This window comes from Anopheles stephensi, chromosome 2 (assembly GCF_013141755.1).
Source record: "Anopheles stephensi strain Indian chromosome 2, UCI_ANSTEP_V1.0, whole genome shotgun sequence".
Lineage (NCBI taxonomy): Eukaryota > Metazoa > Arthropoda > Insecta > Diptera > Culicidae > Anopheles > Anopheles stephensi.
Genome location: NC_050202.1, coordinates 24,873,303 through 25,017,481, shown reverse-complemented (window position 1 = coordinate 25,017,481; position 144,179 = coordinate 24,873,303). Strand labels below are relative to the sequence as shown.

The 144,179-nt window shown below is 43.1% G+C and overlaps 2 protein-coding genes across 6 annotated transcripts; both read right to left on the bottom strand.

Annotated features, from left to right (window-relative positions):
* Nucleotides 1-24,300: 24,300 nt before the first annotated feature.
* On the bottom strand, nt 24,301-143,784 carry LOC118505887. 5 transcript variants are annotated; one of them, XR_004905464.1, is made up of 4 exons: nt 143,568-143,784; nt 143,177-143,417; nt 140,434-140,483; nt 139,082-140,284 (listed from the first exon to the last, which is right to left on the bottom strand). XR_004905464.1 is itself a non-coding variant. In XM_036042332.1 (4 exons), the coding sequence occupies exons 1-4, from the start codon at nt 143,668-143,670 to the stop codon at nt 140,183-140,185; spliced, it is 381 nt and encodes a 126-aa protein (XP_035898225.1). In that variant the 5' UTR covers nt 143,671-143,784; the 3' UTR covers nt 139,082-140,182. The 5 variants fall into 5 exon arrangements, 4 of the variants coding, with proteins under 4 accessions (XP_035898227.1, XP_035898226.1, XP_035898228.1 ...); XM_036042332.1 differs by having other exon boundaries at nt 143,292-143,417; XM_036042334.1 differs by lacking the exons at nt 139,082-140,284; nt 140,434-140,483 and adding an exon at nt 24,301-24,591 and having other exon boundaries at nt 143,292-143,417.
* LOC118505886 (protein krueppel-like) lies at nt 35,739-40,938 on the bottom strand. Its single transcript, XM_036042331.1, has 2 exons — nt 40,119-40,938; nt 35,739-38,066 (listed from the first exon to the last, which is right to left on the bottom strand). Exons 1-2 carry the CDS (start codon nt 40,156-40,158, stop codon nt 36,391-36,393), a joined length of 1,716 nt encoding a protein of 571 aa, XP_035898224.1. The 5' UTR covers nt 40,159-40,938; the 3' UTR covers nt 35,739-36,390.
* Nucleotides 143,785-144,179: the final 395 nt, after the last annotated feature.

Here is a 144,179-nt window from a genome sequence, read left to right as displayed (position 1 = left end):
GCCCGGAGGCGGCATCAGAAGCAAAAAGTCCTTCAACTTCCCATCTAGCTCACTATCATTCGGTGCGCTCTCCCCCTTCTCTGCAATAAGCAAATCAAGAGCAAAAGCAGAGCAGCAAATTTGCGCTAAGTAAGGAGGCGACAAATATCAAAGTGTGTTTGGTGAGCCTGAGACGTGGACATGGACGACAAAACGGAGTGCGTTGTTTAAAAGAAAAGCAAAAAGCAAAGCTCCAAGATGAGGCAGAAGGCTACTTCGTGTCCGGTGCCGCAGTTGCAATAGCGCACCCGCGCCCAAAAAAAAACCGCGCCCGGGAATGGGTTGGAAAAATAGAAAATATTTCAAAGGAAAATCGAACCACACCGGCACACAGGGCTTTGATTGGCTATTAAAAAACTTTTGTAATTTAACTTTGTCTCACTCACTGTGTGTGTGTGTGTTTGTATTGGTGGCGGTGGCTTCTTAGAGTCGTGCGAAGCATTGGGATGGGATTGTGTGTGTGTGTTTGTGGTGCGGCATTGGAATCGGACACCGGAAGTCACCCGTTGCCAGGAGCCGGGTGGGTGCGTAGCAAAGCAGTTACAAAACGCACAAACTGCACACTTTCGATTCGCGGACGCATTTCGAACGATTTTGTCGAACGTTCGATACAGGCAAATTGTGGTATAAAAAAGAAGGATTTTACAGTCAAAGAAAAGTATTATAATTCCCTGATTCATATGAGGGCACAGCCAGGGGAATCAGGCAGTGGCAGTAGGGTCCTGCGGATGGACTGGGCTGGGCAAAACTCATTGAAGTTGTTTTTCACTGGCAGTAAAGGTCACAACCCGAAGTTAACTCGAAATCGCCGGGAAACGGTGCCCCCCCCCCCCCCCCCCCCTTCGCCGAGTTGCCCGCTGCCCATGCGTTTCGCAAGGCCATTTAATACAAAGTTGAAATGAAATCGTGGAAAATTAAAACGGAATTTTTTGGCCCAAGCACACCCGAACTCGGAAAGCTTGCCCGGTTTATTTTATCTGTTACGTGTTGGTGTTCACTTTTTGTTTGCTGCCTCCTTTATCGGGTTCGTTTCGTGCGCTGGTGCAGCTGGTGATCGTAGCTGGCTGGTGTGGGTTCACCTCGCACTTTGGCCGATTCGGCATAATAACATCCTACTTGAGAGGATTTCACCTTTCGCAAGGGTGGAAGGCGCACGCCTTCGGGGTAGTGTTTATTTTGTTTCGACTTCTTCAACTCTGTGTCGAACCTCCGTTCGATTTCAAGTGGTGTTTAGCGTTTCGCGAAACGAAAAACCCCGGGCTCGAAGCTGGTAAGAAGTTTGGTCTCTCTTTCTCCTTTCCCCCGTTCAAACCACTCACTTTTCGGACGATTCGGACTGATTGGATGGGTCTTATGATGTTTTGTTTTTGCTTTTCTCCATTTGTTTGTATTTGTTGCACTCGAGCGATGATGGTGAAACATGAAAGCCAAAGCCAGGGCTGGACTGAAACTGAAATTGGCTAATTAAAACGCAAAATCCTGCTGGCGAGAAGAGTTGCCCCCCGGGAAGTTGAACGATGATTGGGCAAACGTTTTCGCTTTTAATTGGTCCGTCGAATGCTTTGCGATTGGCCAAAAAGTGTGTGGAGTGATTTCGTTGCATCTTTTAATTAGTTGTATATTTATATCGCCCGTTGGTGTTTTGTGTGTGTGTGTGTGTGTGCAATCGAAAGCATCTTAATTCAATTAATAAAGCATTTGTGTTGGGTTTTGCTTTCTATCGTCTCAGAATTACATCCAACTTAGGAAATGTATCTCCTGATGTGGCACCACGCCTGAAGGAGAGTTATAATTCAGGCTGGATAGCGAATCCAGTAACAACGCTTTCGATTTGTGATAAATAAAAACAGTAAAGTTCAAAACGCCTGCATGTATGCAAGTACTTAGAGTAGCTGAGCAGTTTTCATGTACGGAGATGATTTTTTTGCAATTGTCATTTACAGAGTGTTTTATCTATTGTGTTGTTCAGTTACAGTGTTTTTAGTTTCATTTTTACATATTTTTTGCAAGAATTGATTTTTATTGATCTTCTTCTTCTTCTTTGGCACTACAACCTCGAGAGGTCTCGGCCTGCCATTTCTGGCTTTCTGTGACTTCATTTTACCCGTAACAAAGTAGTCAGCCTTACGTACGGGGAGGCGGTCTGGATGGGATTTGAACCCTGCCGTGTGAAGACCGGGACCGCCCCCCGATTTTTATTGATAAATGTAACAAAATAGTACACTCCTGTTTTGGTACATCTCTGTCAGTTATCTTTACCTATTTGGTCAGTATTAGATGTCCAGTTTATGGTTAGATCATATTTTAAAGTGGTGCTATAGGCAGCTATAAAATAAACCGAATTAGATGTATAAAGTAGTGGTGAGTATCACTATAACAGCCATCATCGCAATGACGAGGTTCTCCTGCCATCCAGGGATCATGTTATCAGTGATATCAAACAACTGATATGAAACAACTCTTTGTATAGCGAGGCAAGAAGACACCTACCTTTGTTTGCTGTTAAACATGTGATCTGATCAATCTCTCCATTATTCCTATACCTTTGCTTTCCAGATGCGATCGAAATAATTGGTCCCGAGATCTGCGCAAGAGTGATACCCGGAGCCCATTGGATTGGCTTGAGGATCAATGCGTAGGCAAAGTTGTCTCACTTGCCGGAGGTCTTGACCGTGACAGAGCCAAACAGGGAAGCAGAGTATCAGTTGATGTCCAGGTTCTCGATGCAGTAAAGGAGTGCTGCCTCCCAAGCACGGTTGTTACTTCCGCTAGTGACTAATAGCTAAGATATAAAGGAGCACAGCGATCTAGTTGGCTGGACCAAGTCGAACTTGTTGGAGATCAGATGGAGCCGTGGGTTAAGAAAAATAGCACTGAGTCAAGAATGCAGCAAATAGATTGATGGTCGTGCCACCGCGATAATTTTGTATTGTGTGTTGGGTTGTGATGAAAATTATAACGCCTGTCAGTATGCAATCACACTCACCCCGAAATTTAATAGAGGCCGAACTTTAATAGAGACAGTTTTAGTTATTTTTAAAACTGCCTCTCACTGCCTGCCCACTGCTGTCAATTCAATTAATCCTCTCTTGTGACCCTTTTTGCTTCCCGTTTGCACAAAACATTTGATAGTATTTTAGCAAAGCAAACATTGCTTCCCTTTAATGTGCGTTCCATCTCCATAGCTCCTGCAAGCCGCTGCAAACAACAAGTGCATCTGTTGTGCAAATATTGTCGGCCTCGAAACGATATCATATTTTATCCTTTCCGGCATTCGTTTGTGTGTTTCGCTGGCAAACAAGCTCCCGTGTGTGTGTCGCATTGTGTCACCGGATGATGCATTTTACATTTTTTTGGAAATTCAACTTCAGCTCGTTCACGCTAATCCATCTTCTCTGCTCAAATATTCTGACAAAAAACACACACAAACACAATGCTGCTGGGGTTTTTTTTAAACAGTGCACACACACACACACACACACACACACACACAAACTCCCCGAAAGGATAAAAACCGCGGTAGGCCTTGAAATGGAAATTTTCGAAGGGATAGAAAAAAATTACACCCCTCACTTTAAGGGTGTTTTTTTTTTTTGTGTGTCTGTGTGTGTTGAGTTTCTACTGGCGTCTGTGTTCTTAATGCATCTTTGCCGACCGTCAACTTGCACCTAACGAAAGGGGTGACTTTTTTTTTGGCTTCAATTTATTTCACGGCACGTGGAACATCGACCGTCGGTTGCTATGATGAATGAAAAAAAAAGTTCCTAACCGAGGGGGGTAGTTTAGGGACGTTTTTTAACCCGTTTACTCGGTTTACTGTACTTTGCTCAGTCTCACGTTTCGTCGCTTCCTGGGAGGGTGAATTGAAAGGGTTCTTGTTTGGGATTGTTAACAGATGAAGGGAAGTAAAAAAAAACGGCGCTCGTGCATAAAAACTCACTTAATTTTTTTTTATAATACGATTTTTTTGGTTCTTTCAACAGTCTTGATGTATTTGTCGCATTGAAAAGCTTGAAAGCTATTCGCAGCAAGCAAACCGACCGACCGCTTCATTAGGAGTTGGATAAGAATTATTAGGCGAAGTAAAGCAAACGGAGGCGAGTGACAAACGGACTGTGTTTTTATTGGTTTTAGTATTTTTTGTTGCTGCTGCTCACTGTTAGCACAGATGATCCGAGTTTGGTTAGCTTTCGCTTAATTAAGTGCAGTTGAGCCAAACCTGTGGCACGGTTTAAATATTGGAATTGGCTTTGTTTGGATGCTGGCTGGGGGTTGGGTTTAGGTTTTTTTTGTCGAAACCACCTCAGTTTGCTGCTTCTGTAAACGTGGGGGGATTTTTTTTGTCTTGCTGTCCTTCCGGAGTCATGTTCAACCCGTTTTTTTTGGGTTTCAGCTTTGGCATCAGAAATTGACCTTTGGAACAGCGTGTGTGCCTGTTTGTATACATTTTTTTAATGGTTTTTTTTGTAGAATTTGAGTTTTTTGTTGCGTCAATTGGAAGATTTTTCCGGTAAGGAAATTAAGGAAGCGTGGCTGCGCAACGGTAAAATTGGATTAGGCAATAGCAGCTGTTGACAATTTTTGGCAGCACCGGAACCGTAAGCTGATAGCGATTGTGGGAAGCTTTTGTTTGGTGCAGCGAAGAAAGGAATTGTTTTTTTTTTTATTTCAATAAAGTAAAATTTAAAAGAGTTAAGAATTGTTTCTAAAATTTAAAACGTTTTTGAATGCTTTTTACATATAAAGGGGCCTTAAGCAAGAGCATGTATTTAAAGGTAAGATCTCCGACTTCGACCTGCGTTTTGCAGTAGATTAGAGGGATTTTCAGGGAAAGTGAGATGATTCTTGATGGCTTGACATTACGACGAAATAGATTTATTTAACAGGCTGAGAGAGCAAGGAGACCACAATTCTTTAGTTAAAAAGTTTATGTTTCTCATCAGCCATTTTTGTGTTTGATTTGACATGTGCATGTGGCGCTTGATTCGTTGATTTTCAGAGAAGTTGGCGTTTGCTTAGCATAATATGTGGTCCTTAAAATCTCAATTTCTATTAATTACTACGCAAACTGCAAAGAAAAAGGCTTCATTTTCAATCTTTTCTGAACTACCAAGCGCGCCAAAATAGCGCCCCTTAGGAGTTTTATTTTATTCTGGTCGAACGACCTATGATAAATTTACAAATAGTTGTCCGTGCTTTTGAGTTGGGAGACGTTTATTTCTCCGAACAGTTTCCTTATCGCGAGTATATTCGGACGCTTCATTGCAAAGAGCTCCGTAATCCATTTTTGAGGTTCGGAACATTGCGAGGGTCTTATCCGTTTTCCATTTCGATTGCGTTTGATCCTGAAGTTCGCTGTTCGATCGCGGCCTTATTGTCCCTTCTTGCCGACCTGTCCGTCACTAGGCTCAATCGCCGCTATTTCCTCTGTGCCGTATCGTATAGTCAATCACACTTTTTCAGTCATCCATTCTTAGGTTATCAATCGTACAAGCGAGATACAACACATAAAAGACAGACTATAGATAGCTTATAGGAGTTTATGGAAGAGAAGCACAAACAGGTAGGCCTCATACGCGTCTCTCAGCAGGTTTCGAACAGTCTGAAATGTTCGGGATCATTCCAATGCCTTGCACTGCCTTTTAAGAAGGCAATTCGGGTCATGGTATCTGAGGCTGCAGCCACATACTTTGGAGTTGACCTGTTCTACACGCTTGAGATGCGCGCCCAATGCGAATTGGTTAAACCTAAGTCTAGAAATCCTTCGAATGAACATACTTTCTTCTGAGATGCTAAGGAACTAAAGCTTAAAAACACTTTTGGAACGATCAAATAGAGGTCCTTGGACCTCAAATTGTCAACTTTCGTACCTTGAGACTATTCTGTAGTGACTTTGAAACCGATGTACTGCGAATAGATGACATCCTCCAACTGTGACAAACTACTTGCATTTGTTCTAGGCTAGTATCAAATTTATAACTCAGCTTTTGCACTCATTATTGAAACTGTTGAATGCTCTGGTTTTTCCTTTTTTACTCGACTACCAATATTTAAACTATTTGTTCATTGCAAAAAAGACGTCGACTGTTGCACGTGGCAGACAGATGGGAGAAAGCTGCCCAAGGCTTGACAGTTGTCAAAATCGCTTCCGAAACGAAGCCATTTTTTGCGATGCAGGTGAACAGGACACGATCCAGGTTCAAGCCTTAAGCAAGGTAGCATTACTCTTGACAAAAACTATTCACGTTCAAAGAAGCGCAAAAAAGTGTCTCATAAGCCAATGATGTCCTCGTTTGCGGAAAGGGACACGAGATAAAAAATAAAAAAACCCGGAAGAAACTATCGCAAACGGGATAAGCTGAAAGGATAATTGAAGCCCTGTGAACAATTAAAGGGCTCACCTTTCTGTACGGTTAAAAAGAGAGAATGTTTATTTTATTTTATTAAGATCGGAATGTGTTGTTAACCTTCATTCGTTCGCCAATATTTATTCAAGTGGACAAATTTCGTTTTCAAAATACCTTATTTTGCAGCAAAACAAACTGCATGCACAAAACTTCCCGCACCCGGAAAATAAAACCCCAAAACGACAACAAAACACACACACATTTCTCCATGCGGGCGGAAAACAAGAATGATGAAATTATATAGCGATATCGTAAAATTTGATGCTGATATGGGACGCATCGTTACGTCCTGGTGATGGTGGGCAGGAAAACGGGGGTTGTCCTCAAAAAAAAAAAGCGAAAGAATGGGAAGGATAACAGAAGCCCACAAAGCAAAAAAAGACAAAAAACCTACACCAGTTGAACGGGGAATGAGACGAACGAATTTGGTTATTTTGCTACACATTCGCCCAGTTTTTCCACCCAAATGTGTAACCACCGCGCCATACGTTATCTCGTGGCTGTGAGTGGTTTTTTTTTTGTTCTGTGTGCCTTTTTCCTGGGTGGAAATGCCGGGGTCGCGTTCGGTACCTTTCGCGGTGGCTTTATTTGAATTGATGTTGAGGGTGTTGCCGTAATGATGTGTTAAAGATGCTTATGTGAAGAAGGTTGCGCTGCGTTACGTTTGGAGGAAAAGTATTGAAATCTTATCGCTGAATCCAACAACAGAAGAATTGTTGGACAAGGGTGACGTTAAACTTCATTTCAACACTTTATGGTTCTATAGAAAAAAACACGACAATTGATTGGCATAGTTATAGGAGAGGAAGTATACAATTATGCGATAAACGGTACTATCCTGGAGCACAAAAGCTGTGTCAGAGAGCTTGGAGTGTTCCTTGATTCTAAGTTGAGCTTCCACGACCGGCTGGAGCATATTTTCACTAAAGGGGAATCAACTTATTGGCTTGACGAAGCAAATCGACAGCGACTTCAACGACCGGGCCTGCATCAAAATGCTGTACTGTTCTCGATGGTGCGAATGGAATATGCCGGTGTGGAATGGTGGCCATTGGTTGCTTGCTCGTTGGTGCACTTTCAGTCCGAACAGCGTCAATTCGTTTCTCTCTGGGCTCAACCTGTACGTCCCAACCAGGCCGCTTCGCCCAAGGACGCTGCTTGACCGAACCCGTTTTGGCGCCCTTGATCACTTTCTCCGTATGTGCCGTGAATATAATTTTATCAGTAATCGTCATCAGTTCATCATCAGTTAAGTGTCTTAGCAATTAGGCTCGAAGGGGGCCCTGTATGGCCTGTTGAATTATAATGATAATAAACAATAAAAAATAAAGAATTCTCCCGCTATGTGCTGCTATTCTGGAGTGTGCCGCTGGATTATGCCGGACGCACTGTACTTCTTGGAGTTGACACACTCAACAACTCCTCCTATGATCTGTTTATTTTCACGTGAGTTTAATGCCGTTTGTGATCGTTTTGAACCTGCCATGTCTTGTACCACAGTTCCAAAATTGTATTCCTTCAGTGCGTCCTGTTACCATTTCAATTACACAATCCGAGCTTGAGTTTCTGTTTTTGTACCGTGAAATCTTGCTTCAACTGTTGAGCTATTAAACACCGCGGGTCGGTCCGGTGGCCGAGGTGCCAGCGGCGTCGGCCTTTACACGGCAAATTTAAATCCCATCCAGAAATCCATCTCGGGTTCAAATCCCATCCAGACCGCCTCCCCGTACGTAAGGCTGACTTCTTTACTACAGATAAAATTAAGTCACAGAAACCCAGAAATGGCAGGCCGAGACCTCTCGAGGTTGTAGTGTCAAGGAAGAAGAAGAAGAAACGCAAAGTATTAACAGCAGTCGATTGAAAATAGCATATTCTGTAGCTTAATAAGGAAAATTAATAAGAGCTCATGTAACTTCGTAACAGGTCATCTCTATAAAAAAGGCTACCGGTGATCCGTGAAGAAGTGCGACACAAAATTAAATCCAGCCTCATTAATAAATCCTAGTCAAGAAAGTTTATATCCAACAGTGCGAAAGAATAAGTTTAAGAGTCGTAGAGTCAGACACACTTAGTCGAAGTAAGGAGAAAAATAATGAGTCTAAAGTGGAATAAATTGTCACGTTTAACAAATAAACAAATAAAATAATCTCAAACATTCGGCAAGCATCGCTTGAATGTTATCGAAGTAGAGAAGACGATGTGATAACATAATGCGATAATTGCGATATGACAGAATCTTAAAATTTGTGCCGAGATAATTTAAATAATTGACTGGAATTATTGTTTTAAACAAATCGATAAAGAAATTCAGGTTTAAGATTAAAAAAAACCCTAAACACATCCTCATAGGTGGATCCGGCTCGAATGCAAAATATTTTCGTCTGGAGAAAACGCCTGTTACGGTTATGATCGACCACAGCGATGGATGCCACACACTTTTGGGCGCTCGCAGACTCACCCTTGAAAAACCACCGTCTGCCGATATCGGTTACATCATTCCACCACTCGGGGAATGCATCCTCCCGCGAGCCGATTGCAGGGATTGGGCGCTACAATTGAGCCACAATAACTTATAGATTGGTGGTTCAATGTTCTCGGTTTCGATGCCGGTTTCGATTGGCACTTGGAAGAGGTTGTTGTGGGTGTGCTAGGGCTACCCATCGGTCCCATCGGTCCCATGCAATCGGTCCCCGACTGGTCGTTCGGAAGAGTTAAGGTAAAACCGGTAACTCGTTTGCATTTGCTCTAGCTCCTGCTCGAGTGACTGGAGTGAAGGACATCGGCGACTAAAGCTGCCGGATGAGCCCGAAACGTTCCTCTTAAATGGGTTGTAAAAATGAATGTCTTTCGGGTTGTTAACACGCGGTGTGAAAGACTGTAAGCTTGGTTTGGGCGTTAGGCAACCGTAAAACGGTGCGGCATGAGCATTTTGTGTGATTTTACCATTCCGTGTCCCGAAAGGAATTTAGCAAGCAACGATTTAAACGTTCACTATGGCCGGGCTGGGTGGGGTTTTATTTTTCACGCGCGCGGTCACTTAGTGTAAGCTGATAAACGGTGACGTTGATAGAGCGCGTGGTGTGGGTTTTTTTTGTAAATTGTAGGACTTGGAGGACATCTTTTCTGACCGGTCTGAAGCGTTACCTGTCTCGTTTATGACGTTCCATTAGGAGTCCATTAGTGTGCATTTGGAGGGTAACGCTTGGAAGGTTAAATGGTTACAGTTTTACATGTTTTTAAAGAATGTTTTGTTTGTCACAAATATGTTTTACTTAAATTGGTGCTCGGTGCTATTCCTAACAAAACTGGCGCAAAGTACAGGTGTTCAATCACTAGCTCAAATAAATGTTTAAACCATATTTAGACAATAAAAACTATTCATTTTTTTATTTTGCACTGAAGACTCACGATGAGTCCTTGAGCTGCATTACCTGGGAAGGATCCAGTAACAGGATGCATGTCTGAAGCAAAAAATCTTCAAGGATTCAGGTGTCGGTAGAATCTTTTCCAATTTCGGTTGCGTTTCATTTTTTACTTCTTGACAACATTAAAAAAACTCCCTTAAAATGCCTGATGAATAGATTTCCTGAGACAACCGTTATTCCTCTTTTTATGAACGATTTTCTTTTTTCATTTTCAAAATCTTGTCTATGGCGTGGTCGAATGCTCACAAGACACAACGGATCAGTTATGGGTTGCAGGTAACGTAATCCTGGACAGGGTTAAGTTCAAGCTACGCATGAACGAGATTTAAGAGGCTTAATCCTTTTGCTAATTAGCAACAAAACAACACGGCTTGGTGAACCACCGTCCACCGTCCTGGGTGGCATCGGTAAGGATGAGACCGAAAAAGAGAGGACAGCAAAATTGAATGGAGTTAGGGAAAACTGGTTAAAAAGAATAATGAATAGAGTTATATCCCTTTTGCAAGAGCTTTTTTTTGACGACTCAAATATGATGATGATCATATTATAACCTGGATATGGCATGTAAAGCAATCAACAGCTTCAACTTTAACGATATATTATGATATCCTTTAAAACTTTATTTATTGTACATTTTTCCTAAAAAAAAGGTTCTACGGTTATTCTTAATTTTGGCTTGTATTGAAGAAACCCTAATAATCAATTTTGCTTCTGCGAGATAAACTGGTCCAGTTGAGATTTGAACTTGAAACGAGCGTGATGTTGTGCCGTGCGTATCCCGACCGTACTATCTAGCTTACCGGCTAGGAATGCTTTAGTAGTCGACCATGTTGTACTGATAGCAGGAGTATTTGAAAGAGGATCAAGAATTCTATTTAATTTTAGGGGTATTTTACGATGATGTAGTTTATTTGTTTATTTAAGTTAAAAACGGGGGAACATACATTTACATGCACAACAGAAAGGTTTTGTCTCAGAACGTTTACTCGCTACAGTGCCTCTCCCGTAGACATTCTCGATTCAAAAGCCTCACCGAATGAGTTCAGGAGACGACACATACAGATGGATGGGTCATTGCCCGAGTCTTGAGCGACCTGGCTGACACGTGTAGTCCCACCGACGAGAGGAGCGCTGGAAAATCTATGAAACTGTTGAGGATTCCAACATTAAAGGCAAATCAGGCACGTTGAATGCGCTCGTCGAGCTGTGGCATCCTGAGTAGCAGACACCGGGCCCAGAAGCGTAGGGAGAAGCGCGTATCTCTACGTTGAATAGACTCGAGCCAGGCTAAAGAACGGATCGAGGAAGCCCACCACACTGTATTTGCATATTCCATTAGTGATCGTACCAGAGAGCAGCATAACGATTTTGCAGTACCTACAAAAAAAGGAGTTTAACATGTTCAACATACAACAAGGAAAAGTTGTTCCCGTACGATCCTTTCATTCAATCAATCACACCGTCGTCAATATTTTCCCATCCACTTAAAGCACAAAACCCCCGTCTCAGTCTATTTAGACGTTTGACGTAAAGACACAAACATTGTCTTAACAAGCCCTTTGACAGCGACAAACTGTTCCACCTCTCCCTCGACTAAACTACCCAAGCTGACAATGTTGACAGTTGTGATCGCGGTTACGATCACCCGCAGCACCCACGCCAGATGCACTTCACCTTATTTTTCGGTACACCGCGGTGACGTCTAATTAACCGTGGCGCACGTCGGGGTTGAAAAATTATACCGTAACCCTCCTCGGCATTGACGCAATTCCTGGCGCGTCTTGTGGAGCGTAAAATTAACCGCATCACTCACTCACCCAACCGATCCGGAAAAGGGAAGCTACAAATCACGCACGCTCGCGATCAACCATCTGGCGTAAGGGTTCCTCGGCGATCGTGAAGATCGTCTGAATCGTGAAGGGTGCAGCGTGCACCGGTTAAGCCCGAAGAGATGCCTCGCGGTTGTCGCGTGCCGCCGCGTGATGCAACTCTTCTTCCAGCGTGAGCGAAGGATGCATTCAACTTCCCCAGCCGGGAGTCATGTTTATTGTTTGCCAGGGCTCAACCTTTAGCCAGTTGATTATGCCGGTCGTATAGAACCGCATCTTAAAAGCCACTTAAGCGGTTACTTTACACAGATATTATGTTACCATACGTTGGTGCGCTTCCAGCAGGGGTCTTCGGCAGGGGTTTTGCTTAACGCTGGGACCCCTTTTCTTACGATACCTCTTTTTTTATAATCTAAGAGTCGGTTTTTTCATTCAGCCCCCGGGTAAAAGGTATCCTTAACCCTCGTGTCTCGTGTCGGGTTAACTACATGAGGCGATACTTTTTTCGTGGTTCCTTCCTTACGGATGCATCTGAAGAAATGTTTCCTGTTTCTTATCCCTTCTGCTGTGGGTCCGGATCGGAACTGGGAAAGGGGTCCGAACGAACGAAAGGGTGTTCAGTTCACTTACGTGTGTAATAGATTTTTTTTACTTCAATTTTCTGAGGCGCCATCGGATTGTGTGGCTCCCTTTATTTATGGGAACGTCTTCAAGTAGGAATGGGGTTTGCCACGCGCCAAAGCTGCTCGACGCGCTAGGATTAGCTTTATTGCCGGAGGATTTTTTTAAAGGTTGTGATGCCTGTGTTTTTTTTTCGCTACCAGCAATTCGGTGCTATTAAGGTGCATGTTTTGGGTGCGTTTTGAGGTGTTTATTTGGTTTTGGGAAAGGTTAAACGAAGGGTTAACGCTCGGTTAACAACTTTATCCGACACTCTGTTTGATTAATTTATGATCATTGCTTTGAGCGTTTAACGATGTTGGGGCGCGTGTCGATGAAGCTTAGCACTTGGGAGCAGTTTTTTTGTTTAATTGATGCTCTTTTTAATGTGATTACTGCTTTAATGGTATTTGGGTTTTGTTTATAGATTTTTTTATGATCACTTTTTTGACTTATTTTTATTGCTTCTTACCATTTTTTATTAGCTTGCTTTTCTTTTTTATTTTAGATTTTTTATCTGTTGTTGTGATTGTTCCTTTTTGAAATGGATTTTTACAAATAAATATTGACAAATCATCGTAATGCAACTCACCACCGCAAAACAATAATTCGACATTCTGAATATCAATATGGCATAGCAAAGTTTGAATCGATCAAACAAAGTAAATTGTTTAGCCTGTGCCGTTTTGTTTTGATTCTCGGCTTTAAATTATTTTCTAACTGTAAGATCCACATGTTAACTTTACAAATAGGGGTTAATATAGTTTTTAATCTTTCTTTTTTCTCTTAGCCTTCTTCCAGCCTGTCTTTTCTGACTTGATATCACCTGAGTGCTAGTACTGCTTACCGGGAGGTGGTCTGGATGGGATTTAAACCTCGGACATGTCGTGTAGAGACCAACACCACTATCGTCTCGTCCACAGGATCGTTCTTACCAAGACTGGTCATAGAAACATTCTTTTGATTTATAAAACCAATATACTTGTAACGAAGTCATAACAATTGAGAAAGCTTTAGTTTTATTTTCTTATCTAAAACAAACTGCAAAATTTATACAAAAGATTTATAAAATTTTCATCCTCGTTTGTGTAATGTTTTTATAATATTTCACACAAAATTTGGGAAAAGATATTGAAAAGAAACCTTCCCTTTTTCGTTCTGCAACACTTTGCCGCCACCGTTCTTTACACTTTCCGGTTTCGTGTCCTTATTCCTTACCAAATCCTTCCGAAGCCCACGATGGCGATGGTACACACACAAAAAAAAAGGTTCCATCCTCCCTTATCCCTTCCATGATAGACAATCAATCAACCACAAATCAAACAGACACCTTTCGTTCGACGAGCCGCGATGATCGGTAGCGTGATAGTCTCCCTCTCGGCACAAAACACATGTTCGAAGGCTGAATGCCTCCTGGTGCTGTAAACATCCTTTTCTTCTCGTCCGTTTTTTTTTTTTGCTCTATCGTTTGGGCATGATGCAAAATGAACGGGAATCTGTTGAATCCCTTTTTTTTCTCTCTCTCGAACAGCAATTCCTTTAAGAAGCGAATGGAAACTGTTGTTAACCGTTGGATAGGAAACAGCGAGCGGGATCGTACCTTACAGTGTGTGTGGTTAAAAGAGGGGTAAAAAAATGAACATCTTACAACAAACATTCGTATGTTTGTTTGGTACGGAGCGGGACGGGTGCAGTTCACGCACGGTGTAATATTAATCCTTCTGTGTGCAATCCGAACTAGCGGGATGTATCTGCAACGGGTCATTGGGTTTCAGGATATGAAGGATTAGCGCAGCAAATATTTCTGATTTTTTTTTTCTGTGGGTTTAGATGATTTTTGTTATAGTAAAACGGGTAGCTGCGAACATTTGGGTTGGAAACAAATAAACCGGAAACGATGGTCGAATGCATTCCGTTAGGTTAGGCAAGAAAGTGTAAGCTGTGCACCTTGTGATGGTAACGGTGCGGGATTGATTGAAGCAAAATAACAAAAAGGAATGTTTTTATCTCATTTTTATGATACAATATTAAAAAGGGCTTAAAAAAACTAAAGAATATTATGTTGTAGTGTTGATCAATGAAGAACAGTTGAACACTTTTTTTCTTTTGAGGATAAAAAAATGGTTAATATTTTTATTCATATAAACTGACATGGGCAAGTTGCTGTTAATAAAATTTAAAAATATTTTAATATGCTGAAATTTCAATAGAGGCAGTATAGTAGGGGAAAAGAAAGCGGAGTCGGTCTTCACACGGCAGGACCGGGGCTCAAATCTCATCTGGACCGTCCCCCCGTACGCAGAGCAAAACCTTTCGAATTTGTAGTGCCAAGGCGGATGAAGAAATTTCAATTAAAAGTCTAATCAATCCTTTTAGCTTGTATTTACAAACAAATAGTAATTTATAAGAATGAATGTATGTATAATTTAAAAATTGTTATTAATTGTTACAAAATGAAACAAGCAGGTAAAAATACAAGAAACAAAAAGGAATTATTATTTATTTATTTATAATTCCAGTATGACGGCATGACGCCGTATTGTCAACACCGCATGTGTTGACGATTACAAATTCACAAATATTAACAAGGCATTTCCTCCCTGTTATTCTGCCTTATCCCGGGCATGCTCGGTTGTCGGTGTGTGGAGATTGCAGTGTGGTTGTTCATGTCTATTGTGGAGGTTATATTGATGATTTGGTCCGGGTCTATTGCTTTCTGTTGCTGTGTTGGTGGTAGTGTGGTGTGTGGAACGGAACATCCTTCCGTGTAGCGGATCTAGACTGTTACAAAAACAAAAAGAAAACAGTAATCGGGACATTACAAACATTTGCCTGCGTACAGTGTTCCTCAAACTGCCCAGCAGTGATAGCCCAAGCTCGATCAAGCCAGCACCGAACCGCAGGGACACTTGCGGAGAGATCGAGAAAAGGAATCGCCCGAGATCATCCGCCTCCCACATGCTCTGCCAGCGAGACAGGAAAAGCTGCTGTGGTAGACGAAGAAACTCTCGGGCCGAGATCGGACGGTCGTAAAATGCGCCTTGTTGGACGCCTGTTTTGGCCAGTGAGTCTGCCTTCTCGTTGCCGGGAATTCCACAATGAGAAGGTACCCAAATTAGCGAAATCCTGAACGCCTTGTCGAACATGGAGCCAAGCAATTCTATGATTTTAATGACAAGGAAATCCTGGCTCTTAACAGCCTTCGGGGATCTTAGTGCTTCAATAGCGCTAAGGCTATCTGTAAAGATGAAGTACTGATCCGAAGGTCTCGCTGCTATAATCAATAGTGCGTACAAGATTGCGGCTAGTTCTGCGGTGTAGACACTACACGGCTCCCGCAATTTGAAAAATGCTTCGGCGGACTCACTAAAAACGCCGAAGCCGGTGCCCTCCTTAGAGGATGATCCATCAGTATAATACTGGCTACTTTGGTCTAAATAGCCATACTTATCCCTGAAAATGCCCGGAACTACCATCGGGCGAAGATCATTCGGTATGGTCTTTATTTCCTCGTGCAACGAGGAATCTGTTGTTAAAAGGGAACTGTAGGTCTCAGGAAGGGCAGCACGGTTTAATGCCTGTGGAGCGCTAGGATGCACTTGTAGGGCAACAAAATCTTCATAGATCTTCAAGATTTTGCTCTTAGAACCTGTCTCTAGAAGTGCTTTAAAATTTTCTTCGATCAAGGGATTTGATACTGAAGAACGGACTAGAAGGCGAAGCGACAGCATTTCAAAACGAAGTTTTAGCGGCATCACTCCGGTCATCACTTCTAGGGACATGTTATGTGTGGATTTCATGCTCCCTAGTGCGAGTCTAAGACAACGATACTGTAGCCTCTCTAGTTTGAGGATATGCGTGTTGGATGCCCAATGGAAGCATATGCTTCCATACTCCAACACGGATAGTACCGTTGTCTTATACAGTCGCAGGACGTCTGATGGATGTGCGCCCCACCAGAATCCTGTGACTGTCCTTAGAAAGTTGATTCTTTTACTGCATTTTTGCACCAGATGGGTGATGTGTGTACTCCAGTTTAGCCTTGAATTGAACCAAACACCAAGGTATCGAAAATTGTCGGTAGTTGATATCTTTTCACCGTACAAAAAGACATCAATTTTCGGGTCAAATAGTCTTTTCTCCCTGTTTTTCGTCGTGTCGCTGAAAGGAGAAAAGACTACCATCTCAGTTTTCGTTGCAGAGAACTTGATACCAAGGTTTTCAGACCACTCGGCAAGGTTGTCCAAAGTGGTTTGTAAAGCCAGTTGGATTTCGGCGGCGTCCTTGCTTGCAAAAGATATGACGCCGTCGTCTGCTAATTGTCTAATGCTGCAGTTTGGTGCTAGACAAGAATCTATTTCGCTAACATAAAAGTTGTATAACAGGGGGCTCAAGCAGGACCCTTGTGCTAGTCCATGGAAACTGGTCCGCTTTAGTTGCACATGACCATTGTTGAAACTCATAGCTTTTTCCGACAAAAGGTTGAACAGAAAGTTGTTCAACTTTGGACCCAGCCCCACATTTTCTAATTTTTGACTCAGCTTGTATGGTGATACTGAGTCAAATGCCCCCTGTATATCCAGGAAAATAGAACCCATGTTCTGCTTGCGTGCACGAGCAAGCTCTATTTCTGTTACCAGAAGGGCTAAGCAGTCATTAGTACCCCTGGCTTTACGAAAACCAAACTGGGTATTTGAGAGAAGGTTGTTTGATTCCAACCATTCTTCTAACCGGAAAAGAATCATCCTTTCAAGGAGTTTCCTCAGACACGACAGTAACGATATTGGCCGATACGAATCGTGTCTTGATGGCGGTTTGCCAGGCTTCAAGATAGTGACAACTTTCACTTCTCTCCACTCTTGCGGGACGCTGTTGACCTCCAACATATTGTTGAAAATACTTAACAGACGCTTCCTCCCTATGTCGGGCAGATTTTGAAGCAATTTGCTACTAATCTGATCCAGACCCGGGGAGGAATTTTTGCTTGATAGGAGAGCAAGTGATAGCTCTACCATTGTGAACGGTGAATCCATCCTAGGGTCACTACCAGGCGCATGTTGTGTAAAGCTTTGCGCAGGAACGAAATCGGGGCAAAGCTTGTGGGCAAATTCATACAGCCACTCGCCAGAAAAGCTTTCGCTCTCATTGATGTTGTTGCTGTTTCGCATCCTTCTAGCCATTCTCCAAAGCGAATTAAGTGAAGTGGCAGGGTCTAGATTATTGACGTATCTACGCCAATAACCCTTTTTCTTCGCCTTCAACAGGTTTTTGCACGTTCTCTCCAGTCCTTTATATTTTTCATATAAAGACCTCGAGCCCGTGTCCCGGAAGGCTTTAAATGCCTCACGCTTCTTGGTGAAAGCCGCTTGGCAATCCTTGTCCCACCAAGGAGTGGGAGGTTTTTTAAATGTCCTTGCTTGGTGGGAGCGCCTTGTTTGGGCCTCAAGGGCGCACTTGTTTATGAGTGAAACAAGTTTTTCGTACTCCTTGACAGGAGACAAATCTTCCAAGTCAAGTGAAAGCGAAGCGGCTATTAATTCGCCGTATCTCGTCCAGTCGATGTTCCTCGTTAAGTCACATTTAACGGGGGTTCCTTCTACTGGACATCCTCCCTTGATGTAGGAAATTTCTATCGGCAAGTGGTCACTGCCGATAGGGTCCTGGATCACCTTCCAACTAAAATCCAGGGCCATTGCTGATGGACATAGAGACAGGTCCAGTGCACTCGCCCTACTTTGAGGTGTCTGCATCCTAGTTGCCTCTCCTGAGTTGAGAATCGAAAACCCAAATCTGTCGCAGAAATCTCGGATGATAGGAGTGCGAATGTCATCCTTTTCGCACCCCCAGTCGATTCCATGGGAGTTAAAGTCTCCCAGGATCAAAAGCGGTCCAGGCAAGACCACTGCTAAATTTCCAAGATCCTCTTTGAACTTTTCAATTTTTTCCTTTTCATTATTGGCTATCGGGGGGATATAGATAGATGCAATTGTCACGTGAAGAACGCCCAGTTTTGCCTGAACTGCGACAGTTTCTATCATTTCTTGTCTAGGGGTGGGTATTCTGGTGAAAGTGTGACTCTTTCGAACACCAATCAGTACCCCCCCACCCCTAGTAACACGATCTTCACGGATTATGTTATATCCCGGGAAGGTTAATTTAATTTCATCCGATAGCCAAGTTTCACAGAGGGCAAACACATCGCAGTTGTGTTCGCCCACTAACGCTTTAAAGGAGTTTAGCTTGCCAAGTAAACTCCTACAGTTCCACTGTATGATAGTAGCCGTAGGAGCCATTAATCATCCAAACGGACCATCATACTTAAGCATGGCCATTGAGCCAGCCACTGTTTGATCATCCCCTTCAGGAAAGGAAGGGCCCAAGTTGCGATCATATGCAGATGCTGCGGGAGGTTAAGGGTCAAGAGGAGGGATTCTAGGATCTCGGAAAGGGACGGTGTAGGGATCCTCGGGAAGCCCTTGGGCTCAGTTGGAAAAGCTAGGTTTTCCAAAGGAACTTCGGCCCGAGGTGATCGCTTCTTCTTGGGCTGCTTCCTGGCAATTTGGGGGGCGGGAGTTTTGGGATCAGCGTCACGTTTTGGGACGGGAGGAGAAACTTTAGCGAGGCGCTGTGGTGCCAATGGTTTATTTTTCGTCTTTAAGACCTTCCGTTGTACCTTTTTATAAGGTACTCTCAGTGCTTTTACCGATCTCGGTGGCACCTGTTCCAGTGCAGTCGGATTGGTCTCGCCATTTGCAGCCGTGTTATCCAGCACTGCAAAGGGGTTCGATGCGTTTGCTCCCTTTAGAGCATCGCTGTATGAGCCGCGTGCCCGCTCGGCTACCGTTTTGGTCTGCTCCCTTTGCAGTTTCCGGTACACTGGGCACAATGCAACCTCATGCCACTCCTCCCGACAATGCGAACATTTTTGGGATGGGGCTTTGCACTCCTCGGTAGCGTGAGCCCCTCTGCATTTTCCGCAGCAAATCTTGCGAGTGCAGAACGGATCAGCATGTCCAATCCGGCTGCACTTCGAACAGGTGGCCACCCTTGGCACGTATGGCCGGTTGATGGGTATCCGGAGGCCTTCTAGGATGAGGGCCTGCGGAAGTACCGTTCCCTCAAACGTGATCCGGAGAGAGGAGGTCGGAATATATTTTTTTTCGTCCTTTGTTGATGGGTCTAGCTTAAAAAGCTTTTTCACCTCAAGAACTTTTACCTTTGGGGTATCTGGTGCGAGAAAAGCTCCCACCCCAAAGTTCAAAATTTCCTCCTCCGGGCAATCAAAATCCTCAATCACGCCGGTCACTTCAACCAGACTACCAGGGATGTAAACCCGGTAGTGCTCCGTATAATCTGGATCAGCCGCAATTACATTGGCTTGAGCCCGGTCCTTTGCGGTGACCCTGATCTTATTAGGGCGCATCCGAAACACATCGGCTACGCCCGGGTACTTTTTAAATAACGATGCCGCGATCGTCCTCACGTCGAGCTGTTTAGTGCGTGGCATAAAATACACTAGCGGCTTACCCTCCCACGACACCGGGTAAGCACGCGCTCGATGCTCAGATGGCTGATCATCATTTTTCGCCAGCGGGGTACAAAAACTATTTGCCAGCGGGGCACTACACAATGCCTTCGAGGTAGAAGGTCTCTCTTCTAGTGCCACTTTTTTATTGGCAGGAGCGGCCTTAGGGCGACCAGGCTTACGCTTCACATTCGGCTCTATCTCCCTCTCCGAATCCGATAAGTCGGTCCCCATGTTAGGACCGGAGACAACGGGGGAAGTAGGGGTAGACAAACTTACCGATAAACACGATAAGCAACCACGCGCGCACGAGCAAACACACACACACGCACACAAGACAGTTCACGATCGATGCGACGATGCAGCGATACGCTTGCTTATCGCAACGATCGGCAGATACACACACTCACAACACTAAGAACACACGTTCGATCGATAAACACAAACTCCGAGCGAAAGCCGGAGAAAGGCGGAGACACCGATTAGTGCGATACGGGTAATCACGTTGATTACGCAATCGCACACGAGGACAATGACCACTATCTGCCGTACGCAAATGATCCTTTTGGCGCTCCACAGCGAAACACGTCTAATCGCCACGGAAGCTGGAGGCAGAATGATGAAAAAAAGGAATTGTAAAGTAAGATAATTAATTTTGAGAAATCAAAATCGAAGAAAAAAATATTGAAAAAGGTTCCATAAAAAATTGTATAAATAATAATTTAAAACTTAAGCAAAAATGTGGTTAAGAACAGGAAGAAATTTATTAGACTATTATCAAACAATAATTTATTTCAACAAAATGGGGAAAAATTCAGTGTAGTATCCAAATTTTACACCAACACCACCATATCTTTACAATATAAATATCAAGGCAGCTCGGCTACCTCAATGGGGCCAACATCAAAAGGGGTATAAATGACGCCCAAGATGACGATGATGAAGAACACCAGATGCGGAATAAAGAAAACGGCCGCCTTCTTAAACACACACACATGTACAGATTCCAAGCTGTTACCATACCGGTGGCATACCGAGCGGTGAGCGGTGACTCCAGCGCCCAGGAGGAATGATTACGTTTACGTTTAAATGATGCTAAAAGTGTTCCACCGCCTGGAAGTATGCAGGGCAAGAGGAAAGCGAGAGGAAACAGAGTGGAAAAAGAAGAAAATCGTTTGCCATCACCCAACTAAAAAAGGGGTTTTTCGTGTGGAATATAAGTAGCAGCATCGTCGTCCTTTCGGTGATACTTTGCATACACGCGAGAATATTCCCAGCTTTTTTGGAGGCACGTCGGTTCACTTGAGTGCTACTACCACCACTAGCCCTGTCCCATCCCGCCCCACGGGAGCCGAAATGCTGAAATGTTTCAAAAGTAAGATTTAAGGTTATTAATTTTGCCAGTTAAATAAAGAAGAAAAAAAAAAAACGAAGAGCGAAACCAGTCCGTGGCACGCAACTCGCAGACGTACACCGACGGTGAGGAGTTGTTATTTGCCATTGCGCCTATCTGTGGCCGCGAACGCGAGAAGAGAACCCGTTACGGAGACGGAAGAGAAGACACACTTACATCGGGGAGGAAAACAGGGAAAACCCAGAGGAAACACCAGGAAGCAGTGCAGACTTACTCGTACTCTCGCACACCGCCGAGAAGGCTCTGACGCAGGGATTGAGATGGATCGTTTGTTGGCGGAGGCCACCCAACACACGGGTGACATGCACGGTGGCAGCATAAATCGATGTTTATTTAGACAAAATGAAACATCGCCCATCGCCGGTGGTGGTGGTGGTGGTGGTGCGAAATCCTTCCCGACAGGTTGGCGTTGTTTTGGTATATGCAAAACGTATTGCTAGGGGCAGGGAAGGAGAAAAACGAGAGCGAGGAACAGAGGGATTGAAGGAGTAAGATCCAGCTAAATGTTTTTTTTTGCGAAGGGAGAAATTTAATCAATAGACTGCGGGATCTGGAAGACTCTGGAGCGGTATTTAAGGCAAAAGATTTGGAACTCTTTGAGCCAGGAATAGGAAGGATGCTGCACTTTATGGTAATGATGTGTGGTGATTTTTTTTTTTGCAGATGGGTCTATTTTTAAATAAAATCTGGAAGTGCAGGAATAAAGAGAAAAATTTGAAAAGTAATGTAAATAAGTTAAAATTTTAATTATTTGGTGTAAAGAGTAAAAAAACTGCAGAATATATTTAAAAGGGAAAATCTGTAGATAACGAGCTTGATAACTAGCTACTAATGAACATTTGAACTTCTTCTTCCTTGGCACTAACAACCTCGTCAGGTGTCGGCCTGTCATTTCTGTGACTTAATTTTACACGTAGTAAAGCAGTCAGTACTTCTTCGTACGGGGAGGCGGTCTGAATGGGATTTGTGCCCCGGTCCTGCCGTGTGAAGAGGCTTTTGCCTCGGGCACCGGACCGCCCCTGAACAACTTGAGTTTAATATGTTCAAATTTGTAAAGTAAGTACATGGGTTTGTGCTACTCTGGCAGTTTAATTCTCACATATTATAGCATAAATTAATTGTTACTTTAATTTTTATTTAAATATCTCACTGAAACTATGAAATAATTCGAATTATAAGCGTTTTATGCATACTTTAAGGTGTTACAGCTTTGTTACACACACAGTAACGGACAAGGTTATAAGACCACCATATTAGTTAATTCTGAAGCTAATGCTGTCGATGCCTATAAAAGGTAAAAGTGTTCCAGCATATGGCAAAAGCATAAGCCACATCCAAGCTTTCTATAGCAATCTTGTATTTGTTAATAAATTATTAAAACCATCAGGTTTGAACACTCGTCCCAACGAACACCTTTTCATTCATTAAGCAACGTATATTTAAAGGTCCTGCTGTAGAGCTTAAATTATCATAGAGATTTGAGCTATTCCATGAAATGTGAGTTCCTGACCGTAGTTGGCGAAATGTATCTTTTATTTTCATTTACCTATAGAGGCTTTTGAGTCTCATAGACATCATTCGCTTGTTGAGATGTATTGAATGACTGAAACGATAAAGATTCGACGTTCAGAGCGTCAGTTTAGTTTTCTAGCAGATTTTGGGGTAAAAGACTCGAAAAGGCCCCCCTGACGAAATTTGTTCGTCACTATACGGAATATGCCTAAATGCCTAAATGTGCTTTCAGTTTGGTCAAAAATGGTTGACTAAAGTCGAATAAAATATTGCTTATTAATCGATTAAAAGCCCCTCCTCCCTAAACTGGCTATTAATTTTGGCTTACGGGGGCCCCATACTAATTTTCGATCGCACTAGGGGTGGATAATTGAGCTTGTTACATACACGGCGTTTTTGGACGGTAACGAAACATTGATTCGATGTATACTTGTTACCGGGCATAGATATTCAAAAAAAGGAGGAAAAATAAGAATATCAACATTCCAAATAACTTATTACAATGTACATTATCATGTTCTACTCGCTGTCGCTCGCGCGCTCGCTTAGAAACAGTATAAGGAACACTGCACAATGTTTTTATCAAACGAGTTTTGACCACACAGAAATCACACTCTGCAATAAGAATGACAGACTACAGAGCTGCACAAAAAAGATTGTAGGCATTCTCGAGTCTTTTACCGATTTTGGAAAGATCGAGCCAGATTTACACGCTTAACAGGTTTCTAAATGGCCAAATACGTTTCAATAAGTTCTGGTTTAGATCCCGGTCTACGAATAAAATAATTAAAAAACAGGAAAAAATCCTTTTCCAATAATATTTTCCCCTTTCGAACAAATTTGTGTCACATTTGAGCTTCTTCTTCTTCTTCGGTGACACTAAAACCTCGAAAGGTCTCTGCCTGTCATTTCTGGCTTTCTGTCACTTACCCGTAGCAAGGTAGTCAGCCCTGCGTACGGGGAGACGATCCGGAAGGATTTGGACCCCGGCCCTACCATGTGAAGAACATTCGAGCTGTCCCGTGTTAATTATTTAAAGTTTTAGATACATTGCCTAAATAACCTAATTTAAACTGTTGCTTTGTACAACATTGTCAAATGACAAAAAAATAAATCAGATTTATTCCTATATTTGTTTAAGTATAACCTCTTCTTCCCAAGCCTTTGTTCTCCGATTTACAAAACAAAAAAAACTGTACCATAAACTTACTTATGTTACTGGGTGACTTAGACGGTCGTTAGGTCAAGAACAGAAGAAGAACCTCTGTTAGTACTCTATTGTTCCTCACTGTATGTTATTGCATACTTTTAGGCGTTATCACTCAGTTACTTATGCATTCGTCTAATCGTTCTTACATTCAACCATATTGAATAAATAAATTAAATACATCCTTAAAGTATGCAATACGCACAGCAAACCTAGAACAAATCTTAATAAAATGCTTCCGTAAAAACGCTTTTTCATCTTTCTCACAGCCACGCTCTGCTGCACGCTGTTGTGTTTTATGGTTAAAAAAACCATTGCCCTACGCATCGGCTTGTTTCCGGCGATTCCTGACCATCCCCGGTACCCGCGAACACAGAATTCCTTTCAAGTGCAAAATCAAAACGACAGTGCAACGCCGGTTAAGACCCGCGGGAGGCTGCGGGTTCGATTGTCTTCGTCCAATTTAATGACGCTGTTGCATGTGAAGCTGCCGTATCGCGCCACTGTCGCAACCACACTTCCACGTTACAGCAACAAAAGGAGCGAAACAAAAAGAGAAGAAATAAAAAACTGCTGCGAATAGAAGAAAAAAAAATCGGTAAAGATTCACACCAATTCGAAGAGAGCAATAAAAAGCAATGAAAACACGAAATTGGTTTCCGAGAGTTGTTTTCGTTCGTGATCGGTGACAATAGACGACAGCATGGGAGGAGTGGAAGGTAGCTAAGGGTGGCCCACAGACCGGTGGCAGACAATAGGAAACGGAAATGGCCAGCACTCTTCCGAATGCGTTCCGTTGCGTTTCGCGTATAGCAAGAGAGTTGCGGGCTAGAAGAGCATCAGGAAAAAAGGCACAATAAAAAGGTGTGTTAAAAAGTTCTGGCTGCTTTTGGTGGTTGTGTAGAAGTAGTAGTAGCAGTAGTAGTAGTAAGAGTAGTAGTATTAGTAGCACTAGACTTTGAAGCATGTTTAGCTTTGTTTAATGAAATTATTTTCCGAGCCATGCTTTTCCGCGGCTGGCCGTATCCTCTAAACGTCAAATCACAACGCGATGGTAGAATTTTATTCCCCTGGTTGGGAAAGGTTGGGAAGCGCAAGGGAAAAGGCAAGGGCCTCCCTTCCTCACCACCTTCCCTCCAGCCCCTCTTTCCCTCCCATCGCTATCTTGAGCAAGAAACGCGATCCGAACCCTACGGCCGAAAATGTTCGGCCAGCAAGCATTATTCTTCGCTCCGCGTTTTTCGGCCATGTGCCACCTCTCATTTGCATACCCGTTTTCCACCCCTTTTTGTCCTTTCGACACTGGTGTTGGTGGTGGTGGTGGTGGTCTCATCCCTTTGCTCCTACACCCTGCACGCGCGTACGAATGAAACGGAAAGGCACAAACTTATCTCTCCGTTCGGGTCCGGGTTTTTTTGTGAGGCCGGGCCGGGACGGGTTTTTCTTTTAATTTCAGTCACTTCGCTTTCATTTTCGCGGATGCTGCGCACTTCAGCTCGCTATTCAACGGCAGCGGTGTGTACAAGAAGAAGAGGGCAAATGGCGAGAGCCGGGAAAATAAGGGGTTGTTGCTGGCGCTGATGCTTTTCGCGTAATTCCATGTTGAAAGTGTGCGCTGTGAGTTTTTCATTTGCCATTTTAACTGTCCGGTAGTAAGTGGTACGCACACATACACCATTGAACGTTGTTGTGGTTGTTGTTGGTCTGTGTTGGAATTGTTATGTTTTTACCGTTGAGGAATGTTGTTTTTTCGGTTGGCGGCAGGATCGAGATGGACAGAGGGTTGCGGTGCGGCAAAAGTCCTTGACTAGAACGAAAGGATGAACTGGGCGGCTTGTACTAGGGGGCTATTTCACCGTGAGTATTGTACATAAAGAAATTTAGTATTTTTGCTATAAAAAGATGCTATAAAATGGCTTTTTTAGTTATATCAAATTTTGATGTTTATGAGTAAATCTAGCTGAGCAATTATTGAGATTAAATAATGTTAACAAAAGCTCATGGCTTTTGCTTTAGTGCCAAAACTTTTTAAGTGATAAAATTAACCTTAAAAAGTATCTGCTCTAATTTACCTCTGCTGTTCTATTTATTAGTGAAATTTTATCAATTTTTCATAGTTATGATACGTTCAGTATGTTCCTTAACATTTTATTGTATTTATATAAAATTTGTTAGATCATTAATTCTTTTCATTTGTGTATTTCTTATCATTATTTGAATTTTTTTAGAGCTTTAAGGATAATTTAAGGATAAAACTTTTTTTTTCCGAGTTTATTGTAGTTTTGCTGCATTTTGAAAGCCTTTTTTCTATTAATTTACTAATTATTTTGTGCTTATGTACAAACTTTTATCACGATGCGTTTTTCCATGTTGCCCAGCATCACAAACACACATTCCAAAGATGACCAAGAAAGGGGGGGTTGGTTGGTTGGGGTGGTTGAAGACGCGAACCGGACCCTATTACTAAGCCAGCAAATGTTCGACCAATACACTTAGCGGACACAACGCGCAACACGCGAAAAACGGGACGGTTTTTTTTTGTTTTCTTTGGTTCCTTTCGCTGGCCAGCTTCCCGTCCTTGAGGGTGCTTAATTTTCGCTCCTCTTCCCCTTTCATTCTCTTTTATTATTTTGCAGCAGCCTCGTTCGTGCTTACCTCTTCTTCGGCAGTTACTTTTAAGTTCCGTGCGTTTTCCTCGCCCCTCCCCCCCCACTCCCCCCTCTGCCGGTTCGTCAGCGCCATGTTTCCGATGAGGCTTATGTACTTTGCTGTTAACCGGAGTTAAAAGCCATCCACCTCCCTGCTTGAGGAAGAAGTGAACCCCACATAGAAAAAAAGGGGGCAAAACTGCGTCGGTATGCGTAGCTCCAAATTGGATGCTCGCGGTTCTTGTTTTTTTGCTGTCTCCCTCCCTCTTAGGCATTTTCTATGTGCAGTTTTTTTTCCCTGTGTTGGCAGTTGGCAAAACAGAAAAACGCACCTCGTAGAAGGTTTAAAACGTGCAAGTACATAATCGCTGGAACGTTGGAACGTAGCGAGAAAAAAAGGGAAGAAGCAAGAGCCCGAAACAAGGACATCACTTCAGGAGAGCGGCACCCGGGAATGATGACGCACCACCCGTTCGGTACGGTTTTGTTATCCTTAATTTATGTAGGGGATACATTAAAAATTCTAATAAAAATGAAACGCGATAAGACGAATTAAAAGAAAGAGAAAGGAACGGAGCCTGCAAAGAGTTCCACCGTTGACTGTACGTGTGTGTGTGTAGTATCCCTTGTAGTATCCCTGGAAAAAGGATGCTAATGGAACGAACAGGACTCGTGCCGACGTGTTGTGGAACTTCCCTCAGGGAGCGCTGGGTGCTGCTTCCTGCGGAACAGAGATATAAAAGAGGACGGCCACCGGGGGCAATGGGTTGACGGTACCGTGGGTGTAAAATGCCGTGCTCGGCGTCATCAAACGTCGTTCATCCCTTTCGGTAGCTTCCTGTCGGGTGCCCGCAAGCTCAGTGCCCAAATTACGCGCGCTGCTAAAAAACCGGGGCTGAACTAATACAGACATAGGACGCCACAGGACGAAGAGATACCTCCCCCCCTGCACACACAACCCAACACGGGAATGGGTGGTAATTTTTGGGAAGTTTCCTTCTTTTTCGTTAGTGCCACAGCTTTTCTGTACCTCGCTCTCTCTCTTGCACACTTCTTTAATTTAAATTTTTAATGCTTCCACGTGAATGCGTGATTAGATTTTGTTTGGTGCCTTCGGGGGGAAGGCTGTCGCTGCTTGGCGAAGCGTTTGTCGGTGTCGCGGTAATGCGTTGTGTTTCGCGAGAGCATCCAGCATCAAAGAGGGACGGTTGTATCTAGCCGTATGGGTGCCAACATAGAAGGGGAAAAATATTTACGAATGGGTTTTTTTTACGATGATGAGTAGCGATTTTTCTAGCTCTAAATTGTTTTGAGGAATAATTTAAATAATTTAAAATGTACGCTAAAGCGCCTAAATGTATGCAATCTTGTGATGCTTTTCGATTTTGTGTAGTAAATGGTATTTATTATTTACTTTATACATTATTACAGCTGGGCAGTATAGTAATTGTATTTGTTTTTATAAATAATCGAGGAATGTATGTTTTGATGTACATTTGAAGTAAATAATAATTTCAGTAATTAGAAATAAGGTCTAAGGACTAAGGTAAGAATCGGCCTCAAATCCCTGAAACCAAGGACTGACTAATTAGGCATGGATCAAGGGAGCTTTGAGGAGTAAACCCTCCCGAGGTTGTAGTCCCAAGGAAAAAGTCTTAAATTTTGTTTTGAAATCCTGTTTCAAACTTCCAGTTGAACCGTCAATAAAAAAAAAAAGTCAAAAGCTTAAAAAATGGTCAAGATGTACAGTGACCGACAAAACAATAAGACTAGCTCAATATGTATTTTTTAAAGCTTCTTTAGAAATAAGACCACTCGAAAAAAAAAAACAAAACCTGAGGATAAGAACGTAAGGAAGTACTTAACATAAGGATTGTAATGTATATGCATAAGGAATAGCCTATCTTTTTATTACATCTTTTCTGAAATGTTTAATGCTTGCATTAAAAAAGCCTGAAAAAATTAATTTAAAAATGACTTAAACACGACTTACATTGGTTAATACAAAAATGTTTTAAGACATTAACATGTAAAGAGCTTATGCTCAAAGCAATTCAAATAAAATAATTGGAATTACTGAAATTAATTTTTACGAATTTATCAATAAGCACTTCTACTTTTGATAAATTTTGTATAAAAATTGCGTTGATTGATGCAATAAAATGAATGTAAGCTGACGTTTATAAATTGATTTTACTGAGTGGTCTTATTCTTTTGTCCACCACTGTACTTAAGATTGTTTGAAGTGCAAAAATTTATTTAGTGCATTTTATTTTTTCGTTTGTACACAGTTTTCATGGTAAAACATTAATTTTTAGTTTAAAAACTGTTTTGTACCTCTTTGCAGCAAGAAAAATAATTCACAAATATATAACACTGTTATCAACTGGATTAATGCAATTGCTTCGAAGAAAGGTATTGTGTTAAAGTAGACAGTGATTTTTTCTAAAAACATTTGAAATAAGGATATATTTTTGTCTTCGATTGTTAATGAAGGCTTTTAAATCCCCTCAAAATAGCATATCATTTTTTCATAATAATAATTAAGCGGCCATCAATACATTTTAATGGTTTTAAATCAATTAAACGCCCGAATCTAGGCAATACTTTAAATGTTTTCAAAATTTGGAAGAAAGTTGTATCAGAACAGAATACTATTTTAAACTCTAAAACTCCTCTTTAAATGGCTCCCATTGCTTGCATTCCATCAATTCTCCATTTCGTCCCACTCACTCACGTGTCGTTGATTAATTTGCCACCACTTTCACCTGAAGCGGTTCTACATAACGTTTCACCGTTACGATTGAATTTTCTACCGGGTCCACCGGGTTCCGGATTATCCTCCTTCCGTTCGGGGACGCAGCTTTCTTCACTTAATGGCGGCTTTACCCGTTTACTAAAGGCGTGCTTGCGTTTCCAAGGCAATCGATTTTTCCTGCAACCCCACCAAAATAGGCAATCAAAAAAAAAAAATGATACGAAAAGAGGGAAAATCCGTTACTTTGTTCCGTGTACCATGCGCTTCGGGTTGGGGACGAGGGTTTTAATGAGTGTAATTTCTAGTGATTCCCCATGTTAAAGCCTCTCACGGGGGAAAACGGCGCATACAAAAAAGAAGGAAAAAGAGTATAAATGAGCGGGGAGCTTTCCTCGGGGAAGCCATCTAGGTGTGCTACGTGGAGAGTAGAAAACACAGGAAAATACGGTGCTAGAAAGTTAAGCAGGGCAACAACCAAAAAAAAAAAACAGGAGGGATGATAGAAAAGAATTTGAATATGCTGCTCTGTGCTATCAGTCGGGTTTTTCCCTTTTACCTTTTCACCAAACTAGGAACCCGGAGAAAAACAACGAAACCGGGGCCCAACTGTTTCAATGACAGAAAACCGGCGTCTTACACGCCCGTGGAACGAGACTCACTACCCAGCATAATGAGGGAAGGTATTCATCTACGGTGGGCCGCGAAAACGTTGCACAAACAAAGTGAAGCAACCGACAACAAAAAAAAACCCGCTCGAAAGGGGAAAAACGACAGCAGAGAAAAAAACCTTTTCTTAATTCCGCGCTCCCGCAGAACGGTGGAGAAAAGACGAACGACTTAAAACGGAAAACAGCCTGGGCAGCATCCCGTAGGTGGTGGGGAGGGTGGGAGGAAGCGGGGAAGTGGAATTGGTAAGGGGAGATGGGGTGGAAAATCAAAAGGATACCGTTCGCAACGCACAAACACAGCAAGAAAAGAATTCAGAAAGAAAGATGGTCGTCCAAAAGCATCCTTTTCTTTCCTTCCTTTTTTCTGGGTGGAAAAAGAGTGACGCGGGTGAGAAAGAAGGGTGGGTGAGGTGGTGCCGGAAAAGCGGGAAAGAGTTTTCATCTCATTTACATCTTGGGCCGTCGCCGCCGCCGTCGTAATGGCAAAAGTAGCGCGCGGCGAGTAATTGCGCGAGTAGTAGTGTAACACTTCGGCCTCGTCGCCTTCTTCCTTTCGTAGTCCTGTTTATGTACGCGTGTCTCTATGTGCGTGTGGCTGTGTGGCGCGAGTTTTATTACGCCGAATATCCGCGGGAATTGAGCCATACCGTGCCTGGCCGTGGGTCGGGCCTTTGTGCCCCAGGAAAAAGGGGTGTATTTACTTTTCATTATCCAGCGATGAAACTGCGCCTATTTCCCAGAAAAAAAAGCCCGTAAAGAAGGGGAGCCTTTTTCGTATCATTTTTCCAGCAAGTATGAAGGAAAAAGTTGGGAAACGAGCGCGAACGAGTGAAAGAGAAAGAGTTTTTCATTTAAAATGTAAAACAGACGATAAAACACCAACACACAGGCACGAGAGCAGAAGGATATTGAGCGAAAGGAAGGCCGCAATGTAACAAGAAGAGTTGGGAAAAAACAGGCAACAAGATGTAACAGATTGCCCAATTTTAATTCCTTCACTTTGTGTTTCGTGGTGCGGCGCTGTCGCTGTGTGTGCGCGCGCGAAATTGATAAATTTCCCTCGGTCGGTGTGTTTGTGTGCCGGACATGCTATGGAGTGGTTGTGGTTGGCATGTTATTTTTTTGCTTTCGTTGCTGTTGCTTGGACTCTCGTTTATGTACAACAACCGGTTGCAAAAGTCCGGCAAAGGATGGCACGCGAAGGACAGTTGGAAAGGCGCGAAGAACCACGCGTACATCCGCGCCACCAGACAGAGGGATGATAATCGGGCAAGGATGACGAGCGCGTGAGAACGGAAGCGGGAACGAGCATGCTCGCAACGTGGGTGCGAGTGAGTGAGAAAGGCGAGAGACTTGAGAGCAACCGAAACCCCTTAACGTTAATCTCATTAACGGCACTCTCACACTGTTTCACTTTCACTTGCTCACCACGGTTCGGAAAATGCCTGCTTGGATCCTGTTTTTATTCCGCTGACGTAGTCGCGGCGGTGGTTGCAGCTGTGTCGGTGTGCGTGTTTGTACGTCCTATCCAACACACTAATGAAGAGGACGACGAGTACAACGGGTAAACAAAGGGAATTTGAAACAAGCGGCATACAAAGCATCGGAAAACTCCCCCACAGGCAAGGACGAAAAGGGATAATGTAAAGAAGGACCCTTTGCTTTTACACTGCAACGCGAACACACACACGCACACAGGTAGGTGGGCGATGTGGTGTGCGTGAGCAGTCAGTCATTAAAATTAAATGGCTGCCACTCGGTTGGAATGCGCGCTCGCGCATTTGTTTTTCGTCCTCTTTTTCATCTCGTCCTATTTACGGTCGTGTTTTTGGCGTTATCCTTTTGCTCACTCTTTGTTTTCAGGCTTTTAATCACACTCAGTTTTGTGATGTGATGGGCTGTTCTTCACTCGCAGCCATGTGATAAGGGGGTTACTGCTTCCGGAACTTTAAATACGGAGTTTCTCCTGGCAAGTCATAGGAAGTCTTTGATGAAAAGCTGCAAAAGAAAAGTATTTTTTTCTTCTGAGTTTTTCTTTAGATTTAATAAGATTACGTTGTCCATTTGCTACTTTAGAATCATATTTTCTCATTTGCTTCTACGACTTTTACTTCTTTTCTCAATTAATTTCCTCCTTCTTGTATCAAAACCCTGTTCCGTTTTACATGTTATAGAGTACGGTTTTATTTTGTTCTTCACGTTTGTTAAAATTCATTTAATTATTTACTTTCGTTTTTCTTTTCTGTATATTGTTTCTTCTCTTAACATTTTGTTTTGCATAGTTTTACATGTGACTTTCTTTCCTTTTTCTTTTACCTAGTTACATTATCCTTGTTCCAAGTGGGGTTTCTTTTGTGGTTGAGGTAGTTACAATTTCTTCATCAGTTTTGTGGGTTGTTTTTTTTTTGCATAAAGTGCATAAAAGGTATTTAATTGGCTTACGGTGATAAGGACAATGACACTGTTGCTTTTGCTGAGCTTTACTAGGGTTATCTAGTGTTTTTTCTTCCAGTATTTTCATTCTTTTTTCACTAGAGCAAAAATTTGTACTATGGTCAAAAGAGAGTTCGCTTATTTTATTCTGTGTTGTTCTGCTTTCATTTTTTCCTCTTTCGTTTTGTAAGTGTAATGTTTTGTAACAGTTTCGATGCTTTCTTAAGAACATCGCTAACCAACACACCTAATCATACAAGACGATACACATTTCTATATGACGGGAAATTTGTTTTTCTCCTTCCGCTTTTCTCTTTACTATCTTTTTGTGCTTTTGAAGGGAGGTCTTTCCAGGAAGTTTTTCTTTTTTAGAATATTTGTTTTTAAATCAAAATTTAAAATGTCTCTTTTTCTAATTAGTTTTTACTACATCGGTTCAAGTTAACAACAACTTAGATAAAACTAACACAAGCTACTACATTTTTGATTATTGAGTTTAAATAAAAAAGAAGGAAGAAACAGAGTTTAAAATTGCACATTTTTATCCTACTCCTTCCTTACCGACCTAACATCCTTTTTCGATTCCATCTATCTCTTCGGGTAGAATGATTTTCTCATCAGGAGGGACACAGTTTTCATTTCGTTTTTTTGGCATTTACTGTTTCGTTTACTGACTGAACTAGCCTGTGCCTAGCAGCGTTACATACTAACATTAACAATTATAATCCGTTCCAAATCGTTTACCTTCTTGGACACTGACAACACATCTAGCCTTAAATTGTACCCACACGGTTTTGTGACTGAAGGAGGTTTTGTGTTGTTTGCTGGGTACTTTCTTCTTTTCCATACCAAAATACCATCGACACGTATGAAGCAGGATGTGGTTTTTGTTCAAATTTTTGCAACACCTATTTACAGCACTTAGCACAGGAGCGCTCCATCGCAAAACCATCGCAAACCTCGGCGGGATCGAATCGGAAAAGAAACACAATTTAAACAACGCTTCCTTACTCGGCAGCACTACCTGCCCGGGGAACAGAACCGGACAACCCGAACCGGTGGGATGACACAACACCAAGTGACCAAACCCGGCAACCAATTGTGCGGCCGTTCGGTCCAGTTTATATGCATGTAATTATTTACACCACCCTGAAGCAACAACAAAAAAAGAAAAGGGACGGGAACCGGCTCAAGGACGAGTGCCTCACAATGGATTGTAAAAACGGAAAGTAAAATTGGCAACCAAAGATTCCCAGCGTGGCGAAGGGAAAACGGATTGGTTTATGGTTTATTTTGTCGATATTTATGGCCACAATTGGAGCGTTCGCAGGGGTTTTTGGCAAATGCGAAAGGTTAGTTTGGTCGATCGGTACACGGTCTGCCGGCAGGCTGGCCTTGGTTTGCAACAATTTTGCAAGGGCAGTGGTAATGCCCTTTTTTCGTTGGCTAAAACATACTGAGAACACGTTCAATGTCCCTGGAAAGAATTTTGAAGAACAGAAAGTTTGGATCTTGTTGATCGAAAATCAATCCTGAACGATTATTAACCTTTATCAACACGCTCCCCGTGCTTGCAAACCTTCTTCCTATGATAAATATCCCATCCAGACTGGAAGACATTCCAATTCCACTCGCTTAATTGCATTCAATCGTGCGAATGTGTCCGAGCTCGGGAAAAGGGTGTAAATTACGCCCCGCTTGTTGCCCAATTCAACACCCTTATCAAGAAATCATCCTCCCAGCTAAAACCCTTTTCATTCGGAGTGAGGAAATATTTTTTGGTGTGAAAAACCCCTTTTTTCATCCCACTCACGAAAATCCACAGCAAATTGTTATTTTATTGAATAAAAATCACTGCAGACCGGAGCTGTGCGAGGCCGAAAGGGATTTATTGTGCTGTCTTTAGCCGAAATCCGGAACTTGGAATATCGAGGCAAAAAACTACGACGGACAGACTCCCTCGAGGGAAGGTTTAGGTCAAGCATGTATGTAAAACATGTCCCTAATCGACCCCGTGACCGATGGCGGTGGGTTTGGCAAGGAATTTTATGGGCTTTCTCGTCCTTTTTTTGTCCACCCCACCTCAACTCCTAGCGAACAGATTCGGAAGGGTTCGGAATGTCCGGATGGGTTGTTTATAATGTCCGGCAGCAAAAAAAAAAAAAAAAAACAGGGAATGTCGGCCGGAGTTCCGGAAGTGAACAACACAAAATGTGTTCTTAATCGAGGGATAAACAGTCGAGAGGGCCGAGATCAATCGTGGGGCGGACAACTGTTGATGCTTATCGGTAACCCTTCCGTGGTCAAGGGAGACAAATAAATAAACTTAAACCTTAAAAGGGTAAAATAAAATAATACAACACAAAGTAGTCTTCAATATCCGTTTTTCTTGATTTTCAGCGAAACAAAAAAACGTTTAAATATGTTTGTTTTATTTTCAAAATAAAGAAATAAAAATAATATTAATAGTATAACCGCACCAATGTTGCTGGACCCTTGTTTTGTTTAAACCCCCACTAACACCTTTGGAGACCATTGTTACAAAATAATAAAAAAAAACTCCCCGCCCGCCCGCCTAATTACGCCTAGCACTAGACCTAAAACGGACCTTTTCATTCTCTCCCCCCCCCACCACCCCCCCAAAATTAGAATATAAATTCCCCACAAAGAACCCATCTACTATAACTAAAATATTTCAACTAAAAAACGAATTTTGATTTTGCTGCCATCATTTTTGGAAAAAGAAAACGATTTGCTTTGACCTAAACATTTAACGTGTGTTTGCCCTACAACGAAACGTGAGAGGATTTTTGGCACTGCATTTTGGTCACGCACCCAGAGAACGATCCCAGATCGATCCACGCGATCACGATCGCACGCGAAGAAGCGATGGTATGGCAAAGAATGTTTGGGACTGTGTGTGAACGGGAACGGGGTGGGTTTTAGGGAAGAAAATGGGAGGGGGAGGAAGGGGAGGGATAATGGGGGGAAATCCTTACGATTCGTCCTTTCTTCTTTTGCTTTGTTTCAGCGCGACTATTGAGGAGGAACTTGTATACCAAAACAAACCGCGTACCCTTGCACAGTAGCCCCGTGACGGATCACGAGCACCGTGCGTCTGGGGTCCGGTTTGATCGAAACGAAACTAATATGAGCAAATGTGTTTTTTGTTTGTTTTTTTTTTTTGATTGTGTGTTTGTGAGTTTGTGTGTGTTTTTTTTTCTTCACACACCAACACACTCGCCTCTCTAACACATTTAACATAAAACAATTCGCTTACGTAGAGCCGCTCTGGCTCTAGTGTTAAGCTCCCTGAACGATTTGTGACTTGGAAAAATGGTGATGTTCCTCGTTGATCCTCGAGAGAAAGAGGGAGATAGAGAGTGTGTGAGAGAGAGAGAGGTACAGAGAGAGGATCATCTTGACGAGTGATCGCGAGAAAGTGCAACATTTGTTTTAAGATTACTTTGTACATCGAGATTTCAAAGGCTCATACATTTATATATACAATGCTCTAGAAGAGGGTACGATTTTAAAGGATCTCCCTCCATTTCTCTCTCTCTCTCTCTCTCGCACCCTCTTTCTCTCACACGCACACACACACACACACATACTTTGATTTTCAATTCTCCCCCTCCCAGTTACGGTTTCGGGAGGTGTGTATATAATATAAATTCTCCTATATTAACCTTGTTTGCTGTATAGCGACCGCCACCCCATCCGTACCGCTCTACCAGCAGTAGTACCAGGTGACGCTTAACAGTAATTCTTTAGTTACTTAATAGATTGGCATCTTGAGGTTGTGTCTGACTGTCTGTGTGTTTGTGTTTTTTTGGTGGTTTTCTTGTACATCTCCGTCTCTAGCTTACAGCTCCATCCCGTGGTGTTGCTGCTGCTGCTGGAGCAGCTGTTGACGCTGCTTGAGGTAGAGTGTCGCCGCATCGTCCAACTCGTCCAGCTCCTCCATGGACACCGGCGAGCGGGGCGAATGCATGCTAAGATCTTCCGGTTCCGTCTGCTCCGGCAGTTCACTCTTGATGTGAGCGATCTGCTGCGGTGTTCGCGATCTGCTAGATGCACGCAGATCCATCGCGGCCGTACCCGCATCGGACGTCACCTCCGTCGGCAGTGGACCGAAGTTAAGCGGAAGCGTTAACCCAGGGAACTTCTGGTGCAACAACATGCCCGGTGTGGTCGGAATCTTCGTCAGCCCGTCCAACGACAGATCACTCGACTCGGACCCACCGCACACCGATTTCGCGTGATCGGACAGGTGATCGCCGCTGGCGGCAGGACTCACGGCCGGTGTCGGTGGACTCGGCAGACCGCACTTGTGGTGCAGCAGATGGTGCCGCCGCCGGTAGCTCGAGTTGCACCTATCACAGTGGAACGGTTTCTGGCCGCTGTGGCTAAGCATGTGCGCCTTCAGCTGGTTCGAGTCGCTGAACTTCTGGTCGCACATCTCGCACTCGTACGGCTTCTCGCCGGTGTGCACGCGCAGATGCCGGCGCAGGTTAGCGACCTGCACGAACTGCCGGTCGCAGTGCGTGCAGGAGTACGGTTTCTCGCCCGTATGCAGCCGCATGTGCGTCTTGAGGTGATGGTCGCGCGTAAAGCGCTTGTGACACTCGGGACACTCGAACGGTTTCTCGCCGGTGTGCGTTCGCTCGTGGTTCTGCAGGACGTGCTTGTACCCGAACGAGCGGCTACAGATCTTGCACGTGAACACCTTATCGCGCGAAGGGTCACGGGACGCGACCGAGGAGCAGGACGTCGATGAGGAGGAATTGTTGATGCTGTTCGAGGTGGTGCTGGTGGTCGTGATCGTGGTCGGAAGCTCCACACTGCCGTTCGACTGTGGCGAAGACCCGGACGTTGGTGGCGAGATCGGTCCCGGACTTACCGGTATGTCGACCGGGATCGAGAGATGGTGCGGGTGCGTATGGCTCGGCGATCGCATCAGATGGTGCAGGTGATGGTGATGGTGGGCGGCGGACGATTCTTTGCGGGATGCGGCCTGATGCTTCCGCTTGGTAAGCTTCTTCGCCTGTGGCACTATCTCGGAGGTGGTGGACACGATGTGATTGTTGTTCGTGCTACTGCTGTTGTTGTTGTTGTTGTTGGCGGCGGCGGCACTAAGCTTCAGCGACTTGGAGCTTTTGTGGCTGAGCGCGGGCGAGATTGGACTCTGAGGTGGTGGAGGGCTGCTGTTATTGCTGGTCGGTGTTGGTGGTGCCCACGCACCGAACAGTGCGGCATGCGGTGGGAAGAGCCCGGTAGCGAGCGATGCCCGCAGGGACATTGGCAGTCCGGCGGCCATTAGAGCGGCGGCAGCCGTCTGGTTGGCGGCCAGCAGTTGGGGGGCAAGCATACCCATGGCGGATGCGGTGGCTGGGTGGAACCCACCGTACAGGGAGGGCGTGTGCTGGAAGTTCATACCGAGATGGTGCTGCTGGCGTTGGCCAGTGAGGGGCGGTGAGACCGACAGGCTGCGCTCCTCGTCACGGTTCATACCTTGCAACGTACGGACGGCGGCTAATCCTGCGATGGAGAAAGTAATAGAAAAGAAATGGAAATCCATAAATAAAATGGAACAAAAAAAAAGGAGTTTCTTAACATAAGGTATGTGTAGTCTACTTTTAGGCGCCCAAAACGCAATTCGTCTAAAAATAGTACGCAGTTCTATTCCTAGCCCGTAAGACAAACGCCGGCAAATGAAAGCGAAAGCCGGCTGCTCCATGTGAGCACGTATCCTGCTTGCCGTACCGAAAACACACAAGGATCCTTTTGCTCTCGCGCTCTCTTCTCACCGAAACGAGTTGCGTTTAACTCGTACGCTGGTTCCACTAGCACACCTATACAACCACACACCGTCGTAGCAGGAAGCACGATAACACACCGACACCATGTGTGTGGAGCAACAAAACAAAGCTCCACCGCACGACACACTGACGACGTCGGGGCGGTCCTCGTCCTTGCGTCGTCTACACCGTCGAGCCCGTGGCGAGACGGATTGAATGGGTTTTTCCCACCCAATATTCCGCTCCCAAACTCCCCACCCGGCCCTCGCTGGAGTAAAGGGTGGCGCAAAACGTGCGAATATGCGTGCGTGTTGGCAGTGTTGCTCCGGTAACAACAAAACCACATACGCACACTCACGTGGCACATGCCCGGAATATCCTTGCGAGTAGAGTAGTATTGGTAAGTAGTAGGCGCTGGATGTCGTGTTGCCTGATTATTATTATTATTTTTCGCTCACACACATGTTGACGTTTGCGTGTATGTTTGTTTGGGAGGCGGTTTTTTGGCGCGCTACCTATTTTCTACACTTAATCCTTTATTTATGGTTACACTCCTTTTATTCTCTCTCGCTCTCACATCAATGGAAAAGCTTGTATTGATTGTTTACGTTTTTTTTTTGTTTGTTTGTTTGTCATTCGCCATTCATTCGTCAAAATTAGAGAACTTCCCATTTTATTTACTTTTTTGCTTCTTCCGTCACACATGTAAAGGAACATGAGGTTTCTACAGCCACAAAACCCCTTTCGCGGGAAGCATTTTCTGGTTGCGACTTTCGTTTTTGGACGTGTGGCGCTACTTGATTGAGTTTCCTGTTTCGCTTCATTTTTCGTTTTCATTTACTCAGGATCAGGAAGTGAAATTAATTCTTGTTTACATTGTTGCCTGTTTCTAAGTGTGGGCTGGTTTTATTTATTTGCCATTTTCATCGTTTTTGGGAGGGCAGAAAAGAATGAGCGAGCGTCAGTGGGTGTGTTTGATTAAATTTTCGCCCGTGCCAAAATGCCGTCGGTGTTTGGGAAACAGTTGTGGCACAATTCGTAAGGAGCAGGAAAAGTTCTGGTAAAATATTCTATCAGTTAAGAGTGAAAGCAGGTTGATATTCTTTATAAAGAATCAGCCAATGTTAAGAAAATTAAAAATAGCAAGTTATTTACTATCATTCAAAACATTCAATTCATTTCGAAACAAAGCATTTAATTCAATACTAAGGAGCTTTATACAACTTTTTAATCTTAAGAGACTTTGGCTTGTAATTAAAAATTAAAATTAAATATAATAAACTTAATTATACTTAAGTTTCGTTCAAGTTAATCCTTGGTCCTTCAAAGACTTCTACCACGAAAACATTAAAAGGATCTCCTCTCCCGTTGTACTTTAAAGTAAAAGAGTGAAAAAACACCTCCCGGAGTGTGAATGAAAAGTGAAAGCGATCCGGCTGGATGATGTCCTTCTATCCATCTACCCTTATATACTACATAAACCGAACCGAATCGAAGGACCTCGGTGTACTGCGCATGCAGCTACACAGGGTTGTTTGTGTGCTAGCGATAAGCGAACGTCTTATGGGCAAAAAAGGGAACCTGCTGGCCGCGGGAAACGGCTCAGCTGTGTGTATGTGTCCTATTCACGGGGCAAAAGCGAAAGTTTCACTTTCATTCAACCCGTCTGCCCCGGATCTCAACAGACCTCCCAAGGTTCTTTAAATTGAATCAATTAAAGCAATTCTAACCCTTCGGGCGCGTGTTTCGCTAGCGTTTTAAATTAACTCGTTAACTGTGCGGCGATCCTTACCTCTTGCTGTTTGAGCGTCCTGCAGAAGCGACAAAGCCATAACACTGCCTTGTCACTTGCTGGTTCCGTAGTGTACCGTTGCCGGTGTATGATGTGCCCGTGGCAAGCACTGCACTTCCTGATGCTTCGATTCGCTCGTATCACACGCTGCTCTTCTTCGACATAAAGCTTCACCAAGGCAAATTCTTCGCTGCACACTACACTGTTTGAGGTTTGGTTGATAACTTCACACTAAAGTAGTATCGTTCCACATATAAAGCTACCACTACACGGCAGACACACACACCCGAACACGTAAACACTGAGTCACTTGCGGCAGGAACTATCGTTAGAATGTTTGCAGGGATAGGGACACATTCGTTTCCGGTGTGAAAAATTCAATTCGAATTCAGCTCCTAGCTAACACACCACAAAACGCTCGATTTGTTCGCATAATTCGTTCACTGTACTATAATTTCACCATATCATTCGCTCAAACGATTTGAATACACTTGGCCATACAACTTCCTGAATGCTGCTGCGACTGATTTGTGCGACCGGATTCGCGGATGGACACCGAACGACTGACGATGCTGCTGGTGCTGGTGCGTTCGGGAGCACGCCGGAATGTGACACAATTGTCCACTCGAGAATGGGCTCCTTCGCGGGAACCGCAAACAACAGGAGAAGCAAAAAAAAAATGCCTCCGAAAGGGATACGAAGGGTAGCAAAAGGCGCCCCCTTGTGCGTGTGGGTTCGTTTTTTCGTTTGTTCCAGTAGGAGATCGAAGCACAAACGGCACACAGCAACCGTCGGCTTTGAGTGGCGGCACGCGAGTGATCTTTGAAAAATAATAGAAATCAGAACGTTAGCAAACGGTGGTGCCAGCAACAGTGCACGCACACACCCTTGGCACGCACCGAATTTGACAGTTTCGTGATGCTTTCTCGCTCGCTCACGCACGGTCGACGGCAGCGCAACAGCTACGAGGGCTTTGAAGCAAGCATTGGTCTCTTTCTTTTGCACCGCAAAAAGACATTTCTCTCTCGTTTTATCTGACGCTGTTCGCTCTCTTTCTGGTACACTTTCAAACAAGAGGGTTGGCTTGCGTGTGTGTGTGTGTGTGCTGGTGTTGGAAGAGAGCGTGCTCGGGAGGGTGAATTTCGTGGAAATTTCTCTCTTTCCCCTACACAGAAGGTTTTTTTTTACGTAATTTATAATCGCCATTCGCTCTCGCTCGCTCTCTCTCGCACCGTACTCAAGAATTAGTGGTTGTTTGTTTGCTTGATCGCTTTTCCCCTTTTGCTGCGTGTTTTGCTGACCTAGCACAACAATATGCTGGGCCCTTTTGTAGCTGTAGCTGTGGGCGTGCGGCGGGAGAGCGACAGAGTGAGTATAAGTTCAAATTTCAAGCCAAAACGAGAGAGAGAGGCCCGTTTTTCCCTTTTCGCAACGGGTGAGACTGTTTTAAGGTATCCTTCTACTCGTGCCGTGATCCTTTCCATAGCCAGTTCGGTTCTTCCCCTATCCGGCGGCGCACTAACACTTTCACACACACACACACAGAAAACCCCTACAAAACGCGCAAAGGGACAAAAACAAAGTGTATCAGGCGACTAAAAAAAGGAAAAGGTTGCATAAAAAGAGGTTCCCGGTAGAGAACCGGTTGTCTCGTTTCACCGTACAGGCCTTATCGTAAGGGATGCGTAAGCTGTCACGCACTTTATCCCCACTCTTTGCCACGAAAAAAAAAAAAAAACACAGGAAGAAAACCCTGAATATCATGTTTTAATTTTCGCTTCACTTTCTTTACCCGATTTCGGAAGTCCTTGGAGGGAATCTTGCTCCCCGGATCTGCTCTCGTGCTTGTGCCCCGATTCGGGGCGCGAGCATCTTCAAGATGAAAGAAGACAGACAGAGCTGGTTCGTTCGTCGTCCTAATCGTTGGTATTCAAATTTTTAATTGCTCACGTTCATCCTTGGAAGGCCTCTTTCGGAGCAGGAGAGTTATCAGGGCACATAAACACACAGACACAAACAACGGGAACGACGAGGCGAACGCAAAAGGGACCAGATGCTGACCAATGGTTACCTGGACACGTACCAGGCATCCCATCGAATTGTTTTTCGGACCTGGCAAGATTTGTGCCTTTTTGACGATTGAGCTACTTCAGGGCTATTCGATGGTTCCCCTGGCAGGTTAGCAATGTTACGTCAAACCGTTTTCGGGGAAAAAAAACTGGTACCCCACGGAGTTTGAAGAAATCAATTTCGAGCAAACCGGAATGCGCCATCAGTTCCCGATCGATCGTGTTTGGTGCTTGTGTAACGCATCCGCTACGGGTCACAATAACGCACTATCAAATCGAGATCTTGAACGGGCGCGTAACAGAGCGTACTTGTGGGGCGGTTTAATTGCCACGGACATTGGAGATTCCCTGGCTCAAGGGGAACTCGATAACGGCCCGGGTGGGTTTTTATGCAACTCGAAGCGTACCCAACGGCATCGGATGACCCTCGAAGAAAACGGTCCGTTGGCAGCGAAACAAAGGGAACCCATGGTCGGAACTGGTTCGAGGGCTGGTTATTAAACTGCCCGAAAGCCCCTTCAGGCAGACGCGAGGTCTGTTCGCTTCGTAACCGTCAACCAGTTTCTGGCCGAACTTTGGGAAATCGTTCCAGAACTTTACACCCGATCCGGTTTGTTTCGCTTTTCGCATTCGAAATGTGATCACATTGAGGAAGTGCGATCGGCACGATCTACGTAATCCTGCCAAAGTCTTCTGGGTCCGTTAAGATGCTTCTCATGTCGATCGGTAGAGATCGTCTAACCCTTTTGTTTTTTCTTGGGGAAGACTTAACCGGCTTAAAGCTGCTGACGCTCCTGTTACCCCTTACTACGATGACGGATCACCGTAATGGGACCTTCCCCGCTGTGACAAAACCACCGACAATGAGATATACCCGCGACGATGCTATTCTAAGGACCGATACCCCGGGATAGGAAACGAAAGGGTGTTTTGTTTTGGCAAAACAAACATAATCTCCCAGCACCCAAACCGAAGTACCGCCGGCTATAGTCTCGTGGTGGGCCACGCACGCAGTGAAAGACAATGGTACCCACACCGATCGTTTGCTGGATTTCGGCTTCATTAGCTAGGTTGGGAGTTTACTAAGGGATATTCTTACCCATTCGAAGAGCTCCGGACACTCGTTCCCCTACCCGTTGACCCTTTTACGGGGGTTTCAAAGTACGGTGAGCTAAACATTTTTGTCCGCTTGTTTGTATATCTTGCTAATTTAATTTTTATGGCACCGAGATCGCGAACTGCGCATACGACGATGGGAGTTTGTTTGCAAAGTTCGTAATGATGTTTTGACCCTGCAGATTCTGTGAAGGAGTTGACCTGGTGTACGCCCACCGAGACCTAGCCAGGGTGAAGGTAGGCGAAGGCGGCGATCACCCGAGCCATCTTGCCTGAGGAAGTGCTACATCGGGTCGGTTGTTGGTGGCAGGTACGCATCTCACGGTTACACATCGCACCACGTCCATTATATGAATGTTTTCCGAAACGTCATTTAAAGTTAGGCAAGCCATACAAGGTCCGAGCTGTAGGAACATTAATTCAAAGTGTTTGTTTGTTTTTTCCAACTATCCACAGGTCAGAAAAAGTCAAAAGCTGTAAGGAACATTGAGTTGCTACAGCTTTTCCAGTCAATATTGGTAGGCCTGTAAATAATAGTGTACCATGCTAGTTCTCTGCCTGAGATCCCTAATTTTGCCAGGGTTCGCCGCCAACAGCTTTGCCACCCAAATGGTCACTGCGCGGACTGGGTCTAGAATTTTTTTATTGGTCCTAAACAGTTGACAAAATTGTGCTCTCTTTTTTATGGTCCTTGCTTAAGGGTGGAAAAGCCTGATCCACATACCGGTGCCCGCCGTTACCGGCCGGGTTGCCTTCCACTCCCCTGTACACGAATGCTCTAATGCTTTTTTGACGTTTGCAAATTTGACGTTTGATTTTTAATGGGGACCCGTAGCGTTATGGGACGCTAGGCTTTTTGGCTCGCACGGTACCGGTTTATTGGTTTGCACACGGACGTACGAAGGTGGAAAACTTTTTATGATTATTTTCTGAACGGGGCCCCTTGTACGCTTGGTGCGGTGCAGCGAAAGGTAGCCGATCGCCTGGCCGTTGATCGTGAGCGAGCGAGCTGGGTAGGCAAAATGGGAGCAATTTGGTCAGTGAATTACGGCCATTTGGATGAAGCATACTACCCCCACTGAACGCACGCCTGCCTTGGTGATGGTGGTCTCGGCAACCCCTTGAGCAGCCGGTAGAGGACGGTAGAGGACGTCGCCGGCAAACTTCTAATACAGGGAGGTGACGTAGGAGGACCCGGCCAATAATACAAGATAAAAACAAACAGTGGTGGTGATGTGTCGTTCTGTTGGGGCGAAGGGTAGAAAACCGTTCGGCAATGACCCACACACACACACACACACACACCAAGATATTGGGTTGGAATGGTCGAAATTGGACCATTTGCCATACGCCAAAAAGGGGCCTACCAATTAGGATTAAAATTTGGAAACAATGCGACCAAGGGTCAACAAACAATAAACCAAAATCACCCCGAAAAAATACGGCAACTTCGCATCACGTTTTATGGCCGGACGAGATCCACCTCACCCGGTCCAATACCCGGGGTGATTTTCGGTGTTTCAAGCTTGCCGATACTCCCGTACCTTCGGTACAATATTGCCCGGCGTGTCCTTTTTGCATTTCGAGGGCGAAAGAAACAAAACACTTCTTCACGCACGCACGCACGAACGCACCCACACTACAGTTCTGTGTATGGGTCGTTTTAGGCCCAGCCACAAACAGGCGGCCGACATGCAAACACGGAGACGGAGTGTGACGTGTAACGGTGCGGTAATTTACACAAATATCGTAAACCGTAATAGTTTTCGAAGCAATTTTCAAAGCTTGTGTGAGTCGTTTTTTGTGTGTGTGTGTGTGTGCTTTTGTTTGCTAAAAAACAAAGTCCAGGAAGCGTGTGTCGGTTTGTCTCCACTGCGAAGCTTTTGCCCAAGCTGTCTCAGGGAGAAGGTTTGTTTGTTCCGTTCGTACTGTTTCTGGACAGTGGGTCCTGACTTTGTGGGCAGCTGTGGCAACCGGGGCTATAGTCTCAAGAACAGGATATCCGTATGCAAGATGCAGCTAAAGCACGACGTTTCAAGAAATCGTAAGAGACATTGCCTTTTCGTAGAGCTAACGTTTAAATTTAGTGCATCAAAGCTTCCAATTATGTAAAGGATTGTATTTGTGTAGATCAGTACTGCAGAGTCATTGAGGAGCTTTCGGTGTTTTCGGTGGAGGCTGAATGGTCAATTGAAGAGTTTAAAGGATCTGTATGTACTACGAGAAAAGGCAACAAAATGTGTATTCATTTATAAAAATAATTTTGGGAATCACATACTTTTCTTCTTTTAGTTAACAGTAGCCTCGTTGGCATTTTTAATCAAACTTGTCTAATGGAAGCGCTCAGAACAGTAACCGATTCATCAGTCCGATAACTACATCACATAACCGATTCATCAGTCTTGCGCTTTATCCGTAGCAGATGCAATTAAGATTCTATCTCAGTTTTGATGTCTGGTGCAGTTGTCAAGTAATCTACTAAGAAGGATTATTATTTTAATTGAGATTATTTTAGTCGTACTCACAAATTAAGAGAAAATTTACTGAAAATTGACGAAACACACGGCGTTGGCTCATTAAAAAAAGTTCTTTAAATACATTAATTGAAAGTGTCATTTTCGTACTGCCAAAAGCTGAAGCTTATGAGCGCCATGGATATCAAGATCTTCTTCTTCCTTGGCACTACAACCTTTGAAAGGTCTCGGCCTACCATTTCTGGCATTCTGTAACTTGATTTTACCTGTAGCAAAGTAGCCCTGCGTACGGGATGGCGGTCTAGATGGGATTTGAAACTCGGTCCTGCCGTGTGAAGACCGGCGCCTCTGTCGCCTCGGACTTTGGACCGCTCCAATATCAAGATCATTTACCAGAAAAGGCTTCGACGGCAAGATGTATCTTGGTATATGATTCCTCTACCAATACTATTACTCACTTATAAGACGTCCCTTTCGAAGATATATTAAGCGAAAGGCTTTGCATACAACAAAGACTCTTAGAAGATGTGGTCTATTAAACAGCCCGATCCTGAAGACCAGGGGCGTCATTATATCATCAGCAAACTAAGCAGAAGTTTGGTGGAAACTCGTGCTTGTCTTATCTTCCTTTAAGTCGGCTGTGGGGTTCCTGGAGCCTCAATCATTCAGGAGGACACATGTAATATCTCCACTTGGTCTCTGACTCCGGTTTATTCTGCAGTTTCAATGGGTTAGCGGTCTTGAACTTTCATACTGCTAAGGAGAACAATCTTCTTCTTCTTCTGTGGCACTACAACCTCGAGAGGTCTCGGCCTGCCATTTCTGGCTTTCTGTGACTTAATTTTACCCGTAGAAAAGTAGTCAGCCTTTCGTACGGGGAGGCGGTCTGGATGGGATTTGAACCCCGGCCCTGCCGTGTGAAGACCGGCGCCGCTGTCGCCTCGGCCACCGGACCGCCCCTAGGAGAACAATAGCCATGGGAAAATGATATTCTTTGGACGACAAGGCATACGTTGCGATGAAGCTCCTGGCGAACTTCAACAACGAGTTATTGCATAAAATTCTTCCAGCTCCGAATGCCCACCAAATGAAGTATTTTTAGACTATTTCAATATAAAAGATTTATTTAAAGGTTTTATCTCAGTTATTAGATTATCTTCAACCTTTTACTGTTTTGATTTGATCTCCTGTTTAAGAAGACAGAATATTAAATATTCCTACTAAGGTGAACCAATATTTACATTAAAACAACCCTCATTTTATTGATTTATCAATCAAACTGATTGAGATTAATATCACCACACTGTGACTCAGATTCCAATCTTAATTGCTTCCCTCGCTCCAAGGTGTCAAACTGTATTGATCGGCATTTTGTCACCGATGACGCCCAAACAAACCCGAAACAATCCACCCTTCCTCATTCGTGCTCGATCAGGATGGCTCGCGCCATCGCGCGATCTTAAAGTGATATAAAGAATCGAAAAGGAGAATCGAAAAAAAACGATTCTCTCTATAAAAAAACGCACGAATAAGAAAGAGGAAGCCAAAACCCGGAGAACCCTTGTTCGAACACGTGCGCAGCAGCAGTCTTCCTGGATCGCGTACAAAGAAAGAAGCACAGAGACGAAAAAGCGCGTATGTCTTATAAATAAAAAAGCGGCGACCCTATTAAGAGGAGAAAATGATCGTGAAGAAAAACACGCGCACGCGATCATCAGGCCCGCGCACACGCTAAAGATGCGTTTTGATCGTCCTCTTCGATCGCAGGTTCTCCCTCTCCCTATTCGAGACCTTCCTCTGCCTGTGTCTTCTCGAATTTACGTCGAGGTGTCTGCCCGCGGGTTGTCCTCGTGCCCAGGTTCGAGATCGTTTTTTAATGCAACCTTTAATGTCGCTGTTCACATTTTTTTATGTAGCTCTCTCTCTCTCTCGCTCCCTCGTGTTGATGCTTCCACCGGAGCAACGGGATCCATGCGGACCTTGATTGACTGGTGTTGTCTGTTTATCCTTCCTGATCCTTTTTTTCTCATTCTCGACCGAGAGGAAGAAGAAACAGATCGCATCCCCTTCGTCTGTTAAGAAGTGTCTTAAGGGTGCGTCCTCGAATCTCCGTCGCCGAATATGCAACAAATTCGTGTGCAGCGCGTGTCCGCCTCGACCGGTTGGCGACCGGTGAAACGTTGCAGACGACAAATAGCGAGCAGGTGGGATCACTCGCTGGTAGGTAATAGCAAAGCGGCAGAAGATATCACCAGGGAGGGAGAAATGGATTGGAGATAAAAAAGAAGTGCTCCTGTGCGTGCGTAAAAAAATAACTAGGGATGAACTACCCAAAACAACATCGATAGAGACGAGCAGCGAATGCGAGTGAATGACGGAAGAGGCAAATATCATCCTGGCTGATGCTGGATGACGGTGGTGCATACAGTGCTTCAGCAAAAAAAAAGAAACGACTGACTGCAGTAGTGCAGTTTTGGATGACAGAGGAAGGAACTGTAACTCGACGCTGATTTTGGGTATTTTTTTTTTTTGCTTAACACTTTTTCATGTGTTTGAAGTTTAATCGTTTGTGTTTTGTTGTCATGTTTGAGGGAGGTTTTTCTGTTCTTTCCGTTTTGATCTATCATATGAAAGGTTTTTTTTTTTAATTTTATACAGCTTATACAACTTTTTAAAACAAATATTCAAAGTTTCCTAGAAAATTTCAACTATATATGACTTGTAATAACAAGAGTAATAAGCTAGGCACTAAGTCAAGTTATAATCAAATAAGAAACTAGAAATTGCTATGCATCTGAAATAGAAGTAAAAGAAGAAGGTAAATTGAACGCAAATATGAAAAGTAAAGTTCACATCAAGAGAAAAAAGACGAAAAAAAGAGTAGATGAAAAAACTGCTGCAATAAGCAAATAATTACATCAAACAGAGAAAATAATCAGATGAACAGATTAATATCTTATAGAATGGAGAATTATATGGAATGAATGTGATCTGTATCTGATATTGACATTACACCATGGACATACAGGGTTTTTCAGTTGATTAGGCAATAGCATCCATGGAAACGGATTCAGATCATGGGGAAATCAAATACCTTTTATTGTGATGTCCACAGATGATATGGTCATAGTAGCCGTTGATATTGCACGCACTTACCCGAGCAATGGAAGGACGTGTACAATATCAATGGTTACTATGACAATAACATCTGAGGACATTACAAGGTATTTGATTTCCCTGTCATATGAAGCCGTTTCCATATCAACTATCGCTGTTTGTCATTTCATCTAAGAAGCCTGCCATAAAAATGGTTGCTATTGCCTTATCAACTGAAAACCCCTGTAAGTTTAAAAAATTCTAGATCAGTTCAGAATTTGACAAAAGCCTCAAATGACAGAAAGATGGCATACAAAAAATTAACACAGAATATGAGAATTTGTTATAAATCTAAATAATCAACCGAGTTAATCAATCCACGGGTAAAAGTGAAGAAAATAACTATTAAGTAGCATTAAGCTTCTGTTTAAATAGTTATCTAGCCAACCTGATTGTTTTACTATCGATTCAACATAAATGTCTTCTATCGGCAAACAATCACCAGTGTCTCTACAAAGATAGAAGTGCATGTTTTCGGTTGAATCACACAGGGAGGGTTTTCCTTCCTGAAACCTCCCTTTTCAGTACTCTCTTCACACCACAAAGCGTTTACATTGTAGTTACGGAAACATGTACCTTCCCTTTCCGCGCGGTACCGATTTGATTACGTAGCAAAAATGGAGAATGATGTAAAAAGTGCATTTTTGAAAATGACAATCCGGATTGCACACGCTTTGTCGGTGGTTGACTGGAAAAGCACCCGATGCGGAAACGAACGACCTCGACAGGAGCTAGGCACGAGCAGATGGCAGCTGGTTGGGTTTTTTTTCGTTGAGCGGACGAGTAAGGATGGTGGATTGTCATGAAAAATGCGAGAAGTGTTTTGACATTGGCTACAGAGATGGCTTAAACGTTGAGCTTGTTCGAAGTGAACAGGTGAGGTTTGTGCCCGGAATATCCCTGCTCTAGATGTTTCAAGCTGACGTTGAGTTTGATATTTGTTTCAAAAGTTAGCTCATGTTTTCATCTTATTGGTGGTTTATTTCCTCAATACAACAGTTAGAGACAACACACTTAAATTTTTAGCGACAAAAAGATTTAAGCACAAGCTTAATATCCTAAGTATGTATGTATAGCTTTAGTGTGAGCTCTGGCTGGCCTTCAGCATCTTATAGTAGAGCGCACGGTTGGCTGTACAATGAGCCCTGGCCCGTTTTGCATAATTGATTTGCTACTGAAATTAAACGAAAAACACATGACCTGGGCTGAACACATTTTAACACATTAGGATAGTTAGAATAAATCAACCCGAGGAATAATATTTATTTTACCACTCGTTCACTTATTATTAAAAAAAAAAAATGATAGAAAATTGCTTGTATTTTGAAATAATATGAAGAGTTCAGATTTTTATTTCTCAAACAATGCTTCATGGAAAACAAGACAAAAAACCTTTGCTAATGAGAATTTGCTAAATTAATCTTATACTAAACTAAATTAACTAAACGTATGATAAATTTATTCCAAATTTGCTTGTCATTTCAAAATTATGATTCAAACCAACGAAGTTACTAAACCTGAAAGCACATTCTTCAAGTTGCTTGAACCCCTACGAACTCCCACAACCGTCAATGTCAATGACTAGAAGTTCTGATTTTCAACCAAACCCACCATCAATTAGAATCCAAATGGCTCCTAATCACCGCACACAGGTGCGCCAGCAAATGGAAACCCGGTGTGTTGTGTAATGTTGTTCCACCAAAGTACAAACTTCCAAACCGATTCTCGCTGCTGTCAGCCCACCATCAAAAGACCCGCCACCCAGTGATAAATGCGTGCTGCATGCTGTGCTGTAGTGCATTTACATAACCGTAAGCAACAGGAACCTGTAGTCACAGGCGCACACACACGCGCGTTTGTTGATAATCTTGCTCCCGGGGGCGTTGAAAGTCGTTGCTTCAACTACAGCAGTTTCTTGGTGGGTTGTGTGTGGTGGGATAGGGGGTTTTTGCGCTCTTCCCACTCCCACGGCCAGTTCGCGTATGATGCATTTCACGCTGGCGCACACTGATAAGCGACAGTGAACTTGAACACGGCGCAGGAGAAACCGGTTGATAGTGGAGTTTTCCTGTGCCAAGCTCAGGCTGGTGGGCGCAACAGTACTTGCAGTTCTCCTACCCGATGCTCTTCCCGGTAGCGAGCCCCGAAAAACCGGGGCAAAGGGCATTAAAAGTGTTCAAAGCGGAGGCTTATCAGGGAATGGTGAATATTTGGAGGTTAGACCAAATAGACGAGATTGCACGACAAGATGATGCTCGGAAAGGGTGATCTTGCGCCTGAAACAGTGGATCGTTTTGGAGTGCGGAAGACGTCTTGGAGAACGATTCTTGGCTGATACTGCTAACGAAGGACCCATTTTCTGAGGGTGCTTAAAGCAAGTCTATGTTTGGAGGTTTCCTATTTTTATATGCACAACATATAACACACCAACCTATAACAACCTGTCAAGTGTGGTGGAATAATCGCCATTTCGCCCAAGCCCTCTGTTTCCCGGGAACGATCTTTCTTTAGATACGACACTTCGGAAGAGATTACAAATACTTTTGCACCATTTATAGAAGTGGAGTTTTCGCGGGCGTTTACATAAACATCCCGTCCGTCCTTTGCGCTGTCCACGGCCAAACTCAACCCCCGGAACGGTTGAATGCTTGAGCGATGATGATTCAGTACAATGGTCCCTCGAGCCATTCAACATCTTATCATACGGTCCGGTCGACAGTGCAGTTGACAGTAGGCTCTTTCTTCGCTCGCTTCGCCCGTCCTACCTGCTGCGATGTCCTTTCAGCGCAAAACTTGCTGCCGGAGAAGAGGTGTCAAAAGCTTTGAAAGGAAACGCATAGCAACACGAGGAAGCAACTGACAACGGCAGAGAGCAGCGTGTGCGTCGGTGCCAACTTAGATTACTTCCACCACCAAATTGCTGGCCAGAAAGAAACTATGAGCAGATTGGGATGGGATGAGATGCTTGATGGTCTAGGGTGACAGATCTTCCTATCCGCCGGACCTGGCGGACATGCACCTTTGGAAACTCGTTTACCAATTATTACCACATCCGCACAGGTCGGGCTGTAAGTTTTAGGAAGAAGGTTCTATGAATCCGTTAGCAAAATGTTCTAGGCCCGAGGCAAAAATTATTGTCCAAAGTGGATTAGGGACAACCGGAAGGTGTTAGGCAACCGTCAAGAACTCATCCAACTATCGTATCCCCGGCAAACTGTTATTGTTGATTGATTTCAAGTTATGCGTTGCTCTTGTCCGGCTTTTCAATTTTTTTGCACAACACCTTCAAGTTTTACTCCCATTTTTCTGCCTTTCCAGGCAACCGGTTAGCTTTAGCCGGATAAAGGCTTCCAGCTTTCTTTTGTGCAACAGCAAGAAAAAGCAGGGGAGGATATATCCCGAAGGATTGCGAGCTGACCGGAATTTAGCTTACGACACAAAACGTAGCACATACATTCTGTCTTTTCTTTAAGCAAGTTCCGGCCATTCCGGGGGTGGGAGTGGTTGCACAAAGACCACAAAGGAAGGAAAAGGCTTTTCACATACAACACCCGAAAAGGTTCGGAGTTGCTTCCTGCATCGATGGATTTCTTTTTCGTCCGTTTCTTAAAAATCAACCTTCTTGTTCCTGCCTGAGCTCTCGATAGGAAGTGAATGATAATATTATTTCAAATGTCACCGAAAAATATGAATCGAACGGGAACGGGACCAGCACCGGGGGTAGGTTTCCTTTTTTGATGAGCAAACGATCAAGGGGTCAAAAGGGGGTTTGCTGCCCACCCCCTGCCACGCTCGCCGGGTAAAAGTCTCGGGTGAAAGTGTTGTTGACATTTTGCTCAATTGATTTCGATATTTTCGTTTAACTGAGAAGAGAAGGAGCAACAAAAAGAAAGGTTGCTACATTTTTGCCCGGTCAAGGATTCTTTAGGCTGTTTTTTGTTGTTGAGGGAAGTGGAAATGGACTTTTCCTCGTGAAGAGACTTTGCTGGATTTTTTGTTTTGCTCTTGCGTTCCACGAACCTGGCCTGAGTGGTACGGCCTGACAATGTGAACCGGAAATGGAACTCGTTTGTCTAACCGTCCATCCATCCAGTCGCTTCGGTCACTGGCCATGTCACTTGAGCGGACTTTTAGCCAAGCAAGGAAAGAAGTTTAATCGTTTCGCCAGCGGTCAGTATTACTACTTCCTGGAAATTTTCTTATCCTTGCGCAGTACACAACCCCAACACCCTGGGGGGGAAAGCCTTTTTTTGCGCTGGCAAATGAAGGGAAGTCGAGTGCGTGGTTGATCGGATGCGTATTAATTTCAAACCCGTCATACGCACGTCATGTTTTTGCTGGTAGAAAAGTGAGCCCAGAGAGTGCATGAGGCAGGTTGGAAGCTATTTAACAGGAAAGTAGTTTGTTCGTCCAGCAGCGAGTGTGAAGGAATGGGTTTTAGGAATCGAGGTGGATTTAGCGATCGGGGTTATTAGGAAGAATGAATTAATTGAAAAAATAGACAACATAATTAACGAGCGTTTAGGATGACATCCTGGAACACTTTCGCGTTTCGCTAAGAAGTGTTAGTTAGATTTATGCCTCGATTGATTATTTGTCATCTTTTACATCCGGGATTCAAATCCCATTCAATCAATCCAGACCGCCTTCTCGTACGTACTACTTTACCAATTTAAGTCACAGAAAGCCGTAAATGGCAGGCCGAGACCTCTCGAGGTTGTAGTGCCAAGGAAGAAAAAGAAGATCCGTTATAGAAGCTTTAAGTGCATGAATGAATTGCTTAACAGGAAAAGAAACATAGGAGATTATCTGATTAACATGCCAACTAACAAGGATTGCTGATTAAATGCTGACTAGAAGATCTTGTTTACTCTTCTATTTTTTTGTTCTACTCAACCCGTTTTAATACTGTTACGGAGCAGTACTCTGTAACAAATCCCCTTGAAATACGGAAAATGGATACACCCTAAGGCCTCTAGCTCTGCTAGCACCTTGACTACAAGCCCATCTATGGAACAGTAGACAGGATGAAGCTATGGAAGACTGGAGTTGTACTCATGGTCAAGTGCTTCGTTCACTGTGGTCCTCAACACCTCTACTATCTCTCTAATGTTTAATAAACTGATACCTAAAGCGTATCTATATCTGAGGCTGCTTCAAACTTAAAGTTACCTCTGTCATTTTAAAACGAACTATGTCACTTTAAACATTAAAGGCAGGTAGAGCAGTCTCTCCAATGTTTTTTAAAATGTTGTTCTTGGCTCTCAATTTCAGCAAGGGCATAGACAACATTAAACGTTAATCTGCAACTACCTTTAGCCAAATCTTAAACCGATACCTCAGCTAACCTTCAGTTAAAAGTTAAAAGGATTGCCAACACTGCTAATGAGTAGACGGAGGTTCGGTACAGCCAAACAAGACGTTAAACTCACGGCACTTTACATCGAATGGATCTAAGGAACCGAAACGTGAACAGTGTTCCTCCAGGTCAAGTAACCTCCTATCCAGGAAATACATATTTACCGAGGGCTCTGATCATGAGGCCTACTAAGACGTAGAGCAAGGGATTGACTACGATGAACTTGAGATGGTAGAGTAGTTTGGCAGCTTTCTTATTATAATTTTGTTCGGATGATAACCTAAAGAATGAGTCATGCGTTACTTGAATTGAAGGAAAACATTTATGAATAAGTTGTCTTAAGTTGGATCACATTGAAAGGAAGCAAAGGTTTGGAGCATGCAATAGAAATGCCGAACTCACGCTACCTGAAAGGTACTTGCTTACAACTTCATACAACAGTGATAGATTACGACAGTAGAATCAGTAAGACAGAGTAAGTTATCGGCTTAAAGAAAGACGCCTGTTACCTTAGACCAACATAGCATACAGACCTTTAAAGGAAAAAAAAAAATTCTTGGAAAATTTACGAATGACAAGCTAACAACTCTACGATTCTGATTAGAGTGCGATCAGCTTAAAATGACGCTATACATTTAATAAACACGATACTAAGCTCCAGGCCTAACATTCATAAGCCTTTGAGTCTGGTCATCTAAATTCTTGAGAATGCTATAAAAAAGTGGATTTAAATAGACTTAAACAAGCTTACATTCTTCCACACATGAATTCGCAAACAGCCGTTAACAAAATGGACAGTTCACAGTCACATTGCTAATCAGGAAACGTGTCCCCACATCGCCCGACATTAATCCACCGTTGATGGACACTTTCAACAAATGGAACACAATTAAACTCAAACTCGGGAAGCGCTTTTTAAACGCTACCCGCGACCCTTTTAACGCCGGCCAACGAAAACTGTCACACCGATCATCGTCGTCGTTAGCCATTTTCCCAGGCGATGATTAAACTGCTGCCGTTCACACGTCATCGCACGGTGGCGCTACTTTCTACCGGTCATCACGCCAAAAACCTTCGTATCAGATTTCGTTTCCGGTTTTTGCGATTTGAAGTGATGTTTGCGGAAGGTAAAAATACCATCGCACAAGCGCACTCGTACATGCAATGCGTGCAATTAAAATCGAACCCGACGAAATTTAGCGAAAACCGTCTCCCCTAATCAAAACCGTTGACAGTCGCGTGAGAACGTGGATCCGGTTTTGCGTATGAAATTAGGGAAAAGTGAAAGGAAAAAAAAGGTGCCGAGAACGAGGTGGGCTCGTTCGATGTTTGCGGTAAGACGGCTCAAGGACCAACACGGCTCGGACGACATGTGCTCGAGTGCTTGTTAACAACGGCATTAATGTGCGCGCCAAAAAGCTGCCGGCAAGCCTCGGGAGGAACTATTGGTAAAGCCCGGAAAATGTCGAAAGGTTACGATGGTCACCAGAGGGGGAGAAGTAAGCGAATATAGATTTGGCCCCGGTCAGCACGAGAAGGGAACCCGGAACGGTTAATCCCGATTGTCCACTGATTTGGGTTCTGCCACCGATCAAACTTTCGGCTTCGATGGTAAAGATCCTTCGTGAAGTGAACGGACAGCTGGAGGAAGGTTTTTTTTTTCTTTCTCTTCCTGACTCGGACATCTTGCGTCACGAGTGGTTCGATCTGTTTAAGATGTGGGTTTCGGTTGCGTGCTGCACCGTTCCGGAAGCTGTTGTAAATGTTCGGAAGATTAAGCGCACCGAAAAAAAAGCGTGCGACGGTCCGAATGGCGAGATTGACCTACCCGGCACAAAGGTCCGTGATGTTTTAATTCCCGTCTCGGGAAGGCCAGAATGCGTTGAGCTTTAAAGGGCCCACAAAAAATGTAGCACGTTCCAAAAAAACAAAATCTTACCAACGATTCTTTTGATGCAGTTGGACAAGGGCAAGCTGGGTTCCGGTCTTAGCTTAGCAGCTGGGTTTTGGTTGAGCTGTAGGCCGTAAAAAAAAGGAAACTACTTTGCAAAGGCATTTAGATCGATTTGACCCGTACTTAACGGGAAGATACTTGAAAATGCCAATGAAGAGGACATTGCATGTTTGCAAACAGGGACGATTATGCTAAACATCTGGCTGAGATTTGATGCATGATAATTAAATTCAACTGAGCAAGCTCGGGATGCGTCAAACGACATGTAGGGAAAGCCTTGAGAAATTTTTGATTTTTTTATAAAACATCACAAGCAATATGGAAAAAAAGACATTTCTGTGCGCGATCACCATCTTCCTTAGTCGTAAAAAATCACCTTCCTGTATGTTCGTTGTTCCATCCGTCCTTTTTTCCTTCTCTCCTTGTGCTACGGTTTATGTTTTCGTATGAAATGTAAGTCATCGATTTTTGAAAATTAATTTATAACAAGCTTTATGAATAAGTTTGCTTTAGCCTTTGGGCGGACCGAAAAATAAATTGGAAATGGAATTACCTGAAAATAGGCCGATAAGCCGCGATAGTTGCGTATAAAAAAGTACAACAACTTTAAAAAATCTAGAAATCAACCGAAATTATTATAAATTTAAAGTTTACTTTATCAAGCATATAATAAAAGTTCGATTGAGTTTGTGAAAGAATGTAAAAAAAACTTTTAATTTCTACATATCACATTTAATATACACTCCAGTTATCGTGCTTCTTCTTCTTCTTCTTCTTCTTCCTTGGCACTACAACCTCGCCAGGTCTCGGCCTGCCATTTCTGGCTTTCTGTGCCATAAATTTTACGCGCAGCAAAGAACTCATTCCTGCGTATGGGGAGGCTGTCACTGGATGAGATTTAAACTCCGGTCCTGCCTTGTGAAGACTGGCGCCGTTATCGCCACGGCCACCCATTTGTACTGGAATCTCTCCAACATAGGCTAAAGAATAAATCAATAAAAACTGCAGTCTTTGAATAATTGACAGCAATATTTGTTTTAGCTATAAAAAAATAATTGAAAAATTAGAAAAACACTTAATAACAACAAATTTAAATAAAGAAAGCCGAAAGACAAATATAAAAAGAATTGAAATGAGGTTTTACATGAAACACAGTTTAAAACAAACCATTGGCATGGTCGAAGCTGACTTCTGAAATCATCCTTCCTTCCAATATTGACTCCCCCGCCCTTCCAACAGCTATACCTCCACGTCCACCTTTGCATATCCCTTTGCCTTGTACACGGTTTTCCCAGAGCGATCCATGGACGCGCGCGTCATTGGCGTTCAACTCGGTAGGTGATCTGTTTGATAACCACGTTTCTGTCAATTGTTTCCGTCTCTTGTCAACCTTATCCTAAAGTTTTTGTTTTGCATTCCCACATTCCCACTCCTACCCGTTCCTTTTACTTATGTGTTTGCTTTTTACTACTAAGTGTGCTCTATGATTTTAATTTGCCCTTAAGGCAAACAATTGTTATGAAAATAATAAATAATAAAAAAAATCTGATGTAACAAATGTCATCTGAATCTTAAATGTTTCATAGAAAATCTTATCTGAAATTGCAACAAAAAAAAACTGTTACACAGAAAATGGTTGTGGATTTAAATAATTGAAAAGAAATAAAAAAGAACTAGCATCAACACAGATGCAACTGGATCAAACAAGCATACAAGTAAAAACCGTTATGTTGTCGGGTTGGATTTACAATGCTCTAATTTTTTTTAGATACATTTTCCATCCATTGTTCATTCGCTTCGACCACCGCGGCAATGCAATGTCGCTACCGTTTGGTGTCAATTTTTCATCAATTTTCCACACCCTCCACCCCACGCCACCATTTGTTCATTTTAAAAAGCAAGAAAAAAAATTCTCCAAAAACACCCTAAAACTGTATCAAAACCTACACCGGATCACATCAGATCAGATCACAAGCACAAGCTGCTGGATGCGAATTACTACTCTGCCGGACGGAGGATTGGGTGAAATGCAATTTTATGTTTGCAACCCCCCTTTACTTTTCCCCTTTTTCTTTGCACCAGATGGACGGTGAATGTGGCGCGTGCCCTGAACTAATTATCCCAACGGGTGCTTTTTAAAAATCGTACGTTTTTGGGTAAAATTTAACATTTTTTCCATCATTCTGTGTCGAGAGCGAGCGAAAAAAAAACCGACACACACAATCACAAAGAACCATGACAATTGTTGTGGAAAAGGGGGAAAAAACACCCTTTCCAGGGAAGGAAAAGTATCGGCAACCCCTTATTGCGAACAGGGTCTCAGGCAGTGACAAACAGGGGACTCAACTCTTTCTAGCCCCTTATTTTCGATCTATTGTCGGTTTTTTAGCATGAGCTCTTGTGTGTGTATGTGTGTATCTACTTGAGAAAAAAGTGGCAAAATGTGCGCAAACAGAATTAACAGCCAATACATAAAAGGACCGACGCAATCGACGAATGATTGCGTTGAGGAAAAATTGACACAACACGAAACACCCGGAAAGTCGAAGGGTTGCCCATTTACTGGGGCGCGTTGTTAACTCAATCCCTTCCTTTCCGGAACAAAGCTACATATAGAGCGGGCTCTCGCAACCATGGACAATCGGACCAACGGATTAACGACAAATCACCTCGCCGCTGTCGAATGTTTTCACTTACGACGGGGTGTGTGTTGTGTTGTGTTTTTTTTTGCCTTGTGAGCACGCGTGCGCTCGATTGGACCCCTTTTCGGAAGGTCCTTGAGAGCGAAGGGTTTCGCGTAACACCTCGAAAATTTGCCACGTACGCCAACCGAAAGTGGTGGGTAGTTTTATTTTACGTTTTATTGTATCTTCCCATGCGGCATGCTCTGCTATGTGATGGGACAAAAGGAGGGAAAAGCTGAGGCGAACAACACAAACGCGAACGGATTGGCTAAGGGATTGAGGATCGGTGGCAGTCTATCGAGCGGCTACATCAAATCGCTATCATTGTGGGCTAGTTGAGGTCCATGGTTGAGGAAGAACTATCGGTTTTTAATCGATTGGAAGGTTTTTTTGTATGAGCAGGAGCGAGCAAAATAGATGAGAAGACATAGAAGTAGTTCAATGAAGTACCATAATGCGAGGATGAGTTTTTGTGTCTGTCTAAAGCAAAGAAATATTACTTCAACCGAATTGTAATTTTGATATACTGTGCACTGGCAAATATAATTCCCTAAAATATCTTTAACACACAATCTAGAATTTTTATATTTAGCTGTGCTCTATGTATTTAGCTGTAGCTATGAAAGCCCTAGTCCTCAGGAATTAAATGGTTCACGGATAGTTTGCGAAGTTCTAATTACATTAATTACAGTGGCGGGTCGAGATATTTGGAGGCCCCGAACGGAATTGCAGTTGAGGACCCTCTAATTGTGATATTAGTGAGAAACATCAAGTGAATTTCCCAGGCCGGCGAGGCCCCTCTAACCGATGAGGTCCCGAGTGGCCGCTCCATCCGCTCCTTGGTTGATCCGCCACTGATTATATTCGGAGATTATGCTGACATATTTTATTTAGTATTTATTTGTATGTTGTTAAATGAAAAAGGATAAACCTTAGGTTAAAAAAATCGTAATACTGACAACTTCTTCTTCTCAGTTTGGCTCTTTATATTCAATAGAATATACTCTACAACCTCGAGACAGCTTGGCCTGCTATTTCAGACTTGAATACGGGGTGGTGACCTGGATAGAATTTGAATCCCAGTCCTACCGTGTGAGGACTGACGTCGCTATTGCCTGATCGCACTAATAGTGAAATCAATTACATGAAAATCATCATATATTAGATAAGAATAGCTCAATGGACAGATGCCAGTTGGGTGTGTCGTTTACAACAATAAGCGTGCAGGTTTATAGAGGCTTATAGTGTATGAGAGTGAGAAATTCATAACCTCACAACAGCGTAGCCGATTAAGCAGAGTAGAATTTTTCATTCAAAGAGTGTGCGTGTATCCACGCTATCAAACCATCTCATTAATAGAGTAGGAATCTTTGTTCAGGTATTAAATATGTTTAACTCAATAGCTAGTTTGTGTTCACAGTGGATAAGACTTTAGACTATGAGTCTCTGTTGTCCACTCGAACCTTCTGCCATCTCAGGATGTTATGCAAAGAATTACAGAGATTGAAGCTTGTTGGAGATAAGGATCTCGGCGGCATTCATAAGATGTGAGTTCACATCTGTTGACGACGAAAAATGAGCCACCGAGGTTGATTTCTTGAAGTTAGAGTCTCTAGTCCCTAGCTCCAGCCAACTAGCATTGAGATTAGTTTGAGCTTTTTTGGCTTGGACATCACTTTCGAAGAGGAAAACTGCGTTAGGATTTGAAGCTCCATGTTCAAAGCTGCTTCTGACCAATGCTTAGGCGTATAAGAACAGGGCCAGTTTGAGGCCCCGAGCAGAATGGCAGTTGAGGCCCCTCTCTAATATTGTGATATTAGAGAGAAACAACAGGATTTCCGCCGTCGACAAGGCCCCGTGCGGCCGCTTCTTGCGCTCCTTGGTTGCAGTCGAGCAGATCCTCGATAATAAAGACGTCACTGAGATGTCACTTTAACTACAACATATTACCATTATACCACTTCAACTGTTTTCAAACTTCTTGATCATAGAGAGCATTCAGGTCTCACACTTTCCTCTCAACGTGGTTTACACTCCTCTAAAGGAATCTGGTCTGTTTGAAGTGTATGAAAAACAAATCGTTAATCTTAATGCATAATGAACCGTTTCTCCCAAACATCGTCTAGACGCCGACAATCTACAACAAGTTGCAAAACGGTTCTTCACATCGACACCTAACATGGCATGATGCATGCCGGGCTCCAGACATCCCTCCGAATCGTGGGCAACATCAATCGTTTTTTTCCTTCCCATGCGCACATAAATTAAGTACGTCCGCTTTCATCTAGTCACATTAATCAGTTAGCGTCTTTCGCCCCCCCAAAAAAAAAAGGTGAAACTGCCCGAAAGGGAGTAGTAGTGCACCGGGAATCGATTATCGAGCAGCCGTCAAAAACTCGTCCAAACAAGTAAATAAACTTTTTTTTTCCTTAATGTCTTCCACTCCCCAAAATGCAAAAGGCGAAAGTGCATTGGCCGACCTCGCTGATAGAAGATCGTCGCTGCGAACTCCATCTCGCAGCGTGGTGCACCAAACACCAACTGCGGCAACCGACATCGAGCGGATTGCAAAATTCGCGCCAGCCCGAAATGGACGAGTTGTGCCCCCTTTACGGGCATGATTACGGGCAGCAGCACGTACGGCGCAGCATAAATCGCATCACCGCAGTTGGGCAGCCGCGAGCCGGGCTCGGTACAAAAAGCCACACGCGGGCACCGCCGTCGCGATAAGGCCGCGGATGCAGCAATGCATTGACCCTATTTTTTCGAGCTGCTAATTTTGTCTAAATAAGCCGCGATAAGCTCATCGTCGTGCTGGATGGGGTTTTGACCTTTTTTTCCCTACCGTCGAAGAAGCGAGACCTCTTTCGATGGTTGCGAAAATAAGCGAGCTCTGTGAGCTGCAATCCAAGGACTGATTATGTTTTTTGGGGAAAACAGTCTGGCAAAGATGAAGGATCGCTTAGCGGATGCGCTAATCAGATGATCGTGAAAGTGTTAGCAACGGGCCGATTTGTGTTGCATCATTTGGGCGGGCCATTCGGGTTTGGTAATTAAAAGCCAAGGTCAAATGGGGTTGCAGGTTGGAGGCACTTGGAAGGGGAAATAAAGGAAACTAAAGCTGAAACGATGCAAGCGGACAGACTCCTATCAGCTAGGGTTTGAGTTTGTGTGATTTCATTCCTTAGAATGGGTTTTTTTGTTGGGCCGATTAGAACCAATGACACGAACAAACACGTAACCCTTTGTTTGTCGAAGGACTGAATATTCTGCTGGTTTTGTTGTCTTAAGTAGCACTGGAGCGCAATCAGCAGATGGCGAGTGTGCCATAAATAAAGTCGGCGAATCTTCGTTGTTTTGCTGCTCTCTAATCAGTGACTAGAACCACTTCGAACTAGTTAACTAATATGTGTATGTAGCCGGTAACAGATGTCTTGACTTGAACTCAGGACAAGAGCAGTGTCCTGAAGGTTCAATAGTTTGTTACGAATGTAAACTTGATTTAGAATAGGAGATTTTGGATGTGTAATGACTACAAGAAACATATTTTCTTACTAACGGTAACAGGTTAAAAAGCAGTCATGTTGTCAACTTCACTATATCGAATAAGCCAGTCATTAAATGGTTGTACTATGAGGTGTCTACGAATCTAGTAATCAGGAGACTAGGTTCAGCCCGATTTTTTGGATGATAACAGCACTAGTTGCTAACAGAAACATGTTGGGTTATTTAATCCCATAGGGACTGTCTGCTGAACTATTTTTTAACGGAGCGCTGCAATCGCTTCGTGGTGTAGGCCTGCTGCAAACAGTCTTGATACCGCTCACGGTCCAACGCCATCGTCTGCCAATCCATTATTTTGGACCGATCAACGCCATTACTTCATCTCAGTTTGGGCCTACCACGCTTCCTCTGTCCGTGTGGACGGCCTAAAAGGACTTTACGAGCTGGGTCGTCCGGTGTCATTCTCATGACGTGAACAGCTCACCAGAGCCTGGTGAGTCTAATACGCTTCACGATGGTAAGATCATCGTACAGCTCGTAGAGGCTCGTCATTGTCCTTACACACATAGAGAAGATAAATCCTTCTGAGTTTCTTTCTGTCGAACGCGGCTTAGAGAGTTTCATTAGATTTGGAATGAGTCTATGTCTCAGGGGCAAAAGTGAGTACAGGGACTATAAATAATCTGTACAGTCCTGAATTATTTAATTATAAGTATATCAGTTTAGTTGGAGCGATCCAATTTCCGGGACAATAGTGTCGCCGCTCTTCACACCGCTGGACTGGGGTTCAAATCGTATCCAGACGACTGAAAAATGTTATCAAGACACTTACTTCACTCGGCTCTATGTTTTGTATATACCATTAGTGGAAATTTGGATGAGATAGCCGATAGCCTACCCAAAAATATTAGAACCATAGTTTGTTGAAACCACATAGATTAATGACTTGGCTAGCACATCGATCATTCATCAATTGACCTCTCGCATTACCTTCACCATAACTGCGATTACCTATTTACAATCGTCCGGTACAGAGTTATATCATCCAGAGAACTGTTGAGAAAAAGAAAATATATGAATGAAAGACCTTTGGGCGCAGCGTTACTACACACTTCAAACATTCAAACAAACCTCGGTAGCGCCACCGCTGATAGCCTTTCCGGCAATTGGGATCACTTCGCACCACCGTAAGGGCGCCACCTTTCCAACAATTAAGACAATCAATCCACCCGAACCAATCTGCCAATAACCGTTCAATAAGGTGGCCAACGACTTATCAGCTCGACTGATAACAGGCAAAGGGAAAAAGGGCTCCCGATTTCCCCGCCTCGGTCAAATGTTAAGTTGGTCAGTAATGTCATCGACGTGGATTCGTCGCCAGTGATTCGATTATCGTTACGCCAGTAGTTTACAGTGCCTGGTGTCGTGTTGATCGTGGAGGGGTTTTTCGGGTGGACAAACAACCTTCACATACGCGGCGATAAAGGCATCGTGGTCAAGATTTGGAATTTCAGCTTATCAGCTCACTGTGCGCGTTCTGCAGCCGCCGGTTGGGCCTTGTTTGTGGCTGGTACACAGCGTCTGGGTGATCTCGGTTCCTGCACAATCTCTCAATGGGATGCACTCGCCGCGTGTGTTCCAGTGATCGATGACGGCTTAATCAGTGGGTGAAGTGAGCGTTGGCAATTCGCAACGCACGCCTCATTGTACGTACGAATATCTTTGCCGGATTCAATGCCGTCCATTCAAGGACGGTCTGAAGGCTTGAAGAGAACCTTGAATGATCTCGAGCAGCGTACCGAATCGCGATGAATTCATTCAGCACCAGCTTTTGAGGACTTTCTTTCTGAAGTTGAATGAACAAAAAGCGACATTCATTCGTTACCCCCTTCCCACTAATGATGCAGCCTGCCTCACCCACCTCCCGAAAATGGCTCAATTTGGTGACAAACAAATTAGACTTGAGCACTTGAGATTTTGGCAGAGAGAGAGAGAAAAAAAACCGTGCAAAATGATCGATTTGCAGACTGACCACACACACGCGCGCACTGTTTAACGGGACGAGCACATGCTGTGCAGCATAAGCAATAAATCATCTACGGGGCCGCTGTTTGACGCTGTCGCCTTTTTGTCACCGTCCATCGCCGAGATCCATTCACCCGGGGCTGGTGTCCGCTGGCAGAGGGAAAGGTACTTGGGCACTCGAACCTGATGACAATCGTTTTCGGTTCTGTTTTTTTCCTCCTCCTTCTCTGCACAAAAACCACATTTTTACTTCACCGTTCGTGCAGGTTCGGAGTGGTGCTTTTTTACGTTTTCACCACCAACCATCCACCGGACCGGCTCACCGGATGGATGAAGAAGAAATCTTTCAAAGAAATTGTCACCATTACGGCATTGGCGTGGCGGATCGATTTTCGGTCCCTTGCTTGCAGCCGAGGGCTGCTCAAGTGGCCCAGAAGCGAATATGTGATTGAAGATGATTCCATCAATCGCAAACCGGCCGCATGATGGTGACAACGACGATGATGATGATGAGGTCGTTCCTTGCGGGGGTGGTACTGGGCTGCTTTTTTTGTATTTTTCCACATAGCATACGCATACGCACAATGTTTGATTTTGTAGCTGTAAGGAGAGCGCTCACAGCAAAAAGAAAAAAAAAACCGATAGCTCTCGATGTTTCGATTGGATATGAAAAATTGTGTACGACTATCGGGCTGGATCAGGAGGATGGTTGATATGGATTTGTGATTTGGAGAGGAATTGAGCTGGGCGTAGAAATCAGCCAAGTCATCGGTGTGCTATTTTCGAAATAGAAAGGTCCAAGGGTTTGTGGTTCAATTTGGTCAGATGATAGGTTGGAGATGTGCAACAACTTTGTAAGCTTTCCAACATTGTTTTTCGGGTTTAGTTTGCTTCCAGACGCTTAACATAGAACATCAATGAAGGGGATCTTTTAGGAATAAAATCGAATGCATTTTATACATTTCCGGAAGTTAGCTTTTTTGTCAAAGGATAAAGCATTAAGACCGTTTTGAGGAATTTAATGTTCCACTTCATGTTGTTAAAAGCTTGCAAATGATCAATAGTTTATAACTTCTTCTATCTTGGCCTAACGACCTCTTAAAGTCATGCCCGCCATTTCTGTCTTACTGGACTTAATGATACCTCTTATAGTTAGATAGTCTGTCTTTTCTATGGGGGAACGGCACAGATAAGATTTGAACCCTGGGTCAGCCGTATGAAGTGCGTCGTGGCTGTCGCATCTTCCGCCCAATAGGTTATAAACGATAGCCAAATATGTATAAAATAGTCCTTTTAGGTCTGTCGCACTTATCAATATGGAACACTCAAAGCTTCATGTAATATGCAGTAAATCATAAGCTTTTCTACACAAAGCTCTACCATAGTAACTGAATGATTTAACTAATTCACTACAAATACCAGACAATAAACAAAGAGATGTTGAGTTCTGGTGTCCCGTACCTGGAATATAGCATTTAAATTTTAGTTGAGTTAGCTAAAGCTGCCGATAGAATGACTATTTAGCTGTGCATGCAATTATGTCTAGGAAGTCTAAGACAATAGGATAAGATCTCTGGATTTTTTATTATTTAGTAAGACGGCAGGTAGCCGTATTATTAGCATCTCTCATTTTGATGACGTACTATAAACACAAGACACAACATCTCTGGATGTCAAAGCTAATTTTCTGGGGAATATGTGAGACATTTTTCGCGATTCTACAAGGTTTAATTTGCAAAAAATGAAAAATAAATCATAATTTCAAGAGAAGAGCAACATGCAATTCGAAATTGTATATTATCTTTTTCTTCTTCGTTGGCCTAACGACCTCTTAAGGTCATGCCTGCCTAGACTAGACTTAATGATACCGCGTAGTTGGATAGTCGGTCCTCACCGCGGGGGAACGATCCGGATGGGATTTCGAACACGGTCCTGTCGTATAAAGACCGACGCCGTATTCACCTCTACCTCCGGCCTTTGTATGTATTCACTGGATTCCATCACTTAGTTCAAATAAATATCATTATACCAGTTGTTTGGTGCTTCTCATGACATGGATGTCGTTTGACCTACCGATAACTTCTAAACGTTATTATAATGTAAAGTATATGTAATACTAAAGGTGTATTGAAGTCTAGTGTCATCCACAAGTTGAAAAGCCTTTCTTTTTTACAGAAAAAAAAGATATAATAAAATCTAGACTCAATAACCATCAATTCACTCAAAGATACGCGTATCTAACTGGCAGCCGCAGATCTAGTGAAATATATGTTAAGGGAAGACTATGTCCATCAGAGTTGAGTTTCTTCAAGATCTCGTGTTGCAGCGTCAAAGAAGGAAAAAAGATGTTAAAATGTTCATATTTATATTCGTTTATTCATAGAGGTATTGGGTCAATGGGACATCATTCGCCTTTTAAAATTCCTAAAAGACTGTTAAATAAATTGAGAAGCACTCTCTTATTCCATGAAAATGTAAGGCTATGATCATGGATGTTTCTGCCGCTTCTAAGGATAGTCGTTTTAAGTAATCAACTCCCAATTTCCTAAAAGACAAACTGTTCTCCTTTAATTCGATCTGCTCTGTCACCGATTGGAACAAGCCGATAACAAAACCCGCTCATTGCGCCCTATTAACCTTTGACTAATTTATAAAACATTATCAATGTTGGTCTACGCTAAGGACATGCATTGCCAGCTGTGAGCTCGGATAGCAAAGCCCTACCTCCGTATCTATCCGCACCCAGCTTACAAAACTAATTCCACCAACAATCTCTATCAGCCACAGCCTGCTCACCTGTACCATGTTCGTTGTTAAACACTTCCAGCCACGCTCAAGAAAACAAAACCATCTTGAACGATGCTTCCTTCACGACACGTTCTGCCGCCCAATGGCGACGTAATCAGGTCCACCGTACATGGCCACATGTCAGACGCAAGGTGTTGCCGGTCGAGGCAAGCCGGTGGAACGTGTGGCGCGTCCATCTTGGACGTGGCCTGATTTGCCGGCCTTATCTTAGCGTCCGGATCTGCGCGACCCTTTCGATGTAGGCGATGTTGGTTGTTGGCAGCGATAAATTAGCTTCGATCCTAATTTCGAAGAAGCGTCGACTGATCGGTTCCGACCGACCGAGGGTACCGAGTACCGATTCTCGGTGGTCAGTTCCTTTGTAGCAAGGCAACATCACGGACGATACCCGGTGGTCAGTTTTTGTTTTCTCTTTCGGCTTTTCCCTTTTGCATCCTTTTGCGCAAAACGAATCCTCAAGACGGCTGCATTTTTGTACAACTTTTTTCTCCTCAAAACACAAGCCGAAGTATTTTTTTTTGTTTCGGTTCTTTTGCTTTTCCACTACTAGCTGGACCACGGGCCGGACCGTGTGGTTTGAAGGATATCGAAAAAGGATAATTGAAAGGGATCGGCAGAAATGACGAGAAGCGGCGAGCGAGAGAGAGAGGGAGCTAAAGCACGGAAAAAAGGGAAAAAAGGGCGCGCAGAATCGAGTCGAAACATATGTTTAACAAGGGTCCCTTTGCGTCCCTTACCTGACCGACCATCACCATCGGCTCGAAGCATGTGCCGGTCAGAACCGGGGGTAAAAAAAGGGGGAAAACTGGTCAGCGCCATCCGGGATGATGGCTTTAAAGCGGGAATATGTTTCACTTTCTCTCGCGTGTTTTTGCTGACTGGACATGTTGTGTGTAGCGGACATTGCGGGTATTGGCGGCAGCCATGTTGCGTGCGTGTGTGCCAACGTTCGAGTGGGCAAGGGTAAGCGGGCAAGGGGCGAATGAGCAGTAGGGTGTCCTTCGAATAGTACAATAAAACCTTACGAAACTTACGCACAGTCCTTTCGTGTTGATCGTGAAAAGCGACGTCGACAAAAGGGGCTGATGCACGCGTTGGAAGAGGGATGCGCACATAACATCCGGTGGTGATATGGTGAATTCGAGCGAAAGGATGATACAGGGATGACCATGGTCATCTAACATGCGTTATATTTCATATAGCAGCAATGGTTCCCTATAAATCTACGAAGCTAAGCGAGTTAACTGGACGAAGAATGTACAGCTGACACAGTTGTCGTGTCGTGGAACGTTTACCGTATTTACGAATCGATGTTTTGGTGCATACGTTGAGTTGAATCTCGTCGATGAAGATGTTGACATGATCGACCAGGAGAGTCACAGCTTTTTTGGTAGCGTAATCCCTCGATGCACAGTCAAATTTTGACCTGGCGACTCGGTATGGAATGGGCCTCGAAATACGACCTAACGATTTGGTGAACCTGATGTGGATTGGTCCTGTCCCAATTTCGACCAATCTACTTACTCCAGCAAATTTGGGGTCTGTTTTCTACTGACAAACAGTATTCCTCTTCGTAGGATCGCCTAGACAGTGGCGCTGCTCTTCATAAGGCAGGACCAGGGCTCAAATCCTATCTGGGACGTTCTCCCGTAGTGAGGACTGACTATCAAACAACGCGGTATCATTAAGTCTAGCATCTTTTATTTTTGCTTATTTGACATAGGTTTGCGTATTTTTCGTCACTTTTTCATGCTTGCTGTCAAGATTTCCATTGGTTCTTTTCCTACTTATTCAAACTGCGACAGGCAAAATATATAGAAGACGTCGATGTCCTGATGATTAATAACTCTTTCCCTCTCGTTACCTGATTGCATCCGGAGCCCTATAATAACCGGCCGAATTCCCATGGTCCACGATCGGTTCATTCGTCTGCCTCCGAACGATTATCCTTTTCTGCGTACAATTTTCGCTTACGCATTCGGCCCTGTGGGAAACGCAAACACACTCCGAAACCGATTTTTCCAACCCGACGATTCGATCGTCTCCGGCAAAAGGGGTGGACGCAATGCAGTGTTAATAATCGAGAATGCGCTTTTTTTCGGGCCAAATACCTGAGCTGCAGAAAAGAAGGAGAAAAACGAGACTTTGATCCTTCAGTTACTCCTTGCAAGACCCGGGCAGAAGGGCGAGAGATAATCAACGAGTGCAGGATGTGTGCCGGGCAAAATATAAATCATTCTGGCCGGCCGGACGGACAAAAGGAGGACCTTTTGCGCACGCTGTTGCTCCGTCGCCCTGAAGACCTCTTCCTCGCAGACAATCATCCCGACGACGCAAGGGACAACTAGTTTTGCGTGGACCAGGTCGACCGTGTAGTTGTGTGCTCGTTTGCTCGAAAATTATAGATTGGAAACGCAACCCGAAACCTGTGGCGAAAGCAGATCGGCTGCACAGGCTGACCGATGCAATAAACTGTGCTCGATCACCAACACTAGCACAAACCCAGACCCAGTTTTGAGAATGCAAAAAAAAAACCCAGAGAACAGAAAGCAGACCAAACAAAACTGAGACACAACAAAAGGATTTCGTCCTCTAATGGAAGACGCTTTCGTCTGGAACAATGGAAAGGAGTGCAGCGAAACAAAAGGCCGCAAAGGCTCGATCTCGACGACGGGGTTAGATTCCACTTGTGGGATGCAATTTCAGTGAAAAATGGACAGTGGTACGATCCTGCTGGCAGTTCGAGTTACAGCAAGCCCGCAAACGCAATCGAGAGCTGTTTTGCAACACGTGGAAGGGATGATTTGATCTTTTGGCTGGAGCACGCTGCTGTTTTCCTGGAAGATATCCGGATCGTTTGTGAAGACGATCAACGGCCATTTGGCTGCTCGCATGAAGATGTTACTGAAGTGATGCTGTCTGGACGGGAAATTGGAAAAAGGGTCTGAAGAGTTCGTCCAGAAGCGGTAGTCACGGTTCCACAGTATCTGTCAAGCAGGATGCTCAGTTGGAGATGTATAGAAGAGTTTAATTATCAGGGTAAATACTGTTCAATACTGTTCTTCAACAATTTTTGTAATGAGTTTTCCAGGTGTTTGCTCAAAAGTTGCTCACACAGCTCGAAACATCCTTTCGGACCACAGAGGCGAAAGGAAAGCAATTTCTTTCGCAAACATGACTCCATAAGCTCGGGATCGTGGCGATCGTCAAGAACCGTTGTCCCAGACGCATCCCTTTTCTTTTGCTCCGTCTCGAGCTTCTCTAACCATTTGCCTAATCCTCTTAAGACAAGCCTTTCCAACAATGATCGCCAGCCGTTGCCACAAACGAACGTCTAATGAAGGTGTGCTCCGGTCCGGCCGACATTGTTCCTGCACGGAACGAGAACGGTGCCGGAGGGCTTAATTGCTTCCACCAAACTCTGGAAGCCCCCGAGCGTGCCGGCGATCGTGTCTTGGCAGATTCTGTCGGTGTTGTGTTACGCACAAAGAACTTTCGGAGGAAGATTTTCGGCCGGGTGCGAATCTTAATCTTTTCGTTCACCCATATTCAAAACGTGGCACACCTACCGGAACACCTTCCCGGCCTATGTATGCATGAAAGATGCTGATTGAAATCGATTTCGTCTTCTCTTTACGGCCAACAGTTGAAGGAGTAATTGAAGTTTTCAATTTATGCCGAAACTCCCGAACAAACACCCGATCCTGCAGTCTCGGAAGCCGATTCGATTCTAGGCTCTACCGGAACAGGTAAGTACGGGTCTTTCGCTTTGATTGCCGTTTTTCGTCAAAGGCAAAGAAAGGCGAAACCTTTTCATGTTTTCTTCCGCAAGCTAGCGAAGGATCAAGGTGCAGATGCAAGGTTCTTGCAAAAGGACCCACCACACCACCCGTCATCGGATGTCATTTTTGTGCATAACCTTACCGAACCTAAGCAGACCTCGGGGAAGGATCGGCCAGAAACAAAGACAATTTTTGCGGATTGTCTCAGTACGTTCTGCAATTATGGAGGGTTATGCTGGCGTAAATGGTGTTCGGGTTGGATATCCCCTTTCGCTGAAGGTTTTAGGGTAAATGGGTAAAAGGTGCAATTTTTGCGACACGGCAACCGGTGTCCTGCTGTGTAACTGGAACACATTGGCAAGAGATAAGGAACAGTTTGTCTAGGAATTGGAACGAAAAGAAGGATATGGTTTATGTCAGGAGTTTGAGTCTAGAATTTTGAGTTAAATGCTGCTCTCCTATGTAATGCAATACGGTGCACCGTTAAAATGCCATAATTATATTCAAACTGGAACTATGACTAAAGCTATGACCGCTACATTCTTTAAATATTCATTAGTGACAGCTAAAAATACTCAATCCTTGTTCAGTGTTGTCTTGAAAATAGCTAGTGACTTACGATCTTCTACTTTCAATGATGCAGCATCTACTTTCATGATGCTTAGCTTAGTCTTAAATTGTCCTGAGGATACTAAAAGCTTCTTTATTGATTAAATTTATAGTTTAAACGGTGAATAGATAGTTCCTGAGGGCTTGGCTTAATTATACGACACTCAATGTTAAATCACTCATAATAAACAATAACTCATTATTAGTCCCACTTATTTCTTTAGCAAACCTTTCATAAGCATAAAAATAACTCTTTCTCTCTTCTATTTTATAGACTTAATGGCTTAATAAGATTTGCCGGCTACTATCATTATTGATACCTGGAAGTAGTAAACGGGGAAGTCCTCAATATGGGGTTGCAAGAGGCATAATATCATAATAAATGATAAGTCATTTGATGTTATACTAAGAGCATCACAGAGACTGTCGATTAAGTAAAAATGGCTAAAATTGCTGGCAGTCTTGGACACGACTCGGCAATATACATAGAATCAACTCTACAGCCATAGACACTTCTACAGCCTGATGAAACTTATCGACAAAAAATACCTTCCGTGATCGAAGAAGCTGGGACTGTATAGAAAATGTATAGTCACAGTACTCACATACGCCTCTAAGACATCTGAAAATCTGTCCAAAACTGATGAAACCCTCGTTGATGCGTTCAACAGGAAGACGCTCAGAAGGATGTTTGACTCCGTATGTGTGGAGTGGAGCGATCCGGTGGCCGAAGCGACAACGACACTGAACTTCACACGGCAGGACCGGGGTTCAAATCCTTTCCAGATCGCCTCTCAGTACGCAGGACTTACTACATTGCTACGGGTAAAATCATGTCATAGAATGTCACAAACGGCAGGCCGAACCCTTTCGAGGATGTAGTTCCAAGGAAGAAGAAGAAGAAGATTTGTGGAAGGATAATCGCTCCACAGTGCAGTGAATTAAACTTGCCGTGCTGCGATGAGCTGATCATGTCATCAGAATGACACCGAACGACTAAGCTCCTAAAGTCCTCATCTACACGGAGAGAGGAGGCTTTGTAGACCAAAACTGAGATTGAGGAGGGCCGAGATAATGGATTATCAGACGACGGAGATAAAACTTCTCTGCTTATTCAAAGTAATACATTATTTAATCTTTTTATTATTTATCTATGTGTAGCCAATGCTATAATAAATTATTTTTTAAAGTCGTAACTTACAAATAGTAAAATGAATTTGGTAAACCATGAAACAAACCAAACAGCTCATTGAGACTTCCCCTTAAATGCATCTGGTGTTGTCTAAATAAAAAAAGTTCTAGATCTCAATGAAATAAACCCGATTTACTGTTTGCTTAAAACTGACAGCCTTGTCACTTTCAAAGATCATTTAAATTGAGTCCAAAACCACTTGCCGCTCAGAATATCACGCTCAGGCTGATATGATCCCGTAACTTTCTATTTACAGTAACTCGATCCAAACGAGAGCACAACAGTAAGATTTAGGACAGTGCTTTAAGCTGTCAAACTGTTGCTTGCTTCACACAAACGTGCCCATATGCATGGTGCAACATTACCCGAAAGTGAATCGATTGAACCGGAAACGTTTAACCGGGCTAGTAGAGCATCCTCCCACAAACGCGGTCCGTCCGTCCGTTACGGTTCGCACTGTTCTCGCATTACGTACCACTGCCACCGGGCAATGGAAATGAAGCGGCGTAGGTTGACAGTTTGCTAAACTCGTTAAAACTGAAGCACCACTCGATCGTGGCCTAGAGATCCATCTCTAAGGAACTCTGAGGATGAACAAAAACAAAACCAAGCTAAAGGATGTTTGGACAAAACATGGTTGGTTCGCGATCCGTTTTTAGCCTCTCCAAACCGAAGAGAAAAAAAAGCATCCATCCCATTCGCGTCGAATTTCATCGGAAGCATTGCTGCGTTTCGCTTGTGAAAAGTGTCCCGAGCAATAATAAACACTCAAACATCCCGGGTCTTTCGGGTCGCTTGGCCGGAAAACACTTGGTCAACTTGGCTGTTGCACTGGCCGTTTTGAGCTTGACTCTGGTGCGACTGTTCGGTAAGACTGTTGGCTGCCCTGAGTGCATTGCGTCGGTTCCCATGGTCAACGTGGCACGCTTGGCTGGCAGGAGAGGATACAAGGTCCAGTACCTGCTAGAGTTCGACGCAGACTTGAAAGGTTTATACATGCTCCGTACGATCCCTGGGAACTCCGCTTCCGCTGTTTTGTTGCGCGTATGGTTTTGTTGCAAAGTTCCATTGTAACTGGTCGAATTACTCGGTTTGGAGGAGTTCCTTTACCGGGTTGATGGAGATTAATGCCAAAACTCCTTAGACTTTTTTTTCCCCTTCAAACATTCCCAAAAATCCCCTTTAGCTCAGCTCGCCCAGTAAGCCACTGGCGAACTTGATTGGCAGGTTTCGGTGGAAGGTGTTCAAAGGAAAGCCGATGGTCCGGTGCTGTGAGGTGTCGGGGATCCTTCCGACACGGTTTTTGGTTAGGAAAATCGCATCGCCTGTACCGGCACTGGGTGCTCGCGCTCAATTCTGCTCTCAATTAATTAACCTTTCCCGTGATCATTAGACCGAACCGAGCGAACTCCGGGCCATTTTGGCCAGTCGGCAGGAGGCGGAAGCCAATATATCCGCATCCTTTTGTCCTAAGCCGGGTTTGCTAGCTAGAGGCAGGTACATTGGGTAGGAACGAATTTCCCGGAACGCATACCTCGTATCAGACGCCAGTTGCGTACCCAACACGCCGAAGAGGTTATTCAACATGGTTATGACCTGCAGTTTGTAAATTAAATTACGGCCACAAAAAAAAAACATAGCCAAAAAAAAACAACGTTCTCAAACTGACCCTACTGGCCATAAGGTCCAAAGGATGGCACGAAACAAAGGCGAGAGATATTCGACGCTCTGGACCTTTGGATGGTTAGGAGGTCAACAACAACAAAAAAACACATCATTAATATCCTTTATGACCAGCCGAACTTGCCCGGGGCTGATAGCTCTCACACTCCGGGAGCCCTTTCACGAGCGATTCCTTCCAGTGGCTACCGTTTCGCGAAACAGTGAAAGCGCCGCCAAATGGGATTTTTCTTCATATTTTCACACAATTTTTCATCCCGTTCGTGAGATCGATCGATCGAGCGGGTCGATGATAAGCGGGATCTCGTCAGAGTTTTTGGGCCAGAACGAATGGTTGAAAAATGATGCCGGTGAGAAAGCGCCTTTCGACGATTTGCGTTCCCAAGCAGAAGTATTGTTGTTTTGTGGATGAAACAATGAGCAGAAGGTGTTTTTAAAAGCATGCATTTATGCTCGGCTGTTGGCGCTGTGAATATCTCGTGGTATGATTTTAGTAGTCCTGGGATCATCTATCTCCGGCACGACCAATGTTCCAGCGGGCATACTAGGATCTTTGTTATACCTAACTATATTGACTAGGCTGCCAACTAGTCGTGTTGCTTACTTCAGGTACATAATTTGAATGAAACTAAAACTCAGATTCTGAGTAAATGGAATCTCTGGTTCGGAACCGTTCGGAATCGTCTTGAATCGTTTAAACGGAATCATAGTCGGCCAGTATTAGGTCAGTACAAAAGGGATCATAAAAGAGCGTTTAGATTGTGCCAATACTTCACTATACTGTAGTGCATTGCAGTCGCTTCATTTGCGAGAAAGCGCTGTCCTCTGGTGTACGACTACACCTTAAACGGTTCTACCATTGTTCGCAAAAGCTGTATCACGGATTTAGGAGCACTCCTCGATGAGAAGTTGAGCTTCCACGAACAGCTCGAACACGCCATCTCCAAGGGCAACCAGCTGATGGGTTTGCTTGAGCAACTAGCTCGCCACTTCACGGACCCGGCCTCCATCAAGACGCTCTACTGCTCCTTGGTTCGATCGGTGCTGAAGTTTGCCTCGATTGTTTAGTGGCCATGTGCTGCACGGCCCATGGCCCGCTTGGAATACGTCCATTGCAAATTCATCCAGTTTGCTTTGCGCTTCCGGAGAGTTCAAGTGGACTACGACGCTCGCTGTGCGCTTTTGGGTATCGAGTTGCTGAACCAGAGAAACTGCAACGCCCCGAGATTTGGACTACCGGATCGACTTCCAAACACTACTCTCTGGGCTCAACTTATACGCCCCAACCAGGCCGCTTCGCCCAAGGACGCTGCTTGACGCAGAGGATCGCCGAACCCGTTTTGGCGACATTTTAAAACGCGATGCCCTTTTAATTGGTATTCGAGCCGTCCGTCCTCATAACTGTTAAGTGTCTTAGCAATCAGGCTTCAAAGGGGCCCTGCGTGGCCCGCTGAATTATTACAGCAATAAACAATAAATACTGGAACGATGGTCATGTCATTAACCTACCACCGAACAACTATACTCAGAAATCAATTGCAAGCGTAGGACTTCTCCAAAAGGACTTAAAAAGGAGATTGAGAAGATTTTTTAGCCATTTTAAACCACGAACTTGTTGTGCTGTAGCTTAAAGGCTTCATCTTCGATTGGCGTTAAAGCCCATTCCTCCTGCACCTGTACCTATACCACCTTCCACCCATAAATAACATCCCTTTCACACTCCATAAACCGTTCGCACCATTCGATTGAGTTGAGGTGACGATTAACGCACAACGAGTTCCGCCAAAAAACGTGAGGCGTTCCGAAGTCAATAAAAATGATTTACAGTGCTGGCGGGGGACACCAAAGGGACACACCACACACACCGACAAACTTAAGGTGTTTCAACTCCTCGTCGAATGGGTATATTTATCAAACATCCGCCAAAAAAAAGGTGATAAAGGCGTGTGCGTAACCCGTCGGCGCTATTCCCTTTCGGTTTCGATGGCCTCCAGAAAAAAAAGTATCGATTGTTGGGTTTCGGTGTGGTTAAGATTCTTCTTCCCTTCAGTAATCGACACCCCGTTCCAATCTCTTGCAAGAAAACGATCGCATCGCCCAATCCGGGTGCTACAGGTCGTTTTATTTATCGTGGCTTTCCGAAAGGGAGGACCCGCCCGAAAGCAAAAGGATAATCATAAATCGGCAAAACATCGGCTTCGACGCCGAAAAAGGCGACTTCAAAGCGGTACGATGGGAAGAAGGGAGGAATAAGCGGTTCGATACACCTCCATCGCTAAAAAGGACACAATCAAACCAACCAAACACCTACTCCCAATCGTCGAATGACGTAGCCATTCGAGGTATGATCCTTTCGTTGGATTTAGAATCATTTATATCGGCACACACACAATGGCAATCGAGCAGATCGGACCCGTTTGTTGAATGGGAAGCAATGATCGCAACAAATCTTCAATATCACCTCCTCATCCGGGATAAGGAACACCCCGTTCCGTCATCCATTGTTGCCATTTTGCAATAAAAAAATTGCGTGTTTCCAATTTCGAACCCCTTTCTCAGTGTGATGATGATGATCGAACCCGTTTCCCAGGTCCCAGGTCGTCACGGACACAAAACACTGACAAAGAGCGCATTACCAGTCAGCATCCCAACGAGATGGGAAAATAATCCTTTCCTGGGCAATGGGAAAAATCAGAGAGAGAGAGTGAGAGAAACCTGCGCACAACGGATTGAGGTAGGCACCTTGCAAACCAACGCACATCATCGACCCATAATCGACCACGGTCCCGAAGTCCGTGGTCCTAAAATGGCAACTTGATTTACGTTTTTTTTCACACGCATCCCTTCCATCTACCTGTATCTGTGTTCTTCTTTTTTTCATCTCACTGTCGGGAGATTTACCCTTTTACAATGGTTTCCTTTTGCAGTATCCCTTTCTGTTCCTCAAACCTTTTTTTTATTTCTCTTTTGGCACAATGAAACCAAACATTCCTGAAGCCATTTCGCTAGCATCTTCTGATCCTCACTCTCTTTCGTTATACAACCGAGCATTGATGGGTTAAGCAACGGTTACCCTATCCGAGCAATTTATCTTCTTGTGAACACCGCCAAAAAAAAAGCACAGGACGCCTTTTGCGATCGATTTTGCTTCTTAGAGCGATCAGGGTAAAGCTTTACAGAGGAATGGTTAGGATAAAGGCTTCGAGGTTGTCCCTTTGATTCCCGTGCCCCAGTGGAATGTGACGGTAAGGTGTTGTACGTTAAGGTGTTGCGTTCGATTATTTGTCGTGTGAAACGAGCCTTAAAAATGTGGATGGGTTTACAGTTGATAAAAAGAATTCAATCATAGGTATATGGGGGGAAAAAAGGATAAAGGTGCCTTAGTCAATTGTACGTGTGAGATAAATTGTGATCGGTTTCGGTCCTGTTGGTAACGAAATGGATTGTCACCATCAAGGGTAACACCGGGATTCTCGTTTGCAGGTATGTCACAACAAATAAATGTGTGTGGGGAAAACAAACTGTTTGGCTTTTATTTGGGAATGGAGAAGCAGCCTCATACAAGAATGTAGAATGTTGTGAAAGGTAAACTTCTCGTCAATAGTGTGATAGTCGTTTGATATGATCTGGTGTAGACGTGTAGATCACTGTAATATTTAGTATGAAGATAAGGAGCAGCTATTAACAGTTGACTTTTCTACCTTTTCATCTAAAGAATTGCATCTGCTGATACGGGCAGACCTAGCTACGTACATAAGCAGAGGGACAGCAAGAGGTTCTCAAAGTTTCAAAGTCTTTGTATAAGTTAGTTGGTCTCATATTGATAGAGTATTAGTAAACACATTTCTCAGCTATCACCACCAGGCATCAAGTCTTCAAAACTGTACTGCAAAAAATGACCTGGAAGATTCTTCAATATCCTTAATAATTAGTGGATCTAAGATGTATACCTTATACTATGCTAACTCACCGACCTGCTACAACTCACCAACCACCAGCTCCCTCCAATTATCACTGCACTCCTGCCATAGACCGGGAACTAAAACGCGCTCTCTCTCTCTGGGGAACCGGAAAAAGCAGCCACAGTCAGCACCATCATCACAGCTTCCCAAACGAATCCATTAATCGGGAGTCGACCAGTTGGAGGATCCATTCTAGCCTCGACTACTGCGCTATCAAGCTTCCTAACCATACATCAGTCTTTTCAGGCGAAGCTATAGCTATCTAACCTTGTTGCCGATGAATGACTTCAGGAGTTACTTTTGGAGGCCTCTCTAAAGACCCCCACATCCAGCTCTTTAGTGACATCTCTTTATCGCCTGCAATAGTTTTTGATTGGATTCTTGGTTATTCCGGAATCGACGGAAACAAGAAAATTGACTGACTGGCCAACGAAGGTCAGTTCCGTCCAGGCGAATCACACAGCACATTTTCACGCCGAGACGCCATCCACTTCACTAATGCAATAGTTGCCCTACGCTGGAACACCACCAGGCACAAATTAGACCTTTCCTCAGAACTCCACTCCATCAAGCACAACCCTGCATCCAGGGATTCCTGTCACATCCAACGAGTCCTGTTCTGCCTTCGCATTGGTCACAACCGCAGAGGCGGATCAACCTTGGAGCGGAAGGAACGGACACTCGGGGTCTCGTCGGTCAGGGACCTCCTAACCCACCACTGCACACCCGTCTGGCGCACTCCTACCTTCTCGACAGTACCAGTTCACCACTTTGCAGCTCCTGTGGCATTGACATTACAGTCCGCCATATCCTTACCGATCGCCATGGATACGCTACACACCGATTCACCTACCAACTTGATACCGATCTAGTCATCATACGCATTTCACCCGAGAAACAACAGCAGAACCGCCTCATTCGATTTGTGCTCATCAGTAACTCGTACCGAGAGATTTTAAGAGAAAGCACAATAGCTATCTTTACACGAGTCATACACGCAATCGTTAACCCATACTCGCAATAGTGATAGCAGATTTGTAACCAAAGGCACAGTAGAATTCCTGCTGCCTTAAAAAATCAGGTTAGCAGCACAATATTAGACCATCAATCTGGTCTTTATACCTGACTCCAACGCTTATGTTTTATCATACTAGATCGCATGCAGAGCATGTGGGAGGCGGACGAACTCGGGCGATTCCTCTTCTCGATCTCTCTGCAAGTGTCCCTGCGGCCTTGGTTCGGTGGGCTCTTTGTGGACCGGTCATTCATACGCATGATGTCTCGACTTATGTCGAATCATTTCGCGTTGAATGCTCATCTGCAGCGTATAACTCTGGCACAGACGAAGGTGTGTGGCTGCGGTGACGGATTTCGCGATGTGGATCACCTTCTGTGGTCCTGCGTGGAGTTTGAAACCGCAAGACCCTTCTTGTTGGGCGCAGTCGAGAGCATCGGCAGACGAACGGGTATAGCAATAAGAGAAGTGTTGGCGACTACGGACCTCTAGGGACAACAGTCTTATCCTTTGATTCCGCGTCCCTATTATCCTTTCAAACCATATCCGCCATTCCTTTTTTGTTATTCGTAGTGATGTCTTTGTCTTAAATGTTTTTGTAATGCCACGGGTGATCCGTTGACGGAGCAATGAAGCACGGGCTCAATGACAGCGTTGTCGTGAAAAGAGGGGCAGACTTTATGCAACAGTGTTTTTCATCCCAGTCCAGCCTTGATGGAACGAGCTCGGCCGTTCTGGCGTTGGGTTCGGAGGTGGTCGGCGAGTTCAATATCGTGCTTAGCAGAGACTCTGCTCTGTTTGGTTATTGTTTCAGCCCCGATAGTCGGCAGGGCGATGTCCAATTCCGATCCGCCGCCTCCAAATCCAGCCATCATAAAAATAAAAACAGTAATAGAACCGGATCCAGATAACGAACATCTCCATCATCTACACCAACTACAACACGGCAACTATCTGGATACAAACCCCGCAACTACCTCACACTCTCAACCGAGCATGCCCGGGATAAGGCAGATAACAGGGAGGAAATGCCTTGTTAAAATTTTTGAATTTGTAATAGTCAACACAGGCGGTGTTGACAATACGGCCTCGAGTCGTAATGCTGGAAATATAAATAAAATAAGATTTTAATCCATTTTAAGCCAGAGTTTCGAGCCGTGCAATTACTTCAACTACTATTTGAGTATTCCGTAGGTGCCATGCTTTGCCACTGAATGAGAAAACTGCATTGTCTGATATGTTGCTAGTGTCAGATGCTTTCATAATTTGAACGCGTCTATCGGTAGCTTTAAAATATTCTGAAGTTTTAAACATCCACAAGTACTTCATATACTCTCATGAAGTAGCATTTTACAGATTATGGTATGATATGCTACAATCGTTTTGTATTGTGGTGCTATGTTGGTTAATGATTTTCAAGCCATCCTGCGAATGCAATGCTCCTTGAAAATTTACATAAAGCTCATGGCATAAAAATGAAATTCTAGACTGATATAGTTCGATAAATGTGTACAACAATAAATACCCTTCCGGTAATAGCTTCTTAAGCAATTCTGCAGTGCTTATCACATTGGCTTTCATTAACAATCTCTCTTCAAACCATCCAAGAGAGTAGCTTCAAATTAGGATAATAAGTAAAACTCAACTTTATTCGGCTTGCTCTTTACATATTTCATGTATTTTTTTAACATATTTCTTAACAATTGCAAGCTTAAAATCGAACATCCACATTAAATCACAGGCCGTCTTTACATTCGTTTTCCGGTTCCGTTCATTGCAACGACATGTAAGGGTGGGTTTTAAAACAATCCATGAAAAAACGAACCCCAAAAAAAATCCGATTTGTTTGCACCAACACCATACACTCTTCATCCCGCAATTTTACCATAAACCACCGAGCACCACCGATACGACAATCTTAAATTTCAATGGTGACCTTTTTCTCTTTTTGTTACCAACTTTTAGCTGCTGTGGTTTCACTTTCGCGTCATCCGAGTGGTGGTGGTTACTGCGTGTAATGGACCAGCGTGACAGTTTGCTACCGTTTCGGTCCGATTTCCGGTCGATGCAAAGCAGCATTTCCTGCCCGGCCCATTTAATGCAAAAAAGCCGAGCAAAAGAGAGAGGGAGAGAGAGAGAGAGGAAATCGCCATCAAATAACACTACACAGTGGATACGAACAGTAAGAGCACAGGGCCCTTCGAACACAGATACTCGACAGCATGCTCGATTTCGATTACGGTGTTGCAGTCTAAAGTGCATGGCGCAGCACGACGTCCCTGACGGAACGCGGAAGGAATTCGGACCGGTTGGCGATAGTGTTCAGCTGTGTAGCTTATTGCATACCGAAGGGCCAAAGAAAAAAACGTTCGAGTGCGCATTATGGAGTTTCCCTTTCATTCGTGGCTGCGGGTTGTTCACCGGGGGCCTGACTCATACGGGGGGAAGTTATTTCCTACCGATAATGTTATATTTGTAACCGTTTCAGGAGGTTTTTTTGTAGCTCGTTGGTGGCTGCTTTATCGCCACTTAATGTCTCTGCAATCGCTGGGTTTTATATTGTGGCCACAAAATATATGGATATGCGGTAGGACGGATAGCATGCTGAGCAACTTGAACGGGCTCAGCCATTGAGGGACCTATAAGCTTTTAGAATAGTTTTAGAATTATTCAGACAAAGACTACTTCCATCTTCTTTTCGATATTAAACCTTACCTTATAAGTATTCCTCAAATAATTATATCAAATGAGATCTTGAAAGTTATCGTATAGATCGTGAGAAAACTATAAACTTATTATCCTTTCATCTCATTACAAAACGAAATTGAACATGAGATGGGAGTACGGTGTCCTCAGAAACTAAAGCCGTCTCTCCTCTCAGGACGCTCGATTCCCATCGCTTCGAACGTTTATCCGATCATTTAGATTTAATTATCGTTCCCAACAGCCTTTCTGCAGAAGGCGTCCAGAAGTTCCCGGAATCTGCCAGGATCTCGTCTCATTGATGAAACTCACCAGCAGCAGTAAACCGATCCGCCGGAGCGATTCATTCACAAAAATCCAGCATCCTTCCAGCAGCAGAAACGTTTGTAATCGAATACGCCACAAATAAAACCACACGTAACATGAGCCGGCCAGTCCGGTTCGTGTGTTGCCCACAGTACGAAAGGACACACAAGCTCCTATGCAAGTGAGTTGCATCCGCCTCTTTATTCTACCTTTCACTTTCAGGACCAAACTTTCTTCTCGCTTTCTTCTGCTGTGGGTGAGCAAAAACTGTCCTGCAAGCGTATTGTCCATTTGTTGATTCTTTTTTTTTAGTATTTGTCCTAAGCAACAAGAGAGAAAAAAAAGCTCAGTTCAAATATCCTTTCCATTGCGAAAGGCTCACCATAAAACCCAAATCACGATCCGATTCGACACACAAAAGGGCGCACAGGGTTTTGATTCCGCTCAAATAAAAACCACAAACGACGTAAACCGAGCGCCAATTTCCTTTCGCAGCAGCAGCGCTGTCCGGATTTCACTTTTGTTTGGAAACAGAAAGTTTTTCCGTCGCTGCTTAAATGGCAGGAAACGATATTTGAAGGTTGGGCAGCAAGCGTTCGATTTCACTTTCGCTCGAGATGGAAAGTTTGAACGGTGCTGGCCGTTGAGATTTAGGTTTTGATGGTGGAAGTCCTTTCCGGGTTGTGGGTTTCATTTCTCTTGATTTTTTTTGGTCAGGTCAAACATTCAAAAAGGTGATGGAAATTGTGGAAAGGATATCATTCGACGAGCAACGATATTTAAAACGCGCTAAAATATGCCAAACGGCTTTAAAAATAGGAAAGTTTTAGTGAACAGATTATATTATAATTTTGAATATTTGAGCGTTGAAGGGTTTAGGAACAGTTTCTTATAAAAAATACGTCAAACAAATGATTCCATTTGCTATTTATTCGAGAAAATTTGGTGACCCTTCTCAATATTAGCATGCTCAATAGATCTATGTCGTGGATCAACTGAAATATTTTGATATTTATATTTCATGCAATAATTATTCGTCTTATGATCATAAAACTGGGTGCAATTATTCGTATCTAAGTGTCTTTTCCTTTCTGCTGTAATCCTGATAGTATATCACAAACGAATCCTTCGTTTAATCATGCTCCTCTTCAAAATGTAACAGTGCTTCAGAGAAGTCAAGCTAATCCTTCGAACCGTGAGCGAGATATACCATTTAAAGCTCAGTGCAATATAAATCAAGACTAGGGAAGAATATAAAGTCAACTTAAGCTTCTGTATCTGTAGTTGATGAGTATAATTGTAAAAAAAAAAAACCTGGAACTGATTCCGCACGATTACAAGAAAATCAAAACTAGTTCCAAAAGGTCGAATTGTCAGAATCTTCAGAATTGCCGGAACTGTTGGGATAATCGGAACCGTTGGACTCGGTGGAACTGTCCTTTTTGGTCATTTTGAAACCAATCTAGTTTTTTCTCCGTAATAAATAGACAATTGTATAAAGAGTTAAGTGATAAAATTATGTTGATGTTCCAGACTTAGGCTAGTAAAATCGTTGTCAAAGTCCTAATCTTCTATTTTTAGGTATGTGGATTTCTGTTTGAATCATTGTATGTCTATTAACACACAATCTCACATTCCGTCAACAAGATAACAAAAATGCAGCCCTGCATCGTCTCTAACGTAAAGGTGAAGCGTCAATTAAATGATCAACTCATAGAAACTTACTAACACTTACAGAGCCAAACACTTTGAGACTCCTTGATAATCCTTGTCTTCCAATGTTCTTTTTTAGCTTGTCCATCCTTCGCGTTTAGGCAATCCTACATTCAGCTCCCAGCAAATTATTCGAGTCTAACGGAATAGTGAGCTGAGTAAGAATAATCTCACTCTGGTAGTCTGTTACGAGTTATTGTTCAACTCGTTTGAGCCTATTACATTTCGGTTTTATCGTCATCTTGTAGAAAATTGCTAGTTTTAAGTCGTCCTTGGAGCGTATGAGTCTGATGATAGATGAAGTAGCTTCACCGGTTTCAACACGGCAGGACCAGGGCCGATCGCCTTATAGCTGAACTGACTATTAATATACAGGCAAATGAGCGAAAAAAAAACCAGACTTTTTCGGAAAGTCAACTAAACAAAATCTGAAGAAGGTTTTAGGACCAGCATTTCCTTAAGTATTGTTCCTATCATACACGCGCTTACTGGTCTTGTTCGAATGACACCTCCAGCACCTGAGAGGAACTGAGTTTTATGGTTCACTACAGTCAGTAGTGCATGAGTAGCAAATTTCCTACATAGGGTGTATTTAGGAAATAAATTTTCTTCACTTTTACACTCCTCGCAATCTACTTTGTTTTTTTTTTTCGTTCAAAACCACTTCATGGATTGTTCATGGAGTTTGCAACTTATGTGCATTTCTATAAACTTGTTTTTTTTTTTTTGGGCGATCCAGTGACTGAGGCGACAGCAGCTTTAAAAATCTCATCCAGACCGCCTCCTATAGTCAAGTCACAGGAATCCAGACATGACAGGCCGAGACGTTGAGAGGTTTTAGAGCCAAGGAGGAAGTAAGGAAAGTCTTGATTTGGACTTGCAATCTTATAATTCAATACTGAAGATCTAATGTACTTCAAAAGAATCTCACAAGATTTGAGATGAGCATCTGGTTGCCTCTGCCTACAAAATTGGACTTCTTAATTATCTGGATAGATCATCCTACCCAGTTTTAGTACATTTAAAACCCAGACACGGATCACTCCTTTTACTCCTTTTAATCTGCTCCCTTTACTTGAACTGCCCTCTAAGAGCGATTTCTCCGTGGTGTTCGTAATTGAGCTTGAAGTCCATGTGACCTAGATTTGCTAAATTACCACGTATTTCTCAATTCATTCTGTATGATATTCAACACCTTTATTGCAAACTACAAAAAGGATATCCTTCACACAACTGTACCCTTTCTTCCATTTTTGCCGTCCACCATAACGACCAAAACTTATGCACCGGCACGAGCGAACGAACCGGCCCGACATCGACTTAACATCATTATCAAACGGATATGATTTCAACACCCGCGAACAACCACCGTGTTTTAATTCTGCCAGCGCTACATTCACATTCGCCAACTTTTTTGCCTGCTTCTTCTCTTCTCCGGTCTGGTCTTTTGTCCTCCGGTGGCCCACTTACATAATCCCATGATAAATGGTTTCACACCTTCCCGAATCAATGCGAGAGCAAAGCTCGCCGAAGATGAAATAGCATCCAGCGTGCTAATTATGATGTAAAACATGGTCAGAGGCTGTCGAGCCTGCAGAGCGAGACGATACATTCCCAACCGTGCACGTGCTCTATTTTTAGGCACCTTTTCCCGAGCCGGGCGCAAAATAGTTGCAAACTCAAGCGCAACAACAACAGCAACGACGGATCCTTAATCGGATCGGTGTCAGCTGTGGTGAGAAAAGAAGCTTTTCCGAAAGGAAGCGTTTTTCGTATGCATGCCCCCCAAAAATAGGTGCCTCGGCAGGGCAACGTGCCATCGCAAACGGTGGCCGGATTAGGTCGCGGCTGGAAATAGGTACACGCTTCTTCCATCAAACCAGAAGGTGGGCCAGCAGAAGAAGGCCGAAACGTACCTTCTGCCACAGGTATGCTGCATGCCCGCGCGGTGGTTGGTCGCATGTCGCTCACGCAATAAAGCATGACCCGGCTGCTGTACTGATTTTAATTCATTTTCCCAAACGCTCAAGTCCGATATGAAATTCAAATCGAAACGCTCCTCGATACGATCGGTCTGGGCCCGCAGCACTGCTTCAGCAAAACAAACGAGATCATTATTTACGACACCGTGTAGTGTTTAATTTGATAATGCTCCCATATAGCGAGGGCTCGTTGCTGTGTTCACCCCCCTAATGCCGCGACATTCTGGGGGCGGCGAGTGAGTGCGTGAGCGTGTGCACTGGACAGCACGACATGAGCCATTTGCTTTATGATATTAATAAAAATAGCCACGAGAAGGTCGTGTTGTGTTTTAATTTGTGAACAAACCACTTATTCATCCCGTCAAACGGTCAAGCCGGGCCCGATAATCGCGGTCCATCGGTGGGTATAATTCACCGGAACCGGGTGTTAATCAGCCAGCAGCAGCAGCAGCAGCCTTCGGATCGGTTTCTCTTGTTCCGGGTGCCATTTCCGGTACGAATTCGTTGTGGTTTGTTAGCGGCACCAGCATCGTAGTGTTTGCAATCGAGTGTTAGGAAACAATTTAACCTAAACCCGATGTCCATTGTTGGGTAGTTTGTGGGGGGTAGTAGTGAAATTGATATTGGCATTCTGTTTAGCTCTTTAGGCTCATTGATTGTATTCTAATTTATGATGAGTGCTCACGAGAGTTTAGTCGATTGTCGTTGTTGGGGTAAAAGTATGATAAGGGTATAAGGATTGATATTGGAACATAAGAAGAATGTTCTAGCCTATAGTTGAACTACGTAATTATGATATTTTAATAGTTTTAATATTTTATTTTATTTTTAATTGCTTCAATGATTTAACGATTTTAATATAAGAAGGTTAATATAAGGTTTGGATGTATTGCTAACGATTAGATATTGATTTTATTAGAAAGATTAGAAGGTATTATATTATTTCAAATAGTCAAGCCGTTTACAGCACGGTGGATGCTACTTTTCATCGTGCTGTTAATAGTTTTATTATAAAAAATATTTAAAAAAATTCACTGTATGAAGCTTTAACACAGTCCAAAAAACATTATGAATTTTCAATATTGATAAATTATATATATTTTTTTAGGATTTTCTTGCCAGATTGGGAATTGATTTTGCCTAGTTTAACAATCGAAAGCAGCAGTTTGAAAATTGCATACAAAACTGGCCTAAATGTATTGTCCATCACTGTATTTGTATTTTAAATTTGGGTTTTTAAAATAGTTTATTCGGATTTTTTTTTTCGTTTTTATGTGTTAGCTTACACAAAGGTGGCTTTTATATAATGTTTATAAAATTCATTTTTTTCTCTTTTAATGATTTTATATTTTAATTTTATTTATTAGTAAAGCGCCTAGGCTGATCCTGCCAAATAAAAAAAATGCTATTTTAATCCATTGCTTATATTTGGTCGTATTGCTATATTAAATTAAACATCTTTGAAATCATTAAAACAACTTTATAAGTAGAAGAAAAAAAGAATTAGAAGCTCTCCATTACTTTTTAAAGGCATCTCTCCATCCATGAAACGGAAGCCATTTTATCGTTATAAAACCCTTTCCCGAGCGCATCCAACCAAGCACGCCCTTCCAATTGGCAAACACTAACGCACACGGGGTGTTACACACTGCCGAAAAAAAAAAAACAGCTTCAACCCCTTCCCATACGCAGTTCCCATATGCGCATCCCGCTGCGTACAAAAACACGTACTAACGCACACACACGTAGACAGCATTTTAATACGCTTCAATGGCGTTCGTTTGGTTCTCCACCCATAAAAAGAAGAACCCTTTCGCTTTGCGCCTCTTTAAAATCACGCTAGCACGACCGAAACGTTAAACCCCTTTCTTATCTTTTTGGGTGATGGAACTCCGCCCCATTTTCGTGCACCCCCTCTTTCAATGCTTTCAGCGCTGTGCGCTCTCATTTGAATATCACGTTCGAAAAAAAATCAAAATCAACCTTCACCATGATGCGCACGGTGTTGCTGAGAAGAAAAGCAAATGAGGGAACCCTTTCCCTCTCGCTACTTCTATTTGCCTTTGCGTAATGGAGTAGCACAAAGGGTGTGTATTTGTGTGTTGGTGTTTGAAAAAGGGGTTAGCACGTTTAAATGGAGTTTCGGCTTTCTGTCTCACTTACGCATCCGGGTTGGTTTTGCTTCCAACTCGCTCGTCCCAATTTCAACTTGTCTCACACATGCTCAGCACACAGCATCTTACCACCACGTGCGCGCGCGTGTGCTTGTGTGTTTATTTTTATTGTTGTGTGTATTTTTATGTATCTTCCTATGCCGAGGGGTTGTAAAAATCTCGCGCAATGTCAGTAGGCGCGGAGGGCGAACGAGGCGGGCCATCTTTCTCATCACCTAACCCCTAACGATGCCTCACTCGCTCACGTACGGGTCACAAAAGACGGAGCGCTCGACAGGTTCGTTTATCTTCTTCACTTCCACCCACCGTCCACCACCCTTTTCCGGGCGGTGTGTGCGAGTGTATGTCCAACCGGATGAATGATGGTGACACTGACAATGGACAACACCGACATCGAAGTACACACATGCAGAAAGGATTTCACTTTCACCCGGCACGGATACGATTCGTGTCCTCCAAGGACTACTACGTTCTAGCTTGCTTTTTTCGGCCCGACGATGCCGAAACGAAACGAAACCGACAGTAAGAACCATAAAAAGGGTTCAGTTCCGGGGTTTGTCCGTTTTCCGATTTTCTTTCTTCGGACGGTACGAACGGCACGGAAGAGTTTCGCTCGTCGCTAAGGAAAAACGGGGACCCAAACACGTGTGTGTGTGAGTGTGTGCATCCTCCGATCACTTTCACTTTCCGCCCTCGAATGTTGTCTATTTTCCGAGGTGAAAGGATAAAGGATAACGTGTACATAATGTGGGGTTTTGCGCTGCTGATGGGTTCTGGCACGTTACGTTACAACTGCTCACATAACACTGTCAAGGGGCCAGTAAGGAAAAAGAAGGGGGAAAGGAAGCAGGATGGGCATCGGGGTGGCATCAGAAAGGAAAGTCATAAAAACGGAAGACTCGGCACACATCACATCTCACATAACGATGGCCGCACAAGGGGTTACGTACGTGATGAATGAGTTGCGAATTTCGCATCTCTCCCACACCCACACACACACACACACACACACACACACACACAGCTTGGGGTTTACCCTGTTTATCCTTTCGCTTTTGATGGTCTATTTCTTTATTTTCGATCGACAAACGGGGGTATGAAGAAGTGGGTGGGGAAGGAGGGGGAGGTAGTAGGGAATGAAAGGGGGAAATGAAAGGAAGTTGAGCATTGAACTACATTCAGCGGCGCGAGTGTGTGAGTACGGTTGGTCAGTCAGGTTTCCGGTTTGGAGGGATTTTGGGTTGTTATTTCACTTTTTTCGCTTGCTCAGCTCTGCTCAGTGCGTTTGTCGGTCGGGTCGGAAAATGGGATGCTGTGGCGGTTGTTTGTTTTTATTAAATGAAGCTTCAAACGGGGTGCAGGATAACGAGACGTGCAGGGAAGTAAATAATGAAACAAAATAGCGTATAAAACATTCAATTATATTTAAGGAGAGTTTTATAAACTCATTTTAATCTTAAATGCTATAACTAAAAATATCGAACTTCAGTGAATTGAAAGAAAGCTTAGTAAGCATACAGGTTCAATTCAAAAGATCAAATGGAAAATAAATTATAACCAAATCTGGCTTTATGTATAGAGTGATACATATTCTAAAAAACACAGAAACAGATAAATGGAAACATAAACATTAAGAAATGAATTTGAGTAACGGAAACAGAAGATTCTGAAACAGAAGATTCAAGGGTAAGGAAAAAATTTAATTAAAAGTAGGATAAACTAAGAAATATGATAAAGTAACAGGAACATAACTCTCGCCCAGGTAGAATTCAAGAACAGGAAGAACTATTTAAGTTATATAAAGTTGACAAATCATTAAAAAAAACAGAAAAAATAAAAATAAAACGAAAAAGGTAAAAAAAAATCTAGTTTGGCAGATGGTTTTTGACACCTGCTGGCAATAAACGAGATTTATCAAGAATATTGTTGTTGCTTAATGTCAGAAAAAAAAAAAACAAATATAAAAACAGAATAAATAGTCAATGTAAACGTAAAGAAAAACAAAACAAGAAGACAGATAAAATCAAAATCAATCAAATAATGCTGAAAATCAAGCTAACGAAAAAAATAGGGGAAAAATTAAAGAATTAAAATATATGCTGAAGAAAGACATATTCAATGAATATAAAAGATAAAATGATTCACAACCGTAGAAAAGTTTCAAAACAAACAATATAAGACATAAGTAAACGAGTTCTTTTATCTACAGATATCCAATTTCGCCAGTTTGTTTGCCTATTTACAGGCCTCTCTCTGTCTGTGTGTGAAGATGCCTGCACAGCTACGACATCCCCTAGCACTGTTATAGGAAAAGGATTCTTCCGTAACCATACCCGATGTGACGTTTCCCATCATCTCTCCCACCTCAAACAGCATCCCTCGGCACGATTCTCCTGTCAATCATCAAACCCGTCCTGTAGCTCACCCAACTACAACCGACCAAACGGTCCGGCGTCGTCCCATCCGTCGTAAACCATTTTCGCAATCAATAATATTTTCCAGGATGTGATTAATGCGATTTTCGTTTTGCGTTAGTGGCGGCCTATCTTCAGCACAGGTCGGGACCTTCGGTATCCCTTTCCTGCTCTATTTCCTCGCTTGCTGGGACATCGTTTGGCCTCCCTTTTAGACCGTACGCACACAAACACACACGCACCGATGAAAGGACACATGTGACCGATTTCGAACGCACACGCATACTTGTCCGCGTCCGAGTATCCGAAACACCGCGAGTGGGAGCCTTGTAGCAAAAAAGGGTAAGATTTATTACTTCACCCCCTTTTGTCGGCTCCAGCAAGCAAGCGTGTGGGGTGGTAGGAAAAGCCAGTCCCATTTCCCGGTGTGCTGGGTTCCGGGTGCTCGATGATGGTAGATTCCGGGAAAGAACATAAAGATTCCGGTGTTTCCTCGTTGTGGTGGTGCGTAGGTATATAGGCGGAAGATAAAGTTTTCAAGCGAAAGGGTAGCTAGTGACAGGGGTGAGACACTGTTTCGAGCGGGTGGAGACAGTGTCCCTGGAGAGGACTGGACTTATTTTTCGGCCAGATAGGGTTGGGTTTCGTTGGGATTCTGTTCGTTTCGTCGTCGTCGTTTTTTTTTTGTTTTGTTTATAAAGCATTTTTGCTATCGATTTTCTTTCGTTCCAAGCTGGAAAGAATGGCTTTTCCATATGTGGAAAAGGTTGGTGTGTTTAAGATGACCCTTCGGTAAGAGCAGGGCGCTTTTGTTTGGGATGGCGAAATGTGTCACCGTTATCGACGCGATTGAACCGGCTGTCGTTCTGCTGTTCGATAACGGAAAGAATATTGATTACGGTGAAGGTTAAAGGATGTCGGGTTAATAATTTAACAAGGAACATTAAAGGGAAATATGCTAGTTAGAAGTAGAAGGAGAAACATAAAGGAGGAAAAATAAGAAAAACTGATTTTTAAGAAGAATGCAAATCGTTGTTAAAAGGTTTAAATAAAAGTTTAAGTAAATTGTTTTTAATATTTATTATAGTTTACAAAAAGTGAGAAGGAAGAAAGGAGAGAAATAAAATATTTTGCCAAGTAAGTTGCTTCAGAGCTTGTTCAATGACTAACAAAAAAAAACTTCTCGCTTTACAACACTCAACCTGAAGCCTGTCCATTACAACCCTCATGATGGCACACGCAGTACAGAGAAAACGATTTTTCCTCAAATTATTTGCGCATCGATTGCTACCCAGATGAAAGCATTTTCCCGGAATTGAAGAAAACAACTCTCGTACAACTCTGCTCTTCATCAGCATCACCAACATCATCAACCACCACCATCAATCTCATCATCATCATCATCATCATCGTACTTGTACTTGGTGGGACGGTATGGGAAATTCGTTAGGCGGACCCACGGCTCTCACGCCATACACTCGGACAAACGGGACAGATTCGTACACGAGCATCGTGTGAATTAAAAATTCGTCTTGTTCAATAATTCAGCAAACATAAAGGCTATTAAAATATGTATGACCGATGTGTTGAATTGACGAATGGCTGGCTGGCTGTGCTGGTTGGGTGGGTGCGTGAAGTTGCCAGTTGGGATGGTGGTGGCTGGGCGACTGTTTGTCGCGCTGTTGACCCTCTGTCCAGTGTGGGTGGGTAACACTGTTGGCTTACACTGATGGTCAAATAAGTATGTGTGTAGGAGAAGTTTGAAAATATTTTTGTTGAAAAATATGCTGGGTGTTAATTCGAAATGAGATGAAATCAGTTTTTCATTTCCATTTAATGCGGTTTTGTAAAATTATTGTAAATAATAGTTAAATATATTTATTGTAAGAGCCGAAGCTCTTTAAACGAAGTTATTAGTTTATTTTATTTTTATTGTTTCTTTGTTTCTATTTTCATTTTCTTTTATTTTTTACCTTTTATTTCTGAAATTATGTGCTTATTATTTGAGTATGAGGGTCTTCAACCCTTTATTCCTTGATATTCCAGAATAATACGATAGCTCACATAGAAGAAATACTCTTTACTGGCTTTTTTCGTCACTATTTATTACATACAAATTATCGCGGATTACATGCTATCAATCGCGGAGCCCCGGACTTCCCTTGGTTCGCATGACCCATTCGTCTCTACGTGTCTTCTTCAAGGCTTGGTCTGTGAGGCGTTTGAATCGAGAATGTTTGCAGCAAAGACGTTGAAGCGAATAAACGTTCCAAGATAAATCCTTTCTGTAGTGCGTTCTAAAAAATGTATGTTGAACGTAAATTTTTCTTCGCCGACAATTCTTCTTCTTCTTCTTCCTTGGCACTACAAACTTCGAGAGGTCTCGGCCTGCCATTTCTGGCTTGCTGTGATTTGATTTCACCCGTAGTAAAGTAGTCAGCCCTGCGTACGGGGAGGCGATCTAAACGGAATTTGAACTCTGGTCCTGCCGCGTGAAGACCGTCGCCTTGGCCACCGGACCACCCCAATTCTCCGACAATTCTGGGAGGGCTAATAAGTCCCTCAGTTTTAATTAAATAAACAAATAAACAATTAATAAATGATAACAACTTACAGGACAAATAAGTTCATTTGGTGTAGTTGATTCAAAGGGAAAATCAAGCGGCGAATAATAAGCCTTTAAATAGGATCTTTTTAAATGAGGGTTGACGTGTGAGCTTTGACTTCATGACGAATAAATACACCTTTTAATAATTTATTATCCCTTAAGCTTCCTCACAGAAATAAGCTGCAAAAGCCAGTTGTCTTGTCTTGTGTTTGCTCACCTTGTTTGTACCTTGTATCACATTTCAACGAATAATTTCATGCAGAACTATAATACCACTCATCACTGTAACACTCTCCATTCGATTAGTACCGAAACTGATGTTTCGCCAACGTCATCCGACACGAAAAGCGTTCTTCCCAGAACCACTCCACTGTCAACCCCCCCCCCCCCCCTTTTCCCACCCGAAAATGTTAATGAGCATCGCGTATTACGATGGTCACCACCATCCACTTCGCCCCTGCTTCCCATGAGCAAATATGCTTCCCAAATTCTTCCCTTGCTGCCAAAAAGTTCTCCCAAAGCATCCGTCGTGCGAAAAACACATTGATTGAATTTCCAATTTGTGTCGGGGCGAATGTTTTCATTAAAATGTTATTTGATCTTCGAGAGTGCTGAAGCGTTCCGTCGGTTTTTGGGCAAACTGCTTTCATCATTTTGGCAATGGTGAAAAAGAAAACGAACGAACGTGTCCTAACAAATAGCAAATCGATGCTGGAATTTTGTGCAATTAAAAAATTCTAATGACTCTTGACATTACCGTTCCCCGGTTTTGCATGTCTTGTGTTTCCTCCCAGTGTGGTCGTTGAAAAAAAATCATGCTTCATGTCCACTCGATGTCATGATGATGATTAACATATTTTGATTTCACCAAACCAAACCAACCAAACCCGAGCCGATTGCCCGGTCGATTGTTCGCAGCATGACACTTCAGAACTGGTGACATTTCAACACGCTCGTGGATGCATTGTTTAATTTCGAATGCCATTCCCCTTAGGTTTGGTGCCCGAATGTGCAAGCAAAGCCCAAATTTGCATTGTTGCAGTGAAATGAAGCCACCGCCGTGTGTGTCAAACCATCGCCGCCTTTAAAAGTTTGCAAAACGAACAACACGGACCACCTTGTAGAGTTGGAGCGTTATTGTTCTGGACGTTGAAGGGATGTTGAACAAAAAAAAAAAACAACGCCCAATGAAGTCCCAAATGGGAACCGAGTGTGAAAACTGCTGTGTCAATAAATGTCCGCCAATTATTGTGCTTCGGATGGACAATGTGAAATAGAAATGTTTTAAAAATTCACATAGAGAAATTCCTCCTAGATTTAAAGCGTTTCCTGTAAGCACAGCCGTATTTTGCCTATTTGTTTGAAACTAAACACATTTCCGTCGGGTAAACAGCAATTCCGGGTTGTCATCCGCCTGCAGAAACTGATTCCCTCGGAGATCCTAATCTCCTTGCGCCGTGTGAGAATTCTGGTGAGGTCCTGTGGGCTCCGTTTACCTCACTGAGCTATTTGCTCGGTGATAAGGCATCACGGGGAAAGGATTTCTTTCCGCTAGACGGGTTAAGGGCAAACATTTTTGCGGCATCCTTTACCTTACCGCCTGTCATGTTCCGTTTCCGTGTGCTTCACTCTCCCGGCGGCATTTACTTGATAAGCACACACCATATAGCATCATACCCTATCGATCGTGCACGGTGGACGAATGTGTGTTTTAAAATAAATCTTCCACGTGACACTCCCCGTGGTAAGCCAACCCGTGTCTATTTATTCCGCGTCACCCCCAAGATTAAGACAAACCGATGACTTTGACACTTTTTTTTCCCACTCGACGGGGACGGTTCGACCACAGCGACCTACTCGGCTACCGCGTTTGGTCGCGTGCTGCTGTCATGGTCACGCCATCCATTCGGTTTCCCCCGTGCAGCACGGTTGTTTATGCCCGAGGATGCGCTTTTTTAATGGGACCTACACATACGCACCGTACCGTCGTTGGCTGATGATGGTCATAATGAGGTATCGTCTAGTGAGCGAGAATAAAAAAAACCGAACCCAAATCTCAAAAAACCAGCATCGAAGACGAAATCTCTCGAGGGGTTTTCTTGAGGGAGATAAATGATGGACCATTGTCCGTGCCTGGTAAGGAAACGGTTGAGCGTGTTTGGGTGCCTGTTCCTGGTGCATCTTGCCCATGTGGGTTACCCTTGGAGAGGAGGTTTTTGTTTTTGTCTTTCTCTCGGCTTGACGTTTATCCCGCAGAGGTCCCCTTCGGTAAGAGCAGCTATTAAATACGTACTTGTCACCATTTCGTCCCCCCATTCCAAGAGTTCCTCCCTGTAATTCGGTATTGGTGAGTAGTTTTATGCGTGTGTGTGGTGTTATTCTTCCAGCTCTCCATGTCTCCCGAACCCACCGTAAGATATCGAGTTACCGCCCAACCGAACCTCCCCGACATTACGCTGGCGTTCTATTTTTGAGACACAAACTCCAACTATACGTCATCGTACACGAACTGCGGGGGGGAAAGAAAATGAAATGCATCGTGCCCGGCAGCGACTTCCTCATTCCTCGACAAGTGACAGCCCGAAGGTTGTTGACTTCAGTGTCCACCGGCGGTACCGTTGGCGTTGCATAACTTTGTACCAATTTCTCAAAACTGATTGGCGAATAACCCTTAAGCAGAGCCGCACGCGATATTCAATCAAGCCGATGTACGTGGTAACCTCTTTAAGGGTTCCTCGGGGAGTTACGGGGATTCTACGGGGATACTCTCCGCTTAACTCTTGCCGTGTCCGATGCCGTGGGTGAACGAGTTCGTGAGGCGTAACCGGGCGTGTGTTTGGCGTGCGTGCAACGGAGCTGCGATGCGTGACCGCTGCCATTTTGTAACGTTTGATTGCTTCCTGCGCTTCCCGGCGCGTTTCTTCCGCACACCGTAATAAAGTAAATGATATTTTTACGACTCTGTTTTAAGCCCGGCACAAGACTCTACACTAGACCGCTGCGGGGAAAAAGGGTGTGCTTAGGCGTAAGGGGAAAGTTTTTATTTTGGAACTCCGATGCTGCTTGTTAGCTTGTTTTGCTTAATGAGAAGCTTCCTCATGAAGGGAAGAAATAGGAACTGAAGTAGGCACCCAAGGTCCTGTCGGGTTCGGGCGACGGACGAACGTATTAATTTACATGCGATGGTGAGACCACGATATGGATCGGAAGGCACCCTCCAAACTACTACAAGCTGCTACCGAAACCGAAGGGCCCACCGGAGAAAGACTCTCTGTTTTATCGGAGTTCATTAGCGTACGGGACCGTAGCGCGGAGGGTTGACAAATCGAACCGCGTGAGGGTTAATGAAAACTCATACATTCACTCCCTCGCCGGGGAAAAAGGCATGTTGAAATCGAACACACGTATCGCTCGGGCGAGATCGCTCTATCGGGGGATATCGTTTTAAGCAAATTAACCTTTTGCCGGCACGCGCTTCTAACGATCTGCTAAAGCGTGCTGCGTGTCGCCAGGGTTTGCCGGGTTTGCCGGAATGGTGGTGCTCGGCGCTGATAAAGAGGCGGCGGCGCTCGAGCGCTGGTCAGCTGGCCAGTAATCTGATTAAATATGAATTTATTACATCATTTGATTACGATGTACGGCCGGTGCGGATGGGGAGTGTTAAATCAAGAGAGAAGACTTTTGCTGTACGTGAATATGTGTGTTAATATTTCTGAGTTGTTTATAATGAATAACGCTGTATTCATGTCTGTTGAGATGCTTAACATTGTTCATGTTAAATGAGTAAAATGGTCTCGTGAAATAAGGCTGGATCGAGCAAAAAATTTAAATTTATTCAAAGAAATTTCTTCACACATCCACCACCAAAAAATGGCCGGGATAAGGCAAATTAACACAGGAAAAATATTTTTTTTTCGGCAACTTTTTGCTATTTTTTGAAAATTTGTTATTCGTTAGCACATACCAGGCTGGTGATGCGGCACAAAAAATAAAAATTAAAATAAATAATAGTAATTAATGACATATGAGAAGAGCACTGCTACTTCTTATTTGGCACTGGTCTGGGCCTGCAATTTCCGGCATTCTGAAACTTGATTTTACCCTGCGTATGGAGAAATGGTCTGGGTGGGATTTGAACCCCGGTCCTGCTGTGTGAAGACCGGCGCCGCTATCGCATCGACCACCGGACTGCCGCAAATAATTTATTTATAATTACGGCATCGCTAAATCACATAAATACATGGACAACAACTTGTCATCTTCTATGAGGTCGGAAAAAGGATTAGAAACCTAATCTACCCTCAAAAAGAGGAAAAACAGGAAGAGGAATTATGAAATTTATAAGGAAAAGTTCAAAAATTTAAGAAAAACTGGAAAAACGAAGTACTATCTAGCGAAAACGGATAATGTACATATGACTGGTTCATAAATATTCAATCAATAACCAAAGCCACTTTGCTATCGAAAATCCACAATTCGGCAGCTCGAATCCCAAAACGGCATAGTGAACATCGCATCGGTCGTAATAAAATTCTTATTGGGACGATTCGTTATATATTTATTTTTGGCTGTAAAATAGAAGGTGAATATTAGATTCACTCGTTTAAGCTTAAAAACTAGGGGGTATGATGCACAACTTAAGACGTTCTCACTTACTTACTTATCAGGCGCTACAACCGCTTTGCGGTCTTGGCCTGCTGCAACAATCCTCGATACCGCTCACGGTTTAGCGCCGTCGTCTGCCAATCCGTTATCCCGGCTGTTTTGGTGGACGCATCAACGCCATCACTCCATCTCAATTTGGGCCTACCGTGCCTTCTCTGGCCTCGTGTTTACGGCCTATAAGGACTTTACGGGCTGGGTCGTCCGGTGTCATTCTCATGACGTGGCCCGCCCGACAGAGCCTGGCAAGTCTAATTCGCTGCACGATGGTGAGATCATCGTACAGCTCGTAGAGCTCGTCATTGTAGCGGCTCTTCCATTGTCCTTGCGGTCAATACGAGGCCAAAAATCCTTCTGAGCATCTTCCTGCCAAATGCGGCTAGGAGGGCTTCGTCAGTTTTGGATAGCGTCCTTGTCTCAGAGGCGTATGTGAGTACTGGGACTATAAAAGTTCTGTACAGTCCCAGCTTCGTCCGTCGCGACAGGTATTTAGAGTGGAGAAGCTTCCTCAGGCTTTAGTAGGCCCGGTTGGCAGCCAGCACCCTTGCCCGTAACTCAACATCAATGTTGTTGTCGGTGCTGACTTTTGACCCCTGATAGGTGAAGTTTTGAACGACTTCAAAGTGTGCCACCAGTGTTTGTTAGCTGCTGGTGGTGCCACCCTCATTTTCGTTTTCACCTCGTTAATCTCCAACCCGAGGTTCTGTGACGCTCGCTCGTTCCTTCTGCTACATAGAAGAGCCTCAAACCAATGATGTCTATGTCATCAGCGTATGCCAGGATCTGGATTGACTTATAGAAGATGGTCCCCGAAGTTTCGACCTCTGAGTCACGGATGGCTCTCTCTAGCGCCAGGTTGAAGAGGAGACAGGCGAGCCCATCTCCCTGGCGCAGGCTGTTGGTGGTAGCAAAGGGCCCTGAGAGTTTTCCATCCACCTTCACCTGGCATGTGATGTTGGCCATTGTCATTCGTACAAGCCTGGTAACCTTGGCCGGGCTTCCAAAAGAGCTCATTGCGTCGTACATTTTTACCCTGCCTTTAAAATCAATGAAGAGATGGTAGGAGTGGAGCTGCTGCTCCGCCATCTTCTCCAAGATTTTCCGCATCGTTCAGATCTAGTGTCAGTGGCTGATTTTCCGTTTCGGAATCCTCTCTGATAGTTACCGACTATCTATACGGGACTACTGCATTATAATTACTTTTCAATAATCTATCACTTCTTCTCCTTCATTCAGATTGACTCCATATTATTAATGACTTACGAGAAAAACTTTAGCCATAACTCATTTAAACTATCAATATGGTGTTGCCTGTGGACAGATAAATTAAACATAGAATCATCGATTAACAACCATCAAAAGTTAATTTCACCGGACACATTAAGGCAACAAGCGCCCAGCATCAGCATTAAATTTCCCTTTTTGCGACAACAAAACAAAAAACGAAACTTAACCAACACAGCTCAGCAACCAACAAAAAGTCGCTCCGAAGAAAAGACACCGAATGACGTTCAATTCTCGGATGCTGCTGGGCCGTCGTAAATCTTCCCCTTCGCAAAGCGACCCCGTTCGGCAAAGAGTGTTTCTTCCGAGGAAAATGTGGCTGAAAACCCACCACCTCCACTTCCATGGCTGTTGCTCGTAGCTCGAAACAGGATTTTCAATGCCGGCCATTTTCCTGATGCTTCAGCAGACACACACACACACAGTGGTACAATGTGTCCCCCCTTTGCTACCCTTCCGTTTCCCGCGACCACACGAACGGAACACAAAAGGAAAAACATAAACTGCCGTATATATGATTTCTCGTATTTAACCCTTATTATATTCGGTTTCGAAGTTCCATCATCATGTTGCCGGCCCACGCGATACGGCCACCATGGTAGTGGCTGTGCGTTTCCACTAGCGAGGGTGAAAACGGAACCGAACTTTGATCCTTTTGGGCATTTCTGGGCGACGGTTTTCCACCACCTCTCAGGCACTCGTTATTGGGAAATGCGAACGAAGCGGTTGGTTGAATTTTGCGATTTTCGATTCTCCCTTTTTTTTTTGCTGTGCTGAGACTGTTGGCGGTCCCGGGGAAAAACCCCCGGTACGAGTTTTATGTGCTTTTGGCCTTCTGCCAATCCAAAATCCAACCCACCCACACTACTCCGGCCAGAAGAATCGAAAACAGGGAAAGCGAAAGAAGCAAGGGTTTATAGTGTTCGTTTTCATTAGACCCTGTCCGGGACGTCCCGGCTTGTCGTTGCCGTTGTGCGGGAAAAGCGAGATGGATTGGATTGCGACGAGCGAAAGTGAAACACAATCCCACAAACCTTGCCAACGTAACGTGTTTGCACAACGACGGCTTTTCGGTGGTTTTTCCTTTAGGGTGATAAGTTTTCTTCTTATCCCTAACCCGGTGCTTGTGCTATCAAACGAGTTTTTTTTTCGTTAGCCCATTTCCGGGATGTCCTTCTTCGGTGGGGCGGGGGATGGGTAGGAGGGAGAGCAAAGTTTCCAACCCACTGGGAGATGTATGGGGTGGACACTGACGAAGCTGACGGGAGTATTTTCCTCCCCTGGAAAAAAGGGGAAAATAGCATTGGTAGCAGTGGGCAGCCATGGAAATGGCGTCTCCTTGCGCGTGTGTGTGTGTGTGTATGTGTAGGTTTTCTTTGGTTACTTTGATGGGTCACCCTTTGGGTAGATGTTTAAGGGAAGTCTACCTATAATTTTCTCGTATTTCATTCCAGCGAAGCATGGAATCGGTGTTTACTGTTCTCGGTGTAGAGAAAAGCATTGATATTTGCCTTTTTGCTATGCTTAGAGCCAAACAAACTTTAAAACACAATTTAAAGAGACATACGGTGGAACCTTTGCTCGATAGTTTATAGCATAAATTGAATTAATTTGATATTTTTATTTTTAACTAAATTCTTTGGAAATTTTAAACTTTCTCCTTGAATCTCTTTACTCCTTGAAATGCGGTGGGACCTCTTCTGAATAGTATAGTATGAGCTATTCAGTTATCATATTTTATACTAAATCCTTTCTATCGCTATTTTTTGTGTTGTATTTTAAAATTTTAACGACTTCCTGTTTTAAAAAATATTGAGAACTATCGTGGATGGTATATTATCTATAATTTGACAAAAGGTGGAAACTCTCCTTGGAATTTTTAAATAAGTTAAACACTGTTCATATGAACTTTTCCTTTTGTTCAATTGTGCATGTGATTCTAATTCGCACAAATGTTTCAACGTTTTGGTATGCGGTGGGAGCTCTTTTCGGACGTTTATTACGATCCACTTGAATGCCTTTTTCTTATTCATAGGTAGTGTTTCAGGCTGCTTTGAACGTGTCATACTTTGTTTTGTTGTTTATTATAATCTGAATTTTATTTTTATTGTTTTACCGCTTAATATTTTTATGGCATGTGGACAAAGCACACATTAGATTGGCAGTTACTGATAATGTGTTTAGATTCTTTAAAGGATCTCTTTTTATGTAATTTATTACATAAAACTGTTTAACATTTTTTATTTGTAAGATTTTTATGTGACGTTCAAATAAATATGAATTTTGAATCTAAATTATGTAACATTTTAAGAATTTCTCAGCCTCCTTAACTCTTATTCAATTCTTTGTCACGCCTTTTTTGCCTGGAATAATTACAAACTAAAGTCTTGGTAACATTAACTTAATTGAAGGCAGTTTATAATAGTATATTGAGAGTTTTTTAGCGATAATCTCATAGAATAGATCCTTGCGCATGGTATTTTATAAGAGGCATCAATAAACTTTCAGGAAGTCGTGTTTGGACATACGGTGGGAGCTCTTGTAGATTGTATACTATGAGCTTCTTTGATTCCATATTGCAATCGTATTCCTTCAACCGCTTCAATGTAGATTGCGTGTGCTCTAGGGCGATCGAACGAAAAGTTTAATGCGAAGTTTTGCTTTGCGAAAGAAATTCGAAACGCGCCTGTGACGTGCCAGGCAAACCGAACCAACAACAAAAAAAGGAGTTATTCTGGATGATAAATTTATGCTTTCACCGTGTTCATCTCCTCGTCAGCCGGGGGTTTTTCCTTTCATTTGACCACGGCTGCATGGGTTCCAAATCGCAAAAAAAGAAAAAGAAGCGAAGCAGTTGCTGTTGTTTCTAAAGGGAAAGCTTCCCGGTTTTGGTCATCTTTTGTTTCACTGTTTTTCCGGGGTGTTTTTTTTTCTCCAGCTGATGTTGCTGTTATCGTTGTAAGAACTTCCTGAACTGGACGGGGATAGAACGTTTAGAAGGAAAATTCTTCCCCAGATTTCTTACACACCAACCTCTTTTCTCACTTTTTCCTTCCGAACCGATTTTTCCACATCCCTTTGCAGTGACACAGCTTGCCAGTTTTCCCCTTTTTCAGTGATCTGCACATTTTGATGGCGGACAGCGGATGGAAGGAAAATTTCTATAGAAATGGATGAGTTACGCAGGGGTGAGCTTGTGATGGGGTATGGAACCATGGTAAGGCTTAAAGAAAAACTCGCTCCCGAATGAAAAGGGAAGAAAACTTTCTTCGGACATAGGACGTCCATACAGCCGGTAACCCCTTACGAGGCAAAGCAAACAGGCCAAAGAAGGGGAAAGTTTTTTTTCCCTGTTTTGTACTGCCGAATCCCAGTGCGTGTCACCTTCTTGCTTGGGTTGGAAAAATTCCGCATTGAAGAGCTTTTTTCTTGCACTGTTTATCTTTCTCTAAAGAAGCGATAGAAAACCATCTTGCGAATTCCGAGTTGCTGTATAAAACTGTGTGTGCGTTTGTATGATAAGAGACACATAAAAGCACGGCATAGCGGTGAAAAAGGGGAAAATGTGGTCAAATCCTTCTATCAAAAATTTATGGCCCTCTAAAGACGCCCGATACGAGTGGGTTGGGTTTGCGTCCCAACACAACAAAGCATCCCCAAAACAAAAATGTGGAAACGAAAACTGAAAATAAAGCAAAAGTAAAAATGTGTTTTTCCTGCCTTCCGGTAAATAGTGCGTGCATCACAATCCCTTCCTTGTGTATGTGTGTGTGTGCGAGCCAGCCATTCCCGTTTTGTTAACGAGGGAAAAAAAGGAAAACCCATCCTTAGAACTCCCACATGAACCTCTGTACGCCGGGGTCAGTAAATCTTTCACGAGAAAAACCCCTTTTTCCCGGCACGAAGCACACACACACACACACACACACACACACACAAACATTCTTTTTCCCAGTTCTTGCTTTTTTATGGTACGATTTTTCTTTTCCCTTTCCTTGCCGAGTGTTTTGCGCGTGTACGGTGCTGTTGCGCGAGACCATTTTCCGGTGGGTGTTTTTATGGTGGGGTGCCGGGCAGGACGGCAGTAACGGTCGAATGGCATCGAAACCCTCGATGGTTTTTGGGAGGTTTTTCCGCTTCTCCCGGACAGACCCGTTACAATTTCGTATTACGCCGCAACGGGTTACTTAAAGGATTCGCCGATTCGATTCGCCACGCTTTCCACTGGCCAACCCCGTTCTTCTTCGATCACTCGGGCATTGGAAAGAAAAGCGGGATGGGAAAAATGGTTCAGACCCGCGCCTAACGAGTGGACCGTTACTGCGTGCGGAATGGGCCCGAAATGGCACAAATTTAAGTCGTTACGGTTTTTATTGCACATATGCGAAAATACGGTCTCCGATTACCGATTCCCGTGTGTGTGTGCTTTTATTTAGCGAGCAAGAGGTTTTTCCTCGGTGAACTGTAAAAAGGGAACCTCGTGAGGAAAGAGGAAAGCGTTCGCTGATTTACCGAGGGGTTAGGTGGGTTTTTTTTTGTATCGCTTTTTCTATAGTGTTGCGTGCTTGTGTGTGGTTGTTTTCCCTGCTTTTCTCTGTTGTCGGTTTGGAATCACGTTTTGGAATGGTTCGAAATTGTTTGATACCAGGAGGGTTTTTGCCAACGTCGGCTTGCCCGGGATGGTTATTGATGGTTTATTTCTTTATATTATGAAGTATAAAACCGAATGGTTTCATTGAAGCCGTACTGAAATGTGGTTAGCTGGTGGTGACGAATAAAACTATAATTAGAGTCAAACTAGCGAAATTTTACGGTCCGATATCATTAAGTTTTATGTTCTCTCCTTCATGACGTAATGCTATAACAATTACCAAATAATTGTTATTGTGCTAGCTTAACTAAAAACTATTCAAAGCTAATACAGTGTGCAGCATAATTAAACAAAAAATGTAAAGTTAAATTGAAAAAACGGGAATAAGCATCCAAAGAAAACTAGTTACAGTTCTTTGTGAACAGTTGAGTGTATTTTCCTGGTATTGCAAGAATACGTAGCAGCAGAGCTGTTTTCGTCTATGTGTAGAGGCTTTGAGTCTGTAAGACCTCATTTACGCCGCTTCAATGACGAGCCCTATGAGCTATGCTTCTGGCCAAGCTCCGGTGGGCTGGTCACGTCATTAGAATGATGCCCGACGACCCAGCCCATAAAGTCTTTTATTAAGGAGTATTAGGTCCAAGCTGAGATGCAGTGATGACGTTGATGCGTCCGCCAGAACGGTCGGGATAATCGATTGGCAGAAAAGGGCGCTGGATCGTTACTAGATTTTTTTTTAAATAATCGCTTTATTTTTTTATTTATCCTTACTGACTTTCCAACTATGCGGTATGAATAAGTCTAGTATATCAGAAATGGCAGGCATGACCCAAGAGGTTGTTACGTCAAAGAAGAAGTGTTATTTAGTTTTTTTTTCATTTTTATGAAAAATAATTGATGGTATTGCTTACTTTTCTCTTTTTGTATTTATTTTTAGCTTGAATTATATCAGTTCATAAATGCAAGTATGCCTGCATGTTTTTAAGATTTTATTTTAATTGTGCAATATTATTTCTCCTATATGATATTAAATTATAATTTATTAATGTATAGTTGTCATTACCTATAACCGAATGATAAGCTCTTATAATAATAACTCCTAACTTTCCTCACAAAATTGCTTGTTACAACTATGACTATAACTATTATGACTTAAAGTGTTGAAAGGACATCCAGCTCTAAAAAGTACTGACACTGTAAAATTGAACAAATTTATAAAAGATACATTCATTTTAATAATTTTTTAATAATTTATTGAATGTGTTTGTATTTGTCGATGATTTTTATTCAAACGAACATAAAATCGTAAGCTATTTCTTAAGCTATTTTTTTGTAAAAATATGTAATATGGTATTTGCTGATTAGATGTAATTATATTAATTTACTGTTATAATATTTCAGATTATTTCCTGCTTTTTGTTTATGCAAAAAAAAAAAACTAATGATCATATAATTATGTTCCACACTGTGTGTTCTTGAACGAATGCTATAATTGTTTTCGCTTTGTGTTTATAATTTTTTGTCCAAAGTATAACAACTAAATTTGAAATATTTGTCATGCTTCTTCAATCCAAATTCTTAAACACACTTCCAAACAAAGGACCATATTTGACCAACCCTTCAATTAACCCTTAAATATTGCTCTGCCAACTCTTTCCCTGCATCCCAACTAATCCCATCCAATAAAACATGGCTTCCTGTGCGCGTGTCACCAATCAGATTAAGCCGTGGTTCATTTTGACAGATTTGTTTCTATTATACCACACTGACGCCATTTTCCACACCACTCCATTTCCACACCCTTTCGGAAGCGTACGCCCGAGAGCACGATTTAACCCTTTTTCCCCTATCAGCAACCTAACAGAGAGCAGAGTGAGTGCACGCTGGCAGCTATATAAATAACGACCAAACATAAACAAACAAAGGAAAACCCCCGATTGCGCCATCTACGCCACGTGCGTGCGTCATTGCGCAAGCGCTCAACATACACGCACACGTACATACAAGTAAGCCCGGAAAAAGGGTTTTATGTTTCCCGAAAGGGTGACACACACAACATATCAACCAGTCGCTACATAAACCCCTTTTACGGTTCCATCTCACGCACACACACACTCTCTCTTTCTCTCTCGCTTTTCCACCTTTCTTTACCACAAGATTGTGTGTTTAACCCCTTTCGTTGCCGTTTCGATGATGTGCCGTACATAAACGCATAAAAACATATAAAAGCACAACAACCTACCGCAGAGGTTTTATGGCCACCAATCCGGCTCGTAATCGACGACGACAAAAAAAAGGGGTCAACAGACGAAGCACGAACAACGAACGGGTTGATGGCTTCGTTTCCCCTTTCTTTGTTTCCTATCCCTTTTATTCCCCCCCAGAAAAGGGGTTTCTCTCACACACGCACACTTGTTCGATGACTGGAAAAGGATTACCTCGAACCCTTTTTTGTTTTCAACCGGCTTTGCTTCTACCTGTTCCCTGGGCCCGGAACCCTTTTCGCCTGTTTCTTTGTACTGTGTCCCGCAACCCATTAATGGTTGACGGGTTTATTAATGGCCGGCACTCCCTTATGCTTTTTTTCTGTTTGCTTCCTTTTCGGGTATCTGAAATCGATCAACGATTGTTTTGATTGATTTCTTCGAGGCTTGTTAGAAACCCTTTTGCCGTTTGCTCCTAGTCTGCTGGTTCTATCCCTTTCACGATCGCCGGGCTAGGGGATATTTCGCTGACAATGTTGCAGCAAGTGCATAAGCTTGGCAGGGAACAACGTTTAGCACAAGGATTGGTGGTGAAAGGAGTAGGCAATGTCGGGGGAAAATAAGGACTACCTGCCCCTGTGCCCGAGCTAATGGAGTGCGGGTCTTATTTCGAAAGTGTTTTTCGACCAAACGTTCCGGAGATCTGGACGAGAAAAAAAGGGGTCCTTAAACACGATTAGCAATAATTGATTTTGCAGTGCTTTAGTGCAAATACACACACACACACCCAGGATGATTGATCTACTCGGTTCCGATCGAGAAACCAACCCAGGTCGCAACCGAAACAGGTTGCTTTTAAGCGACTCAGTTCTACCCTTTTCCTATCCCTTTTTTTTTGTCCGTGTTTATCGAACCTATAATTGTACGATCTGGTGCATTCCCGCATGAGCAAAAGGGATATAGTATTTTTTTTCCTGTGTGTGATTTAAGCAGGTAGCTGGAACTCTTTTCTTTTTTCTTCCTGCCCGGGTAAACAGCCATGCGGGTGGAACAGGACCGCTTGATTGTGATTGTATTTAGTATGTATGAGCTAGTTGTCTTGTGGGCTAGGGTTCATTGGTACCTTGTTGGGTGCAGGAAGTATATTGGAGAAAATTAGAAAGATAGATACACACGACGGGTTGGTGACAGTGGTGAAAGGTTGATGAAATGATGGATAAGGTGAGTGAAAAGGTTTATTTTTTGTTGGTAGAGAAGATAGTGAGTAACGTTGCAAGGGTTGTATTGGGGTATAATGTGATCTGAAATAGAAGATACAGCTTGACCAGAACCTGCTGGAATGCAGCAATATAGAATTCTCTTCGATATGTTTGGGGGCTACTTCTATACGGAAATTATGGTTGTTAAATGGTTTTTATAAAGATGTTTATAAAAATTTAATTGGTTTTGCGCTACTCCTGCATATACGTCCCAACTACTCTGGTGATCTAAGATGGAACTAATTGAACTTAGACAGCCGTGTATTGGGAATTTTCTGGACATTCTGGGCAAATCCACTTGACCCTTAAGCCTGTAAATAAAACTTCATCACTTCAACTTCAGAGCAAGTCGACAACTACATCAACTCTCATATAAAATGTGAAGATCTGCATACCGTACGCAGGATTGACTTGGCTCTAGAATCAAGTCAGAACCGGTGGATTAAAATTTTTTGGAGGTTTAAGATCTTCATATTCTGCATAAGATGGTCCATCACAGACCAAATCCGCAAGAAAAAGGACTTAAAAATTGGTAAAGCTAGATGTTGCTAGATGATGGCTACGCTGTTGGAAGGACGCATAAGATCCCACTGAAATGGTCATCGTTTATGTGGCATTGTCTAGCCGAACATTAAGGTCAATTTGTCTGATGTTTGTTGTGTTATAATCAACATCAACATGATTCAATATGTTCCTCTATGACACAATAAATAATTCATGCCAAAGTAGTGCAAAAACATGAAGTTCTTCACAACTCCTAAATAAATTAATTACCACGATCTTCGATTGTATGATAGCGCAAATATGAATCTTTACCCCTGTGGCGGATCAACCTAGGGGCGGAAGAAGCGACCTCATCAGTCAGGGGAGCCTCGTTGGTGAGGGAAATCCTGTTGTTAGAGAGAGAACTCTAACATCACAATTAGAGGGGCATTAACTGCCATTCCGCTCGGGGCCTCCAAATATCTTGAAACACCGCTGCTTTACTCTGGAAGGCAGAGGTTTCAATCCCAGTTGAAAGGTTGTATGCAGTGCATATAGGCTTAGGTGAAAACTATGAAAATTTTCCGCATCTTTCACTGTTTTTCCTGCCATTTTCTTGCTCAGTACAATCTTTTCCTGAACAATTGTTTTCCCAAACAGAAAGGAAGGAAATCTTTTTTCTTTACTCAGGCTCGCAACCGCTTCCAGCCTGCCCAACCCCGGTATCCTTGCCTCTGATCGTCGTTTCATTATTATGATTTAATTTTTAATTTCCATTTCCCGGCCGTTTGATGCCGTTTGAAGATCGAGGCTCTTCGGCCAGCCTGCACCAGGAGGAAAGAGCTGCTGGCGCTGAGCTTGCCCAGGTTTGCTCGATGCGGCACCCGCATCTTATCCCGCTGAGCTTCCCGAAGTGCCAGCAGCATTATGCTGTGTATGCACACAACACAAAAGGAAGGAAAATGAATCGTTCGGGAGAGAGAGAAAGCGCGAGTGAGATCCACACAAAAGGAGGGCCCCCAGATTTTTGTTGAAAAGAAAGCAAGCATTAAAATCATGGAAATGATCTTACGAGCAAGAAGAGCACGGAATCAAGCAGATAAGCATTAATTGTTCGCGCGTAAGGCACACCGCCAAGAAACACCGGTAGCGTGAAAAAAGAAACGGATATTCTTCTTGCTTTCGTTCACGGTGATTTGATAGAGTTGCTTGTAAAATAGCGGCACAGGCCGAAGAAAAAGGAAGAAAAAAACCCGCCGACAAACAAACCGAAAAACCGTTCCTTTTCTGTAGCGGCAGCATTAAAATGAGAACAAATTAGCTCAGGAAGCGAAACGGACCTGAAAGGACGCACGCGTTTGGACTGAGCGATACCGGGTTCGCGTGGAGAAGGTGGTATTTTAATATGAGGTTTCACTTTTCTTTGTGTAACTCATTCCACGTTCGTTTAAACGGTCCCGGTGCAAATAAAATTAACCGCTCGCTCGGTTGTGGACCGTGGACAGAAATTTACACAAGCTCCACTACTCAGAAGAAGGCGGCGTGTAATCCTCTCAAACAGGGAACCATCGAGGCTCCAAGGACCAAGTCCTTGATGTAACGGTTTTTGATCACGATCGTCATTTTGTGTGTGTGTGTGTGTGTGTGTGTGTGCTGCTTTGCTTTTGTTTGCTTCCTGCCTGCCCGCGGGTTTTCCACGGGCGAGGTTAATACCCAAACCGATAAGTAGTGCGCCTTTCAAGTGCGACCACTTCATCACGAAGTAATATTATTCGTTGTGGTTCGTCCACCGGAAGCGATTCTTACGCTTTTCTTTTTTTTTTTCGCTTTTTCGCTCTCCCTCCAAGCCTCAAGCAACACAGGGATGCTGGTTGGTGACCGTGGCGTGCGCTTCACTCAATTAATGAAGTGAACAACGAACACTCGGGATGAAGTGAAACATGGAGCAGGAGGTGAGCGGGAGGGAGGAGGACAAGGGAGCTCCTTCAGCTTTCATCACGATTCACTGTTCGATTGATGTTTTGAGGCTTTCGAGTGTGGTGGCGATTTGAATGGACTAGGGACACTCTCTACGATTCGTTTTCTTTCTTTCTCGGATGGAGGTAGCTTCTTGTACCGGTGGGAAATAAAAAAAAGGAAAATTATTAAACAGTTTCTTTCATTCGGTACATCTACTCGAACGAGCAAACCCAGTGTGGCATGTGGGCAGAAGAATGGCACGATAGGCTCCGTTTAAAAACTACAATAAATATTCTTCAAAATAAAAACCCCACGCAATTGAACTGGCATCATCAACTTTGATTTTGTTTAAGATATTAAATGACGTTTAGGGTTTTAGAGATGAACCAGCCTCATTCAAGCCTTTTTTGGGCTCTGTTCAAGATGAATAAGAAATCTTTTTCTTCTTCTTCTTCTTTCTAGGCCTAACGACCTCTTAGGGGCAAGCCTACCATTCTTGGCTTACTAGACTTTCTGATACCGCACAGTAGGATAGTCAGTCTTCACTATGAGGGAGCAATCCAGATGAGACTTGAACTCCAGTCCTGCCGTGTGGAGACTGGTGAGGCTGTCGTATCCACTACCGGACAACTTACAGGACACTGTTAGTGAATATCCACCTTAAAAATAAATAATAAATATTATATAGGATGTACTGATATCGATAAGCATTTAAAGAGGTTCAACCAATAACTCTTGAGATAACCGTTTATTACATGAATTTAATTTACCCATACCTTTATGAGAAGTCAAAAAATGTATTGATGCTCTGAAGATAAAAACCAGTTTTGTTTTAGAAGCTCAAAATATTGCCTATTAGCTTTACCTATCTTGAATGGATTTGGAATTAAACTAGCAGAACTTTCTATCCAAAAAATCGAAAATTAAATCGATGTAGCCATTTTCGGTCTTCACACGACAGGACCAGGGTTCAAGTCTTATCTGAGCCGTTCTCCCATAATGAGTGAGGACTGTCTATCTAACTATGCGGTATCAAAAGGTCTAGCAAGCCAGAAGGTGACCGCACCTTCGAAGTCGTCCAAAACTTCACCTATCTGAGGTCAAAAGTCAGCACAGACAACAACATTGATGTAAAGTTATGCGCAAAGGTGCTGGCTGCCAACCGGTCGTACTACAGCCTGAGGAAACTTCTCCACTCTAAATAGCTGTCGCGACGGATGAAGCTGGGACTGTACAGAACATTTATAGTCCCAGTACTCACATACACCTCTGAGACATGGACTCTGTCCAAAACTGACGAAGCCCTCTTAGCCGCGTTCGAGAGGAAGATGCTCAGAAGGATTTTTGCCCCCGTATGTACGGAAGGACAATGGAGGAGAAGCTACAATGACGAGCTCTACGAGCTGTACAATGATCTCACCATAGTGCAGCAAATTAGACTCGCCAGGCTCCGGTGGGCTGGTCACGTCATGAGAATGACACCGGACGACCCAGCCCGTAAAGTCCTTTTAGGCCGTCCACACGGACAGAGGAGGCGTGGTAGGCCCAAATTCAGATGGAGTGATGGCGTTGAAGCGTCCGCCAGAACGTCCGGGATAACGGATTGGCAGACGACGGCGCTAAACCGTGAGCGGTATAGAGGATTAGCGCCTAATAAGTAAGTAAGTAAGCCAAAAATGGCAGGCATGACCTAAGAGGTCGTTAGGCCAAGAAAGAAGAAGAACAACAATTTTTTACATCTTAGACTTCTTCTTTGGTACTACAACGTTGAGAATTCTCGGCCTGCCATTTCTAGCTTTTGTTGACTTGATTTTCCATTTAGCTTGATAGTCGCTTCTGCTCTCAATGAAATTTGAATCAATTTTCAAACTAGTATGTTTTAATATTGTAAAATAGATGATCATTCTTTGAAAATACCACGTCCTTGAAATTACTTCAAAAGATCCAGACACATCTATAGAATTTTTAAGAATGCTTTTGTCGATGAGTATGACCTTACTTTTTTGTGTAATAAAACAACTTCAGAGTAGCAAGTGAAAGCCTTTATAACAAATAAAATAAGTACTTTGCGAACACCCTGATAATGCTACAATTTTAAACCACAATTCCCACAGATTTCCATCAATTTTATTCCTCAGCTTCGTATTTTGAATGCCCTATAGCGTGATGCCATAAATAAAGGAATAAACGGTCAACAAATACGAGCAGACCGTGACCAGGATTGAAAAATCTCTCCTATTATCACGTGAAAGCTCTGCATAAACAATCCCAGTTTTCAAAAACTCCTACTTGGAAGCTTATTTACATTGCTCCTGTTTTCGTTTTTTGTTACATTTACTATGTGATAAATCAATTCTCACGTCAAACAAACAAAAAAACTACTCCTAATCACTCGCTACCCAGGACTCGTCTAACAACAAACCTAGCTGACGGTGCAATAAAGAAAAACATATGTTGGCTGCCAAGCACGCCCAGCACCGCGGCGCACCCACCAAACCTCGCGGTGAAAAGCTCTTACGAAAACTAATAAAACCTGCAGGGAATCCCGAGCGGATCGACCGAACGGGTATCCACACTGCCACGGGTCTGCCCGCTGTGTCTAACAGGCAGCGAACGCTAACCCCCGTTAAGGCACCCCGCGAAGAAACGCGAGACGGTGAAAGGGCTAAGCTGCCCTTTCAAGGGAAGCCCCGTTCCATGTGCGTAACGGTGTGCGAGAAGGGCCCTTCATCCTAACGGAAACCTATCCGCGTTGCATCACCTGGGTAAGATTACCCGACGAGAGTGCATCGGAACGGGAAGAAAGGGACGTGGTAAGGGAATCGATCCGTGAACCCGTTTTCTAGCATCATTCCCGGCACTCGATCAAACAGGGCAGGAAATGGAACAGTTACTCTACCACATCGTTACAGAGGAAGGGGTCCTGCGGATCCTTCTTCTTAACCCATGGCTTCTGGTGTGTAATGTAGTCATTTAGGGGGTTTGAGCCGAGTGAGGCATAAAGAAAGAACCCTTCAATTGACTGACACGCGTTATCCTTTCGTGGCGAGTTTTTTATTCGTTTCCTTTACAAGGTACGCTAAGCCTTGCCGATGAGCTCGTTCACCTATCAGGGCCCCGAAAAGAGGGAAAGAAACCGCGTTCCTGCACGTGCCAGGTAAATGGAAGGCGTTAGATGCTTTCTCTTCCCGTGGCTCGTCGTTTTTTTGTAAGGTTTCTTTAGAGGGTTCTTCTGATCTTTTTTTTTTCTTGGCATGAAACACATCGCGGATCCGAGGTTCTTTGTGGTCGCGAGTGCTTGGAAATAAAATACTTAACAGCATATTTGATCCGTGCGCTGCGGGTCACGTTTTCACGTGGAAAGGGTAAGAGTAACGGTACGGTCTTTGGAAGTGGCGGTGCTGGGCTACAGCGAGTATCATTATCAAGTTTCATTTTCTTCTTCTTATGTGAAGGTGTTTCAGTAACATATGGCATGATGTTGCTTAACTTGAGAGCATTTTTATTTGTATGATAGACTTTGAATTTTTTTAAATGAATTTTCATTATCAATATTACTTGAGTTTTGATTATTAATAATTAAGTTTTTATAGTGGTTCTTTAGTAAAATTTTGATCTTATTTTATTTATTCACTTTTAAATTTTGGGTTCATTTTTACTGTGCTATAGAGTTGAGTTCTACGGGACGAAATTATGATTTCGAACCGATCGCACATGCTAAAGAGCCTTATCCGATCCGAAAGAGTGATTCCAAAGAAAGAATTACCAGTCCCGGAAACGATTTTGATGCCAGACTGAACCTATTACACTTCGAGAATAAAACAGAGGCTCAACTTTCAAAAAAAAAAAAAAAAATCAGGAAATCTTCAATATATTATCAATTGAAAAATTGTGACAGCGAAAGCCCATCTTCTTACAATATTATTTTATTTTTTTTAATTCGCACTACAACCTCGAGAGGTCTCGGCCTGTCATTTCTGGCTTTCTGTGACTTATTTTTACCCGTAGTAAAGTAGTCAGTCCTACGTACGGGGAGGCGGTCAGAATGGGATTTGATCTCCGGTCCTGAAGACTGGCGCCATTATCGCCTCGGCCACCGGACCGCCCCTATTAATCTAGTTATTGAATTGAGTCTTTGCCTTAAAATTACCTTTCTTACTTTAGTAAAAATTGTACTTGTAATTTGCAAAGCAACCTACGAACATATTCAAAACGGATTGTGAGGAACTATGATTTATAGAAATAATCATCAAATTTAGTAACAAATTTTTAATCAATTGGTTCGAAATTGTAATGTTCCATAAATTTGTACATAAAATCATTAAAAATTGCTTTAATTGAAAAGTTTCTTGGCACTACAACCTCTAAAGGTCTTGGCCTGCCATTTCTAGCTTTCTGTGACTTGATTTTACCCGTAGAAAAGTAGTCAGCCCTGCGTACGGGGAGGCGGCCAGGATGGGATTTGAGCAACGGTCCGGCCGTGTGTAGACCAGCACCGCTGTTGCCTCGGCCACTGAACCACAGTTGAAAAGTTTATCCATGTATTTATTTCACTGTTAGTTTACTTTAAAGTAATTTTTAATTTGCATTCAGAAAAGATGGCTGAAATAGAAAATTCTTTGTAAAAATTATTTATCCCTTTAAAGTAATAAATTTTTGTATACTTTTACAAACAAAATGTGGACTGTTTCAAACAGAATTTTAGTGCAAATAATTTTGACATAGAATTTTTGATACATACACGTAAATTTTAAGAATACCAAAAGGCTGTCTATAACTAACTGTTAGTTACAATAATTTACACTACAGTTTTAAAATAACATAAAAATAAATCAATGACAAATAAAATTTAAACCAAGCCTCATTATTGCCGTAAACCATTGCCAGTTCTTCCCTTGGGCGACGAATTTATTGTCCCAGTTTGTTATGATCGTACAGTGATCCTTCATGGCTTAATTTAATCATCCGATTTAAGATCTCAACCATCGGATGTTTTGCGGACAATTTATGCACCCAGCCGAAGGCAGTACCAATAAATATCCGTCTCGTAGTTTTCTTACCCATCCACAGAAGAACAAAAGCCAAGAAAACCAGTAAAAAAACGAACACAAACACACGCTCTCTTGGTTAAAACAAAACGTACCTTCGAACGTACTATTGGTTGCAATAAAAATATGGGACATGGCCGGTGCTCGGTGCTGGCAGATAGATAGGCCCACGTGCCTTCTTAAAGACCTGTCCGCACCAGTTTCGGTCCTACCACGTATCTATAAAGTGGAAAACAAAAGAGCACAAAAAGGTAACACAGCAAAAACATCACATTGGCATGATGTTGTTTACCAAAACATTGTAAAACCCGTAACTCTGGTCCCTGTGGCCCGGGGGATCTGCGCGATCGCCCACCGATTTCACCGACCAGATAGAAGAAAGGTGAAAACATGCTTCGAGCAGTGGGGGCAATGGGAAGCATTAAAAAAAGGAACGAACGGCGGAAAAAAACAAAACAAAAGCACCAAACGTATGGCAAGCGATGAAAGGCGGCATCAAGCACTGTCGGCATGCCGCGTGCCGCTCATTAGCGCAATTCGGCTTTCGACTCGACGCTGGGCACTCGTGCCTTCAGCACCGAAACACCGGCCCAAGCTGCGGCGAGTTTTGATTCTAATTTGTACATCTTTCTTTTGCTGAAGTGTGTTTGATGCCGATTTGTTCTTGTTTGCTAGCATCCCTTCACAGGACGGGGCGTTTTATTGCCGACTCGAAGCCGCAAAACTTATTTACGATTGAGGATCGGCTGGGCAAAGTGGAATGCAGTTTTCCGAAGACATGGAATTGCATCACAAAAAGCGGTACCCATAGCAGGTGTTTCTTAAGGCATCCTTTAAAAAAAAACAAAAGGGAAAAAGAAATTGCATTTTATTAGCTTTTCACCACAGGGAGCGACTTTCCTGATGGACGTGGTCGTTCGCAGTCTTTTCGCCTGACAAGAAGTGCCTAATTTATTGGCACCCGAACCAAACTTCATCTTCATGGAAGCAACCGAAAAAAAAAAGCCTCCAACTCCACTGTTCGCGTTAGGCCGTTGGACGTTGGAATGTGGCGGAAAAACTCATCGTCAGCTTCCTCAGCGGGGAAGATAAAACGACTAAAAGTAAAGGACATTTCACGTTGTGTGATAAGAAATAAAACGGGAAAATGGGCATCCCTTTGCCTCCCGCTCTCCACCAACTACTCCATCCCAGGAAAAAACCTCCCCCCACCCCCAGACCAAACGGGAAATGGAAAAGAATGGACGCCTTTCATCTTTCATGCGGAAGGAAGAGAATAGGTTTTTTAGCAAATTAATTGTAACACCGTCCTGGTCAGCGTCCATCCACCATCTGCACTAATCATGGACCAGTGGCCAGGGCGTCAATGGGCTTCCGCGAACGCAAAAAGAAAATAAAAAAAAAAACATCCCGCCCGGAATCTTCAATCATTACTCATTCGCTCGGGAAAGTAAAAGCGGAACCAGGATGGCAGAAGAAAAAAAACGAATCCTGTACGCCAACTGCCAACGCCGCTTAATCATCGTCATGCGCCACATCACGGGGCTTCATAAAAGATTGATTTAATTTCTATTCTTTCTGGTGTGTTTTCTGATGCTTCTGCTGGTGCTGCCGCTGGTGTGCCGGCTTCTCTTACCCCAGCGTTAACCAGACGTCCAGGCAGGCAAGCGTTTAGGTGGTACGTTTTCGAAGGCTTCTTTCAGGGTTCGAGGAAGCAAAAGATTGTTCGTTGGTCTATTTCTTTTGAATTTTTGAATGCCCAATTTTTTGTTGGTTTCTCGTTTTTTTTTTTCTTCGATGACAATACAATGAGAAGCTCGCACATTAGTACGGGCGCTATCAGGTCTTTATGGTTGGTGAGTATTCCTTTACTTGTTCTTTTAGTACTTTTTAATCATCCAACCACCAACCATCCAACCAACAAGGCCGCATGGTGTACAAAAGATTTAAACATGGCAACAGAATAGATCATAGTCCGTTTAATATGGATGTTTAGGTCAAATAGAGCAGTTGAATTGTATAAAGTAATGTTGTAAGCTTTGAGGAGGTTGTAATATCCGTTTGAAGCGCTAGAGAAGATATTATAAATGCCATCGTAGGAATTCTGTGTAATGGTTTGCACCTGGTCTTTACAACTCTTTGACATAGTTGAAGATACAGGGTGTTTAAGGTAAATAAAATACTTACTTACAGAAAAACAAATCAATAACCAGCTCGATCCGGCTCAGGAACCTGAAGCAAGACCTGTCACCCGTGTTCCTGGGAAGGGCCGCAGAAACGGATATTATTTTTGTGACTAATTCCACTTGCTGGATGTCCTGTTGGAATTTCTATCAACTTCCCTATGAACAATTTAGTCCACGGTGCTCAGGTCTGGGGTGTTAATAGGCCAGGAAGGCATCGGTCGAACGCAGTTTGATCGTCTGTCCGAGACGTCCTTCGCTCGCAAAACTTTCTTAAAACTTGATCTCTTGATATCACGGTGTTCAAGGAACATTGCGCGCTGATCATTATGATGTCCGTGATACGTTTTCTAAATTCGGGTGGATTTTGGATTGTTGCTGTATTTGAAAATGTGTTATAAGTTAAAATACAATGTTAGCTTTTGATTGACATATCACTAGTGTCAAGGCAATCACAAATTATGCACAGAACTGTAACTGTCTAATTTACCTTGAACACCCTGTATATATGCGACATTGAAGAGAAAATTCTACAAAAAAACTTATAAAACAATTATCACACACTGATGTGTCCAATTCTGAAAACTGGACTGGGCATTTAAAGAGCGAATTAGGGCATTGAAAGCTAAATATTTGGCAGTAGAGATACCTTAAGGCATTCCTTAGACGGGAAAACTTACTGAGGAGCATAACTACCAGGAATGCGCTTATCTTAGATTTCCAAGACAAGAATAAAAAAAATCTAAGTTCTGAGTAAACTTAAAGATCTTGAAAATCTATCGGTGGAGTTTAAACACTCGTCTAAACAACTTGATTTGGAATTGCTCGACTATCTAGCGAGTCCAACTGACTCAAAGCTAGTCTGGTGTATGTACATACAACAGACAACGCGCGTCCATCAGTTGGTTCTAAGAGAGTTGGAATGGGTTGAGACCTTTTCCCTGTCCGATCGTCGTAGTGATCAGGATAGTTACAAAGGAGAGATACAAACCGATATATTGATCACTGAAATGGACTCAGATACTGGATAATAGGTAAAAATATGACTTAGTTCAGTCAACATAATCAGAATCTAGACGAGATACTTCTGTGAGTAAACCTAAAAAAAATATGAAGATAGCTTCCTTTTTTCGGGCATGTTGCGAGCTGGAAAATTTTACATCCTTAAAAGCTTTTCAACTGGGTATTAAAGCAAATATTCCATTGCCATTTTTTGCTGTCCAGCCTTTTATGCTCATGTCTTCTTCAAATAGCAACATCAAGACATACCCAGTTTTCTTCAAAACTTTTTTCATCTTTTGTCCATTCAAGTCTTTTTCGAGGATTCCTGTTACGTACAAGACACACACATCTGCTCTCAATTATTACTTTTTAAAAGCTATCTAATGCAATCACAATGCCGGATGAGTTAAAACTTTCTCCCTCACAGTAATCCTACAATCATTCATAATGGATTGATGCTCTTCCCACCCAGGCAAGACGCAACCTCTGTCGGACATTCATTGGACAAACAATGTCCCACATGAAAGTGACGAATTTCGAGGATCGTATTGCATTTTGAACACCCTCACACAATGTCCCATACCGAAACCGTAACGAAACGAAAACCGAGCACAGACATCCATTTGCAAAAATGCCACCCAAAACCCACGCCAGTGCCACGGCGAATGATCGATCGATCGATGGTTTGCCATACACCAGCCAAGCGTCATCGGGTGTCGGTCAAATCGGTCAAATTTTTGGGCCAATGCGAGTGTCTTCAGTGTCGAGAGCTCGGGGGAAAAAAAGATGGGAAACTGTTACCCATTCCCACGTGACATTAGCAACCGTTTGCGCACTGGACGCATGTGGGCTCGGGGCACCGGTGACATAGTGGGTCTTCCGTGTTAAAGTGTGCATTCTTTTTTTTTAGTAGGACAAAAGCGGAAAAAAATCCTCGGTTGATCCACATGGGGTGGGGGGAGAGTCCGGTTACCAGTTTTGGGTAATCCGTTTGCCTAACGAGCTCTGGAACTCTTCCGGAGATGATGGACGAGTTTCATTTTCCAATTTTTCCGGAACACTTTCGGGAGGATTTGCCCATTTTCGCAAACAAGATTTCAATTTTTTGTTGTGTTTTAGCCGGTTTTTGGGCATAGAACTCAGATATATATCTTTAATTTTATCCAAATTTGCTTCTGTTTCGTACAAGACATATAAAGCGAAGAAAACGAACATCGAAAAACATCAAACTATGCCTGTCGAATACCTAAACCTCGTACAGATAAACCATACGTTCTTGTGGGAACAGCATCAAACGCATCCCCGTAGAAGGGATGGCAAAGTTTTGACTGATGGAAGAGTAAACGCAATAATGCGTGTGTGCGAGTATGTGCTTGTGTGTGATAACGTAACCCAGCTCTTCTGCAACGTTCAATCCAAAGCCTTCTTTGTTGTAGGTGATGAGGCGAGAAGGGACGCAATTCTTCGCCTCGTCCTTTCATGCCGCCAGGCAACTTCGAACCCTCGCTTCCCTCATGTCAAACCATTCAGTGCGAGACTGGAATCGGTCGAAATGATTCATCATTCGAGCGGGCGGCATTGACTCCGGCAGTGGGCAGTGTGTTGCGTACCATGCTGGCAGATGAATTAACCCAAAAGAAACAGAAAGGCTTCCATTTTGTGACTATGGATGGGAAGATTACTGGCCCATTCCGAACTCCGCCACGCAACGCAACGAGCAGGAAATAATCCCACAAAGAATCGAGCCGAATCCTTTCGAACATTCGGTGGGACACGGGGGCTGTGGAACTCTTATCGACACCGGACACGGGATCCATCAACACCGCTTCCACCTTGCGCTTCGAATCGATCAAGCGGAAAAATGAACACACTAACAGAAAAGCCGGAACTCTGATGCCTCGAGGCAGATCCGAGCCTGACCCGAGTCTGCCAAAGTTTCGCAAGCTGATGGAAGAGGTGGGAAAAGAGTTGCGCCATTTTGTTTGCTCCCGGGCCCAACAACCAACAGCACCGAAGGGAAGGCTTGTCTAAGACATTACGGTACCAAGAGACACGACCGGCGGGAGAAAAATTGAAAAGAATGATGCCTTTTATCTTCCGCCAATCAATCAAAGTCGGCGCAGTTTCGTAGCGAGTGCCCCGAGCATTGGTGTGCTTGGCTTCCTTTTGAGGTTGGCAGAAGTTTCGGTGGAAGATGCTTCCGACGCAGCGACTTTTGCAATCGATTGCCCAGCCTACCTGCCGGGTTTGCTGGATCGAAAGGAGCAAGCAAACGAGCGTGTAGGCGGCGCACCCGATAATGGAAGCGCAATTCCACGCATCCACGCAGTTGGATGGTTGGCGAATCGATAGATCATTCTGGGTGGATTGACACGTGCTTAGGGGTGATGGTTGTGTCGGGTCCGAGGTGAGGATAAGAAGATGGTTTAATTAGAAAGGAATTTTACAGGGTGCAAAGGTTGTGATTTCTTTAGGCGAGGATTGCATGTATTGTTTAGAAAGATTTTTTGAAATTGGAGGTATATACTTGAGGGCGTACAAGACATTTGGAAGGATACTCCATTATAGAGGATATTGCGAGGTGGTTTGAACTGCTCGACAACTCTTCAAGAAAGCCTCATGCCTCGACGACTCTCATACTTCATCATTCACTGGCAACAGGATATGTACCCAGCCGTTGAAGTCTTAGTGAAAATACTATGCAGTAAGTAACACTTTGATAACTATATATCACGTATCATCACGTTTCAAAATGGACGGTCAAAAGATTGTAGTAGACATTTTATCGAAGCGATGCAGTAGGATGATCTCACCAAGGCGAATTAGACTCACTAAGCTCCGGTGTACTGGTGTCATGTCAGGAGACTGCCACCGGACGACCCAGCCCATAAAGTCCTTTTGGGCCGTTTACATGAACATAGGACGAGTGCTAGGTTCAAGCTGAGACGGAGTAATGGTGTTGCTGTGTTCGCCAGAACGGCCGGAATAATAGATTGGCAGACGAAGGCGCTGAACCGTGAGCGGTTTGGAGGATTATTGCAGCAGGCCAGGACCATCAAATGATTGTAGCGCCTGATAAGTAAGTAAGTATTTCCAAGCATCTTTCTGAAGTTCTGAAGGCCAATTTTCCATTCAGAGACAACATTATGGCAAGTCCAAATCAGTTTGTGAAAGCAATAAGGCATTTAATACAAAACATTAAGCTTGTCATACTTATGTTAGACAGCCAAGATGGATCCTTCTTTGCCACCTTTCTGTGGCTAAGATGGATCCTTTCTGTGGCTTGATTCTACCCGTCTCTTGATAGGCAGGCTAGGAGCGAAAGGAGCGATCGCTCGGGCCTCGTCGGTTAGGGAGGTCTCGTCTACGAAGGAAATCCTGTTGATCTTAACTCACAAACGAGTTACAATTAGAGAGGCCTCTACTGGGGAGCCACTGGGTCCTGCCGTGTGAAGACCGGCGTCGTTATCTCCTCTACCACCAAATTGCATCAAGTTACACAGCCATGAAGATACTACCATACACGAAAAATGCAGTATCCACAGCAAAATGAGCTCTAAAAACTTGAACGTCTCGTCTGACGGGTCACGTCATTAGACTGACACCGTACAACCAAGGTTAAAAATATTTGGTAAGTTTTCAACGTTAGCACTGAATTGCTAGGAATTTTGAGCTGCAGTATAGGAGTTGTTTATTGGCCACTAATTGAAGATAAACTTCTTATAGACAAGGATATTCGACACAATGCTTCTGGTGGAAGCTACTAATTCATGTAATTCATGTGCTGAATGGTTCGTAACACTTCTACAGAGAAATTACAACATCAAATTTGAAGTTCGATCATGATAACAAAGAAACAATTTTTATCAAAAACGAAGAGAACATTACTCACACTTAATTTATAGCTTTTAGTCATTAGATACTACTTCAAACATACCTAACAGCTGCAAGTAATTGAACTTCCAATACAAGTGTTCTATGATTCTTATCATCCCAGTCTACCCATACGCCTTATACTGCTATCACATTTAACACATTTTAAACATCCAACAGCCGCCTACAGTCTGCTCATTACATTAGCACCGACGCGCTACCGCTCATTTCACTTTCACTTCAGCCATCGCTGTCGTTTGGCGAATGACTAAATTAATGAAAATTCATTTCTCCATTATCGCGCGCACCTCCCAAGGACCGCGATGTCATTAATCATTGGCTCATTAATTGAAAATATTTTCCCTGTCATCATCAGCGTTTAAAGTTTGCCTTTTTTGTTCTCCTTTCTTTTCACTTGATGTTTAGTGGTGTGTCGTGACAGGAAAGAAAGAAATCGCTAGCGAAGGGCCAAGTGCTGGTTGCTGAAGGCAGCTGTTGGATAATTGCTTACCATTCGAATTCGCTCGTATTTTGGCGCTTTTAAATCCTGAACTAGGAGACTATTGTTTCACTGTACATCTAACGCCTTCAGACCAGTGCAAAAACCAGCTCCGTTCATTTGTTTGCTCCTATCACTTATTCATAACAAGAGCAACAACACTCTACACAAGAAACTCCAACATGTGGCTTAGCGAGAAAGGGAAAACAGGCACGGGAGAAAAGCTCGAAGTGGAAAAGCGCCACAAGGACCAAGATTGCAATCGCACCGAGACAAACTGTTTGTCGTAAACAGGCACGCTCGGACAGCGACCCACTGGCGATTGTACCTTTTCGCGGAAATTGCGCTACGGGCAAACCGGCACACAAGAAGAAGAAAGCGGAACAAAGTTACGCTAATTAAAACATCAAAAATTTGATTTTCCACCTTTTTCCCTTTTCTGGGCTTTCCGGGGTGGGTGGTAGGGATGATGGAGTGAAAACTTCGAATGGAGAAGGAAAGCGGCTCAGACCACGAACCTTCAGGTGGTGTAGAAGTTCAGGTGGAATTGTGTCCACGGGATGGAAGAGAGCGAGATAAAATTAGAGGACTGGAAAATCGCGTTTACCGAGTAAAAGTTTTCGTCCTTTGCTGTAAAGTGCTTCTAAAACAAAGAAGTTTGGTGAGGGAACAGAGAGAGAGAGAGAGAGAGAGAGAGAGAGAAAGACACATACAAAGATAAAGCTGAAGCTCGTAATTAAATGATTAATGAGTCGATGTGCGTCATGCCGTTAAGCGGGAAAGCTTACGGTGAGGAAAAAATGTGTTTCTTTTAATTTCTGATTTTTTTTCATCGGGTGTCCTTTTTTTCATCTTCATGGTTAAAACAGACAGACACATCAAAGAACTGCTATGGGGGAAGAATCAAATCAAAAGGTAAAACTCATCCAACAATGGCAAACAGAATTTGCTTGAAATATTTGTCTTATAACTTTATAACGTGGTAAGAATCATTTAATGATTTAGATGGTAATGCTTAGTGGATGCATACATAGAACAATTATATTACTGTGGGTAAGCTAGAGCTATCTGATCATAGATCGAAGGGAAGGATCATAGATCAGTAATGCAAGGCTGCACAATAAACCTGGTCCTGGACTCAGAAAATGAATGAAATTCGAAAATTTTGAACGCAGTGGACGCACAAAACCTCTGCTCCCTTGGCACTTCAGTGACTTGGTTTTACCCGTAAGCAAGGGCGTACGGGGAGGCGGTCTTTAAAGGGATCTGAACCCCGGTTCTGCCGTGTGAAAACCGGCACTGCTATTGCCTCGGCCACTGGACGCACAAGGACATCCTCTTTTTATTCATCGTTAAGATCTACTTGTAGGTCGACAAAAGTTGAGTTGATCTCAATAACATTGAAACTAGACTTATTGCAATAATTTTGAGCAACCATTTTTTAAGTGTTTCTCTTCTTTTGCTAAAGACCTCTTAAGTCATGCCTATCATTTCTGGCTTACTAGATTTAAAGATAGCTCGTAGTTGAATAGTCAGCCCTCACTACGGGGGAAAATTGCTCCATTTAACATAACTATACGAACACCTACGGGAAATTTTTTTCTCCGCTATTGTAATCATTTTAAACATCCGTTCAAAAATACAAGTAGCTTAAGTAAACATTTTTTTAACGTAAATATATTTTTGAAGTAGTTAAGTAGCCGGTTTTAGCTCCCTGCCATACAGTTTTTACGGGAAAGACTCGATTTTTGTTTTCACATTTTTATTTTTAGTATTTTTGATATCGCATGTGTTAATTATTGAAATTATTTTTATTAATAATTATTATTGAATTTTTATGAGTGAGAAGGCATTTTTAATAACCTTTTAAATCATGTGTTTTTATTGGATATGCAACACCCACAAGCAGTGATAGAAATTGATAAGCAAAGCGAAAAGATGGCAAATATCGGACAATCATTGCTTTACATGGGAGTAGAAAATCGAAAACCTAGTGTAAAAATAAGGCAGCCTGTTTTTCAAAAAGGTAAAATGTAACAAAATATTGGAAAAATGTAAAAAAAATTATCCCACTGCCCAAGTTGGTTAGGAAGACTATTTGAAAAAAAAAGTTACAGCAGCGCTGCAAAACAGCAGTGATTTAAAGAAAATGGTTGAGCTTGTAAGCTCTTGCACCATTATCAGAAGAAATGCGTATATGCAGTGTATAGTGATGGTAATAATAAATATATAAATAACCATTAGCCTAAATTGTAACATTAGCAATATTTGTATCATTAGTATCAAATATCGCCTTATTTGATTTGTTTAAACACGATTACTGTAGCTGTTTGTATGCTGGGCTGACTACTTTGCTATGGGTAAAATCGTGTCACAGAAATGGCAGGCCGAAACCTCTCGAGGTTGTAGTGCCAAGGAAGAAGAAAATATTTGTGAAACTAGATAAATATTCCTTAATGATTCATTATGTCTTTAAATCAAGTATTAAAGCCAATAGCTATAGGATAAGCGTTAGCTTTTGAAGAGTATTTTACGAGGAGTTCATGTTTGTATCTTAAATTAATGCCTTATTTGTTCGGAAGAGGCGAATGAAGTCTCAAAGACCCAAAGCCTCTATAAATAAACGAAAAAAAAATTATTTGTTCGGAGTTATTCGAACTAGCTTAAATACGGCTCCGAATTTATGGCAAAATTTTATTCCTTACTTTGAGAAAGAAACCTGCCCTTGATTTATTCGGTCAGTCCTAAGCTCCCAGCAAAATAATTAACCAAAAAACCCTAAGCTTTGAGACCACCAACCGCGTGTCAATCATCGTTTAATGACATCGAGACGTCGCTTAATGCCACCAAAATCGACCGTTCGGACATTAGGAAAACTGATTAAAAACAGCATGCATCCGACCGAATAACTCCTCACTCGTATAATCTTTCTCGATTGTATTCGCAATGGCTGGTGATGTTGGATTTCGTTACTTTCAGGAAAAAAGGATAATGCAGCGATCGGTGACGTAAGATTTCCAGTTCCCCGGGGGTGACTCACATGACCGTCCAGCTGACGCAACTGTACTTCCTGAACGCGTTGGTGGCCAAAGGTTACCCTAGCTGCCTCCCGGGAAGACTTCCCCGTATCCCTTTAGCTCAGATCACCCAGCACACCCAGCACAGCGCGAATCAAACCATCTTGCACAGGGGTGATTTTGAACCCCTTTTCTGCCAGTTTACCAGCACCCTACACAGCCTTCATCGACGGGGGAACGGGTTTTCGGTGGACGCAGACATCACAAAAAAGAACCCCCTGGACATGTACGGTAGTCCAACCCCTTAATTTTGATTCCGTCTGCACTCGCGCAACCCCTCACCATCTTTTTTTTTGTGTGTGTTGGTGTGTATGTGCTGCTGGACACATCCCTTTCCGTACGGAGCGCATAAATTTTCATTTGCCATGGTCCTGTTGGCCGTCAGTAGCAGTAGAATCGATCGAAGAATAGCCAGCAACAAAAAATGTGCCAGGATGCATTATAAACGAATCTTGAATGGCGTTCGATAAATGTTTTTCTGTACGGAGCAGGGATTTTTGGACGCCATTAAGCCAATGTCCGTTCCGTTTGCAAGCGTAATCGATTTTTCGTTCGGTGTGTCCTATAGGCATAAATTATAGAGGAAGAGAGGGAGCAACGTCCAGAGAGACGAGGAATAAAACACAGCATCACAAAATGGAAGTCCTTTAAATAAAACGGTATGATGACAGCAAACATAAAACAAAGAATTAAACCCTGAAACAATCCTGAAGATCCCATCGGGATCATACGTAGCAGTGTAAAGCAAAAACACCTCCGGAAAGTAACAATCGCTCTGTTGCAGGTACAACACCTATCCGGAGCAGTTATTATTAAATATTTACGTGTTAATCCGATTAAAAAACTGGAGTGCACGAACAGTCGAATGATGAAAAGAAAGCGGACTTCATTACCCCCAGAAGGGTCCTCCGGAGATTCTCGGAAAGGTCGAACGGTGCTGGTGTCTTCGCAACATACTTCACAGCAAGCACAGGCTGTCGGTTAATGGTGCACAAATTAACTCGCATCAGGAACAGTTCCTCGGAACTCCTGGAGACGTTCGCTCTCTCCCTAGATGGCAGTTTTTTAGCCATGCTACAGCTTCCAAAGAATATGGAATTAGGAGGACTAGTAAAAAAAAAAAATTGAAGCCCACAGCACGGTTACTATGGGGGTCTTAAAATATCCACGTGCCAACAAAAAAAAAACTGTTGAAGAAACAATACCAAGGGGGAACTTCAGTAAACACACACACACACGCACACACCAATGTCTTCCAAAAAAAATGGGAAAGAAAAACAAAAGCACAAAATATTGCCCCCGACAAAGTTCATCGTTGGGCGAGCTACCGAGCACCGAGTACCCAGTAGTTCCCTCTCGGAAGACAAACCATCTTCCATCTTCCGCGTTCGGGCAACGGGTGGCGTTGCCACGAGCCACTTCCTGCGAAACGGGACACGGTTAGTCTTCCTTTAAAAAAGCGAGTACCTCGGTGCATGGTAGCATACACCAATAAGCGTAGAATTGTTTCTCGATTTAACGGGGCACAGGCACAGGGGACGTGAAAGTGTCTTCGGTCTTCGGGAACCCATCCCAAGAATGGAAATTAAAAATATCACCTCCAGCTTCCAGTTGATTCCGATGCTTTCGATCCCAACCTTAAGGGGGATGAGATGGTTGCGTGTGTGTGTGTTTTTTGGCCTTTATTTACCGTGCGCACATCCCAAAAAAGTTGGTAACCTCGTCCACAAGGAGGGCTAATCATTAAAAACACGCGCGAGAAGCGGTGGATTGTCCCGAGAAGTTCCTCGTCCAAGGAATGGGCAAAAGAAAGGGAAGAAGGAAACGATTCACCGTAGCTCGTGCCGTTTGTCTTTTTTTTTATGGTAGAGAGTGGCTTGAAGCAACAAAAAAGGTAGCCTGAAGTTCTACCAATAAAACAAGACCATAAGGAGAGCCGTTTGTTGAACGTGTCTCCATGAGGATAACGCGTGCACACGTGCGCCACGTCTTTGCTGAGCTCTGTACCGGGCCAGGGCCAAGACATATTGGAAATTTATTTCGATAGGGTGGTGGCACACTTTTTAGCATTACTTATTTAAAGAGTGACGCGTACGTATGTCTTATACGTTTGGGGCATGCAGAGGCCTATAGGGACGGTGGTGTTACGTTCATTAACTTGTGCCTTGTTTTTTGTTGTTGTTGGTAGGTGAAAATGGAAAAGGTCATGAAGGTGATAAAAAATAAAATGGCACCGGTAAATGACGATGCAATCGTTTTGCACTGATTAACTTGTTTCAGGGCTCGGATTCCCCGGAGGGAAAAGGTTAATTTGGAGGTGAAAATTATTTGCAAAATTGTTGGTTTTTAGATTGTTTAAAGATGCCTTTCCGCAGGGAGCTGTTAATGGTCAGGAAGATGGAGGAAGGTAATGATTTCAACAAGCTATAAATAATCTTAATTTAATGGATGTGCTTTTGATAGTAGCTGCTATTATATTTTAGCAGTCCCTAAGAAGAAGTTAATTTTTGAAACGTCACACCGGTGAAATAAATAAAAATCAACTGGGTTTTAAAGAATCTCAAAGGCTCAAAGTTGTTGTGTAAAAATGCAATAAAAATGTCCTTTTTTACACTAATTTTCTTAAAATCTACAAACTTAAATAAAAAATATGAATTTATTTTTAAGGAATATAAGTCATCAATTCAGTTTAAATGTTTTGAGGGTTCTGTAGGTGGCTTAAGCATTATGGTAAATTACAGCCGCTCTACTGTAGCATGGACTGTGGCCAGATTAGAAATATAGTACATATCGATAGACAGATATACATTTTGACTCTGATTTTCCCTAATTATTACTTAGGTATTATTTGATACAGGAGTTTCATTTAATTTATATGTCAACTACCTTAGATTGTTGAATAAATTATTATGAGTTTATTAAAGGTTTTTTTAAGCATTTCAATTTGTTTTATTTATTTTTTTTATTTTTGTAGGACGGCCTTTATTTAGTTATTCTATAATATTACAATTCGTAACGAAATTTTTTAATATATTCATTTTTGCACATTATAAAAGCTCATTTTCTTACAATGATTTTTTAATTGTATTATTAGTAGGGCGGTCCAGTGGCAGACGCGAAAACGGCTTCGGTCGTTACTTGGCAGGACCGGGGCTCAAATCCCATCCCGACCGCCTCCCCGTACGTAGGGCTGACTACTTTACTACGGGTAAAATTAAGTCACAGAAAGTCAGAAACGGCAGGCCGAGAATTTTCTAGGTCTGGGTTGTAGTGCCAAGTAAGGAGAAGAACTTAAACCGTTGAATAAATTGCAAATATATTTAAAAAATTTTAATAAATAATTTTTTTAACCAGTTAACCAGGTTAAGTGATTTAATCAGTAAATTATAATAAAACAAGCATAGTTATTATGGTTTTTTCTAATCGACAAGAACTGTCAGGCCGTATTTCTAATTAAAAAACGATTAAATACATGATAAAAAAAAATAAAAAAAATAAATACAAAAAATGATAGCTAAAAATAACCTCTTACCAACGAAAATCACTGTAATACTGAAAATATAAAGAAGTATATAAATAAATAAAAAACGAAAATCATAGCAATACAACCGGATTCTAGCGAATTAATAGGGAAAACTAAAATTATAATAAATCTGCAACAACTCTTATGACTGTACTGAGCACTGAGACACGTTACGAGCAAGACACCGGACAATCTAAAGTAGTTTAAATATAAGATTTGAATTTCCAAACCCAAATCTCATAACAGTATTATTTTATGAATAAAATTTCATTCAATAACCATTTTTCCCTTTGCAATCTGCATCTAAATTAATCTTCTGACGATTCAGACAAGCTCCCGTTCATTTCGCATCGACAAATTCATTGGGCTAAAAATTGTCCCCGAAAAGCATCAATTAATTTCAGCCTCCGGGGGACAACGAAAAAAGGTCTCGGCGTTGCAAGCTGCTAATGCAAAACTAAAACATTGCACCCCGATTGCAGTTACACAATTTCGGAAAAATGCAAATACGTGTGCCGCGCTTCGTGCAAAGCCCTTCCGAGGGTCTTTCGCACATTGCAACTTTCGAAACACAGCGCACCCTTGCTTCCTTTGGTCAGACACAATCGACCATATTGATCGTTAGCCTCCGAGAAAAGCCGTTAGCCAATGGCAGAAGGATGGCCCCTATCCGATCGGCTTACCCTTATCAAATGCCATTCACCGAGCCCTTTTAATGACCATCGGTGGCATCGAACGCAAAAGGGAATAGAGAGGTACGATGTCCGAAACTTTTTCGGTCATCCTGGTCAGAATGCGATGCAGCTTACGCAAAGCGGTTGAGCGAAACACTCAGAAAGGGTCCTAAGAGAATAGCTATACCATGGAAAAAAAAGAATGCAATTTTAAAGGTATAGAGTAGAAAACGTGTTCAAACAGCCCATAGGTGAAATTAAAATTTCCCTACCAAAAAGAGGGAACAGAATATCGGTTCTAACGGTGGCCAGCTTCCTTTTTTTCAGTACTTTCTTTCTAAATTTTCACTTTTCAATGGACAAAAATGCAAGCTGCAAGATATTGTGTGTCCTGCACACGGAATTAAATAAAAAAAAGCTCGACATGCTGTTTTTTTTTTCTACATAAACAAACTATTTAGAACCAGCATTTTTTTGTTGTTGTTGGGATTCTTCCTAAATCAAATTCAATCTTCATCCACTGAATGAATGTGATTGTTTTCACAATAATGTTGTTGGTTTTTTTATTCGAGGTAGTCAGATAGCATTAAAGGCGGCTGGTTTTGCAGCCTCCCGATTTGGACGCCATGAGCACGAGCCAAAGTAAAAAAAAAACAAGACACGCATACGTATGGCCATTATTTAAAGTGACCTTTTTCGACAGTTTACAGACGCATCATTTTTATGCTGACAGATTTGGGAGTTTTTTAAGCTCAGTTCATTGGACGGATGGTCTCCCGGGAAGGTAGGTTTTGATATGGGAGGGCAGCTTTTGTTTGAAGGTATGTTTGGACAGTTTGAAGAGAAAAAAAATTGGTGAAAAGTTTGTATGATTTGAGAGCTATTTGTAAGAATTTTCATTCCATCGTACTTGATATTAGAAATTCGTAATTGAGGGGAAAGTTTTGATATTAGAAATATCAAGCCAAATATGTTTATTTTATAATCTGTTTTTAAAAGGCTAGCAGAATACAGTGTTGGACGATCAAATGAGCTTTCTTTAAGGCTATTAATATTATTTTAATCATTTAAGTTATCTTTCAGAAAGTAACTAATTGCAGAAGCTTTTTTTCTCATTTATCTATTAAAGATAACAATGTTTGAAAAATAATTTTAGAAATTGGTTTCCATGCATTTATTTTACGTTAGTGACAGATTAATAAATTTAATGTTTAAAGCATTTTATATTCGATTCGGGTGTTTAAAATTAATTGATATTTTAGGTGGATAACAAAAGAAAAGTCATAATAAATTTACATCGTAATTTTAAGATAGTTTTATCTTTTCGTGAAGAGTACAGAATATTTTTAAGGACGCTATTCTACAGTATTGCAATATTAAATGCTATTAAATTAAAACAATTTTGCTCCATTATATTTAACCTTTTTATGCATAGCCTTATGTATTATGTATTGATTATTGGTATATTGGTTTAAATTATAATTTTAATGTTTAGCTAAAATTGTAGCTTACAGAAAAAAAAACTCATAATGAAGTATATCTTGAACAACCCACATTCATACGTATTTAATTGACCACCACTGTTAAACTTGTTAGCTTTCACCGTAATTGTCATTACCACAGATATAATAACCTTCGTAGAAACCTAGGTGTAAAATTAATGAACTTCTTAATGTGTTCTCCAACATTATCAAGTTTAAGTTCAGCTTAGTAAAATCATGTAATAAATTTAAGCTGCTGTTACAATAAAATGGATTGCTTAAAGCGAATAGCTATCTCACTGATGAGTCTAAAAATATTTTAGTTATTCCATATCAAAAAAGTTATGAGTCCAAAAATATATGAACGCTACCATCATCACACAGGAAAGAAATAATCTCTTGCTAGCAATAACAGCCAATAGAAACATTATCCCAATGACCACTAACAACACAGCCATGCACAGCCATCGCGCCATAAAATAAACTGCTTCATAGTCCCGCGATTCGCTCCAGTTTTATCGATTCGCTCGATTATCGTCCTTTCGCATTTTTTTGTTTCACCATGCCCAATCGTTTCCATAACTGTTTCAAGCCCTTCGGCACCGTCACCATACACAAATGGCGCCCAACACTACAGCAACATCGCTCGCTCGTTCGCTTGCTTCCTTGCAACCTATGGCATCGTATGGGATCGGATTTCGCTTCCCAACACCAAGCGCGGATGCAAATTTAACGTTCGTCTTCCCCCTTTTTCGTGACTGTTACTTCCGTTGGTTTCGACCATATATTCGCTCCCTCCATTTTTATCGTAACCGGCCATAATGCCGCATCGAATCAATACGCAGTGGCTTACGCAAAAACCTCCGGAGGATTCAATTCCCGCCAAAAAAGGCTCATTTTTCTCCCGTTTTGGACCGGGGGTTTCGTCCTTCGAAAAGTGACGAGCAGCTAGGGAGCGCTTGCGAGAGATGCAAAGGATGGTGCGGCTTTATCCTTTTATAGCGGCCATGATTCTGAAAGGCAGTGCAAGGGTGTGTGTGTGTTTTTGTGCATAATTCGAATGGTCATCCCGTCACGGTGAGGCCCAGCATACACACGCATCGATGTGCAGGAGAAAACGGTAATTTCATTTTTCCCTGGCTGTATTCCCTTATTCCCGTTGGGCTGAGTGAAGGATTCTTCGGCTTTTGCTGCCTCTGCCACGTTTGGTCTGCTGCCCGGTGCTGCAGCTCTGTTTCCGCATCAGTCGAGCTGCTGCTGCATCACTGTTGCAACCACTTCAGCCGGGTGCCGAAAATTGCGAGGAATTGCGCGTGAAGCCGAAAATGAAGACAGCAGCAGGACGACCCGAAACCCGAACACGGAACAGCGGACGAAGGTAGGAAGAGGCCAAAGGTTACGGCGACAGATGTTGCCATTCCGGAAGCCCAGCAAAAGCCCCTCTCGATGCAGGCACACACTGCCACACATCGCACGCACACACACACACACTGCACGCACACGTGGTTGAAAATTATTTTTTCAAAAACTGAAAGAAAACTCCTTTTTTTCCAACATTTTTCATTCGCTCCCTTGTTGGCTTTTTCCCCCTTACGTTGGATGGATCAACATTGACAGTTCTATGACTGTAAATGTGTGTGGAGGTAGGAAACGTTGGGAAACGTTCGCACTGCACTAGTCGTTTGTGGTAAGATCGATTCACGTTTGATGTTTGTGCGATCGAAACGTGCTGATATGAGACATGTAGAGCTATGATCATGTTTTGCGATGACCGTTGATAGCGCAGAACCGTGACAAATGATTGCCGATGGCTCAAGTGGATGGAACGGATATCGTTTGTGTTTATGTGTGTCTGTTTTTGTGTAAAACCTTAACAAGTGATAGGGTGATCATTTGTAAGTTTTAAAATGTAATATACACTCTGGTGTGGTGTGATCAAGAATCATTACAAAGTTCCAGATAATAAACGACAAACAAATAATCAGCTATTTTGTGGAAATGTTGCACCGGTTCAATAAAAATATTCAACTATTTAGTCGAAATATGTGTTTAGAGCTAAATCAGACGTTGACACCAAATTTTAAATTCGATATGTGATTCATTGAATGAATATCACTTATTCATTTGTAAAGGAATAAACTATTGTATAAGCCATACTTTTATTTACAAATGCCAAAAACAAATCAAAAACATTTAACAAAAACTAAATGGAAACAAAAATAATATTAAATTAGTTTATTCAGGACAACGCTTGAAATGGTTACGAGCCGGCTTACTGAATACTTGAGTTGCACTATTACACATTAAGTAAAGTAGGACCCTTGCAGATTAGATTCGAGGCATCACTTGAGACTAAAGAAGACTGTAGAACAAGATCCATCGAACCCAGATATTCCCCAAAAAGCAAATAAACTAAACGCACAAAATTTAAAGCTATCTGTTTTGAATTGAATGTACTATCCGACGTGTAGTACATGAAGTTAACTTAAAATCCTATTTCATCAATCTCTTGTATAAAATATCAAATTAAAGCTCTAAAGAACAAATTTCGCATTATACCTGTGCTGAAAGGAATCGTTATTGAATTGGTCTTTAATTAAGGAATTATGAAAATGGAATTTGGACGGCCTGAAATTCAATTCAAACGGCAAGACCGAGGTTCATATCCCATCCAGACCGCCTCCCCGTACGTAGGGCTGACTACTTTACTGCGGGTAAAATCAAGTCACAGAAAGCCAGAAATGGCAGAACGATACCTCTCGAGGTTGTAGTACCAAGGAAGTAGAAGAAGAAGGTAGCAATAAGGCCAACATACGGCAGGGTTTCGTATCCATAAGTCTAGTCTATCCAGAAATGACAGTAATGACCTAAGAGGTCTTAAGGCCATGAAGAAAAAAAGAATAAAATTACTGTGGAAACTGTTTAAATGTTAAATCAAATGTTTGATTTTTACAAAGCACTACTTCCAGAATGGAATTATTTATCAGGTTTATTAAGTATGTGTTCATGAAGTTGAACTGCAGGCAGATTGATGAGAAGATATCACCCTCTAGCAATTTGAGGCGTGATGTACAAAATCACAAGCTTCAGCAGTGTTCAAATGATAGTCATCTGTTTAGCAAGCCAAAGTGAACTTAAGAAGCTTTTTATTGGTAAAGCAGTTCCTCAAATCGGTAGAACCGGGGTTCAAACTCCATCCGGGCCGTTCCTCCGTAGTGAGAATTGAGCAACCAAACCTAGGAGTGGAAGGAGCGGCCGCTCGGGTCCGGGTCGAGTAGGCGAGGAAAATCCTGTTCCACTAATATCACAACTCGAGGGGGCCTCAACCGCCATTCCGCTCGGGGCCTCCATATATCTTGAACCACCACTGGATGTGACTATCCAAATACGTGGTATCATTTTGTTCCGCAAGCCAGAAATGGACGGCATGACCTAAGATAGGAGGTCGTTAGACCGAAGAAGAAGATGTTCCTCAAATAAGCCTTAGCAAAGCATCGTTTTCTGCGCAATAATCTACAAAGGTAGTACAGGTCCAGCGTTTCGGAAGCAATTCTCCTTGACTTCGGTTCAAGACAAAAATTAAAAATTTAAAGTAAAAAATTTCACAAAAACATTATTGAAGGATACTGGAGACAAACCTTAAACTTTAAGCAAAAGAACGAAAAAAACCTATATCTCTCTCTATTAACTTTCTCTTATTCATTTAATCTACAAACAAACAAAAGTGAGTGCCTTTCCTTTCGGCCCAGAACTATTGGTCACATCAATCAACCCTTAAGACCCTTTGCTTCTTGCTTCAATTTTAACGGTTCGTGTTTCCTTTGAACTTGCAAACAAAATCAGAGCTTAAAAAAAGGGTACTTCAACAATAGTCACCCAAGGACAGACATACACACAAAACATGTACAATTTTCTGCTTAACGATTGTGCCGCCCTACAAGAAGAATGGAAAATTGTACCAAATTACTACCAAAAATCAACCCAAACACACAAAACAAACACTAACGTCAACCCGAACGCACACTTTGAGGATCGAGACTTTTTTATTTCGTGGTAGGCGTACTTTACAAGAATTAAAACCGGGGAAAAAAAACGGTGTGACGCAATTCTTCAACCAATCCCTATTTTCTTCTGGAAAAGAAAAGGATTTGTTCGCAAACATACGCACACACACACACACACACACACACACACACCCGTTTATTGTTTGATGAAAGCAGCTAATGCGCCCATCATCAGCAGAGCGCCGCACCCGCTAAACAATCCCAAACAAGGGGTTCCGACGAGACGTCGATCGAGCGAAAGGGAAACCGATTCCTTAAGCCCACTGCCGCACCCGCCCGAGGGTTAAGCCTGCTCGGAACGGCACCAGCATCAAAGGTACAGCAAAAAAAGCTCCCAAAAAAATTGTTGTCAAACAAATCGGCAATTGCATCCTGCATCCTTGCTTCGGGAACCGATTGTGGCCCCTTTTTTCCCAATTTCAATCGATCCTCGAATATTAGCACAGCACTGAAGGGTCGGCAAAAGGATTTTTTAACCTCTTCTTTTAGCGATCTCTGTAGCGGGATTTTTTTTTTTTCGTTGGGTTCTATTTGTTTGACGTAATTCCTTGCCGAATTCGTAAGGACATCGATCGTGTGTGTGTGTGCGGAAGAAAGCTTTGAAGCACACCCGAAAGGCGGAGTGCCATGATGATTGAACGGGATTAGGCTAGACGTTTCTGGCGACATTCAATCTGGACGCACACACACACACGGGCGGCACCGGTTAGAAACGATCGATCCTTTGGTGATCGGTAATTAGCAGGAAGGAAATTATAGGGTTCACTAGCAAGACGCCTCAATGTCCTGGCGCGATCCTGGTCCTGGTCCGATCCGTCAGGTCGGCGAAACAAGCGGACCGAACAAAGGATGAAACCGATTCCGATCGCTTTTTGTGAGCTAATGCTTAACCCACCGCCCAAGGATAGCGAGTGAGCGAAAGGAGCTGACGATATCCTTGTTTTAGCCGCTGCCCGCTGCTTCAAAGTGAGAATCCCCGATCGGGTGGATGTGTTACACCGCATAATTAACGAAAGCACCACCAGGATAAGGTCAAGAAATCATGTGTAATCTTTGATCTCGTTTTTTTTTTTGGAATTTTATTCGAATTCCAAAAGGCCGGGGCTCTCCAAAGGAAAAAAGGCACTAAAACTGTTCAAACAATCAACTTCGTCTCACACGTTTTTTTTTATTGGTACACTTGAAGGGTTCAAAACGAGGGGCCAACCAAAAATTAAACCCCAAAAGGTGAGCGATATTTCACGTTCCACTTCCGGTTCGGTATTAGTTCCTCAGGAACGAAAAAAAAAAGCCTCCTTACGACTTCTGACTGCCCAACACCGGTTACAAATCAACCAAAGGTTTAAGTCATAAATTCACCTGTCGTAAAGCCCTTCGGGACAGTGGTTGTTTCTGTGACCCGAAAATCAAGGAAGGGTAAAAAGGAAGCATTTTGTGCGCTGTTCCTTGGTGGGAAGGATCTTAAATTATAATTTGCCGTCCAACCGCAACCACCAACTTCAGGGTACGGAGTAAAGATAGCAAACGTATACCCTTTTCTTTCTTCTCCACGAGCGTCCCGTTTTTTTTTTCGCTATCCTTGATCGTGTTAGAGTCCTTTAGCTTTTTTGGGAATTCAACAAGGTCAGCGAAATGGTTCGGTGGAAGTTCAAAGCCTGGCTGGGAAGGTTTTTTTTTCGCCCTCCTTAAACCCTTATCTTCTTTCCAGTCTTTTAATTTCAGATAAGCAGGTTTGAATAAATTCAACGTTGGGTCGGCTGAAAGGGTCTTCCAATCCTGCAGGACCTACCTACGGCCTGCGGTTGACTTTCTTTTCGGTCAGTTTTGGGGTTTTGAAACTGGCGTTCGTTAAAGGCACGTTTTCGGTTGACCACGATAAGGATAAACCCGTTTCATTGGCGACCCTTCAAGATATTGCGACCAGGGGACTTATAACGGCCCGAACCCCCTTCGAAAGGGGTGACAAGGTAACAGAGATAAGAATCGCGAAAGGTGGAGCGAGGATTCGTAGATGAGGAGAACCAGGAGGACCAGAGACTGGAGAAATTTATTCAGTGCTTGAAGCGAAATAAAATGTCACCCTTTTATTGTAAGAGACCCTTTTCTTTTGGGCTTTCTTTGGGCTTCGTACCCGGTAATCCTGGATTCGGCTTGCTCGGCACAATGTGAGCAGGCGTAGATCAGAGATAGTAACACAAATCGATTAACTTGTACGACTCCTGTGACGTGAGCTTTTTCCAGTGGTCAAATGTTTTGGGCTGACTTCCAAACCGAACTACAGATGTAAAGCGAAAGTGAAAGGCTTCGGAGCAGAACGTTGGCTATGGCGAGAATGGAAAAGGATTAATTAGGATGTAAAAAGGTAGAGTCACTCACGAGAGCCACGTGTCTACGTGTGGTATGCTAATGGCGACAAATGGAAGACCACTTAAATGGATATTTTATGGACACCCAGGGAAAGGGTGAAAGGAATTTCTAATTGCGTTTATGTTTAATTCAAGAAACGTTCGGTCACGGTTTGAAGAGGGATCTTGTGGCACTTATTGGAACTTTTGGAAAAGCTACAGTAGGATACCGTTACCTCGAAGATAAGTTACTTAAAAAGGAGTTGTTATGCCAGATTAGCCAGAATGTCTGTAGCTATATTGTAGAACGACCACCTGATATCTCATTCATGCTCAAGTTTTATATCAGTAGGCCCTTTGGAGCAGACCCCTTAAACTCCTGGGACTAAAATCCTTGGGCTAGGCCAAATAGACTAGCTCCCTTGGAGTATGCCAATTGGACTAGACCCCTTGCTCTAACTTCCCCCTTCAAGCAAGGTCCCCTTGGACTAAACTCCTTGGACTAGGTCCCTTAAACAAGGCCCCTTTAATAAAAAAGGCCACTTGGACTAGGCTACAGGCCCCTTGGATTAGGCCCGTTGGACAAGTCCCCTGGGACAGGATGGTTTGACTAGGCTCCTTGAACTAGGTTCCTGGGACAGAGCCCCTTGGACTAGACACCTTAGACTAGGCGCCTTGAACTAGGCGTCTTGGAGTAGGCCCCTTGGACTAGGCTCATTGGACAAGGCCCCTTGTACTAGGCTCATTGGACAAGGCCCCTTGCTCTAGGCTCATTGGACAAGGCCCCTTGGACAGGGTCTCTTGGACAAAGCTTCTTGAACTAGGCTCCTTGAACTAGGCCCGTGGGACAGAGCCCCTTAGACTAGGCACCTTGGACTATGCCCCATGTACTAGGCTCCTTGGACTACGCTCCTTGAACAACACCCCTTGGAATAGGCTCCTTGCACTAGGCCCTTTCGACATGGCCCCTAGGAATATGCCCATTGGAGCAGGCCTCTTAAACTAGGTTAGATTCCTGAATGCAGACCCCTTGTACTAGGTCCCTTAGAGCAGACTTTTTGGACTAGGCCCCTAATACTAGGCTCCTTGGACTATGCCCCTTAAAATAAGTTCTTTAGACTAGCTCCCTTGGATTAGGTGCTTAGAGGTCGAATAGGCTTAGAGCAAGCCCGTTGGACTAGGCTGCTCGGACTAGGCTCCTTGAAATAGTCCCCTTAGACTACACCTAAGGGCCCCTCGCATGTCACGCAGAGCTACTTGGTACAACGCTATTTACGAGTTTCCTTAGAATCTTTTAACGCGACATATTGGATAATATATATTTGTTACTTAATATTCCAGAGTCTAACATACTCAAAGGACTCAGAGATATAACCTTTGTATGCCAACTCGCAATGCTGGTAGCTTAGGTACAATTCATATCAACTATTATGCATGAGGTTATTTTAGGCTCAAATCGAACAGCCTGTGGATTCTAGTTGAGTTATGGAAAGTAATCGTAAATATCAGTGCCACGAGATATTAGAGTAAAGGAAAATATTATATATGGTGTTAAGTTAAATATAACATGACTTGCAGTGCTTGGCCATTAGAGTTTAAGTGAAGCTTAAAATATTTTTGGTAAATTTACATGGTTTCTGGAGGTCTCCAATTTTGTGTGTCTTTAACAAAAATGAGGTATGCATCGCTTCAGGTTCTACATTCTCCTCTCATCTGACAAATCTTTTCCTTACACCCTAAGATGATTAAAGCTTCACCAGCATTGAACCAAAATCGCCAACAAATATGCCCCCAAATCCATCAAGAATCAAGCCCCATAACGCTACGAAACACACACAAAAAAGCGAAATGCCACCGATCCCACAACAAATTGAGCAGTAAAAGGGAAGCCATTTTTCGCCGATGACAATCACCATCGGCGTATTTTCGTGTTTTTTTTTCTGTTTGGAGCATCCACTTCTTCTCTAAGAGGCTACAGTGAGGACGTTCTTACATTCATTGTCTCCACCGAGGGTATGAGTGGATGGCTCTACCTATAGAAAAAAGAGATCTGAAGCATCCAATTGGCAGCACATGCAAGATGCGGCAAGCCCCGTAAAGCAATGCTTGATTCATTCGTCTAAGCCACAATCGATGAGATATTGATGTGTTTAGCGGAATTGTGCCCTGTTTTATGGACGCCATGTTTCTAGTGGAAATTCTTCACTCATGAAGCATGGCCGAAGATGAAGTAGCCAATAGGACAATAGGTTGTTGAGGTTGTGTTTCAGCAAGAAGCAAAGAACAACGCTCAATGCTCTTTTCTTCAAGCAACGCTGCAAGCTGCAAAGACGCTCTAGCGGACCACTCTTCAAATGTTCCTTATTTGATTTCATATTTTTTATTGGATCTCCTACACCACCCGGTAGGTTTCCTGAGGGGGACAAAAAATACTGAACAAACCGCACCGTGTGTGTTTGTTTGATCGAGGGCACATGGCACCAGCGTGCAACGAAAAACCGCATCGCGTAATTTAAAACGTTCCGTTTGTCTGGTGGCAATTATAAAAAGTAAACGCTCAGCGCTTAAACACACACATACTGGCTCATACTCCCCGTGGTGCATTGGTGCGTTGTTTGGTGCAGTTTGACGCTTGTCAGTTGTCCCCCGGGGGTTGGTGCATTTTCCTGGAAGAGTATGGGCGCGAGCGTGCGCGCGAAAAAAACTCAGTTTAAAATAAAAAGTAAACGCGACTCCAAATTTCATCACATGGCACGTGGAAGACGCGGACAAACGGAGGCTGCTGCTGCTGATGGCCTCCAACCGGTGTATTTACCTTGGTGTGCAGCTGTTTCCTACCAGCGCTCGTGCTGTTTTCGCTTTCATCTTTCATAACACGGAAATGGGAAAAGTAAAAACAGTGAAACTATGAATGAAAATACCGAGAGAGAGACACAAAAAAAACGTACCCAACGGAACTATGCCGGTGGTTTGGCGAGCTAATTGGAAATTAATCACGGAACCTCAATTTTGCGTCATTTTATGAATCAGTCGAAAGGCAAAGGAAGGCAGGCAACAGAGAAAAAAATGCGGAACACATAAATGCATCCTGACATCCTGACGATGCTCACCACGCTGAAATTAATACTTTTCCACTTTCAGTGTTTTTTCACTGCTTCCCCGCCATCGGAACTAGTGTAACGTCCTAAAGCAGGCTTTCCGTTGCGTATCGATCGATCCTTTCGGTAAGTAACGACTTCCTGATGTCCCGCTGGGCCTACCGATTCGAGCTTCCTTTAATCGATCGACGAAACGGAACGAAATGCCGATGTCTCCCATCGAGTCGTATGTGTGTAATTAGAAGGAGCCCACCCGTTCGAGGATCGTCCCCGAGCGTCCTTTGGGGTGTACATCGAATCCCCGCAGTTCCGAGAGGTCGAGATAATTATACGGATGGGCCCATTTAAGGATTAAAAGGCATTGGAAGATTTTCCATTTCCAAGTACGTGTATGTGTGTTTGAGTGGGTCTTAAAACCGGGTATAGGACACAAGAAATCTGTTGTGATCAATCACTTTCGGTTTTCGGTGCTTAAGCAATCGGAAGGCAAAGGGCTAATTGGTGGTTTCAAATGTGAGTGAGGAACGCTATAGAACGCTACCAGGGAGTTCTGCTGGTTGGTTATTATTAAATTAGTAGCTACTTGTAACTCAGCACGGTAGAATCAGTTACGAGAGTAATTAAATCATTCAAGTTTTGCCTCCTTGTCAAACTGAATTTAAGCCACCGATTTCCATTTCCACTTCAATGTTTCAGCATCAAACGTTTGTCATTATTTTTGAAGAAGAATTTCACGACACAGCGAGACATTGACCTTCCTTGCGACAACGTTGAATAGCAACTGTCTATCGTCATGGTAATTTACGAAGGATGGTACTTTGTTTCTGATTTGTTTAACTGTCTTCGTTTCGTTTTTACTTTTCCACCACCGTCTGAGCTAAACCAGACCACCTCCGTTGCTGTATTAGACTGTTGCCCACAACGGGTTGGCAAGTTACCAGCGTTTAGATTGGTTTAGATTGTTTGAGTACAAAGCAAGAGAGAATCATCTACTAGGTTTCGGACCTCCAACAACAAATTCTTCTATTGCAGCTGAAAAGACCTATTTTGTATTAGCAAAATACTGAGCAGCCAGAGATCCAAATTACTAAAAACTGCAGGCGATAAAGACCATTCAAAGTCCATAATACCACTGAGCATTTACAGGAATATTCTCGGATCTGTTTATTATGCGCACCCGACAACTAGCGAGGAACGCTGAGGAAGTTCTTGAGCGGATGTAAAAAAAAGCCGCAGGATAACCAAAGTGTCGACAAAGTTATTCTTGCGGCCTCAGTTAAAAACTATCAAGATGGACATTTCTGGTATCTACTACATGCTCCAGATAATTGTATATCATAAAGTCGGGCTTCTAAAAATTTAGGTACATAGCTGGAAAAGGTGCCCTAAAGACCTAACGTCGAAGACTACACAACCTGAGCAACCTGAGATCCTCTCACAACAACTTCTAGGCATTAGATAAAAATATCTTTAGTTTCAGATTAAAAATTATTAAACAATTTTGTCTACAAAATTAATAAGACTTGGTGTCGAAGCTGTGTTACACCACAACACTAAACTGAATATCCATTTCATTTATTTTCATTTTCCTCATACAGTACAACCCCCCCAAACACATATGAGTCTCCCATTCGAGCCTAACAACCCTACCAAACCCGTTGCTCCAAAACTTTCGACCCGTTCCGTCAGCCTTCGCCGTGCCATAAACACACTCCTCGGCGCTAGGCGAAACGAAACTCTTTAGTTTTACGACGACGCACCTGCCATTTTCTTGCACGGTGCCACTCAATTTCTTATGCCACTTGGTGCCCCCAATGAAACTAACAAATGTCTCATAAAACCACCCCAGAAAACCACAAAGCGCCGTCCAAGTAGCAGCCGCCGAAGTAGTGAAGCTACCGGGATTTACCTTCTCGGTCTGCCCACCGATGAAAGCGAGCTCAGATAAGGTATAAAGTTTATGATATTGATAAAATTTAACCCGACCTACCGGGGGGCGGAAATTTCGGGCAAAAGTGTCGATCTCACTACGCCCGCGCTTTTCGGACGGAAATTTATGAATATCGCTCCGTTTATCACGCGACAAAGCCGTAAAACGGACGAGATGGTGCAGGACGATTGCACGCGGGGAGCAAGGGTTAGTCTTTGGGTAGGTAGGTTGGTGGGAAAGGGAAACGGATCGCGAAACGGTTATTTACGCTCGAAACGAAACGAATGGTGACACAATTTACGGTTATGTCGCGGCTCGCTGACGGTCTCTTGTCAGTCAACCTTCCGAAATTGGACGGCTAGGTAAAAGCGATTCACCCGAGGCAGCTCCAACGCTACCAATGGAAGTGTGGGCTTTGAAGGTTCGTTCGTGCCCATTACCTTCCATTGGGAGGTTCCCTTTTGGGGAGTTTGCGTTAATTTTTTGGAACCAAGTTCTACTCCCGCTTGAGATAAGATGGGTGTAATTACCGTGTAATGGCGCTAATTAAATGTTCCTCCTACCAGGTTGTGTCCTCCGAGGGAATGCTTTTTTCGAAGTGGCAATACACACAGAGAAGGACACAAAAAGAGACAGCCAACTCACTTTTGTGACACCTTGACATGCCAGCACCGTAAATAGTCGCGGTTTCCGTGGAAACGCCAACTTGTGCGCTTATGGGCGACAATCGGTGTGACATCGGTTTCCTCTTTCCCTCATTGCTCGTTGAAGCTGAAAAAGAAAACACCCCCAAAAAAAAGGGCAAATGCGAATGAGTCTTCCCGCATGTTCTGTTGTGCGGCGAAGAAGAGGGCATCAACCCGCCGCTAACCGTTTCACACTGTCAACCATTTATATTTAATTTTGTGTAATATTTCTTACCACTCATGTTTGGCAGTTTTGGCGTCTCGTCGCTTAACTCGTCCCCCGAAAACGGCACGCAAACGATCATTCCGATCGCAAATGTAACTATTTCGCCTGTCATAACAGTGCTCGTCACTCGTTGGGCGAAAAAAAAACAACAAACAACCACTTCGTCCGCTGTCACAAACGTCAACCGCTTGGTGTGCTGAGTGCGTTTAAACGGTCCACTTCAGTGCGTCTGTCATCGCTGAAGTTTGCCTTTTAGTAGATCATTTAAATTGTTAAGACGTATGTGTGTGTTGGCCTCCCGGTGTAAAAATAAATAACCCGATGGAAAACTCTTTTCTCTGCCCCCGTTTGCTACTGGCAGTATTACGCCACGCCAACTGGGTTTGTTGAGTGGTATTTTAAATTACTCAAAACGCCAAAAACATGGTTCCCGTGACAGCTCCGTGTACCGCCTACACGGTAAAGGTAGGGGTAGAATTTGGTTGTTGTTTTTGACTGTTTTCTTCAGCACACACGCTCTACTAAATGCAAATGAGCAAATGGGATCAGAAAATAAAACCCCTTCGAACGCGAAAGGAGTAGCTCCACCTCTTTCGGGATGCTGCAACCAATCCTCGGCGG

Excerpts from the sequence above, each read along its gene's own strand:
- LOC118505886 (XM_036042331.1), bottom strand. The coding sequence starts at position 40,158 with ATGGCTTTGTCGCTTCTGCAGGACGCTCAAACAGCAAGAG. Across the intron at positions 38,067-40,118 it reads GGACGCTCAAACAGCAAGAG|GATTAGCCGCCGTCCGTACG; the intron begins GTAAGGATCGCC and ends TCTCCATCGCAG.
- LOC118505887 (XM_036042332.1), bottom strand. The coding sequence starts at position 143,670 with ATGACAGGCGAAATAGTTACATTTGCGATCGGAATGATCGTTTGCGTG. Across the intron at positions 140,484-143,291 it reads CATGTCAAGGTGTCACAAAA|ATGAAAGCGAAAACAGCACG; the intron begins GTGAGTTGGCTG and ends GTGTTATGAAAG. Across the intron at positions 140,285-140,433 it reads GGAAACAGCTGCACACCAAG|GAAAATGCACCAACCCCCGG; the intron begins GTAAATACACCG and ends ATACTCTTCCAG.